This window comes from Azolla caroliniana, unplaced genomic scaffold, assembly GCF_043228905.1.
Source record: "Azolla caroliniana isolate FFs.n. ecotype wild unplaced genomic scaffold, voAzoCaro1.0.p SCAF_7, whole genome shotgun sequence".
NCBI lineage: Eukaryota > Viridiplantae > Streptophyta > Polypodiopsida > Salviniales > Salviniaceae > Azolla > Azolla caroliniana.
The window spans coordinates 18,457,605-18,586,310 of record NW_028230442.1 but is presented as its reverse complement, the minus strand read 5'-3'; the positions used below and the strand labels follow the sequence as shown (position 1 = coordinate 18,586,310).

General features: G+C 38.1%; 8 protein-coding genes, 1 long non-coding RNA gene and 7 other non-coding genes across 18 annotated transcripts; 7 read left to right on the top strand and 9 right to left on the bottom strand.

Annotated features, from left to right (window-relative positions):
* Positions 1-26,837: 26,837 nt before the first annotated feature.
* Positions 26,838-31,292, top strand: LOC147862176 (uncharacterized). Its single transcript, XM_087322340.1, has 12 exons — positions 26,838-26,980; positions 27,110-27,329; positions 27,686-27,886; positions 27,979-28,049; positions 28,385-28,547; positions 28,651-29,244; positions 29,393-29,773; positions 29,893-29,968; positions 30,055-30,118; positions 30,524-30,659; positions 30,941-31,054; positions 31,149-31,292. The coding sequence occupies exons 1-12, from the start codon at positions 26,871-26,873 to the stop codon at positions 31,212-31,214; spliced, it is 2,196 nt and encodes a 731-aa protein (XP_087178466.1). The 5' UTR covers positions 26,838-26,870; the 3' UTR covers positions 31,215-31,292.
* Positions 31,293-33,064: 1,772 nt separating this feature from the next.
* LOC147862175 (putative methyltransferase PMT23) lies at positions 33,065-39,991 on the bottom strand. Of its 2 annotated transcripts, XM_087322004.1 has the most exons (9): positions 39,896-39,986; positions 37,228-38,136; positions 36,600-36,749; positions 36,025-36,295; positions 35,651-35,761; positions 35,080-35,254; positions 34,616-34,885; positions 33,784-33,978; positions 33,065-33,695 (listed from the first exon to the last, which is right to left on the bottom strand). In XM_087322004.1, the coding sequence occupies exons 2-9, from the start codon at positions 38,113-38,115 to the stop codon at positions 33,500-33,502; spliced, it is 2,256 nt and encodes a 751-aa protein (XP_087178130.1). In that variant the 5' UTR covers positions 38,116-38,136; positions 39,896-39,986; the 3' UTR covers positions 33,065-33,499. The 2 variants fall into 2 exon arrangements, with proteins under 2 accessions (XP_087178130.1, XP_087178132.1); XM_087322006.1 differs by lacking the exon at positions 33,065-33,695 and having other exon boundaries at positions 33,780-33,978; positions 39,896-39,991.
* Positions 39,992-47,777: 7,786 nt separating this feature from the next.
* On the bottom strand, positions 47,778-51,977 carry LOC147862174 (uncharacterized). Its single transcript, XM_087322146.1, has 5 exons — positions 51,591-51,977; positions 49,331-49,405; positions 48,869-48,932; positions 48,364-48,565; positions 47,778-48,190 (listed from the first exon to the last, which is right to left on the bottom strand). Exons 1-5 carry the CDS (start codon positions 51,944-51,946, stop codon positions 48,135-48,137), a joined length of 753 nt encoding a protein of 250 aa, XP_087178272.1. The 5' UTR covers positions 51,947-51,977; the 3' UTR covers positions 47,778-48,134.
* Positions 51,978-53,329: 1,352 nt separating this feature from the next.
* On the bottom strand, positions 53,330-56,408 carry LOC147862173 (pentatricopeptide repeat-containing protein At5g39350-like). The gene has a single exon (XM_087322145.1). It carries the CDS (start codon positions 56,285-56,287, stop codon positions 53,375-53,377), a length of 2,913 nt encoding a protein of 970 aa, XP_087178271.1. The 5' UTR covers positions 56,288-56,408; the 3' UTR covers positions 53,330-53,374.
* A 19,090-nt stretch (positions 56,409-75,498) lies between these two features.
* LOC147862172 (26S proteasome non-ATPase regulatory subunit 1 homolog A-like) lies at positions 75,499-82,727 on the top strand. The gene is made up of 14 exons (XM_087322091.1): positions 75,499-75,698; positions 77,795-77,858; positions 77,948-78,053; positions 78,131-78,242; positions 78,342-78,510; positions 78,587-78,721; positions 78,803-79,176; positions 79,246-79,381; positions 79,510-79,758; positions 79,833-80,053; positions 80,134-80,392; positions 80,477-80,709; positions 80,801-81,332; positions 82,021-82,727. Exons 1-14 carry the CDS (start codon positions 75,553-75,555, stop codon positions 82,336-82,338), a joined length of 3,054 nt encoding a protein of 1,017 aa, XP_087178217.1. The 5' UTR covers positions 75,499-75,552; the 3' UTR covers positions 82,339-82,727.
* Positions 82,728-84,381: 1,654 nt separating this feature from the next.
* Positions 84,382-87,193, top strand: LOC147862171 (pentatricopeptide repeat-containing protein At3g02330, mitochondrial-like). The gene has a single exon (XM_087322997.1). The coding sequence runs from the start codon at positions 84,535-84,537 to the stop codon at positions 86,692-86,694; it is 2,160 nt and encodes a 719-aa protein (XP_087179123.1). The 5' UTR covers positions 84,382-84,534; the 3' UTR covers positions 86,695-87,193.
* A 970-nt stretch (positions 87,194-88,163) lies between these two features.
* On the top strand, positions 88,164-88,237 carry TRNAV-AAC (transfer RNA valine (anticodon AAC)). Its single transcript has one exon. It is a non-coding gene; the product is annotated as a tRNA-Val (tRNA).
* A 4,124-nt stretch (positions 88,238-92,361) lies between these two features.
* LOC147862165 (large ribosomal subunit protein eL24-like) lies at positions 92,362-96,315 on the bottom strand. The gene is made up of 5 exons (XM_087322962.1): positions 96,243-96,315; positions 95,430-95,505; positions 93,069-93,170; positions 92,762-92,910; positions 92,362-92,641 (listed from the first exon to the last, which is right to left on the bottom strand). The coding sequence occupies exons 1-5, from the start codon at positions 96,251-96,253 to the stop codon at positions 92,485-92,487; spliced, it is 495 nt and encodes a 164-aa protein (XP_087179088.1). The 5' UTR covers positions 96,254-96,315; the 3' UTR covers positions 92,362-92,484.
* LOC147862169 (small nucleolar RNA R44/J54/Z268 family) lies at positions 93,768-93,855 on the bottom strand. Its single transcript, XR_015530080.1, has one exon. It is a non-coding gene; the product is annotated as a small nucleolar RNA R44/J54/Z268 family (small nucleolar RNA).
* On the bottom strand, positions 93,928-94,016 carry LOC147862168 (small nucleolar RNA R44/J54/Z268 family). Its single transcript, XR_015530084.1, has one exon. It is a non-coding gene; the product is annotated as a small nucleolar RNA R44/J54/Z268 family (small nucleolar RNA).
* LOC147862167 (small nucleolar RNA R44/J54/Z268 family) lies at positions 94,382-94,470 on the bottom strand. Its single transcript, XR_015530082.1, has one exon. It is a non-coding gene; the product is annotated as a small nucleolar RNA R44/J54/Z268 family (small nucleolar RNA).
* Positions 94,606-94,694, bottom strand: LOC147862166 (small nucleolar RNA R44/J54/Z268 family). The gene has a single exon (XR_015530081.1). It is a non-coding gene; the product is annotated as a small nucleolar RNA R44/J54/Z268 family (small nucleolar RNA).
* Positions 96,316-98,123: 1,808 nt separating the features above from the next.
* On the bottom strand, positions 98,124-105,617 carry LOC147862164 (nucleolar protein 56-like). Of its 2 annotated transcripts, none has more exons than XM_087322517.1 (9): positions 105,510-105,617; positions 104,852-105,053; positions 103,280-103,494; positions 103,029-103,186; positions 102,063-102,250; positions 101,731-101,983; positions 99,682-99,830; positions 99,371-99,577; positions 98,124-98,862 (listed from the first exon to the last, which is right to left on the bottom strand). In XM_087322517.1, exons 1-9 carry the CDS (start codon positions 105,534-105,536, stop codon positions 98,483-98,485), a joined length of 1,779 nt encoding a protein of 592 aa, XP_087178643.1. In that variant the 5' UTR covers positions 105,537-105,617; the 3' UTR covers positions 98,124-98,482. The 2 variants fall into 2 exon arrangements, with proteins under 2 accessions (XP_087178643.1, XP_087178644.1); XM_087322518.1 differs by having other exon boundaries at positions 99,392-99,577.
* Positions 105,618-107,515: 1,898 nt separating this feature from the next.
* On the top strand, positions 107,516-107,618 carry LOC147862163 (U6 spliceosomal RNA). Its single transcript, XR_015530062.1, has one exon. It is a non-coding gene; the product is annotated as a U6 spliceosomal RNA (small nuclear RNA).
* Positions 107,619-107,691: 73 nt separating this feature from the next.
* On the top strand, positions 107,692-116,862 carry LOC147862161 (uncharacterized). The gene is made up of 3 exons (XR_015530048.1): positions 107,692-107,732; positions 116,042-116,636; positions 116,672-116,862. It is a non-coding gene; the product is annotated as an uncharacterized LOC147862161 (long non-coding RNA).
* On the top strand, positions 115,771-115,873 carry LOC147862162 (U6 spliceosomal RNA). Its single transcript, XR_015530075.1, has one exon. It is a non-coding gene; the product is annotated as a U6 spliceosomal RNA (small nuclear RNA).
* Positions 116,863-128,706: the final 11,844 nt, after the last annotated feature.

The window sequence follows — 128,706 nt, the reverse complement described above, 5'->3', positions numbered from 1 at the left end:
TGCTGCCCCCATCATAAACTGCAGATACACTTTTAGGACATAATGGTGTCGTTTAAGTTTACACAAACCATATTGTCTATTTCTTCAAGATTACCATCAATACAAGTTACAACTAGTTTTTTTACCATCAAAGTACTTTGGTTTGCATAAACTAGTATATCATTGTTAAATGTGACAGTTACAAAAAGAAAGATCAAACCAAAATTCTTCAAACTAACAAAATGGCATATATATCTAGTAAGAAAAGCAATATTTATATTGATTGTCGATTTATCAAAGTTTATATTGCAACTGCCAATGCAACCCCATAAATTATAATTCTTACACAAAGTCAATACAATCAAATAAAGTAAGTGTGTGCGTTTTGAACCTCCTTTGGTATCTATCTCTCTTGTTTTCCTTAAATTACGCGTATGTTGAATTGGCCTTGCCCAAGTTCAATTAGAATATCGTAAGTATGTTCAAGAGATGTGGTAACTAGACAAACTTATGTGATTACCAACTACTACATCCCAATATGATATTTGTCTCAATTCTCAGTTTTTTCTAGACATTTCCTTTTTGGGTGTTAATTTGATTACTTCTTCCCATGACATAGGCATATCCTTGTGTGTTGAGCTACATTTACCACATACATTATTGTGTCCTCGAGAATATATAATGGATACTTCACCACCATGAGATTTGTCTTCTGCCAAAGGTACATCTAGGGTCAAGTAAGTTATTAAATACACAAATAGATGTAGCTCAATTGATAGGGTTGTACACTAGAGACCATAATGTCATCATGAATGCATATATGATGTGCATTGGTTTACGTGTATATGTATATAATACACACACACACACACACATGAGTACATCCATGTCCATACATATATTGTAGGTGTATATACATTTGTATGATTAGGTAACAAACGTGAACACAAACTTTTGGAATAAAGTTCAATCAATGAATGTCTCTCAAAATGGTTGTGCATTCATTATCCTCTCTTTATGTTTGATTTGTGCATTTTATTAGGTGAAGGATAGATTGCGTACATATGTGTTTGTGCATTCTACCAACAAAGAAAGCAAACAAGTAAACTTTGGATCCTAGGGTAAGATCTCATGGCTCGCAATCAAGTGTTAAAGAGGATACATGTAGCTAAGCAATGCTTCTTATGGCCCTTGCGGTTGGGTGACTAGTACTTCAAAAATGTCAAGCACATAGAAAGTAGTTTCAAGATGTGAAGCCTACTCTTATGAGTAATTAAACATCTTTTGCCTACTTTTTCAATAATGTTAAGTTGGGTTTTATTTGTGTAATCTTAAGTTGCTCACTTTTTTGTTTGCAGTTGAAAGTACCACTAAAAATCAATGGTAATTGAAAACCTACTGGAGACGGATTTGGTCATTCAAGGGACCAACTAAATTTATTCTCTTCAAATGGCTATTAGTGCATATGACATTACTAGTTGGTCACTCATTGAAAGGGAATGTAACACCCAATCTTTGACAATGTGGCTTTTGCCATGAAGCTCAGGAGACTGCCAAGCATGCCCTCTGGTCCTGTCCCTTGGCTCAACAAGTATGGAATAAAGTTCTTTTGTTACTTTTAACAATCAATGTTGGCTACCTATTTTCATGGGGATCGGCGATGTGGGGAGTGTTACATTCCAGTTGATGTTGTATGAGGCAATGATGGTACATAATAGAATATTGATATTAGTCAACCCCTTTCAGCAACCTCGAAAGTAGGTGTGATCTGTCCAGGTATGGAAAACAGTGACGACAATAACGCTATGGGCATTATGGAAATGTTGATGCAACCGAGTTTATGATGCGGCAAATCAATGTCTCTTAGATGTACTACTTGAGATATGGGAGAACTTGTTGGCAGTAGTCCGCGAACCAGAGATTGTGAACAAGAGAAAGAAGAAGCTTCTTCACTTATGGAAAAAGTTACCCTTGTTTACAGAGTCAACTCAAGGGCCTCAATGGAACTATCAACCTCCATGGACCCTTTCTTGAATACCAGTGAATCATAGCATTGCGGCAACAAATTCTAACACCTTTTACAAAGTCCTATCTTTGGTCTTAGGATTACTATACATCATTGTACATGAAAAATTGTACGCTTTTGGGTAGACAAGCTCAAGTTGTAGCATTTAGATGTTTTTTCTTAATACTATTGAAGAAAAAATAAAATAAAATACCACTGGTAGAGCTCTAGAGCCCAAGTGAACAAGAGGAAGTGTGATTGCATAATAGTCATGAGATTCACCAATTTTTTATCTGTATATATTTCAATAGTAGACTAGGTTGCGACAAAATGTTGAGCATATCCTCAATAAGAGGTTTACTTATTTGCGATGAAAAGAGGCAGGGAGGCAATGTCCTCAAGTATATTTTCTAGAGAGCTAAAGATTGTTTTTCAAGTAGAAAGACACAAGGTGATAGTGATGATCGTAAACTAAGCTTGCCCATGTTAATGTAACAATTATTCTTTATGGAAAATAGAACTATGAAGCACAAACTATTAAGAGTGTGTAATGAATTCACCAAAATTCATGTGATGTATATTACTTCAAATGCACAATGGTGTGTGCAACCATGATTGTACAACAACCGATAGTTTTCTTATCCAGGATTATTCTATGAGATTTTCATTCATGTAGGTTAACATGATTCTTTTGAACATGCACAATGCACCTCTATTCTTGATGATCTTTACCTGGTAACAAACTACTTTTAGCAAGTGTCTTGGTCTAACGGTGATCTACTTGCCCTTCTTTATTATTGTTGTGTTCACAAGAGTTCAAGAATTTCTAGCCTTACATTTATTGAGATATCATGCATTAAATAAACCATTTATTGTTCCCTTATGTATTAAATAAAACTTTCATGACATGCATTTTTTTGATTACTTTGATTCTATATGTATACAATATATCCATAGGAGCACAAGTATATGACTATCAAAGAATGGCATACTATCGTTATCTATAGTTTTTCTTTTTACAACGAACATCGACCCTACCAATCAATATGTCAAAGCCTAAACCAAGTTGTCTCAGCGGTAAACTTTGATCATTTTCATTATTAGTTATAAAGATTGGCTAATCAATTGTTTTAGAAGCTTTCTCGTTTGTTGTGTATACGAAGCTTGTTGAGTGACAAATTAAGATGGGTGGGGTTGGGAAAAGACACATCTCACCATGCTTGGTTAGTGAATCTTTTTTCTTCAAGCTAGATGTATAGTAGGCTTCTTTCGGTCTGCCATAGGGAGATGTTTTCTTAAGGTAAAACTCTACAATTGATTCCTAATTGGATTAACTAGTGGCTCATGAAACTTCCCTTTCCCTTTTTCACTTTCATATTTGGATTTATTCTTCTTCTTTTTATGAGGGATCCAATGTGATTGAAATTTATATGATGTTGATGCAATTTACACATTGCAAACTCTTCTCAAATTGCCTGTGTTAAGTGCTCGCCATATGTTTCACAAATCAACAAAGACATTGGCATTGATACCGATGATGTAAGTGTAGGAACAAGAGAGGACACGATGGATAGTTGGAGAGTTAAAACCTTGTGCACACACTAGTGCGAACGGGAACAATACTTTGCAAAAGTCTATAAAAGTTCATTATTCTTGAACCTTAAGATTTATGCTAAAGATTTTCCCTCTTGCTCCATTCTCTTACTTTTTGTTTGATTCAAGTGGAAGGTAGTACTCATCAACTTATACAATGCACGATTGCATATTAGATTTGGGGCTCGTTTCTATACATATTTGGCAAGCTTTCTTATGTTATTATTTGATGCTACAAAATTGGATGTTTGTACAATTCACACATCTCCACTCGAGGTCAAAGATGGAGATTAGTATCCTCTTTTTGAGATATTGGGGTTTGTGTTATAATCGGGATATATGCAATACTTTTCTATTTAATGGTAGGTTTGGAGTTGACGCAAAAATCCACAAAAGATGAAGCGAGTCTTGATGTGGCAATTTTGTTTATTGGAGCAAGAAGAAATTCATTCTTTCATGGAGTGTTTATATTTCCTATTGGCAATTCAACATGTTCCACTACCCATGTAGCAATGAAAGCACCCGGTTGTGGTATAATGTAGTGTTTTTTACGCACATTTATTAATATAATTGTGTATGTGTGTGTGTGTGTTTGGTGGGGGTGGGGATAGGGGGATGGAGAGGTTGTGTATTCTATGTGTTGTGCATGAGCCTTAATGTTTCCATAGAGGCCCAAAGTGGTCTATGGAATCCCAACAAATTCAAAATAAAAACATGTAGTTAGGATTCTCATCAAAGATTTGCAATTCGTTATGCCACTTCAATGTTTCTTCAAGTTCGGAATTCGGAACAAGATGAGGACTCAATGTTGTTAGATATAATCAATGATCCGCCCCAAGTTGTAAATCTATCCCCATATGTGCTCTTAGAGTGCACATTTTGTGATAGCGCCACAAATGAGGAGCAACCAGTGTGCAACTCGACCATATGGGTCGATAAGGTGTTAATCTAGGAAACCATAGATGTGTAGGACACAATGGATTTAGGAAAGAGCAAAATAGGTAATAGGATTGGCTAATCAAGTCAACTAGAATATTTTGTGGGCAAGTTGCAATGTACTTAGTCTTGAAGTATGTGCCATTGACTTCAAGATAAGTAATATCTAGCACTAGCCTGTATCTAGGGAGTTGGGTCATATTAAATGACAAGTCAGTTGATAGAAAAGGAATATCTCCACTGCTATAAACTAACATGCACATTTAATGTTACACTCAGACCAAACAGAGAATATAATCCACTCTCTTACGTAGTGGAGTATTGATCATCAATCCCCACTAATTTTGTAGTGAGTTGGTCCAGATCCCATCTAAGCTCTAAGGTGTGAGCGCATGGGTGAACTACCATTGTGAGCTACTCTCATATGTAATAGAAGTTTTGTTTTCGTAGATCCATCTTTGTTGTTGTAACTCTATATACCTATCTAATCGATTCTCAATATTTCTAACATGGTATCAAAGCTGAGAGGTTGATCTAGATCAAGTATATATGGATTGTTGTTGTCTAGTAGTAGAGAGAGAGAGAGAGAGAGAGAGAGAGAGAGAGAGAGAGAGAGAGAGAGAGAGAGAGAGAGAGAGAGAGAGAGAGAGAGAGAGAGCGTCCACGAATGTTGCAACTGCTCCACTACGCATTCGCCCACCTCCATTGTTTGATGGAAAGCTAGATGGAACCAACTACACTCTATGGAAGTTCAAAATGTCTGCCATTTTGGACTCCTACGAGTTGTTGGAGACAATCATGGGACCCACAGGAGGAGACCTTGAGCCCATGGTGACCTTTGACCCTGCACACCCTACCACATAAATCCCTCCAAATGCTGATCTACTTCGAGCGTGGAAGAGAAGGAATGTTGATGCACTGTGTACCATAGTCACTGATGTATGTGACTCTGTACTAACATTAGTTTAACATACAACCAGGGCACATGAAGCTTGGAGAATATTGGTCAGCTTGTATGAAACCAGAAACTATACAAGGATACAAAACCTCGAAAATCAGCTTGTTGCATGGAAGCTCGCCGTTGGAGAGAAAGTAGAATCCTTTGTAAAAAGGATTAAGGATCTTCAAGATCAGTTGGCAGCTGTTGGAGTAGTTGTCTCTCCAGAGGATATGGCTCGTCGTTGCATTCGAGTACTTCCTTCCAAGTATGATGGCATTGTAACAACATTGAACACTTAGGTTCAACCGACTCCTTTAAAATTTGATGAACTAAGTGCAATGCTGCTTGAAGAGGAGCTTCAGTTGAAGACAAGAGAAGGAAGGGAAGATTCAACATTTATCTCTAGGACTAAGGGTAAAGGGGCATCCAATTCAAACAATGCAAATTGGATACCAAAGAAGAAGAAGTTCAATGGATCGTGTTTCTACTATGACAAGAAGGGTCACACAATCAAGGATTGTCGGAAGAAGATGGCAGATGAGAAGAATGGTTCTAGTAAGACTTCTTGGAGAGAGCCCGAGTCCACCAACAATGTCATAGATGAGCTTGAGTTATGGGTTGCAACTGAAGAAGTGTGTTCTTCAATTGACACTCAAGTTGTTGACGACTCTTGGATTCTCGATAGTGGTGCATATGACCAGTAATCGTGACTGGTACAACTCTTGGACACCTCTACAAGAGCTCATCAATGTTGTGGTCGGGAACAATGCTCGATGTCCAGCCAAAGGAACTGGAACCGTCTCCCTCAAAGCAATGATCGGCGGGACAAAGCATCTCTCTCAAGTGTTGTACATGCCAGATCTCAAGAAGAATCTATTGTCCATTTCTGCACTGACCGACAAGGGTCTTGATGTTCGATTCAAGAAGTCGAGTGCATAAATAACAGATTCTGCTGGTAAGGTTGTAAGAATAGAGGTAAGGCGCAACAATCTCTATGAGCTGAGTGCGTTTACAATTTCTATTGACAACAACACAAGTACTAATACAAAGCAATGGCATGAGAGATGGCATCTCAATGTTGCTGTGTTGAAGGAGATGAAGAAGTCGAATATGGTAGTTGGGTTGCCAACCCTATCTGACTTAAGTCATGTTTGTGATGCTTGTATGATGGGCAATCATCAAAGATCAACCATTCCAAAAGAGAGTCAAAATCAGACAAAGAATCCTCTACAACTAATACACATCGACCTCTCTGGAAAAATGTTGACTCTTGCAATGGGTGGATCTCTCTACTATATGCTAGTAGTCGATGACTTCAGTAGAAAGATGTGGGTTTACTTCCTTCGGGAGAAGGCTGAAGCTTTTAAAATCTTCAAAAGATGGCATAAGTTTGTCGGCGGGAGTCCGGAAAGTTAAGCGCATGGAATTAAGCGCCAACTTACAACTTCCTACACCGCACAAAAAAATGGTGTTGTTGAACGTCGAAACCGAACAATTGTCAAGATGGCTAGGTGTATGTTGAAGGCACAAGCGTTGTCCGACCCATTTTGAGCTGAAGCAGTGAATACGACAGTTTACATCCTCAATCGGAGCTACACGAAGGCACTTCAAGGGAAAACACCCCAAGAAGCTTATTCAAGCAAGAAACCTTCAGTGCTGCACTTCAGAACCTTTGGGTGTACGTGTTATGCACATGTTCCAACTGTGACCAGAAAGAAGTTGGATGCTAAAAGCAAGAAGTGTATCTTTCTTGGATATAGTGAAGAGTCAAAGGCCTGTCGACTCTACGATCCAGAGGCAAGAAAGATATTGACAAGCCGCAATGTGGTGTTCGATGATGAACGACCACAACTAGCTGAGAACAACGATTCTCAAGTTATCTCATCAACCGAAGAAGTATTCCCCCCAATCCTGACCCATTGTCCAGAAAAGGAAGTTGAACCATCTGATGGTAATGGCTCTCTAGTTCAGCCTATGCTAGTGCCACATGTAATGAAAATACCTAAGTGGGCTCAACAACTCTTCAATGACCGTACTCCTAAGTTGAGTTTCTTGAAACTTCAACTAATGGATTACGAAGATCAAGAAGAATACAGGAGAAATGGAGAACCTCTAACCACATTGTCAACATGGCTCTGATGGTGGACATCATAGGCTCAGTGAGTGACCCGACCTCGGTGGAGGAAGCCATGGCCGACCTGAAGTGGAAAGAGGCGATGATATCAGAATACGATAGCATCATGAAAAATGACACGTGGGAGTTGGTAGAGGCCAACAAAGAGGAAGGTGATAGGCACCAAGTGGGTGTGGAAAATAAAGTATAAAGCTGATGGTTCTTTGGAGAAATTTAAGGCCAAGCTAGTAGCGCAATGATACTCCCAAATTGAAGGGTTTGATGTACAAGAAACATTTGCTCCGACAACTTGCATGACAACAATTCGAATCGTCATAGCGTTGGCTACTTCAGGAGGATGGTCGATTTATCAAATGGATGTCAAATCGGCATTTCTGAGTGGGTATCTCAAGGAGGAGGTATAGTGACACAACCACCAGGGTTTGAGATGCCGAATTCAGAAAACAAAGTTTGCAAGCTGAAGAAGGCGTTGTATGGTCTAAAGCAAACACCTAGAGCTTGGAACAAGAGGATAGACAACTTCTTACAATCAATCAACTTTAAACAATGTGCTTCAGATGCAAGTATGTATGTCAAAATGAAGGACGGGAAACAAGTCATCATCATCATTTACGTGGATGATCTAGTACTTACGGGTGACCATGAAGAGTGTATTGGCCAAACACAAGAGTGTTTGAAAACTGAGTTTGAAATGACAAACTTGGGAATTTTACTACTTCCTTGGAATTGAGGTTTGGCAAACCTTAGTTGGCAAACCTTAGTTGGCATCTTCATGTCACAAAGAAAGTACGCAACAGAGATCTTGAAGACCTTTGAGATGATGGACAACAAGTCGAAGTCGATTCCAATGGAGTCAAACTCCAAGCTATCCCAAGAAGACCCATCACCAATGGTTGACATAAGGAAGTATAGACAACTAGTAGGAAGTTTAATTTTCCTATGCAACACTAGGCCGTATATTTGTTTTGCAGTCAGTTTGGTGAGTCGATTCAGTAACAAGCCGAAGGAGACTCATTGGAAAGTTGCACTACGTGTATTAAAGTACATTGTGGGTACTTTAAATTACAGTATCTTCTATAAGCCAACAATTATTGACAAACTTAGTGGATATTGCGACTCCGACTGGGCTGGAGATAGTGATTCCAGAAAATCAATTTCTAGATATTGTTTTTCAATAGGCTCTAGAGCTGTTTCATGGAGTAGTAAAAAACAACCAACAATGGCACTATCTTCAATGGGGCCAGAATACAAAGCAACATGCATAGCGGCATGCAAGGTAGTTTGGGTAAGAAGAATCCTTATGGATGTGGTGGTTCCAATAAGGACGACAACGGTATTGAGGTGTGACAATCAGAGTTGCATGGCCATTGCCAAGAACCCCGTATTTCATGCATGTACTAAACACATAGAGATTCAGTATCACTATGTGCGGGAGCTAATAAATGATGAGACTGTGGAGCTTGAGTACTGTCCGACATCAGAAAATGCTAGGGATATCTTCAGAAAGGCGCTTGGAGGAGAACAACTACAACAACACATTCGACGACTAGGACTTGGCCCAATTCCAAGTGAACTCGATGGGTTGACCATTGAGGGGGGGTTTAGATATAATCAATGATCCGCCCCAAGTTGTAAATCTATCCCCATATGTGCTCTTAGAGTGCACATTTTGTGATAGCGCCAAAAATGAGGAGCAACTAGTGTGCAACTCGACCATATGGGTCGATAAGGTGTTAATCTAGGAAACCGTAGATGTGTAGGACACAATGGATTTAGGAAAGAGCGAAATTGGTAATAGGATTGGCTAATCAAGTCAACTAGAATATTTTGTGGGAAATTTGCAATGTACTTAGTCTTGAAGTATGTGCCATTGACTTCAAGATAAGTAATATCTAGCACTAGCCTGTATCTAGGGAGTTGGGTCATGTTAAATGACAAGTCAGTTGATAGAAAAGGAATATCTCCACTACTATCAACTAACATGCACATTTAATGTTACACTCCGACCAAACAGAGAATATAATCCACTCTCTTACATAGTGGAGATATTCTCCACTAATTTTGTAGTGAGTTGGTCCAGATCCCATCTAAGCTCTAAGGTGTGAGTGCATGGGTGAACTACCATTGTGAGCTACTCTCATATGTAATAGAAGTTTTGTTTTCGTAGATCCATCTTTGTGGTTGTAACTCTATCACCTATCTAATCGATTCTCAATATTTCTAACAAATGTTTTGTCGGATGAAGAAATTCCATAATTTATCATTTGTCTTTTAGAATGTTAATAATCAATTCATTTAGAAATGATAATATCCCTAAAAGCCACAAACATTTGATTGCAACAACTTTGCTAAGTGTCCAAATTGCATTGTTTTGCCTACAAAAAGGTGGAGCCACTAGGTGGTGAGTTGCTTTTTTGTCATGTGGAATAAGGCACATTTAATCTATTTCCCCGTTTAAAAACTAACTCTACTTCTTCCTTTTTTAACTAAAAAAACTTTTTTTCCCCCAAGCAAAAATTGTCTCCTATTAGTTAGGTGAATGACATATACAGATCATGTTATGTATAGTCTAAGTGTCTATATATACTCTACTATTTATAGGTCGCTTCCATATATATTTGGCTATCGTTGTGTGAGACATTAGATCAAGAAGGGAGGGTGGGACACCACCGAAATTTTGAGATAAGGGTCGATCATCGATTGGTTCGGACTCGCGTATCGACGCTCTTCGTCTACGGGAATCAGACTACAAGAGAGAGAAATTTTTTGGATCCGCCGAACTTCCGCCCAACCACCCTGTACATGAGTACCTTCTAGTAGTGACTGCACTCTGGAGATATTCCATCCCTCACATTGCACTTTGGCAATGGTGCACATGCCATAAACCCCTGACTCACACCTTGAGTCATGGGTGTCTTCTCCATCCATCAAGTAGACTTAGAAGCCCACGACTATTGCCTCGAGTCATGGGCACCTTCTCTATCCGTCGAGAAAGGCCCTCACCTCAATCCGTCGAGGTGGTGTGTTGCGGTTCCGATCACGAAACCCCTCAAAACATCGGATGTGTTAAAATTCCCCCCCTATGAAGAATGCGTCCCCTCTTCGTTTTAAAAGGGTGAGGGGAATTATATGCATTAACCATATCTCCAAATTGCCACAAGTTTGTGCCTTGTTGCCACCAATTCTCTTCCGTGGGTTTGCCTTTCCATTGGCAAAGGTAGAGCCTATTAGGCCCATTTTGGTTTGGTCTATCCCAATGATGAAGGATGACCTCCAAGACAAAGTTGCTACCTTTGTCAATCACCAAAACGGACCCCTTTGAATCGCCATTTCCTCATGGTTTTCATCCAAGTAGCTCCTCTTGAGCAAGAAAATGTGGAACACCGGATGCACGCCCATGTGCTCCGATAGCTTGACTTTGTAAGTCAAGGGAGATAGTTTCTCAATGATGGGAAAGGGACCATCGTACCGTCGAGCAAACTTTGGAGGGATACCCTTTGGAAGAATAAATTGTTCGTTATCCAACTTGACAAACACCAAGTCACCCACTTCATATTCGTCATGCCTACGTTTGAGGTTGGCATATTTCTTGTACCTAGCTTGAGCCTTCTCTATGGGTTCCTTAGCTTGGTTGAGACGGGTGGACCACCTATTCATTACGATATTAGCACTCGGAACAATGCTAACTAATGGTAACACCATAAGGTCTATGGGAGACAAAGGTTGGAACCCATAATTGAGTTCAAAAGGACTAAATCCTGTGGAATCTTGCTTGTGGAGGTTGTAGGAGAACTCCTCTATGTCGAGGTATTGGGACCAATCCTTTTGCCAGTCCAAGCTCACATAAAGGCAAAGATAATCCTCCAAGTTTGATTAATCCTTTCCGCTTGTCCATCTGTCTGTGGGTGATAGGAACTACTAAACTTGAGGTTAGTACCCATCAAAGTGAAAAGTGTGGACCAAAATTTACCGGTGAAGCGACTATCACGATTGCTAATTATCTCTCTTGGGAACCCGTGGTATTTAAACACATTTGCAAAGAAAAGTTTCGCCACATACTCAGCATTTGCGGGGCTTTCGTGAATCGTAGGCCACAAAGTGAGGATACTTCGTAACACGATCCATGACAACAAAGATACCCGTGTAGTTTTGGATTTCCGTCAAGCTTGTGATGAAGTCCATGCCAAGGGATTCCCATGGTTGATTTGGGATGCTTAACAGTTGAAGCAATCCCGCGGGCTTGCATCTTTCGGCGGCATCCTCTCACATAGGCTTGCACTTCTTTGCCCATGTGTGGCCAAAAGTACCTACGAGTCAACATTTCCATGGTTTTATCCCCACCAAGGTGTCCGGCCCACAATGTGTCATGACACTTGTACATTACTTCTTTCCTCACTACTTGAGGTACATAGAATCTTTGTTGCTTGAAATAGATCACCCCATCTTTGAGAGATAGATGGGCCACCTTTTCACCATTAGCAAACAAACGAAGGCAATTTTGTGCATATTCATCACCATGATACACAGTCTTGAGGGTTGGCAACATATTAGTATCCACCACCACATGCATGATTGTCAAATGGGCTCTTCGACTAAGAGCATCAACTACCACATTTTGCTTTCCGGGCTTGTACTTGAGTTCGAAATCATAACCGGCAAGGAAGTCTTACCACCGAGCTTGCTTTGTAGTGAGTTTCAGTTGTGAAGCAAAGTACCTTGAGGTGATGTTATCCGTGTGGACAGTGAAGTGCCTCCCCATCAAGTAATGTCTCCATGTACGAAGACAATGGACAGTGGCCGCCATCTCCTTCTGATGGGTGGGGTATCACGTCTCTCAATTCATGAGCTTCTTGCTCTCAAAGGCCACCGGCTTTCCTTCTTGCAGGAGCACTCCACCCATAGCATAATCAGAAGCATTTGTATGAAGCTCAAATGGCTTGTCAAAGTCAGGTAGTGCCAAACATGGCTGAACAACGGTTCTTTTAAGGCATCAAAAGCTCAAGCACACTTGCCACACCAAAACCACTTTTTCCCACTTTTAGTAAGATTAGAGAGAGGGGTAGAGAGATGCGAAAAACCATCAATAAACACACGATAGAAGGAAGCTAAACCAAGGAAAGAACGGACATCCGTTACCAAACGTGGTGTAGGCCATTCCTTGATTGCACAGAGCTTTTCCTCTTCGGGTTGTAACTCACCACGAGCTATTTTGAAGCCAAGGAAGTACATTACTTCCACACCAAACTCACACTTGGATTTCTTCACGTAGAGGTGGTTCTCCCTTAATATTTGGAGAGCCATCTCAACATCCCTCAAGTGTTGTTCCCAAGTACGGCTAAAGACAAGCAAGTCGTCGAGGTAGACCACAATGCCTTTGTCAAACTCCGGCCCAAACACTTGATTCCTGAGTGTGCTAAAGGTCGCTACTGCATTGGTTAAGCCCATCGACATTACGAGCCACTCATATGAGCCATAGCGAGTTCGCATGGAGGTTTTCTCCACATCACCTTCGGCGACCCTCACTTGATAATATCCCGAACGAAGATCTATCTTGGTGAAGTAACGTGCCTTCCCTAGTTGATCGAACATCTTTCGAACGTTAGGAAGAGGGTAGCGATTCTTGATGGTGAGCTTGTTCAACGCTCGATAATCAACGCACGTTCTCAAGCTTCCATCCTTATTCTTGACGAAGAGCACCGGTGCTCCATAAGGAGATCTAGAAGGGTGTATGAATCCCACCTCTAGTAGCTCATTGAGTTGACACTTTAACTCTGCATTCTCGACAATGCTTAGGTGATAAGGGCTCTTCATTGGAGGAGTGCACCTCGGCACCACCTCGATGTGATGATCAACCTCCCTTTTTGGGGGCAACTCCTTTGGTAAAGCGTTGGGCATGACGTCTTGAAACATATCTAACAAAACCATCATGTTAGGATGAATGTCCTTTACGGACAAGGGATGGCCACGATCATTGGTATCCTTAAAAATAGCAGCTATCATAAGGCAACCCGCTTCTTGAGTTGCATGGAGGAGAGAATTTGTGAGAGGGGGTTGGGGCGAGAGGAAGAAGCTTTTACAACATGAAGTTTATCTTGCATAAATAGATCTTGCTCACCAAAAGGACAAGGTAGTGCGCGCGGCAATCTCGCCCAAGATTGACCCAAAACCACATCAAAATCATCCATCTCGACGATGCTAAATTTAATGCGCACAGTCACCTCTCCAACATTAACCACAACATTAGGAGTAATCCATCCCACTTGCTTCTCCTTTCTGTTGACGTTCTTCCAAGTGCTCTCGGAATTGACCTCCATACGTAGCCCACAAGCTTTGGCGAGGGTCGGCGTCATGAACTCGTGAGACGCACCCATATCCACCATCACTTGACACAAATGACCATTGATTAGAGCACTAACATAAAGTAATGAATGATCACTCTTTACCTCAAGAACCGCACACAAACGCTTGATGTGGCCCATGGTTTGGTTGTTTGCTTCATCGTCTGAAGCCTTAACAAGCGAGTGGAGTTGGCCCTTGAATGGGCAATCTCTTGCAAAATGGTCACCTTGGCAAATGAAGCACTAAGCTTCCTTTTCACGGTAGCATCCTAGATCTTGAAGGAATTCGCATTCATAGTCTTCTCGAAAGGAAACTTTTTTGCAACATTTTTGCCATAGATGGGGGGCCGAGATCCACCTCCTTGTGAATTAGAAGCCGCCTTCTTGAAGGGATGAGTATTGAGTGCCTTCAAATTTGGCGGACCCCTCTTTTCTTTGCCTTTGAAATCGGAGGAGCCACCTTGAGAATGTCAATCGGTGAGACGATCTGCCGCTTCATATGCAGCTGCAAGAGTTGTTACATTTTGTCGGCGGAGCTCGTTTTCAGCCCACTCCTTCAACCGGTTTGTAAATGCAAAGAAACGATCTTGTTCTCCCATGGAGTGGATTTGTAGCATAATAGTGTGAAAGGATTTAACATAATCCTTGATATGGCCCGTGTGACAAAGTAGGTCAAGTTGTTGTCGAGCCTTCAACTCGGAATTAGAAGGAAGAAATTGTTTGTTGAGAGCCTCCTTCAATTCTTCCCACGTATTCACGGGCATGGGACCGTTTCGTTGAATACTATCATCGATGAAGTTGCGCCACCATAGCTTAGTGTCCCCGACCAAGAAGATGGAGCAATGGAAGACACGATCCGCCTCATTGAGGATACGAGTGGCTAGGAAGAATTGCTCGCAATCCCAAATGAATTTCTCTAAAACTTGGGTATCTCGAGCTCCATTCTAGCTTTCAGGTTCACCAGGCTTCACACGTGGAGCTTCGTCGGTGAGTTGAGCTGCTTCTTTTCCTGTGTCATTCTTGGCATGAGACTCTTTGGCAAGTAGGCGCACCAACTCCGCATTTGTCGACGAGGCGAGCACTAAGGTCCCTGACCGTAGTGATAAGATTGTCGGCTTCACTTTCAAGTAAGGCAACTCTCGTCTCGAGTTCCTTAACGCATAGATGGAGGTTTCGAAGAGGATTTATAGGAACCTCCTCCGAGGCCAGTGATACATTCGCGGGGTTGGAAGTAACGGAGGCATTGGGAGCCGCTTCCATGGTTGGTGCATCCATATTTTCTAGCACAACCATTTCTAGAATTAGTACTTCATGGAGGCTAATTAAAAGAACACTACCTTTCGAATTCACGATTCCCGCAAGTCGCAAGCATAATCATAGTGAGTTTGCTCTAATACCATGTAAGAACACCGAAATGTTTGAGATAAGGGTGGATCACCGATCAGTTCAAACTCGCGTGTCGACGCTCTTCGTCTACAGGAATCAGACTACAAGAGAGAGAAATTATTTGGATACGTTGAACTTCCGCCCAACCACCCTTCATCCAGCTTAAATAGAAGATCCCTCTTCATTCTCTTGATAGCCCCCCCCCCCCGTATGGTACATGAGTACCTTATGGTAGTGAGTGCACTCTAGAGGAGTTCCATCCTTCATTAGATTATTGAGTGCACTCTATGTTGTGTAAGGTTGTCCCTCCTGATGGGGGACACGGCTGAAAAGCTAAAATCGGTTGAGAAGCTGAAAGGAGTCGGTTGGCCGAAATCCGCCGAAAAGCCGAAATGAGACTTGGCTGAATGGAAGAATGTGTGTGTGTGTGTGTGTGTGTGTGTGTGTGTGTGTGTGTGTGTGTAGAGAGAGAGAGAGAGTCAGGTATATATTGAATTAGAGAGTTGTGAATCCGTGAAGCACTAAGGGAGAGAGAAGTGCCAGAGAGAGAAGAAGAGGGAACCGAGAATGTGAAGCCGAGAACAGAGTGAGAGCAAGAGTGAAATAGAGATGAAATGAGAAAGAGAGCGAAACGAGGAAGAACTAAGAAAGAAAGGGAGACAGAGGGAAAACAATAAAGACAAGAAAGAAACGTGGGTTCTTGGTGGACAAGGCTGAAACCCTAATCAAGGTTTCAGACAACGACCTAATGTACACCATATCCTAAATAAGGTTTACGCATTTCATACATTGTGTTGTGAGATTCGTACTATTGTTGTACTCTCATAGTTGAACCTTCGTTATAGAGAGTTGTAAGCTCTGAAATCTATTTTGGTTTGTACACTCCACTCATAGTGAAATTTTGTTGGCCAAAGTGCCCGTGGTTTTTATCCATGATTTGGGATTTTTCCACGTAAATCGTGTGTAGTCTAATTTCTGTTTGTGTTCTCTGATATTTGTGATTTAACTCTGAGCGTAAATATTATCAAACTAGTATCAAAGGGATAGGTTCTAGATGGAAGGGAGTGTGAGTGGTTTTCTATGAATGATTGTCCTGAACTCGCACAACTACTCAGATTGGAAGATCAAAATGGAAGATCTTCTGATAGTCAAAGATCTGTATGAAGCCATAGAAAAAAAGTGACATACCCACAGGGGTAATAGAATATGAGTGGAAAATCCTAAATAGAAAGGTTGTGGCAACTATAAGGCAATGTGTAGACATAAGCATCCTACATCATGTAGCAAGTGATACAAATGCCTACGAGTTGTGGCATAAACTCGTTGTCTTGTATGAAAGGAAAAATGCCCTAAACAAAACTTCCCTAATGAGGAAAATAGTGAGACTAAAGTACACACATGGTGATAGCATCGTGGTGCACATTAGTACTTTCATGGGTCTAATAAACCAGTTAGTATCTACGAAGTTCCCATTAGATGATGCTATGCAGGCCATACTACTACTATGTATTCTACCAGACAGTCGGGAGAATCTACTAGTGTCACTTAGTACCTCATGTAAAGAAGACAACCTATCTTTACAAGTAGTAAAGACAAGCATTCTAAATGAAGAAATGACAAGAAAGGATAAAAGTGTCTTGTATGAATCGGAAGTGAATGTGGCACAAAACCTTGGTAGAGGAAGAAGTAAACATAGGAGTCCTGAAAACAAAGACAAGTCTTATGCAAGGTCAAAGTCCAGAGGAAGACCCATGGGTTTCTGTCAATGTGGGAAACCATGTCATTTCCAAAGAAGTTGTTGAACTTAGAAAAAATTCTGATGATAAGAACACTTTAGCCATTACATCCAGTGAGGAAGAGTTGCTATTCATTTGTGAACAAGCTAGTGTGAATCTTGCTAATGTTGAGTGCTCTTTTGTAGTTGATTCCGGTGCATCATTTCACCTAACTCCCAAAAGAGAATGTTTCTAATCTTACACAACCGGTGACTATGGTTATGTAAGGATGGGGAACTGTTAAGGATCTATGTATCGATGGAGTAAGCTCCTCGATGTCGTGGCGGGATTCGGACCGGCGTATACCCTCTTGATGGCGAATCGGGCGGAGATGGTTGTCAGATACCTCCGAGCCTCACACTCACTTAACGATTAGTAAATGATTGAGCATGATATCTCTCTCACTCTCTCAAGCTCTCTCTCATAGACAATAGGTTAATAGATATAGACAATAAGAAGGAAGGGTATGCTTATTAACCCTCTTTGCTAAGAGGTCTAGCACCAACAAGGAGAGAGATTAGTGTTCTCTAACTAAACACCTCACTAATCTCTCTTAAGCTCAAAGGTTACAAGAAGGAGGAGAGGAAGCTCTAGCTCTAATCAATAGGAGATCTTTACAAATGGGAGAACCCCCACAAAGCCACTACTATGTGGTTTATATAGCTTTCACGTTTAGGGTATGGGCCTTTCATACTCCGATGTCCTTTAGCCCTCTTTCCTCTTGTCATTCCCTCTTCGTAGGTCCTTTAACCATATTGTGTCCTTGTTGATGCACTCTTCTTCACAACTGGTCGTGGTGTTATCCAAGGGCTTAACAGGAACGTCAGTGAATGCAAGATTGTAGGTATAGGAAATATGTGCTTGTTAACATCTACTGGCTGTAGGTTAATGTTGAAGGATACATACACCACGTCCCGGATGTTAGACTAAATCTGATATTGGCTACAATGGTAGCTTTCACAATGGTACATGGAAGTTCAGCAAGGGAAGTTTGATTGTGGCTCGAGCACAAAAACAGAACACATTGTATCTAATGCATGCAAGATTGTGCCGAGATGAAGCAAATATAGTGGCCGACTCAGATGGTGAGTTGTGGCATAAAAGGCTCGACCACATGAGCAAAAGGGGAGTGCATATCCTTGCTGAAAAGGATCTCCTACCAAAAGTGAAAGTCATACATCTTGAGAAATGTGTTGATTGCTTGGCTGGAAAGCAAAACAGAGCTGCCTGTCACTCTAGGCCTCCGATGAGAAGGGAAGGTGCCCTAGAATTGGTCCACACAGATATGTCCTATGTGGATGCTCCATCACATCGTGATGGACAATACTTTGTGACATTCATTGATGACTTCATCAGGATGTTGTGGGCTTTCGTGCTAAAGTCTAAAGACCAAGTGTTGTCGGTCTTTAAAGAGTTTCATGCACTGGCAGAAAGAGAATCTGGACAAAAATTGAAAGTTGTCCAAACAAATAATAGTGGTGAGTATAGAGGCCAATTTGAGTTGTATTACAAGATTCAAGACATTAAACTTGAGTATACAATGCCGAAGACACCCAAGCTTAATGGTTTAACAAAGAGAATGAATCGGACCATAATGGAAAGGGTAAGAACCATTTTGTCGCATGCAAAGTTGCCGAAATCATATTGGGATGAGGCAATGTTGACGGTTGTTTATCTTATAAACAAGTCTCCCTCAATGCCTCTAAGGGGTGATATCCCACCGAGGGTGTGGACAAGAAGAAGTGTCTTTTACCAGCACTTAAGAGTGTTCAGACGCCTAGCATATATGCATGTGACAAAAGATTAGAGGTCAAAGTTGGACAACAAGTCCAAACCATGCATATTCTTGGGGTACTCGGAAGATGAGTTCGGCTATAGGTTGTGGGATCTCCATGATAAGAAGGTGGTACAAAGCCGCGACATCATATTCATGGAAGACAAGACGATTGAACACTGGAAACAACAAAAAACGGTCTCGTCTTCCTAGTCGGCTGTTGTTATGGAGTCGGCACTAGCTGATCCCTCTTTCACACAACAGTCCGAGAGACAACAACCAGTTGATGAAACCGAATCTGAGTCAACCGGTACACAACAGCAGATTGATACACATGAACCTGAGCCGGAAGATGAGCTTGCAGAAGAGACTAAATCTGAGTCGGTGACCGAAGAAAGCAGATACCCACATAGGCAAAGGAAGGTCTCCTCTCGGTATCCAACCAATTAATATGTTCTATTGACTGATGAAGGTGAACTAGAATGCTATGAAGAAGCCATGAAATATGTACACAAGGAGAAGTGGTATAATGCCATGCAAGAGGAAATGGATTCCTTGCATGAGTACTACACCTATGAGCTAATGGAGCTGCATGAGGGAAAGAAGGTACTTAGAAACAAATGGATCTACAAATAAAAAACTGGTGAAGATGGAAATACACCTAGGTATAAGGCCCATATTGTGGTGAAGGGTTTTCAACACAAAAAGGGTGTTGATTTTGATGAGATATTTGCTCCAATTGTCAAGATGACTTCCATCCGGACCGTTTTGAGCATGGCTGCTAGTATGAATCTGGAAATTGAACAGTTGGATGTTAAAACAATATTCTTACATGGTGAGTTGGAAGAGGAAATCTATATGCAACAGTCGGAGGGCTTTGATGTGAGAGGAAAAGAGAATTTTGTATGTAGGTTGAGGAAGAGCTTGTATGGGCTGAAGCAAGCTCCTCGACAATGGTATAAGAAGTTTGAGTCCTTCATGTTGGAACATGGATTTCACAAAACACAAGTCGATCATTGTGTATTTGTGAAAAAGTATGATGAAGGTGATTTTCTAATTCTCTTGTTGTATGTGGATGATATTTTAGTTGTTGGATAGAATGCTAAGAAGATTGCAAGCTTGAAGAAGGCGTTGAGCAAATCTTTTGCCATGAAGGGCTTAGGACTGGCAAAACAGATTTTGGGAATGCATATAGATTGGGACAGGACAAAAAACATGCTATGGCTGTCACAAGAGAAATATGCGACGAAAGTTTTGCAAAGGTTTAACATGTATAATGCAAAATTTATTGGATCTCCCTTGTCGATGAACTATACGCTAGATTCAAGACAATGTCCGAAAACTGAGAAAGATAAGGCATAGATGAGGAGGGTGTCGTATGCCTCGGTTATTGGGAGCCTAATGTATGCTATGGTCTACACAAAGCCGGACATTGCATTTGTTGTTGGGACAGTTAGTCGCTACATGAGTAATCCTAGAAAGGAGCATTGGGCAACTGTAAAATGGATACTTAGATACCTCAAAGGTACTTCGAGTGTATGCCTTAGATATGGCTCTAGGAAACCTATGCTCGAAGGTTTCACAGATTCTGATATGTCGGGTGATGTAGATTCCAATCGATCCACATCAGGGTATGTGATGACCTATTTAGGGGGGGTTGTGTCATGGCAATCAAGATTGCAAAAGGTTGTGGCTTTGTCGACCACAGAGGCTAAGTATATGGTTGCAGTGGAAGCCAGAAAAGAATTTATTAGGATGAGAGATTTTCTAAGTGAATTAGGAATGAAGCAAGAAAAATTCCTACTTCATGCTATCCATCTTGCTAAGAATGTTGCCTATCACTCTCCTACAAAACACATTGAAAGAAGGTATCATTGGTTATGAGAGAGAGTGGATGAAAATGAGTTTGTCTTAGCGAAGATCCATACTGACGAAAATGGATCAAACATGCTTACTAAAATCTTATCCATGGAGAAACTCGTTGCTTGCCGGCGAAGGACTAGTTTTGTCAACTCTCCCCCTATAGGAGTGAAGGGGGAGTTTGTTGTGTAGGGTTGTCCCTCCCGATGAGGGAGGCGGCTAAGAAGCCGAAATGAGTCAACTGGCCAAAATCGGTCGAAAAGCCGAAATGAGACTCGGCCGAATGGAAGAATATAGATAGATAGATAGATAGATAGATAGATATATGTGAGTCGGGTATATATTGAGTTAGAAATTTGCGAATCCGTGAAGCGCTAAGGGAGAGAGAAACGCGAGAGAAGAACAGAGAGAGAGAGAGAGAGAGAGAGAGAGAGAGAGAGAGAGAGAGAAGAAGAAGAGGGAATAGAGAACGGGAAGCGGAGAACAGAGTGAGAGCAAGAGTGAAACAGAGAAGAACATAGAAAGAGAGTGAAATGAGGAAGAACTAAGAAAGAAAGGGAGACAGAGGGAAAACAATAAAGACAAGAAAGAAAAGGGGGTTCTTGGTGGACAAGGTTGAAACCCTAATCAAGGTTTCAGACGACGACCTAATGTACACCATATCCCGAATCAAGTTTACTCATTTCATACATTGTGTTGTGAGATTCGTATTATTGTTGTACTCTCATAGTTGAACCTTCGTTATAGAGAGTTGTAAGGTCTTAAATTTGTTTTGGTTTGTACAATCCATTCATAGTGAATTTTTGTTGGCCAAAGTGCCCGTGGTTTTTATCCATGATTTGGGATTTTTCCATGTAAATCGTGTGTAGTCTAATTTCTGTTTGTGTTCTCTGATATTTGTGATTTAACTCTAAGCGTAAATCCTATCACTCTAGAGAAATTCCATCCGTCACATAGGTATTAGATTATTGAGTGCACTCTAGAGAGATCCCATCCCTCACATAGTTATTAGCTTATTGAGTGCACTCTGGAGAGATTCCATCCCTCACATTGCACTTTGGCAATGGTACACATGCCACAAACCCATGACTCACATCTTGAGTCATGGGTGTCTTCTCCATCCATCGAGTAGACTTAGAAGCCCACGACTCTTACCCCGAGTCATGGGCACCTTCTCTATCCGTCAAGAAAGGCCCTCACCTCAATCCATCGAGGTGGTGTGTTGCGGTTCTGATCACAGAACCCCTGGACACATCAGATGTGTTACAAGGGGAAGGGGCAATCGTTGTCCACATAACAACAAACGGTTGCATGACAAACCCTATTATTTTTCAACAAGCATCAAAACATAGCTAGGAAGTTTCTGAATGCATAAACATTAAATTGGTTTATTTTGCTTTAAAAATAATAATCACTCTCGCTTTTTTGTTACTAAAAGCAATTGAAATCGTGCTTTCTTCCTTGACAAAGACGAGGCAACAATTTTAAGATGTAAGTTGTGGTTTGGTCTCATAGCCGATATCGACCTATTAACAAGTGTTACCCCTCCTAATTGTAAAAAGGCTAACTAAGGGGATATTTTTCTTAGACCTAGATATTAACGACAAGGAAAAGATGATGATGACGCACATGACTATTCAAGTCAACAACACATGAATTACCTCAAAGTACTTTATTATTACGATAACTTAAACCAAATTAACTTGAGTGTGATGAAGTCTACTAAGATTATCATGTGATATACTTATGGCAAAACAAGTATTCATGGTGGAACTCAATATATTTATGATGTAGTCTAATGAGACTGTCATGAAATATACTTTATGCAAGGTAACTAATTATGATGCAACTCTAAATTATGTGCTTTGTTTACGCCTTTTGTAGGTCTTTATTATGTTTGACAAGATGTTGTTAGGTAACTAATTATGATGCAACTCTAAAAGTTGTGCTCTGTTTAAGCTTTTGTTTGTCTTTCCTATGTTTGACAAGGTGTTGTTATGACAATGGCAAGTTCATCGAAAACAGTTCAAGTCTTAGTTTTCTTCATTATAAAAGCATGCAAAAACATACCAATAGTTTACGTGTTGGAAAGTGCATCAACTCACCAAGAGAAGTTAGGTTGGGAGGCACAAATTTAGGTTAAGTCTTTTCTCAACTTACCATGATGCTAAATATATTGACAACATATTCCCATCACATAAGCCAATCATTCTACTTTACATGTAGGGTGCCCCACAAAACCCGTCCCCATAATCAACAACCTTTGATTATAGTTGCCCTCCCACGTGTGAGATAAAGTGGGTTCCTTTTCTTCATGATTTCATGTTTTCCTCACCTTCTTAAAGATTTCATTCTCACACAACCAATAATAAACTAAAGATTGAATTGATTTTTACTAATTTTTAATGGGTAATATGTTAGCACATTAGTCCCTATTTACCAAGAAAAATAAAACATCACAACCTTGGAGTTAACAAAGTTCTTGTAAATTCAATGCCAAAAAATATCAAATAACCCAAGGTGGATGGGCAAGCATATAAAAGAGGCCAAATAAATACATGGTTTTTTTCCCCCAAAAACACTCTTTTTGTTAGTTATAAAACTTTACAGATGAGAATGTTATATACAAATCCCAGTAGGGGCGCGATAGTTCCATCTTATGTGGCAGTTCACTAACTCAAGAAAGGGAGAGGACGACCATTGTTGGATGAAGGCTAATCATTGTCTTTTGACTCCATCGGATCCGACCGTGAGGCCTTCATATTGGCTCTTTAGAGTGGCTACAACTTCACTCCATATCTCCAGCAATAACATCACTTGATGCACAGTTTGATTAGAAAAGACCCGTCTACATCGTTGTTCCCAGAGAACCAAAGAGTTATTCAGTTACCCAATTCCAACTCAATTTGAGCATTGGCATTAACCAAAGTTGAGTGGATGTTGTCAATGGTGGAAAACAAAATCTCTTGTGCCTTTGTCAACAACGACATCCCCTCCTCCTGATGTTCGCACTTGAGCATTGGGGCTTTGTCATGATAACTAACATACATTCCCCCAATCGATCGTGCCTTGTGGCTAGCATAATTGCAATAGGCGGCCAACCCCCATAAATAAATGGTTATGCCTTTGCTCTATGAAGAAAAAAGCATATCAAACCAAACATTCTCGGAGTCCCATATCCTCAAATTTGTGTCCCTTTAATGTATATAAGCACTCATTTTGAAACACATTGGTCTTGGTGTAAGGCTCATCTTTGTATCTCGAGAGTATATGATAACGTTTTTTTTAATGTTACAGCTAGTGCCATTAGATAGGCTTATATCTTTTCTTTAATGTCTAACAACTTGTTCTAAATACAACAATCATGTTCACATAAGGCCAAACTTAGAGTTTAGCGATAATGTTGGAGTCTAGGCCGTGTTCTCAAAATTTATGGGATCTTAATGGCTTTTAGGGTAAGTCATGAGCAATCAATTGGTTAAGGGTCTAGGGTTTGTGCTTGTTAGGGTTTACATTTTAATACATTATGCCAAAAGAACTATCTAGATTCATGTTCCCAAGCCATTTTATTTGTTATCATAAACACAATACGAGTCATTACGCTGAAAAATGTTATATGATTGTTTATTGGTGACGAGTGTACCTAAAATAAAAGGTATTCATTGGTACTTCCGAGCCTACCCATATGAAGAGCAAATGATACTTTTATTCAACGTAGGCCGTAATAGAAACAATAAAGTGGAAGTGTGTAAGTAAGCGTGCGAGCTACTCATGATGAAAGTGGAAATTTTAGGTGACCTAAATCTTGGTAATCCCACATGTGCAGAGAATAATAGAGTGGGTTTTCTTGTGTCTCATTATTTCATGCCAACCACACCTCTCTTTAATTTTAATGCTCATAGAACTTAGTGAACTCAATAAATTAAAATATTTCTTTTTCTAATAATATATGTAAACTAATCGTGTAAGGTACTAGACAAATCTCTTAAATGCTGCAGAGATGTCACGATGCTGTTTGGGGTTAAACTGAAATCGGTTTGAATCCGATGGTAAAATAACAATAAAGAGAAAAATCAACACGAACTATGTGTGTGTGTGTGTGTGTGTGTGTGTGTGTGTGAAGTTTCTTTCACCTCGATACGTGTGTGTATAATGAGGGCAACAACTTTGAGATTGGGATTCGTCAAAGATATCTTAGGAAAAAGGTGCATGTAAAATGTGTTCTAGAGAAATAAAAAGGTGAGAATTCTAACTCACACATATAGAGACAAATTGCACGAGTGCCCTCGATGGCCTCAAATTGGCGATAACACCTAGGATGACTACTATAATAATACCCCTAGGTTAATGGATCACTTGCTTGTCGTTTCGGACAAAGCCATCGGAAGAGGAGAACCTCGTATCCAGAACTTTCTTCAATTTACTGACACATTACTATCAAACCGCACGACAAATATTTGCACACTTTCGCAATCGATCATAGAAAAAGGTTCAGATGAAACATTGGTAGGAGAAAGATATGGGAGGAAATGACGTGGAGGATGGAGTTTGGGATATGCTTGTGTCAGTATTGAACCAACCTTTTTCGTCGCAAGATCGACATCATAAGAAAAGAGAAGAAATATGGGACCGAGGAAGATCTTCAATGACAACAAAAACACAATTTTGTTTGTTATACATACTTACATACATAACATACACATCAACATCATAAGAAAAGAGAAGAAATCTGGGGACGAGGAAGATCTTCAATGACGACAAAAACACAAATTTGTTTGTTATACATACATACATATTGACATCATAAGAAAAGAGAAGAAATCTGGGGACAAGGAAGATCTTCAATGACAACAAAAACACAACCTCGAATGTTATACATACAATACAATACCATACATACATACATACATATTGACATCATAAGAAAAGAAAAGAAATCTAGGGGCGAGGAAGATCTTCAATGAGAACCAAAACACAACCTCTGTCTGTTATACATACATATACATACAATACAATACCATACATACATATACATACAATACATACATACATACATATGGCTAAGAGAAATCTGTCATTTAAAAGGGAACGAGATTCCCAATCCACTTCTATACGGGGACAAATATGTGTCATCGATCACCGAAACGATCGATGGAGCTTTCGAGTATCAGTGTACATACAAAATGTGTCATCATCGGCCACTAAGCCGAACACACACGACATGGGAGAAGGATTATGTGCTCATTATCATCATCACCATCATCCTCCTCCTCAGAAGTACATACATATTGTGTGTGTGTGTGTGTGTGTGTCTCTTATGTAATTAATTGTCATTATAAACATGTGCCTCTCATTTATACATATATTATATATATATATAATTAATTATATTTATGTGTATGTGTATATGTGTGTGTGTATGTCATCATGTATGTGTTCTGTACACAAAGAGAGAAACAGAGCAACACACAACAAGAGAAACAGAGTAACAGAGAAACAGAGAAACAGAGGGAGAGAGAGAGAGAGAGAGAGGGGCTTTCATGTCGACATGAGCATTATGAGTGCTTATCAGATGTCGACACAAGGGACTCATCATACCCATCCTGAAGAAGCACTAACATCAGATGTGTGTACAGGATATACATATACCATGTGTGTATTATGTATATATACAACTGTATGTGTATCTCAGAGTTCCATGTTGTTTGGATATATTCAAGTGCTTCTACATATCAATCCACCAGGAATCTTGTCTTCAAGTGCAAATAAGACAAATTCCTTCTCCCAATATTCCCCACATATCTGTCAAACATATCAGGTGTGTCACCTGAACCTTTATCTCTCACCCTATGCCTCTTTTCATTATAGAGAATCCAACCGGCTTATCCCACTATTAGCAATCTAATGATTGAGCTTATTTATCTCATCATGCATGTTGCAATTTTGATCCATTTGGTTGTTTTGGTGCCTCAAGATTTAGGGATTGTAAATCTTTTGGAAGTATTGATATGTTCTATGAAATGATAGTTATTCTTGTTCAACAATGTTTATTGTCAAAATTATAGAGCAGTGCTATTTCCGAACTATCTGATGAGTAATGTCTCATGCAGTTACCAGAAGAATATCAAGCTTAAGGATAATTGATCTGCAATGGGATTACTAAATGAGCTGCCATTCGAGCTTGAATATCCACAAGCTAGACGCGATGAATCTGTTGTTGATAATTATCATGGCACTCTCATCACTGATCCGTACAGATGGTACAAGGCATTGTATTTAATAATCGCTAACATCTTGGATACTATCTGAAAGCAATGGGCTCTCCATTATGTCTTGTTTCAATGCATCACCCTTAAGTATCGGTGATTATCTTCAAATTCTCTTTGTAGGTTAGAAGATGTGCATTCTGATGAGGTCAAGGAGTTCATTGGAGCACAACGAAAATTAACGGATGATGTGCTGAGCAACTGTAATCTGAGGGGCAATTTCCGTGAAAAGATCACAACTCTTTTTGATTTCCCAAGATACGGATGCCCATTTAGAAAAGGAAAGAAGTACTTCTATTTCCATAATACAGGATTGCAAGCACAAAGTGTGTTGTATGTTCAGGTGTGTGAAACTCTAAATCAATTCTGTTTTCCTCTTGCAATTGTCTTTAATTCTTGTATTTATGATATGTATGTATTGAAACATACAATGCATGCGTGTATTGTATGCACATATTATTTGTTCATGCAAGTATGTAATGTATATATTGTCATTAGCTATGCATGTATGTATTGTATCATGTATGTATGTATTCTCTGTATTTATGCGTGTATATAATATTTTATTTATGTATTGTCTGTATGTGCGCATGCATATATTGTAGATATTGTCTGTGTGCACATGTATTGTATGTATGAGATAGATAGAAGCTTGATGTTTATGTTCATTTTATGTATGGTTCATGTGCTTGTTTACAGGATTCTCTAGAGGAAAAAGGCGAGGTTCTTGTGGATCCAAACCTACTAAGTGATGATGGAACTGTTGCTCTATCCATTGCAGACGTGTCTGAAAGTGCCGAGTTTTTGGCTGTTGGCCTTAGCTCTAGTGGCAGTGATTGGCTCAGAATTAAAGTGATGAGAGTGGCTGATAAATCCTGGGAACCAGATTTGCTATCATGGGTTGATCTTTCTTTACAACCTCTCTAATTTGAATAAAACGTTTTTGCATATTTAGTGGTGTGCTTAGACTATGCATAGAATGAATTGTGCAGGTGAAATTCTCTACTATTTCCTGGACCCATGACAATAAGGGATTTTTTTATAGCCGATATCCTGCACCGAGGTACAATTTTTCTTGCCTTGTTTTGATTCATTCATTCATTCATCTAATGATGTGATATAAATGTATAAACATGGAGATTGATTCTCATCTATCTTAAAGAAAATAGTTATTGCGACGGAAGTTGGATGTACAAGAAAAGTGTAATGGAATAAAATTTTGACATTTAATATACAAGGGGGTTATGATTGAATGAAATCATACATTCAATGTACATATTGAACAAAGGTTTTATGTTTTATGTACAAACAATGAGGGTCAGCATAGAATGCTGATATGGGGGGTGAAATATCTGGGTTGATATCTAATCATGAAAATATCTATATGATTCCGTGTAGTGTGGAAAGATATGAGGACATTGGAACTGAAACAAATATCAATCTTAGTCATCAGCTGTATTATCATATTTTGGGCACTGAACAAGAGAAAGACATCCTTTGCTGGGAAGATCCAAAACATCCTAAGTGGCGGTTCCAATCCTCAATTACCGATGATGGAAAGGTTTTGGCCCTGAAATAACTTAACATTCATATTTATAGAAATTAACATTTTGGACTACATGAATCACTTGGTTTCGTGATACGTGGGTTTTTGTTTGTTGCAGTATTTATTGGTGTATATATACGAAGGATGTGACCCTGTGAACCAGTTGTATTACTATGATCTTTCATCACTTGCAAGTGGGAGGCTTAATCTTAGATGTGTTGATTGTCCACTGAAGTTGGAGAAGTTGGTGACCGATATGGATGCAGAGTACAATCTTGTTGCAAATGATGGAACCATATTCACTTTCCACACGAATAAGAATGCCCCAAGATATAAGGTGGTTCGTGTTGATCTCAACAATCCTGATGTATGGTCTGATGTCATCCCAGAGTCGGAAAGTGATGTCTTGGAAACTGTGCATTGTGCCAATGAGAAACAACTTGTTGTTTGTTACCTTAGAGATGTTAAGTATGTCCTCCAAGTCCGAGATTTGGAATCTGGGGTCTTATTGCACAGTCTCCCTACTGATATTGGTTCGATATATAATATCTCAGGAGAACGAAAAGATAAACAGTTTTTCTTCAGCTATACAAGTTTTCTGACTCCAGCGATCGTTTATCGATGTGATCTTGAACCTTTGACCCCGAGCATAGAAGTTTTCCGTGAAAGTAGCGTAAAAGATTTTGATAGGACGATGTTTGAAACTCAGCAGGTATGTTTTGGGAATTTTAGCTTGGTCAAGAGAAGATGAGCATCTTAGAATTGGATATTCCTTTTGAATGCATGGCAGCATTAAACCTCAGTGGACTTCTTTTCATGAGGAGCCGAATTCCTCCTAATGTTCTTTGGTGATGATACAGGTTTTTCTACCAAGCAAAGATGGAACCATGATACCAATGTTCATAGTGTCAAAGAAGGGTATACAGCTGAATGGCGAGAATCCAACATTACTATATGCATACGGGGGATTCAATAGCAGCCTCACTCCGTTTTTCAGTGTTCCAAGAATAATCTTTGCTCATCATTGTGCTGGTGTAATTGCTTTTGCAAACATCCGTGGTGGTGGGGAATATGGTGAAGAATGGCACAAGGATGGTTCATTATCCAGGAAAGAGAATTGTTTTGACGATTTCATATCGTGTGCCAAGTTCTTAATCAACAAAGGTTATACAAGAGCAGGGAAATTAGGTATAGATGGAGCAAGCAATGGAGGACTCCTTATCGCTTCATGTGTCAATCGCGTATGTATATACACTTTCTGTCAAAAAAGTGTCATAGTAAAATAAGATCAAATAAAAACCTGGTTTAGCTCCTTGTAATGCAAAATGATCAACTGATTTCTGTATGATTTAAACAACAGAGACCAGATTTGTTTGGGTGTGCTATGGCTCACGTTGGTGTCATGGATATGTTGCGATTCCACCACTTTACTATTGGTAATGCAAATATCTCTCTAGCCTTGTAAGGGATCAAATAGAAAACATAAAAATGGAGCTCAATATCTTGGTGACAACTCTGTTAGGGCATGCATGGACGACAGAATATGGCTGTTCAGAGAAAGAAGATGAATTCCAGTGGTTAATCAAGTAAGGATAAGTAATTAGTAACATCTAAGCATCAGTATGAATTCATCCATATATAGAATCAGCTATAAATTAATCCACCTATAGATTCAAGATGAACCATCTACATTTAAGTATGTTCATGTATTCATGAGCACAAACCATACACATAAACAATATAAACTAATCTAAATGTGATGATGGCCTTGTTTATCAACACAAACTTTGTATATAGAATGAACACGACTTAAAAATCGATATGTAAATATTAGTATTTTATTAATTGTCACATCTTCACGTATCGTATTAATTTGTATTAATCTGCATTAAGTATCATCATTTTATTTATTGTTACTTCACATATAGAATCAAGATAAACTCATTCACATATAGCGGGTGATATTAACCATGGATATGTGATGCATGCAGATATTCTCCACTTCATAATGTAAAGAGGCCTTGGGAATACATTGGTAATGAAGGAGTCCAGTATCCGGCAATCATGTTGCTCACTGCAGATCATGATGATAGAGTTGTTCCACATCATTCCTTGAAACATCTGGCGGTAAGTTGTTTCCGGAAAAGACCACCCCTAACTTGTTGGGCATTTACAAGAACATGATCGAAGTTTCCAAAATTTGCCAGATTACTACCTCTTGGAAGTACAAAAAATTACAACCACATGAACGCATTCTACTAATCTTAGGAAATTTACAATTCTAGTAAAATACCTGACAGAAAGTTTTGTTTTGTTATCATGCATACATCAAATGCTATAAACACACTACAGTATGTATTGAATTATGTCATACGGCAAGCTAAACACACTTTTGTTTTGACCACTAGACACTGCAATACAAGCTTTGTATAAGTTCGAAGGCAAGAAAGCAAACAAATCCTATTATTGGCCGCATTGACACAAAAGCTGGACATGGATGTGGTCGTCCAACACAGAAGCTGGTATGAGGTTTTCGTACACAGTCCAATCGGTTCTTGTACAAAAATAATGTATATGCACCATAGTTATCATAATGTTCATTGGTTTTTTTTATAGATTGATGAGGCTACGGACAAGTTTGCATTCTTGGCAAAGTATCTCAATGCTTCATGGTTCCCCTGAAGATAAATTTGTGGTTCTGGACGCACATAACATGGAAATGAATTTTCAAAATCTATCATTTCAGACACATTGGCAGAACCAAAACACCAATCATACATCTATATAAACCATAAATACACTTTTTACCATACAAGTTTTGCAATTACACCGCACATAGACTAATGCTACAAGGCTTTGAAAACTATTGAACAGATACTTGTATAAGCGCATAAATATTATTTTTTTTGCATATCTTGGTCTGAAAATCCTTGCACTTCCAAACGCTTTTGAAATCTTCATTTTGATAGCTATTGCTGTATTCTACGAAAAGATAGAACTGGAAGGATGATTACACTGATTAGAAATGCCTACAGATAATGAAAGTTATTTTACGACAACCATGAAATTTATGGAAGGATGCACATGCTTACAGATAATGAAGGTTGTTCTATAGCAAGCCATGAATCAAATATTGATTTGTAATGCTCAAGGATGTTACGATATCTAATTATTAATCGCTCTCTACTTAACAGAAAACTATAATATTTGTTTAATTGGAACACCAAACCTTGCCAGCAATGAATACTACTAAGTAAATTTCCAATCTAGAAGCTTAAACCAGAAATGGCAGGATTCAGGATCCCCGTTTTGACATGAATTCCTATGATGTATTACTCGTATTAGCGAAGTTCACTATGCCAGCAAATTTACTATACCAAGATTTTATCCCAATGTCATTTTGGGATTATTAGAATGTAAGAGGGTAATAAAAAATGGATTGTAATTTAGCTGTCACCATTTTGTGAATTTCACATTTTGATGATTTTCCAAGGGCAATTAAAATGATACAGCAAACCTCAGCTGACAAATGCAAAGTTGAAATAAAAATATATCAGTCAGTGTCAGCAAATTAAAGCAAGTTCGCATAAATCCATCATTTGAAATTACCTGTATTGAAGTGAAAATAAGCTACAAATCCCTTCAGCTAAATGCTAGAAAGTGGAATGTCTTTGGGAGGCGAAGTACATGACCTATGAGCCCCAGCAAGAGTAGTCTGATGGAGTATATTGTAGCATACAAGTGCATCTACAAAGGCACAGGTTGGCATCCACATTAGAGATGTGGTGGGGTAGTTGGTTGTGAGAAGCATTGGCAAAGCTCCCCAAAACCATTGTTCTCTTGTTTAGATCGAAGTTGCCAAACATGGGTGTACTACAGCTATAATCCTCCCCTAGACCCATTGTCAATCCCTATATCATGTTTACAAATCTTTTCAAGGGCAATAGGATTCATAGACCCCTACATGTTATGTATTAGAGTGAGGCAAGATAAATTGCTGGTTGGATTCATTCCGGAAAGAACATGATGCTCTAAAATGTTGAGCTTAAGTGAATGAGAATCCTCTTCCTATTTTGACATGACTAGTGTCACCACATCCTCTATTTAATAATTTTGCATGTATAGCTTGACTAACTAGGAGTGAAAGATTTGCTTTCAACCTCATAATTTGTCATTACCAACAGGGAATGAATTGGAAGGCAATGTGTCTCCTTGTTTTTCAATTGAACCCCACAATAGAGCTCATCAAACCCAGTAATTTGATAGGTCTAGCCAAAAATTCATGGAGGATCACAGAGCACACATGGCATTGTCACCTCGACCTCAAGATGACACTGCACCTTTTCTGTCAGTTCAAGCTGTAAACCAAGAGTTGGATTAATGATGTATTAAAACATCCTGCATTTTTTAAGGGCATTGAGATTCTTTAGGAATTTAACAATATGGCTTGACCAACCAGCTCAGTTAAATGGAAATTTACAAGAAAGGATTTTTGCGCATTCTAAGGTGGGGTATGGAGACAGTACAAACTGTTATAAACACAAATAATTAAATTCTTATAAAAAAATAGTTGTGGTTCCAATCCGATTTTTAAGTACAAATCCCATTTCTAAGTCCATGCTAAACAATGCATATTTTCAATCTACATAAACAAGGATTACAATCTAGATGGCCACAGGCAGTGATTAATCACTGATCCTTCTTATCATAACCATTCACATTGATGTGAGATCTGAATAAAGCTGAACTTTGGAAAGATAATTGTGAAATCAAACCTCTCATTAGGCAGGAAAGAAAATTACAACTGAATCCATTGGATTCAGTGGTCTCTTGCCTGATGTCATGATTACCATTACATTTGGATTGACATCACTTGCACTACAAACTTTCGATTTCTTGATATAATGATTTTCATATTGACATGAAATTTTCAAAATTCTCCAAAACCATCACGTGAAATTGTTTGTCTAAGGTCTCCAAAATGTTTTTTGAGCCACCAAGAGCCCCTCAGGTTCTTTTGCATACTTCATCCTAACTTCCCAATGTAATGAAGTGATAAGTGACTCTATTTCTGTGATACTTTCCAGCTTTTCACGGAAAATTACCCACCCTTCTGGCCGCAAAAGACGATCCATCTCCACAACAGTGCCTTTTATGTCGCATCTACACATTTGAAAGATCATAGGTATGTTATTAAGTTATCAGATCCAATTGCTCAGGCAAACATTTGATAGTACTCTTTCATGTTTACCTCTTCCTAAGCTTGTCAAAAAGATGATCCGAGTGGAGAAGATCATATGTCCTTGGATATGAACTGAAAGATTCACACCAATCATGGTAGATTCCAAAAAGACCCCTGTCATATATGATCGGCAATGTATCTGGTGCATCGTATTGTACCACATTCATAACCCATACTGATTGAGATGCCAAGGCAGCAGCAAAACTGTGGTAATAAAAAAGAAAATCACTTAAGACAACTTCCAGTGTGAAAGGATCCCAAAAAACAAAATAGGTAAAACACCACGCACCATATAGGGTATAAAACACTATTTTTACCCCTAACCTGTTGGGTATATATAATATTGATCCATAACTTGTCGGGTATTTAACATTAGAAATACCCCCAAGTTTCCAAACATTCACAGAACATACCCAACAATAAGTACGGGTATTTTGGTGTCTCCTAAACAAATAATACACAGAAGTTTCCAATAAATTTCCAGAACACTCCTCAATGACAGTAGTATTTGTACTACAGAGGCATTTTCTGCTAATTTTTGGAAAATTTACTGGAAAAATACAGCAAGTTACAGGTACATTGGTGTTTACCATATTCATATGGGAGTATACTGGAAATTTTACAAATCTTATACGTATCTAGGTAAATAACCAATAAATTAGATCAATTATGGTGTTTTTCTACAAATAATACAGCTAATTTCCCAAATTCCCAGAATCTCTTATGTTACAGAACAATAACCTGGTAATGTTTGGAAATTTAAAGATACTGTAGTGAATACCTAAATAGTTAAGAGGGTATTTTGGTGTTTTCCTTAAACAAAAACTAATAAATCAATTACCCTCCATAGACTGCCTTCATGTCCATCACGTTTCTGACACTGGACCAATCAATACCAAGACCTCGCAGATACGACTTTTCCACAACACGGTGCCAGTGTTCTGTATCAGATCGAAAATCAGCTGCAGCTGGCTTTCCATATACACCTTTTTCATTACTTAACCATGCGGGTGCCGATGTCAGCCGTAAGGGCCACTGTTGTGGCCATTCTATACCACGGGCCTCCTCATTAGATGGAATTTTGTGAATGCATGAGGTCATTGGGATGTACCTATGGTAATAATGAGATATATTTCACATTCAGAGGAGAGATCAAGTAACAATCTGCAAATGTATTTATAAACTTTTTGGGAGAATATCAGATAAGTAATAATATGCAGGTAATCCATTTATCAAGATTTTTGGGATAACATAATCAGCAAATGCAACTTCTATTGACGGTTGGAAGAAAATTATTAATCTTACCAAGCTGCATCTGCTTTGTCATTCTCTTCACATAATGGTGGGTAATTTTTCTGCCGATTTTCATAGCAGAAATTGGATGCTGGCTTGTGAAAAATAGCAATTCCAATTCCTGTAGAGGAATCTGTAGTTCGAGCAACTAAATCCCAGCACATGGCCGCTGTCATGGCCACCATTTCTGCAGCATGAACCATTCATATTAATGTTATAAGTAATTTTTAGTTTTTCCTCTCTTAGAAGAGCTTTATCATGGGAACATAAAACGTAAATACAACCCCCAAAATAAGCAAGGAATGCAAAATTCGAGAAACAGAGATAGTACCAAAAGCACGTGCTATACTAAAACTATGCTATCAATCCATGACTTTTTGAAAAACTAATTATAACCACAAATTCTAGGAACATCCTAATTGACATAACCATGTATATAATCAGTCATCGATTCCAAAACTAGCAGATATCTATGCTTCCATATATGATACATCCCAAAATTGATCAGTAACAAATTATGGTAACCAGTTTATTGGCAAGCCAAGTTTTCAAAACTTCTAGACATTGAGAATGTCAGACTAACCTTTCCAAATGCCTTGATCTTCTTCACCTTTCCAGTAAACAGGTGTTGCAGACCAAAGAAAATATCCCCCTGGCCTTAATATGCGGTTCAGCTCAAGGAGAAGCTTGCCATCTGCACAAAGATAAAAGATTATCAAATCACTAACAATAACTTTAAGCCATTCTACAGGTAAGAAAGGAGAACAAAACTCCCAAAACACCACCTAGTTTTTCTTTATTTCCTCAATGTCCCCAAAGTTCTGTAGGTTTTGATTATCCCCCTGTTTCTCTATTTCAGGTTGACGAGGGTATTTGAGGTAATAACAAAAACATGGCAACATTTGGGGATATTGGAAGGGAGTTTTTCCTTGGGAAAAAAGCAAACTGAAATCCTACCTTCGACATGCCAAGGCACTCTGCAACGAGCACAATGAACAGCATCAAAAACATTGCTTGGAAAAGGAAGTCTTTGGGTTCCCATTACTGCTGAAATTGCAGGGATTCCTCGCTCAAGAGCAAGTTGGATTTGTGCTTCATGTTCATCCTTGGGTGCAAAGGACATAGTAATCACCTCCTTCTCAAATATGTAACCTCCAAAGCTCGCAACTCCACAGCCAACATCAAGAATAACACGTGTATGGTTTCCCCAAGCAATGTCAGGCAATGTCTATTAAGAACACATTAAATGGTCTTCATTTTTTGAATTTAGAACCAAATGCAGAATTTTGACTTTCACAAGAATGCCAATCCTCCTCACCATTCCACATCAACTGACAGTATGCATGTACATGTATAAATATAAAGATGTATATGCATGCACAAATACACACATTAATTTATGCTCATTCAGAAAACATAAACAAGTTTGCATAAACAAACATAATACTGAATCAGTTTATGAAAGACTATAGCATTCATAAATGTCAACTATTTATCAATCAAACATGCAATAAAAAGAGATTATCTTTGACCTGCTCAATGAATTCAATGTAGTGAAGTGCACCATGCTTGAATTGAGTTCCACCTCCCGGAAATATAAGCTTGTCACCTAATTTCTTCACCCAATTCTGATCTTTTTTGTAAGACACCAACCCTGGATGTGGAACATTACTATACCAAATCTGCACCATTGTAAGCATAAGACATTGAGTTATTAATGGTGTTCAAGGACAGTTATGGGCATTGGATGCTATATAGGATAATTTCTTCGAATCCGTGAAACACACAACAAAAGGTATGAAACAACGATAAACACTATACAGATGTTAGTGTCATTGGATTACTACCATAATAAACACATTTGAAAATCAGGAAAAACACCCAAATACCCAAGTATTTCAATACTTCCCCAAATGCCTCCCAAGTCTTCATTATGCCACAACTGTCCTTGATCAAACCCCCTACTGAAAGTCATATACTATTTAAGAAATAATAGTTTATATGATCTCAATTATATGTACTATTTGCACAATCATATAAGTTCAGTTCATCCCCTCTTTCTCTCTTTCAGTAGTTGACCATGGGCATTTGGATAAATAAAAGAGAAACCAAGGATATCATCTGAGTTCAAAATATAGAGATAAAAACTGAACAGAGTACCTCATTTCGACTCTGAGGCCACTTAATTGGTGAGCAATAGCCTTGTGGAAGAGGAACGAGACAAGTAGGTGCTGAGCTCGGGCAGTGCCTCTCACGATGCTCATAATGTTTAGTACTAGGAAGACTTTTTATCACTTCTTTGTTATCTAGACATGGTATATAATCGGTTGCTCCCTCAAAATCACAAATCTCCCATTCTCTTTGAGAATATGGTGTTCCCGTTGTGCTCTCATCCAAGGTCAAAGCCTCTTCGGTTTTCTCTTCTATCTTCTCCTTAATTTCTTCAACCTTCTCTTTCTCTTCTTTCGATTCGCTCGCTTGAGTTTCCCAGTTGTTTGTAATCTCTTTGTTCTCGATTTGAATCTCGGATTGCGCTGCTCCATTCTCTTCAAATTCATTCTCTTTCAGTTTTGGTGGTTCTTCATCTGGTGGACGTTCCTCCCTATTATCTACCTCATGTTCAGCAGGAGTTTCCTCTGTCTTCTCTCTCTCTTTCTCCTTCTCTTTATCATCATATTCACTTGATCCTTTTTCCTCAGTTTTTGGCTCTGGAGTCTCTGCCTGAGAACTTTCTTCATTGTTCTTTTCTTCATTATTTGTTTCTTCATTATTCGTTTCTTCATTATTCGTTTCTTCATTATTCTTTCCTTCAGTTTCTTGTTGGATCTCAGTAGTACTTTCTTCAAATTGTTGAGTGTCAGTTATCTCTTTATAATTTCCCTCACTAGTCTTATGCACAGGTTCTACTTTATTTGAAACCTCTTCTCCTGAAGGAGTGCTCAGAATCCACATCCCTATCAAACAAAGTGCTATAAAAACACCGATCGTGGCCATAACATAGAATGATGGCATTCGTTTCTCATTACGAAAATGTTTGTTTACAGCCATAGTGGCGACAACCAGAGGTTCCTGTTGAAAAGATCAGATTCAATCTATCAATAAATTATCTTCAGAATCTTAGATTGAAACAAAGGAAGTATGCGCAGCATAACAAAACTTGGGAGACCAGATATCTACACAGTGAAGTCAAATATCTATAGCATATGTACACCAATCATATACTGTTACTCAGAAAACATAGAAGAGCACATAAGATCCATTAAGTACATAATCTTACATTTCTCAATGTATCAAATACAACGCCACAAATCCATAGCACATCTATAGAACCTTACATCGCGACAAAGAAAGCTTTCAAATTATAGAAGACTATAAATTATACAGAGCATCTTCGCAATTTTTACATTGCTGCATGGCAAAGGCATAATTACATAGCATACCTAAACCCACCTTACATTGTTACCTCGAAAACATTGAAGAACATACCATTCATATATTCGTGACATAGTTAGAAGGTCAAAGTCACAAATGCATGGAACATTACATTGCTGAACACAACGCATGCAAAATATAGAAGATTATGTATCAGCAGTCTCATATATACAAAGATCTTGCATTGCTACTTTTTGAAGTTATCATTACCATAACATACCTATACGGCAAATATCCACTAACACATTTATGCAATCTTGCATTGCTACATAGAAAACGTGTAGCAACAAAACCTTAAATTTATGTTGAAGTTACTTGGATCGCACGTACTGTGCGCATTGATATCAGATAAAATCTAAACTTTACATCGCACATACAATGAATTGAGATATTACTGTGAGCAAAATTTAGATCTTTATCACACAGTGAAAACATGAGATTCAAGGCTGATTTAATCAGCCTAATCACCAAAAATTACATGTTAATTGATTACATCCATGATAAAAATCCATCTAGAGAATCTGTTGATTGTGTTAGCAATTAGAATCGACCCTTGTGATAAGCTTAGATCTAGGGGAAGTCATACCATAATAACGACAACCGAGGATCAGGCCTTGCAATCCTGATCTAGGGAAAGTTATATAGGGACAGTTATTCATGTCCGTAACATCAGCAACGGAAGACACAATCATATAGATAAAGAAATTCACAAATTACCGTCAACCAGGGAAGATCGGACATTTAAATCGTACAGCTATATAGAGACGAAAATCATCCGATTAGATGAATACAATTACTTAACAACCAATCGACAAGTAAAAGCAAAAACAATTCTTGAATAGAAATCAGAGAAGATACGCTTATACTCTAATAGGATGACGTCGATAGGGGAAGATGAAACCTTATAAAATGAAGTTGTGACGAGAGAAAGGGCGAAATCGAATAGAACTCAGATCTGTAAAGACGGATGCAAATGAAACGAAATGTGAGGCGTATAGAGAAGAAGAACAGTGCGTGATGTTAAGGGAAGGGGGGGAGAAAGAAATGAAAGTACAAAAGGGAGGCTAAGGGAAATGGATCAGAGAAGACAAGAGAAGAGGGATGTAAAAATTCCTGAGGTTAGGAAGAAGAAATGGAAGGAAGAAATATAAAATGAAAGAGGGAGGGCGAGAGAGAGATGGAGGGAGGGAGGGAGGGAAGGAGGAAGGAAGTCGTAGCATATAATATCGACTCGCAAAACGTGGATCAGAGAAAGGAATGCAAAAAAGGAATGCAAGAAAGGAATGCAAGACAGAGGTGGAATTGAAAGAGAAAAGAAGAACTACTTACTACTAACAGAGTGTCTGTGTGTGAGAGAGAGAGAGAGAGAGAGCTCTGAGAGAAGAGATCGACTAACCTTTACCAGCAGCAGCAGAAGCAGAAGAAACTGCAGAAGAAGAAGAAGAAGCCGCAGAAGAAGAAGAAGAAGAAGAAGCTGCAGAAGAAGCCGCAGAAGAAGAAGAAGAAGAAGAAGAAGAAAGAAGACAGAAAGAAGAAGATAGAAGAACTTTTTCTCTCTCTCAGAGTTTTTTATTTCTTTATTTGATAAAATAGATAGATAAAACAAATCAATAATGATATTTTATTTTATTTTCCTATTTTCTAATTTTTCTACTTCTTTTATATTGTTTTTCACTTTCTTTCTTTCTTTCTTTCTTTTATATTTTCTTTTTTTTTATATTTCTTTTGTTTTTCATTATTGTATTCTATATATATTATTCTTATTTCTATTGTTTTTCATTATTGTATTTTATATTACTATTATTTCTTTTGTTTTTCATTATTGTATTTTATATTACTATTATTTCTTTTGTTTTTCATTATTGTATTTTATATTACTATTATTTCTTGTATTTTACATTACTAGTATTTCTTTTGTTCTTCATTATTGTATTTCAGATTATTATTATTTCTTTTGTTTTTCATTATTGTATTTTATATTACGATTATTTCTTTTGTTTTTTCATTATTATTATTTCATATTATTATTATTTCTTTGTTTTTTCATTATTGTTATTTCATATTATTATTATTTCTTTGTTTTTCATTATTGTATTTATTTTTATTATTAGTATTAGTATTAGTACTAGAAGAAGAAGAACCAAGCAATTCCCATGTTTTCTCAATGGAAAGAGCCATTGAAACACACACAATATTTGCCAGGGAAAAACGGAGCGAGAGAGAGCCCGAGATCTCTCGCTCGCCCGCATGTTTCCAACTGTAGCAACCTCTCGGGAACACCCTTCTACAGTCTCTGCATGTGGTCACTAAACGTTAAAACGTAAAAAAAAATGCCCGCACACATCGGGTAATTAGTGCGTACTATTGTCCGCATGATGGCCACACTCGGCAACCAGCTCAAATGTACGGCTCAGCATGTCTCCTGGTGACTAATGTAAAATGTATCGTCTCTCTATGGTGAGGGTGTAACACACTCCAACGTATCACCTCTACCCCCTTCCTTGTCTAGGGCAATTGATGTATGTATACATCACCTCTAGATGTTCTGTGTGTGTGTGTGTTGGTGTGTTTCGTACTTAAATGCAATGGCCTTTTTCGCATTCTTATTGCATTTGGCCGTTTCTTCTGCACTACTTAATGCGATCATCTCCCTTTGCATACTCCCAGCTTGGCCCTTGGGTGAACTTAAAAAAGCATGATCTCTTCGTAGTTAATGCCTCATCATTTCATTTATGGAAATATGGAGCGTGTTTTTCCTGGCGTTCGAGTTAAATGTCTTCCCCGACACTCATGAGAATTCATCCATGAGTCAAGTAACACGAACCACTGCTTTTATGGATCCAAATCGGCAAGTTATCAAGCCCAAGGATGAGTTGCGAATTAAGCTATTTTACATATGTTATTGCATACTAGGCCACCACAAATTGTTTATAAAACTTAAGCTCGAATACACCTAGCTATTGAAAAATAACTAGCCTTTTTTACACACTTAAATGTAATATATGTGAATTTTGCAATATTGCAATAGGGAGGAGGGCATGTTTCTTTAGCTAGACAATAGATTGCAAACAAACAACCTTTACTTCTAAGGTTCCGATTTTATATACATTAGGATTTAAACCTTGTAAGTGTCATCGAGAACCTCATGTCTTGCATGCCATCTATAATTCGCATGAAAAACAACGGGATGAGCTTTGATATTAGTCTTAGACAACATCTCCAATGCACGTTAGCATAAATGGGAGGTAAATGGGCAATGTCTACAAAGTTTTTTAGATGAGCTTTTGATGTTCATGTGCCAGTATAAAAAAACCCACTCGACCGATATACTATCCTTGGATTTCACATTGCATCACAAATTTGGTTTTGACATTGGGGATCCCATTTTACTCATTCTATCAAAAGTGGAGTATGGACACATATGCATACGCTCGTCTAGTGTTACCTTGAATGCGTTGATCCTTGGAGTTGTGGTTATACATGTAATGAGATTCACCGTTATTATCGAAACATGTGGGAATACCCCAAACTTTTAGAGACATTAATTGAGCTTAGGGTCCCATTACACAAGTGGTATTTGATGTTTGGAGGATCATGACAATCATAAATATGCATCTACTTCTACATCTCTTGGTGCTTTATACAAAGGCATCAAAATCATTGAAGTTAAGGGAATATGGGCATTCAACCTTGTATATTTCTATCACATTTGTCTTCTTCTCTCTCCTTCTACTATAGAACAAAAGTCGCTCATTTATGAGGATTCGAGACATGTATGATTTTCCAAATGTTCTAAAAAATGCCACATTTCATCTCGATCTCCAATGAATTCTACATTGTTTAAATTCGACATTCTAATGTCAATCATTTCAAAACCATAGCAAATTATACAAACTATGGTTCTTCTCTCAAGGTCTTTTATTTTTCTATATGAGCTCGCTCCAACAACACACGTGAGAAAGTGTAAAGTGTTCTATATTGATAGCTCACTTGTAGCTAAATAAAACATTGTGATATTGTGTCACCTCTTTGTCGGTGCCTTTCATTGTTTATATAATGTCTTGGGAGAATTCACATTTCCAAATTTTCACCTAATTATTAATTGTATGCAATCACATTAGCACATTAGAGTTACTTGTCGAAGTGCAAACATACTTCTAACTTTATCGATATATTTATATATCAAGAATAGATACATATTATATATGGATGCATATCCAATTTGTGTGCATGTGCAAGCATGTGCATGTATATGTGAAAATATGATGCTTAATGCAAACATGATAAACAAATGAGAGCTTGACCTTCAAAGCTTATAGTTAATAGAAATAACTTTTCTTTACATGAAACTTAGATGAATCATTACGAGCCTAACCTTCAAATCCTCTCTTATTGGCAAAAGCCCTTTAAAAAATGGATTACATATATATACCATGGCAAGGTGTAACTCTAGGGGAAGTTGTTAGATATGCATGATTTTGCAACCATAGACTGGGTAGCTTGTTTAAATTATCCTACTACACCTTGCTTTGCTAGTTGTCAAATCCGAAAGTGTATATATGATATGTATATTGTATAATGATTTCTCACTCTTTACATTGTAATGATTTCAAGACAATCCTCTAAATGAAAGCATACACCATTATATTTTTTTACCTAATTTGTTGTACATGAGTTTAGATGGTACATGCAAGGATCATATGGATACTACGTACCAAAACATCCCTTGATTTCTATAAGTTAGAATAGAACCCGAAGGATTTTCAAGCGGATGTCACACGATTAACTACAAACATAACAAAGACGGTCCATTCTTCAATGAAAATGATAATATAAAATAATACGGACAAAACTAAATATAAACATTGCTAAAGTGTACAACATGAGTGGAAGACATACAATATTAGTTGGGTAAAGCGAACAGAGGGTGGATGATGTGAAATGAGTGATATAACCCCCGTTCCAATGGTGATCTTCACAACCATTTTCCTTGTGATAATACAATTTGCATGCTCTATACGTTGATGTTAACAAAGCCTCTTTGTTTTTAAATTGGCAAAATCGTAACTTTATTGCGTTGTAATTGGCACCCACTAAAATATAATTTTGTTCTAGAAATGATTTATTCAGCTGTTACCATCAAATACAGGTGACAAGTCATTGGGGAGTCCATAAAGTGAAGAAGAAAACACACCAAGGATTGACACCATATGCTTTACATTACATTATATAGTCCATAAAGTGAAGAGAACATGTCAAGGATCGACAACATATGTTCTATATTATGACTACAATGACTTTAACTTCAAGTGCTTATGTTATTTGATAACTATATCAAGCACACTTTGTTGTACGATCAAGTTATAAAAAGACACAAATTTAAGAACTAAATGGTTATATGTATATGTTTTGTATAATATGCTTGCTAAAGTATTTTGTATTTTCTTGGGATATAAAAACAAGACAAAAATTGTGTAGGTCCTTCCCATTTAGATTACCATGTGTGATAGTTGTGGTCTTGTGGAAGATGGGGATTTTTAAAGAAATAATGATAAATGGCAATGTGAGGGTTCCCTCTAGATGTATAGACCACCACATGTAGCTGCTTCCCGAATCCCAATCCCAACGTTCTCAAACATGTTCTAGATTATATTGATGACCATGGTGGCTTTCTAGAATATGTTGATTGGCAAGTTTGTTGGCTCCATCTTTCAAAACCGCCTTGATATCAACCTCCCTCACATGAGTAAGCTTTCGTCAACCTTGAGATTAAGAGAAATAGAGAGGATGGTGGGATTATGGGCTCAACAAAGATCACATGGACCTCTAAGCATGATCCTTTTGGGGGTTGCATTACGATTCATGAATCAAATAATAACAGTAAGCAGTGAATATTAAGATTGAGAATAGAATCATTTAAGCATACTTCACTACATTGACCCAATCCTGATAAAACACAAAATACCATTAGTGTCATGTACCACTAAATAATATTTTATGCTATACCTTGCAAGTTAGAGATGAATGGGTTCAAAAGAAGAAATATGTCTCACTAATAAAGTTTCAACAACGTCTCAATACATATGCTATAATGACGGATAACTACATGTTCTGACATTTCATAGGTCCTTATAGGTTTGACCCATGTCGTAGAATTGATGGTTTCCCAATTATCTCACACTTAAACAATTGAAATTAACCTTTAGAATTGGTCTCTAAGGTTATGCCTATAACAAGTTGCAATTTCAATTGTTGGATTTAAGGGCCGTGTGAGTTTTTGTTTGATAGTTTTGGAGTTGTTCCTCCGAGTTGTATATGTTGATCCCACTGTGGATTCGAGTAAACTCTGTTGTATTCTATTTGCTAACTAATGCGAAGTAGTGTTTTTTGGGGAAAAAAAAAAAACAAGTTGCAATAAAGATAGTGATAAATCATACTTATAAGTGAGGAGAAAATGACAATGAGAGAGACTTTAGTACAAAATCTAGAGATACATTCTAGAAAATTTGATTGAATTAGGTATTACTAGTTAACCTTAATGATTAGAATCAAGATTTGATCCGTATATTGATTTTAAAGGCCATACTTGATGGAGACCTTGAAAATGTAATAGATTTATTGAAGGACCTTAGCGTCTATACATTATGATGTCAATGAGTGTTTGTGTGTGATAGAAAGAGAAGTGCAATATCTAAAGATATTATGTATATAGTTCTACCATAGATTTCATGTCATTATAACATGTCGTCTACATACTACTATATTGGGATGCATTGATATACTTAAGAAGACATATAAATGTGTGCGAAAATCTCATTTCTACTCTTAAACTAGATCATCTTATAGAACTATGTCAACAAAATTAAATACATTAAGGTGGGGCATCCTCAATACTACATGATCAAGGTTACAATATCAGAATATTCCTACTCGATATATGGTTTAAAATACTAGTCAACACCTGAAACGTGTATGTTAGAAAAAATTGAGGGATTATTCTATTTACATTGTAAAAAACGAAAAGAAAATCCCTTTTAAGGAAGCGAGAGAACAAATGCATAAATGGTTAAAAGTTGAAGTTCCATAGTATGTAAAATTTGTGTTCGTCAAGCATAACATTCGTTTTCATACGTTGGAAAACAAATGCAAATGTTATTCAAACATTCATGTGTGTTTTTTTTGTTTTTTTTGTTTTTTTCCCATTTTTTTAATGTTTTTTTTCCATTTTTAGGCTTTTTTACCTCATAATAAATAGTTAATCCAAAATTATGGTATTTATCATTCTTTTGAGGGTGTTTATCTTACGCGAATGTGAATGCACGTATGGTACGTACTATGGAACTTAAAACCATTTCTTGAGCATAAAAAAGCAAGCATAACGCAATTCGAAATTCGCATATTCATCAACCTTTGTTAGCATTGCTCACATTTTGCATCGACATTTACAAAGGGTCAAAGATTATTCATAGATTGGGAGTTTGGGAGCTAGGGACGATATGAAAATGAGGAGAATAGGGAAAGAAGCTAAAATTTATAGTTGTTTCAACTTGTAAGTGAGGGGGGAGGGCCAAAGCTAGTCCACAATACTGACAACTGGTCACACATTCTAGCGTGCCGATCCTCGTTCCTAAACTAGAAATTGAATCCTAATTTAGAAATGATCTAATATGTTGATTCTTGAAAGGTTAATCACTACTTTGATTAACGAATTCAAGGCATTTGCCACATATTGCATGAAACTTGCATTTCCTCTCGGTAGGTCAAGTAGCGAAGGCAATTTATGGCTATACATAAGGCTATCTCCATAATGGTAAGTCAAGGTAGAACTATCCCAAATGCTTTATAATATTTGCCTTTTCAAGGTAAACGATGGCGCTTTTAGTCTTTGCATTTGTTCAACAATTGTTGGACATCACACTTGCGCCTTTCAATCAACATTGGTGGAGAATAATACCTACTCCTTACAAACTAAGGGGGATGAACATTATATGCACTCAAGTTTGAAAGGAGCGAACGTCGAAGGTTAAGAGCCATGCTTTTTAAAAGAAGTATAAAAGTCATTTAAGATTGGTTTATTTATTCTGGAAAAGATATTACGTTAGTATTAAGAAACGTCTAAAGTCTGTACAAGAAATCACGTCATACATACAAGTAATTACCCCTATTTTTTAAACCAAGTTTATGTTCTAGGTATTGGCTTAAATAAAGATTTTATGATAGAGTACAAACCACGATTTTGAGTTTTTTTCACTTCTTCATTTTCAAGATTTAGACTACTGCTCTCTCTTGTGATCATTCCATTCACAAGATTGCATAAGTTATTAAATGTGGGTTGTGTGAGGCTCATGTTGATGGGAGTCTGTCAAGTAATTATTTGACGAGGCTTTGTTGCTTCATTTATACATGATGTTTTCTTGTAGCCATTGCAAAGTGGCTTGTAACATATGAGTTGTATATTATTCTATGTACTTTTTCTTAACTAATGGAAGTAGGATTTTTTTTTGGCAAAAATAAAATAAAATTCATCTTAGGTACATAGTTACTTATTGTATTGGTGTGAAATTTGAATTATAGACTTACTTATCTACTCTTCAGATTTCTAACTAGTTAACCAAGTTAAATTATATGTAGAAAGTTTGAACACAATCCTAACTAGCTTAGGAGTTTGTCTAAGTGCTTGATGTAATTGTTAGCAAATTAATTAGGAGTAATTGACAAGAACTATTACTTGTTTCATCAACAATACAATAAATGATGATTTGAGCTTCAAATGTGACTTCAATAGGGAGACATACCCTCTGTTCATAGAAATGTGTAAATGTTAGAGTTGTAAAGTTGTTTTGTCGGAGCAAACTAGATGTATGCATGATCTCATACGAAAATGATAAATATGTACTATAATGAAGTATTTTATGGATTATAATTTGTTTTAGAAAACTATAAGCATCATTTGCATGAACACCAAAAAACCTCTCTTATATTATTTTAAAGACCTTAACCTCTTTTGTGCTTTCATTAAAGATGTATTGATCTTTGGCCACGTTGACACATCTCCAATGACATACACACACATTTAACTACTTTGTTGGAGACTTATTTTGTTCTTTCCTTTTGGACATTTACATGACATAGAAAAACGTATAGATTTTATTATATCTTCTTTGGCTGTCGAATATATAACCTATGGGACCAAAGTGGAACATTTCCATGCAGAGTTGTCGAATAAATAGCTTACTGCTGCAGTAAAACCATTCACTAATAAAAAAAAAGATAAGACATGTAGCCAGCAATTGTTTTGCAAGTGGGTATACATTGATTGGATTAAATTTGAACGGTTATACATCTGCTCCATACGATACACAAATGTGGTATGTACAAGACTCGAAGTATAGAAATTGAAACAAAGCCTCTACTTCGGCTCGAAGAATTCACACTTTCTAATGAGAAACTAGCACCCCCCCCCCCCCCCCCCCTTGTGACAAATTTGGCATGCCATGCTCCAAGCTGAAAAAGGGGAGCAGATTTTGATTGTGTCTGAAACACCAGTTTTCATTTTTTTTACCATACAGATTTGCTTTCCCAAAATGTAGCATGCTCCCGAGGAATTTGGTACCATCAAAATCTGAGGAGATAAGTTACTTGCTTGGTCGAAAAGGATAGATAAATGAAGTAGTTTTTCCTGGCTTCAGACCTACAAACTATGCATTATTATATCTAATCTTCCCATCGACAAAATGATAATTTATCTCAATGCAATTAACATAAAGAAAGCATGGTCCATTTCAATAAGTTAAATCATCTCAATTGTAAGCAAAAATGGCGGTTACCGACATATTTGATTGAGTTAAAGCAAAGGAAACTTACATTCATTAGTACATTGGTTACTACAAGCCTCCATAACCTTGTCAGTATCCTTCGAATCGAGCACATACCCTGTTTCCTCTGTAACTTCCTTGAGATGTTGACGGATAGCTCTTCGGCATGCGCTTGTGCACGCAAGCGGGCATGTTTCTTCCCTAGTCTTCCCCTCGCTCTTCGAGCACAGTGGGTCTCCATTGATAAAAACCTGGAAAGGAAGATAGATACAAAATTTGGTCCTATTCTTCACGTAGAATCTGACCTATATACTACTTACTCTTTGAGACACTGTACAAGCATGTATGTCCTCCGTGAAATTAATCCAAAACAAATGAAAAATACAACGGGATTACAAAATTGGTAAAGCAGCATTCCATTGGGTCTAAGCCAATTATCAGCGAGATCAGTGACCCGATATGGAAGAAAGATGAAAATAAAGAGAGGTCATTAACATTTGGTGAGAACCAAAAGGTTTTTTTGTACAAATCCATTGCCTAGATAGAAGAAATACCTTCAACCCACCTGGAATTCCCTGTAGTTCAGGAGTTTCCTGGGAGGCATCCAAAGCATTTACACTGCATAAAAAAAAAAGGGACATATTTTGTCAGTTGCCAATCTAAGGATTACTGGCATTTCCTTATTATATGAGAAATCCTAAGATAAAAAGCCAAGTAAAACTAGTCTTCATTATTTTCATGTTTTTTATTTCTTTAAAGCCCCTTGTATAATTACTTAGGTAAGATCTATCCCACAGATATAATGCATGGTTGTATTGACACACATATGATACATGTTTTAACTATTTTGAATGTGATTAATACGAATGTGTACTCTGTGCATCAATGTTTTCAACCATATCACCTAAAAGCATTTATACAATTACAATGTTTTATTAAAAATATAAGCAAGTGTTGGTTCATTCCAGTTCTAAAGTACCTAATCGACAAATGAAATGAGGACGAAACAAAGTTACCAAGCTGTAGATGTAAAACCCTTTTTCCTTGACACAACCTTCCCATCCACAAGGTTTTCCAGGAAGTATTTCTTGCTAAAAAACAATACAAACTCTCCATAAGAACAGATTTAAAGAATGGTAAGAGAAGGGAAAAATCAAAAACTTGAAAGAAAAGACTTACTATCGACATAATCTTTCCATAAAAGATGAAGAAAACAAAAAAGAGGAAGAAGAAGTTCAAATGCAAATATGAGATAAGTTCTTCCTCTAAAATTGACACTATATCTCCATAAGAGTCGATTTAAAGATGGACAAAAAAATAGAAAAACCAAAGACAAGACGCTCTTGCTCTAAAATCAGCATAATATCTCCATAGAGTTTAAGATGGTTTAAAAACCTAAATAAAAAACACAAATCAAAAGATAGGTTCTTATAGTGAAGTAACATAATATCTGCAGAATTAAAACTAAAAAAGAAAAGCAAATCTAATGAAAATCAAAGCCAAGTTCTTGCTTTGAAATCAACACAATATCTCCAGAACTAAATAAAGCAAAAAAGGCAAAAACAAATCTCATGAAAATAGAAGACAAGTCCTTGCAGTGAAAATAACTCCAGAATTAAATCTAAAAAGTAAAAAGAACTAATGATACTTAAAGACAAGTTCTTGCCACTAAATCAACAAAATATCCCAAGAACTAAAGTTAAAAAGCAAAATAAATCTAATGAAAATCGAAGTCCAGTTTTTTTTGTGAAATCAACACAATATCTCCAGAATTACAGCTAAGAAAGAAAAATATACTAATGGAAATCACACATAATTTCTTGCAATGGCATCAACACATCATCTACAGAATTTACTCTAAAAATGAAAAAAAACCTAGTGAAAATCAAAGACAATTTCTTGCCATGAATCCACACAATATCTCAAAAATTAAAGCTAAAAAGAAAAAAAGGAAAATCAAAGACCAATTCTTCTTGTGAAATCAAGACCATTTCTCCAAATTAAAGCTAAAAACACAAAAACATCTAAAGACAATCAAACATAATTTCTTGCAACGAAATCAACACAATATCTCCAGATCTCAAGCTAAAAAAGAAAAACAACTGAGTGAAAATCAATGACAAGTTGCTCTGAAATCAACCCAATATCCCAAGAATTAAAGCTAAACTTAAAAAAGGCTAATGAAAATCAAAGACAAATTCTTGTCATGAAATCAACACAATATCTCCAGGATTAAAGCTAAAAAAAGAAAAAAATCGAATGCAAATGAAAGCCAAGTTCTGGCAGTAAAATCAAAATGCAATATCTCAAAAACTAAAACTGAGAAAGGAAAAATGAAACTAACGAAAATCAAAGACAAGTTCTCACTGTGAAATCAATGCAATATCTCATAAAGCTAACGAAAATCAAAGGCAATTTCTTGCCATGAAATCAAAACGAAAATTAAAGGCAACTTCTTGCCACAAAAACTTATTTCCTGAAATCAACATAATATCTCCAGAATTAAAGCTAAAAAACTAAACAAATCTAATGTAAATCAAAGACAAGTTCTTGTTGTGAAATTAACACAATATCTCCAGAATGGAAGTTTTAAAAGCTAAACAAAACTAATGATAGTCAAAGACAAGTTCTTTGCAAATCAACAAAATCCCTCTAGAATTAAAAATAAAAAGAAAATAAAATTTAATGAAAAGCAAAGGCAAATTTTTTCCGTCAAAACAGCCAAATATTTCGAAAATTTAACCTACAAAAGGAAAAAACAAATCTAATGAAAATCAATGACGAATTCTTACTGTGAAATCAAGACCATAATATCTCAAGAAATAATGAAAAAGGCATAACAAATTAGCAAAAATCAAAGACAAGTTCTTGCTGTGAAATCAGTCAAAACCTCAAGAACTAAAATTAAAAAAGAAAAAAACTAAGCTACTGAAAATCAACGACAAGTTCTTGATGTGAAATAAATGCATTATCTCAAGGATAAAAGTTAGAAAAAGAAAATAAAATGTAATGAAAATTGAAGATAGGTCTTTGCGGTGAAGTCAACACAATGTCTTCAGAATTAAAGCTAAACAAATAAAAATAAAAGGTAAAGAAAATCAAAGGCAAGTTCATGCTGTAAAATATAAATAAAGCCCCTCCAGAATTAAAGTTGAATAAGCAACAAATGTCTCTCTCAAATACATACGCACATGAAAAACATCAGATTTAAACTGGAAAAAATAAAATTTAATTAAATATTTCCAAATGACAATGAAGACAAGAAGTGGTACCTACAAGATGCTGCCGTAGAGTGTGAAAGGTTCTACTGGATCTTTTTCAATGGTGGGTGTTTTCTGGAAAAATTCTGAAGAGAAATCAAAAGCATGAGCATATTCGCCATTGCTACTGATTCCAGGGCGAAGAAGAAGAGATAAACCCATGACAAAGGCAATCCCTTTAGCAGCGCATCCATCTCTTGTCAGGAAAACACGGAGATTATTGTTGTTTTTTATGGTGTTATTTCCACCTCTTTGTCTTCTTCTGTCAATAGATTTTATTGATTGAATGGATTGATGGGTTTTGATGATGGGTTCAAGACCTGTGCTTGGAGGAGGCTGGATCACACTCACCACACCCAAACTCATCATCATCTCTCCTACCCAAAAAACAGAGACATTAGTAGTGGTAGTGAAGGAAGTAAAGATATATATATACATATGTGTGTGTGTGGATCATAATTAATGGTTGTGACCCCTGGGCAAGCTGCCATGTTTAGTTAACTTATCTTCCTTAGTTTTATAACCCTCCTCCATATTTGGCCCTTACTCTCACCACAAACTCGTGTTATTTGGCGGTCATCTGGTGGCCTCTCCTTGGATCAATCTCGGAAAAGTGCGTCATTTGTAATGTGTTGAGGAAGGACGGGAAGGGCCTCACTTTCAGCTGCAAATTTTCATCTCGCCTGTTCTCGAGGTCGAATCTCGTGGGTTGGTTGTCACTGGGTGTGAGAAAAGCTTTGGCAGATGGGTTCTTGGCTAGGCCAAACAAGAAAAAAGAAGAAGCCCCAATGATGTCGTACTCTCTCGGATTGGGTGTTAGAAAAGTGGAGCTAGCAACTCGTTGTCTCGCCTAGCCTATTGCCAATCTTTCACAAAGAACTTTGTTTACGTGGAGTGCCTTATTGGGTCATCAACATAGATTCTTGTGTCAATTGATAGTGATTGTGAAAAAGGAAATTGTTGATGTGAGCTCTTATTGGCTTGAGCATATAAGCAAAGTGGGTGAACAAAAAGGATAGGCCCGAAGTGAACCAAGCGAGATATGCCATAGTTTCACGATTGGCATGACATGAATCTCAAAATTGGACTGCCCAAAACTCTTCTCGGACAAAAAGGATAGGCCCAAAGTGAATACATATACATATACATACATACATACATACATACATATATATATAATGGTTTTGGTGAAAACTTACTATATACATACGACAGTAAACTTTGAGGGGCAATAGAAACCCCTTGACATTGACATTAGTATACCTACCAAACTAAAGGAACAAACCAATGTTATTTCAGAGGGGCATTACCTATTCAACAAAGGAAAGTTGTTGGCATTAGGGAGGCCAATCCCTTCAAAAGAAAAAGACACGATGAGGAGCAAGCTCTTTGTGTAAATATAAAGATGCTAAAATGTTTGGTTTTCTTTTAATCTTGTCAAACATTTCCTCTTGATATACGCAGATGGTGCTACATTACATACTCCAGCGAGTCCCACTCTCTTGGTGTGACCACTTTATTAGTAGTGTTATTTCACATTTTTGAGTGGGTATAAAACATATTCATAAAGCTGTCACTAAGAATAAAAGTGTTAATGAATTGTCAAAGAGTAATAATCTCCAAGTAAAAACATAAATATTCTTTACAAAAATAACTACCCATTGTGTTTCAGCTGACCTTGCACATATCATTATGGTTACCAATCATAAGTTTTACAACTACACCATCACTTTAGATGATAATGGCATGCACAAGGGTCGAATATCATATGAACGTAAATAATGGCAATAATTTACAGAATCATTCTAAATTTGCATTGCTTATATTGTTGCCTGGATCATGACACTCACCTGCTGCATAGATCTGTGACATGTAGAGATACGCAACACTATCCATGTTATCCAAACACATTGCATGGTCAAATACATGTTTCCCAAAACTCATATTTCCAGAGTTTTTACAAGCACCTAGTATACTGTGCCATAACACTGGATTGGGAGAAAATGGCATTCTTTTTACCATTGTAAAAGCATCATCTATTTGGCCAGCTCGGCCAAGGACATCAACCACGCAACTAAGATGCTCAACCGTTGGAACCATGCCATGATCTTCACTCATAGCCTCAAAGTATGTTTGGCATTTACCAAATAGACCTGTTCGTGAACATGCATTAAGAACAACAAGAAATGTTACTGGATTGGGCTTTACACCTTCTCCTAGCATTCGATCAAAATGATGGAAAACATTAAGACTTTCTCCAATATGAGCATATCCTGACATCAACGCCGTCCATGTCACAACATCTCGTATCGGAAGCTTATCAAACACTTGTTGCGCTTTTCCAAGCAAGCCACATTTCGCATACATACTGACCAAGGTGTTGCCAATTGGATCTTTTGCAAGTAAACCCCGCCTTTCAACTGCTGCATGTATTTCATTACCTTTATCTATTGCTCCTATGCTGGCACAAGCTTTCAAGCAGCACACAAACGTGACATAATTTGGGGAGATCCCTGCAAGGTGCATCTGATCGAAACACTTGAGAACATCATCAATGTGGCCGTGTTCAGCATAGCCAGTAATTAGGGCATTCCAGGAGATAACATCTCGAACAGGAATCTTATCAAATACTTCTTGTGCTATAGCAAATAAGCCACATCTAGCATACATATCAACCAAACTATTGCCAACAACTATGTCACTTTCCAGTAGACCTTGCCTTTCGATCTCAGCATGTATAGTCTGCCCCTTCTCTGGTGCCCCTAGATTACTACAAGCTTTTAACGCACAAATAAGCGCTACAGCATTTGGGGTAACACCCTCCACTTGCATTTGCTCAAAGCATGTAAGAGCTCTTTCTCCATCCACATGTTCAGCATACCCTGCAATTAATGATGTCCAAGAAACTACATCTCGAACTTGTAGTGTCTCGAACACTTGTTGTGATTTAGAAAGCAAACCACATTTTGCATACATACTGACCAAAGTATTCCCAATCAATTCTCTTTCCAATAATCCCCTTCTCTCAATTTCAAAATGTATTTCCTCAGCCTTTTCCACATCATCTATGGTACTACAAGCTTTCAAACTGTGAATGAATGTGACAGCATTTGGGCAGACACCCTGAAGTTGCATTTCTTCAAAACCCTGAAGGACATCTAAAGCATGCCCATGTTCAGCATATCCTCCAATCAGTGCATTCCATGAGACTACATCTTGAACTAGAAGTTCATTGAATACCTCTTGTGCCATAACCAATGAGCCACATTTGGCATACATATCTAGCAAAGTGTTTCCCACCATGCAATCTCTCTCCAGAAATCCTCGTCTTTCAATCTCAACATGTATTTCTTGGCCCTTCTCCAGGGCCCCGATGCTGCCGCAAGCATTCAAGCAAGATATAAAAGTCACCGAGTTTGGAATGATGCCCTCTACACGCATTCGTTTGAAGTGCTGAAGGGCTTTATCACCAAGACCCTCATTCGCATACCCAGTGACTAGAGCAGTCCAAGAAACCACGTCCTGAGCTGGCACTTCCTCAAAAACTTCTTGAGCTTTTGAAAGAGCCCCACATTTGGCATACATATCGATCAATGCAGAACTAACAAAAAGGTTATTCTCAACAAACCTGAGTCTTCCAATTTCAGCATGCAATTCTCCACCCTTCTGTGCATCACCTATGCTTCCACAAGATTTCAAGGCACAAACATAAGAAACAGCATTTGGGCACACACCATTGTGGCGCATATGCTCAAAACACTGTATTGCTTCTTCACTGAACCCATGCTCAGAATATCCAGTGAGCAAAACATTCCAAGAAGCAACATCATTGATTGGAAGCTTATTAAATACCTGCCTTGCTATAGAAAGGACACCACATTTCACATACATTCGTATCAATGTATTGCCAACAAGGTCTGCCCCTAGTAACCCTTCATGTTCGATATCGACATGTATCTTTCTTCCTTCTTCTATAGCTCCTAGATCTCCACACGCCATGAGAATGCTCACAAATGTGGCCGAATTCGGAAAAATGCCCTCATATTGCATCTGTTTAAAACAACGAAGAGCTTCTTTACCATCACCATTTCCAGTGTATACTGAAATAAGTGTGGTCCATGAGACAACATCTCGACAACAAAGCTCATCAAATACTTTCTGTGCTTTCACAATGGACCCACATTTCCCATACATATTAACCAACATGCAACCTAGGAAATGGTCTCTTGTGAGATGACCGATTCTAGAGATCTCGTCATGCACTTTTATACCACTTCCGAGATCTTTTAGCTTAGCACAAGTTTTCACTAAAGATGCCAATATGTGATCATTCAGTCGAATTGATTCATTCTTTCGCCGGTATAGAGAAAGAGCACATTGTAAGCTACCACAATTGATATAACCACTTATGAGAGCTTCCCATGAACACTCATTTGGGTAAATCAATCTATTAAACACATGCTGAGCTTCTGGAATGCTCCCAATTTCAACTAGCATCGGAACAACATAATTCCCTAATGCTCCATCCGTTTCAAATCTTCGTGTTTGCAACAAATCATACACCCGGAGACCGTAATTCTGGTCTCTTTCTTGCCTGCACTTATTTATGACGAAGCGAAACTTATCAAATGACGGTAGTGGAAGAAGTATCTCTTCCTGTAGGTAAGGGAATATCTGTTCTAAGGTGAGAGATGTCCAACCATAGGTCTTCATCCCTATGGTTGCTAGGTTTTCTCGATTGTTCGTGGAGAGGGGGAACAGAATATGTAAGCCAAATGTTCAATATCACCCTGGTGGATGGGTGATTACCGAGTTATATGGATAATGCCATGTTTGTGTCTTGGTTCTTCTGATTCTTCTCTTTCCTCCTCCTCCTCCTCCTCCTACGTCTGCCGCTCTTCTTCTTCTTTCCCATTCCGAGACCCTGTTCTCCATCAACTGTGTGTGTGTGTGCTGATGGACTCGTTGATTGACCTGACCCTCGAAACAATAATCTAACTGCCCAAACAACAGAAAACACACACACTCTGTCTCTGTCTCTGTCTCTGTCTCTGAATCTGTCTGTCTCTGTCTCTGTCTCTACATGTAGTATGTATTCATGTACGTGTGAATATATGTATATGTATATGTATACAGTATATGTATATGTATATGTATATTTATATGTATAACAGTATATGTATATGTATATGTATATGTATAATAGTATATGTATAACAGTATATGTATATGTATATGTATAGCTCGTATACATATATATGTATAGCTCGTGTCTATTCTGCATCAAATCATAAAAATAGGGCTGGCTAGGGAATCGTAGCCACAGACGGTGTGTGTGCAGGTCGCTTAGAACAAACGCGCGTGTGATCTGCACCTTCAGATTTCGATAAGGAAGAACGCGCGGAAAAAAATGATGTCGTTGGTCGCACAACTCTGACCGTTGCAAGTCGCCCAACCGTTGTAGGTCACCCAACCCTGACGTTTGCAGGTCGCCCAACCAAACGTATCATTTCGACCAAAATCTTCAAATAAGCTTGATCATTACCTTTAAAACTTACAATAACATATCAAAGAGCCACAAAATCCAACCTTAAATTATTCAAAATCAACTATCTTCACCATACTTAACATAAAACAAATAATCATCTTAAAACATAAAAGTTAAAACATGAAACTTAAAACATAAATCAACATACTTGAAACAGGAAACTTAAAACATCAACCAACATACTTGAAACAGGAAACTTAAAACATAAATCAACATATGACATACTCCCAAATGCACTCGTAAATCAACATAAATCCACTTTAAACATTGTAAACCCAAATGCACCGGTCCGCAAAACCACTCAAGTTATGTTTATGGCTCATCTGGAGATGATGGCAAGATGCGGCCACAATTCTTGCAACAATCAACATTTGAATCCCTTGATCTAAAGGTCAAGGCATCGCAATGCAAGCATTGAATCTTCTCTGTCGCACATATTGGCAACCGCCTCTTAGCTCGACTTGCGCCTCTTTGCATTTTTTCGGTGTGTGCCTTGGAAGTGTTTGGGGAGCTGCCAATAAGATCTCGTGAAATGTTGACTGATGCTCCCCTGTTTGCACCAATTGCTTGCTTACGCCTTATGGATCCACGGTCTTCTTCATTGGTTGGTTTCGGTGCACCTGCGTGATACACCACCGTTTGACTCATTTCTTCAATGGACTCCATACATGCCAAAATTGTTGCACGGTCGAGGGATCGTATTAACCCTTTCCTGAGAAATTGAATAGCTCTCTCAACCGTTTGTAATTTCGACTCCCATTCCTCTATTTGTGATGCTATAGAGTTTGTCTCCTCGACCAGTTCTACCTCTGTCTCCACTTCCATATCTGTGAAATGGTCATTGTGCATATGGGTTGCATGATCTATAAAAGGCAACGACCCACATAGATGTGGCATGTGCCTCTCAATAATCATCCTGATGTTGAGTATATGCTTACATTTACTCGTAGGGTCTTGGCAATCACAATATGAGCATTGGAGTGATACATTATACCATACATTCAGTTTTGTCAAGCGCAATATTTTAAACCAATATCGGGGCTCGTCCACAATATGCATTGTCGCATCATTAGTTTCATACCTCTCTAGTAGCCCTCGGCCTCTTTAAGTCTTGTTGTTTGATCCCTACAATTTGCACGGGGTGCAAATCTACCACTCTCACATATTTCCTGTTGTTGATTGTACCATTCAATAACAGTACCCCCCATGCAAGTGCCAGTTTGATTGGCCTCGATTAAAACATGCACAAGATCAGTAATTGATCAGTTTATCCTCTCTCTCAAGGCTCCACAAGATTGGTAGTGTCAACATGTCCGTAGTTGAACATTCTACCAAATTTGGGCCACAATTTCCTCCACACACATGTCAAGCCACGCCATCCTCCTTCTATATATTGCCAAACACTTGGCTTGTTTGCATATTCTACCTTTAACTCCTCACATTGGGCATTGAATGTGGACTCTGTAATGCATTGCATGAGTTGGCGCATCCGATTATAACGATGTTTTCTCTCAATTGCACTTACCTTTGGCAACAACTTGTTCAACCATGCTTTTTTTGCGTGGAACTGACACAACAAAAGTCAACAATGTGTTTGCAACCTTTGCCCATTTGTAACTATCCAAGATAATCAGTCTGTTGCAACCACATTACTTATGGCATTATGTATGTCCAACTTTGATCGATGACTATGGCATTTGGCCTCACATTGGGCATCCGTGCGAATATGACTCTCAAGCAAGTTTCTAAAGCTACTTGCTCATGGTTAGACCGCTTATCAGAACTACATATCATGTTACTACCATAATGGGATACCAACTCCTATGGCATTTGGGGCCACAACTACATATAATGGCAATCCAAATTGGTTTGTTTTAAACGTGGAGTCGATTGCTCAATAGTTGTTTATTGACAATTGCTCACACATCTCTAACATCCATTCATCTTGGATCACCAAGATGAACGGTTGCCTTGCGGAATATCCATATTCACCAGGCAAGTAGGGTTCGACATTAGCCACCTTCCCAAGATCTTGGAGGGCATATGTATCTTGCATCATCAAAAACCAATCAATTGTTGACATGGCACTCCCAAATTTTAACTTGTTGGCCATGTTATGGACCTCCTTTGGCATCATAAAGAACCTATAAATCACAAGGTCTAATGGACTAGCCTTGGACTCGTGGTATGCTTCCTTCTGCATGCTCATCCGTGCCACATGTCATGTGCAACCAACATCAAAAAGGTCATCTCTGCAACAACTTATAACATTTGGGGCCACCGGCAAATAGTACACATCTGGTCTACTTCCCGGTACATGACCCGTATGATGTCACTATATTGAAAGGGTCATTGTCCCATGGTCAACTCTGCCATTCACTCGAGTGTTCACATGAAAAGTACACCCACATCGGGATGAATGCTTTCTATGTCAAGTGCACGGATATTGCTTGTTGGCCACGCCAAATCAGTGACAATTATACCTAGTCACATGTGCACCCCTTGTGGCCCTTGTACGGAAGCGTGTGTGATACCTCAATTGAACATCAATGAGCGTATCATCAACCTTATGGGCCTCTATCTTGATCACTTCTATGGGTCTAGGCTTTTTATATTTCATGACACTTGTCCCCTCCATGTTAGATGGAGTTAACCTCGACACAACTTGACAACCCCATTGGTCAACCACTGCTTTCACATACGCACTAGGGATCCCATGGTCACGAAGGTCATTGGACCAAAGTCTCTTTAACTTTGTCAGAGTACTTGTCAAAGAATGGTGCGATGCGCCGCAATGTGATGCTAGTACTATCTCCCTCCATGTGACTGTGATTAAGATAGAGAATGTGATTATAAGAATTTGATTAAGCTATAGAATATGATTAAGATAGAGAATGTGATTAATTGAACCCGATCAAGATAGAGAGTGGGATTAATTGAACCTGATTAAGATAGAGAATGTGATTAATTGAACTTGATTAAGACAGAGAATGTGATTAATTGAATATGATGTTAAGAGGTAATTAATTGGAGATGGAATCAGCTCTGATTAAAATGACGGTTTAGGGTTTAATGTGACTTAAAATGTGATTAATTTATACGTTAATATGACCGTTTTTTGGCCGTTTTTTAAACAGGTTGGGCAACCTAGCTTATGGTTGGTTGACCATATTAAAAGAGGTGGGGCGACCTAGATTATGATCACAAGCTGTTTTTTTAAACGATTGGGTGACCTGGTAAATATAGGTTGGGTAACCTACTTATAATGTTTTCCACATTTAAACAAGTTGGGCGACGTGGATTATGAGAGAATGATTTTTAAGAGGTTTGGGTGACCTGGGTTATGAGAGAATTATTTTTAAGCAGTTTGGGCGACCTGGTTTATTACCATTAATGTTTTTTACGAGGGTTGGGCGATTGATATCTTTGAAAACAGCTTTTTCGAATCAACAAACACAATTCAGAGAAAATACTGAGATCAACTTTTTCGAATCAACTTTGAAAACATCTGACTCAACTTAGCAGATAAACACTTGTTGTAAACAACTTTTCCATTAATAAGTACTCGCGATATACAATGAGTCGATACTTGCTATACAAAATTTGTGTGGATTCCAAAATATAGTTACAACATCAACTCTATAACAAAATCTGTGCTTAAAATAGCAGACACAAAATTTACAATATGGGGCCACCGATCACAAATGCAAATCCTAGTTCCCTTCGTGCCCGCTCATCCACATGAATCCGAAGTGAATCCACTTCGCGTTTAGTGAACCACATCTCTGTGCCTTGTCACCAAATATGCAGAAGAACACATCTATACACAATCCACATGAAAAAGGCATTGCAATTACACTTACAAAAATCGGAGGTATCCATCCTCGTAAGAACTCATCCAACAGTATCTGGATAGTCTTCATCACGTAAAAGCCACAATCCCAACAATTTGGCTGAGTTGGGATGTGCAATACGTGATATCGACCCTCGGACACAATGGTGTGGTCAGACAGTTCAAATGAAATGGTCCCAATCGCCAACTCTGCCAAACTCCGCATGTTGCCAGTCACTGCGTTGTTTAATGGATCACAGAAGACTACTTTGCTGGTAAGCTTAGAAACTTTCTGTCGCATCTTTGTATACAACACCCAATGGCCTTCAAGCATGACCAACATTAACTTAAAATTATGTTCAACCACCTTCCTAAGGATGGCTTGCCCCTTCACCGTTTGCTAGTGTAGTTGCATCCACAGTGAGTCGACGATGGTGAAGTGTTCTGTCACATCAGGGCAGCGAGTACTCCATAAACAATGTGAATAAGGTCATAGTCTAGGTTAATGCCATTTCTCTGTACTTGCACATGGTCTCAAGATCTGACTCAGTAACGTCAACGACCATATCGAGACGTTGGCAGGTCAACTGGTACCTGAATGCATAGGAATATGTAGTTTGAGTAGGTATATCACACTCAATGACAGTTAATAGGATACTAATTTATATTTCACATAAAAACTACTTGGAAAAGTGTTTGTTCGGTGTTTGGATCCACAACTTGATGCCCTTGTCGTGCTGAATTTGAATTGTGGCCACATCCGATGCAGTGTCATCTGAATCTGATGTTAGGGGGACAACATCAATGTTTGACTCAACCTCCTTCCGTCGGATTGGCATCTTCTGTTGTATTCTTCTTGGTGGAGTGGACACACCACCCTCAGATGGGTTCAAATGGGTTTAGAGCCTCACTCACATCTGTGGACACACCCTCTTGGGTGGATATCCCCGCCTTTTTACACCGTTTCACCACAATAAGACACGTGTTATTATCTGAATTCTGCCAATAAACCCTCCAACACATATCTCAAATGAAATCCTTGCTCATACTTACATAAGAATCCAAACCGGATGCAATCTTCTTCTTCAACATCTCCAAACGCTCATCCTTTTTGGAGTCGTATAAGGCCATCTCGTGGTCCATAAATCGCGCCACGAACTCTACCTCTATGTCAAGACGGAGTTCAGCAGGAATAGAGTTGTACCTCGAAACTGCCCTAACCTTCAACTTCCGGATATATGTTTGCCGATTTCTTTGGTACTTGATTTCGGGGTCCATGAATCTTCTCAGTGATCTCTGATGCTCATAGCTATTAAAGAATGCCCCCGGAGTACCCTCCTCTATACGCATCCCTCGTGGTAGGACTATGTCTATTCCATGTTCCTTGTGTAAATGTGATTCCATGTCACTTTTTTTGCAATACCACCTTGGCGAGAGGCGGCAATACTCAGTATAGATACACACACATGCCTTGTTCCCATTTGCATCTCTTCCAACCTTATACAACAAGTCTAGGCTAGGAGCATCTATTCCTTCTGTATGTGTTACATATTTAAGATTGACATAAAGATTGGCATAAAGATTGACATATTACAACAACACCAAATCCACATACCATTTGAAGGATCATCTTGGTCGAATGTTTCCATGGCATGTATTAGCTCGATCTGAGGTGGATGAAGCATTAGTGTCTAATCCATTCTCTCCCCACCCTTAGACATGTTGGCTGACGATTTTCTCCAATGTCTTCTAACGAAGACCCTTTAACAAATCACAAGTCAACATACATGCATCACACCTCATTACCAATATTAGGGGAGATTGGTTCGTGACATACCTCTCTTGAGTTCGATATATGTCATTGTTATCGGAATCCCACCAATCTTTGTACTTGGACTTGGAAGCCATCTACCACCATTCAAGTAATCAAACATTTTCCGAATTTAATACTCAAACACACACAATATTAAAATTAAGCAAGCAGATCATTAAACCATAAACACACACAATATTAAGATTAAGCAAGCAATCATACATACATTGAAAACAAATCAATCTCTAAATATAAATGCAACAATATCCCAAACATTAAGATGCAATGAGTTTGAAGAAAGAAGGATATAAGATGCCAAAATGGCCTCTAAGACAAACAACAAGTTACACTGAAAATGTCGCCTCATCTTTTAGAACAGCAAACCAAAAAATAAATGTAACTAAGTAAATAAGTTGGTTCCTGATGGAGAGGTCGTTGAAGCGAGGGTAACAGTGTTTACATCCATCTTACCATCGAACAATTCAACTAAGTTCTAAGTATCACGTGTAAAGCTTTTATTCCTTCAGAGCATTGCAAGAAACATCTTTAACTTTTGCTCACATGATCTAGCCTTCTTTGATGTAAGAGGCTCACCCATATCAGTGAACACAATGTACTGCAAAAGAGGGATCATCTCCGTAAAGGCTTTCTTAATATAGTAGACATTGTTACCCAATGATATGCATTATCAGGCATGGATCTACTTCAGTAGGGAGCATGAAAGCTACATTAAGCCATTGTTCATAATTCATAGCCATATTTCCAGCATTATTTATTGGTTGCTCATGTCCTCCAAGTGCATGCAATGGTTGTCCAACATCGCATTATAACATTTTCACAGGCTCAACATGAGTTTTAGTTGGTTGTGTACATTGTGATCTCCGATGGTTGTCAGGCTATTCTGAAATCTAGCTTTTTTGTTATGTTTCTTATGGCTTTAATCAAAATCTGGGCTTTTTTTAATGCCAGAACATATCTAACACTTAGATTGCAAGTTGTTAGCGACACAATATCTCCCAACTTATGCTTATCATCGAAGGCTTGTGTGCCTAAATCAAATTTTTAATATGCAAGTGAAAGTGAAGATGGGTCCATTGGCACTCTTTGATTCATCCAATTGCATAGACACTAGATTTCTTATCAAATGCCCTTGATTTACACTCATCGTGTTTTCAAATGTTTCTCTTAGCTTTTCCCAAACTTCATAGATGATGTTGCAATTGTTGAGTTTCACAAGGATTTCATTTGTCACAACCGTTTGAATTCTTATTCAAGTAGGACAACACAGGCTTTGTCAAAGTTGTCGGCTTCTCACTTTCCAAAGCTTGGTGATGTTCCTTAAAGTGATGAAGAAAATATGTTAACATCTACTAGAGGCCAAAATCGACCCATGACATAAATTATGATTGCAAAAATGGTTGAATCCATGTGTCATCCATATTGAATGATTAATACAAGCTCTAGATTTCCCAACGCTCCATCATCATTATCTTAATGCATGTGGTAGAATGATTAGGTTAGTTGGTGTGGTGGAATGAGACTATGACGAAGTTCAATAAGTGTATCTAGGTTTTCTTGTGCGAATTAGACATGGTGAGCAATGATCTCCATGATTCAGTGATGGTACGGTCCATGTACCTTATGAACCTAAACCCTAATCCCTAATCCCTCAACAAGAAAAAAATCCCCTCAACTATTCAAAACCCTAATCCCTCAACTATCATTTCCACATGTAAAAAAAATCAGAAAAAGTGATGTAATAGGGTTTAGTAATACCTGGGAATAGTAGGGGATGAGATTGATTGCCATGTATGTCGAACCCTAAACCTTGAAGATACTTTTCTTTCCTGGAAAAAAGAACCTGTCAATCTCGTTTGAAAAAATGAGAGATAATGGCAGGTTTCAGGGTTTTATAGTCATCAATTGGGCGACTTGCTTCGATGATTAAGTTGGTTGGGCGACCAACTTAATATAAACTTACCTGCGGTTGCGCAACCTGCTTAAACCGGTCACCCAACCGTTTAAAAAATATAACTCAGTTGGGCGACCTCTGAACAACTTTTTTTTTGCGCCCTCTTTCTTATCAAAATCTAACGGTGTAGATCACATGCGCCTTCCTCTAAGCGACTTGCATCGTTTGTGGCCATGATTCCCTCGCTAGCCCTCTTTATGATTTGTGTCATAATAGACACGTCAATATGTATATCATATATATATATATATATATATATATATATATGTACATGTGGATATATGTACGTGTGAATATATGTATGTATGTATGTGGTGTGCTCCTTTCTATTTGCAACCAAATCATAATTAGGCCTGGTGAGGAAATCGTGGACACGGACGGTGCAGGGCATGTTTTGAATAGCGCGTGCGATCTACATCGTTCAATCTCTATCCACAAAAAGTGCGCGCCTAAAACCCAACTCGGGTCTAGCGAGCCTCTATCACATCTAACCCGCCTCTGACAATCGGATTTGTCACATCTAACCCGGGTCTAGCGAGCTTCTGTCACATCTAACCCAGGTTTGACAATTGGATCTACCACATCTAACCCGACTCGGATAGGCCTCTGTCACACCTAACCCGGCTCAAACAAACTATTTTGTAACACCTAAACCTAACCCAGGTACATGAACCTAACCCAAGTATTTGATTGAAATTTCTGAAGAGACCATTCTTTAAAAAAGATGTTAAGATTACTCAAAAATATCAAAAACTTTTTCAAAAATACAAAATTGCACAATTATATATATATAAATCACATGATGTAACGTAATAAAAAACTATGAGATCAAGGCTCTTGTTCAAAGGATGGCAAGATACAACCACAATTTTTGTAGCAATTTGCATTGGAATCTCTTGAAGTCAATGTCAAACCATCACAATGCAAACACTGAACCTTCTCCGTCCACGAGATTGGTAGTGTCAACATGTCCATAATTGAATAGTCTACCAAACTTGGGCCATAGACTCCTCCAAACACAAGTTTGTCCACACCATCCACTTTCAATATATTGCCAAACTCTAGATTTGTTTGAGTATTCTAAGCCTTACCCTAGGCATCCTAGCGAATATGACTTTCAAGCAAGTTTCTAATGTTACGTGCTCATGATTTGAGCCCTTATTAGAACTACAAATCATATACCATAGTGGGACCCCTATTCCCATGGCATTTGGTGCAACAATTGCATATAATGGGAGTTTGAATTGATTGGTTTAAGTGTGGACTTGATTGCCCAAGAGTTGTTTTGCGACAATCTATCCAACATTTCCAACATCCATTTATCTTGAAGTATCAAGATAAATGGTTGTCAAGCTGGAGGTCCATTTGGACCATGCAAGTATGGTTAGACATGTATCACTTTGCCTAGATCTCAGAGTGCATAGGCATGTTGTTGTTGGGAAATCGGTCTCTCCGGATGGGATCCGGTGATGAATAAAGAGGACCCGGTGAGAATCGGAAGAGATCCGAAAACCGGATCGGTGGACCCGTGAGAACTGGAAGAGAAGACAGAGTTGTAAATATGTCTTGAATAAGCCCATTGAGGCTATTTTTGTAAATAGCCCTAAGTTCATATAACTATAAATATGACTTAGGGCAATCACTTTAGAGCGCGTGTGTTGTTGTCATATTGTTGTAACTGTTGTACAGAGTAAGATAGAGAGAGAGAGACACACACACACACAGAGTGATACTCTATTGTAACCACCACAATGTGAAGAAATAGAGCTCAAGGTCGTTGCCTCCGAGTCTCTGATTGTACCGCTTCTCTTCATAGTGATAGTTTGAAGCCTGTAGGCTCCTGTGGTTTTTCCCTATTAGGGCTTTCCACGTAAACATCCTGTGTCATTTTTCTTGTGTACTTCCTACTTCCCATTTCTGTCTTTGATTCTTATAGAAGTGACTTACTACTCGGTTGTAGTCGAGCAATATTCCGTGCATTTCTCGTCAAACTAATATCAGAGCTAACAACACAGAAAATGGAAGAATTTTTCGGCGGCATGTTCAAGCTCACCAGCTCCAACTACTTAGTGTGGAAGTCGAAGATGAGGGACATGCTAGTGGTTAAAGATCTTTGGTTGCCGGTTCAATTCGGGGACAATAGACCTGATAAGATCAACGCCACGGTGTGGGAGGTGATGCAAATGAAGACGACGACATACATCCGGTGCTTCATTGACATGAGCATGTACAACAACTTCAATGAAGAGATCAAGGCTCATGAACTCTGGGAGAAGATCGACATCATGTTCCAAAACGAGAATGTCGTTAATCGGGTTTTGGTATTTCAGAAGCTAGTGAGGCTCTGGTACCAAGACGGCTCTAGTATGGCGGAGCACATGAATGCCTTCTAGGGGCTGATACACCAAGCAACCTCATTGGAAGTACCTCTCGCCGATGAGGTACTTGCTCTACTCCTGCTCGGTTCCTTCCCGGATAGCTGGGAGACATTAGTTGTCATGTTGGGCAACGCCGGGCCGGAAGGAAAACAACTATCCCTAGCATGGGTCAAGTCGAGCTTGCTAGATGAGGAGGCACGTCGGAAAGACAAGGAGGTGAGCTCTGACGCCAAAGCCCTCCTTACCGAATCGGAACATGGAAGACAAAGGAATCGGAGTCCCCAGAACCGAGAAAAGTCGGGGACACAATCAAAGTCAAGGGGGAGGCCCACTTGCTTCTATTGCGGCAAGTCGGGGCACTTCCAAAAGAACTGTTGGCATTTCCGGAAGGACAAGGGAACCAACAATACCGATTCGAAGAAGTCACCGAACCGAAACGGTTCGGATCGACGAGGCCTGGACCGAAAGGGAACGACGGCGATCGCGGCAAGTGAAGAAGAACTAATGCTTATTACCGAGGAGAGTGAGTTGAACCTTGCCGTCGACGAGACAACGTGGGTCGTCGATTCCGGAGCATCATTCTACCTTACCCCGGATTGGAAATGCTTCTCATCCTACACAACTGGTGAGCACGACTGTGTCCGCATGGGGAATGAAGGGACATGCCGAATTATCGGCATAGGAGATGTGTTGTTGACAACATCAACCAGATGCAAGTTGCTGTTGAAGGATGTCCGACACGTTTCGGAGGTTTGACTGGACCTAATATCATCCGGTCGGCTAGATGATGAAGGCTACACAAGTAGCATCCGGAACGGTGTCATGAAGTTCTGCAAAGAGAGCTTAATAATGGCTCGAGTCCAGAAGGTCAACACACTGTACTTGATGAATGCCCGGATATGAACGTAGCATCCAACACTACCGGTGATCTGTGGCACAAAAGGTTGTGTCACATGAGTGAGAAGGGGATGAAGAGGCTTGCCGAAGACAATCTCATTCTGGTGAAGGACGTGCAACTTGAGAAGTGCACCGACTGCTTGGCCAGCAAGCAAAACCGCACCTCCTTCCGGTCAAGATCACTGATGAGACGGAATGCACCACTGGAGCTAGTGCATACCGATGTGTGTCAAGTTGACACGAAGTCACATGCTGGATCGCAGTACTTCATGACGTTCATAGATGACCACAATCGGAAATTCTGGGTCTCACCGTTGAAGACGAAGGATTAAGTGTTATCCATCTTCAAGGAGCTCCACGCGAGAGTGGAAAGAGAAATCGGTTGGAAGTTGAAAGCGGTTCGAGCAGATAACGGAGGAGAATACCTAGGGCAATTCGAGGAGTGTTGCCGGTCGAAGGGAATACGACTTCAATTCACCATGCCGAAGACGCCGGAACTAAATGGGTTGGCCGAAAGGATGAACCGGACCATAATGGAGAGAGTCTGGAGCATGCTTGCACAAGCCAAGTTACCCAAGAAGTTTTGGGCTGAGGCGCTGACGACGGCGACCTATGTGATAAACAAATCACCCTCAGTACCCTTGGACGGAGACTCACCGCAGAAAGTATGAACCGGTAAGGATTGTCTTATCGGCATCTGAAGGTGTTCAGGTGTCTCGCACACGTGCATGTGGCGAAGGACAAGAGAGCAAGGTTGGATTCGAAGTCCCGACCATGCATATTCCTTGGATATGACGATGATGAGTTTGGTTACCGGGTGTGGGATCTGGTCGACAGAAAGGTGTTCCGGAGTCGGGACATAGTCTTCATGGAAGACAGGACCATTGCCAACTGGGAGTCGGAGAAGAAGGTAACGAACTCCGGATCATCCATTGAAAACCAGCTTGAGGACAAAAGGACATACCCGGTTGAAAACCGGATGTTAGCCGGCAACCGGATGACACTCGACGAATCGGCCGGATTCGGACAAGAAACAGAACCGACTGAAGAAGACACCGGAACTAGACAAGATCCCAAATCGGATGTGGATGAGGAATAGACGGAGGAACCAACAGTCAAAAACCAAGGACAGAGATATCCTCTCCGGGAGAGAAGAGACCCCTGAAGATTTCCGAATGCAAAGCATGTGTTGCTAACAGGTGATAGGGAGCCAGAAAGCTTTGAAGAAGCAAGGGGAGACACCCACAGCCACAAGTGGTTGAGTGTCATGCAGGATGAGATGGATTCCCTGCATGAGAACCACACATAAGAATTGGTGGAGTTTCCGAAAGGAAAGAGGGCACTCCGGAACAAGTGGGTGTACAAGCTGAAACCGGGAGATGCCGGAAATCCACCAAGGTATAAGGCCTGAATCGTGGTGAAGGGCTTCCAACAGAAGAAAGGAGTGGACTTCGATGAGATCTTTGCCTCGATAGTAAAGATGACATCCATCCGAACGGTATTGGGCATAACGGCAAGCATGGACCTCGAGGTAGAGCAACTGGACGTCAAGACAACATTCCTACACGGAGACCTCGAAGAAGAGATCTACATGCATCAACCGGAAGGATTTGAGATGAAAGGGAAGGAGCACATGGTGTGCCGGTTGAAGAAGAGCTTATACGGACTAAAGCAAGCTCCCCGGTAATGGTACCGGAAGTTTGACTCCTTCATGACCGACCAAGGGTACCACAAGACATACGCCGATCACTGCATGTTTGTGAAGAAACTTGATGGAGGAGATTTCCTGATATTGCTCCTGTATGTGGACGACATGTTGATCGTCGGACGAGACCAAGTCAAGATACAGATGTTGAAGAAGGCCCTTAACCGGACCTTCTCAATGAAATACTTGGGTCCGGCAAGACAGATATTGGGGATGCACATCATCTGGGACCGGTTGAAGAAGCAATTGTGGCTGTCACAGGAAAAGTATGTGACAAAGGTGCTTCAACAGTTTAACATGTCTGAAGCAAAACCGGTCGGATCAACACTCTCGACAAACTGCAGATTATTCGGTAAGCAAAGCCCGAAGACAAAGGCAGCTATAATGAAGATTCCATATGTCTCTACGGTCGGGAGCTTGATGTATGCAATGGTGTGTACTCAACCGGATATTGGATACGCAGTCGGAGTGGTGAGTCAGTTCATGACCAACCCCGGAAAAGAGCACTAGAATGCGGTAAAATGGATACTCCGGTACTTGAAGGGCACTTCGAGTATGTGCCTCCGATTCGGCTCCGGTAAACCCCTCATGGAAGGCTTTACTGATTCGGATATGTCGGCTAATGTGGACACCGGCCGGTCAACTTCCAGATATGTCATGACCTATGTAGGGGAACCTGTTTCGTGGCAGTCGAGGGTCGAGGCTGCAGAAGACGGTTGCGTTGTCAACCACGGAGGAGAACAGGTCAGATATGTTGACCAAGGTGCTGACACCCGACAAGCTGGACGCATGCCGGAAGCGGATTGGACTTACAAGACATCCCATACCGGAGTGAAGGGGGAGATTGTTGGGAAATTGGTCTCTCCGGATGGGATCCGGTGATGAATAAAGAGGACCCGGTGAGAACTGGAAGAGAAGACAGAGTTGTAAATATGTCTTGAATAAGCCCATTGAGGCTATTTTTGTAAATAGCCCTAAGTCTAGGGCAATCACTTTAGAGCGTTTGTGTTGTTGTCATATTGTTGTAACTGTTGTAGAGAGTAAGAGAGAGAGAGAGAGAGAGAGAGAGAGAGAGATACAAAGTGATACTTTGTTGTAACTGCCATTGTGCGAAGAAACAGAGCTCAAGGTCATTGCCTCCGAGTCTCTGATTGTACCCCTTCTCTTCATAGTGATAGTTCGGAGTCTGTGGGCTCCCGTGGTTTTTCCCTACTAGGGTTTTCCACGTAAACATCCCTGTGTCATTTTTCTTGTGTACTTCCCACGTCCCATTTCTGTGTTTGATTTTTATAGAAGTGACTTACTACTCAGTTGTAGCCGAGCGATATTCCGTGCATTTCTCGTCAGTTGCATCATCAATGACAAATCAACTTCTGACAATGCACTTCCTATTTTTAACATATTGGGTATGTTATGTACCTCCTTTGGTATCATAAAGAATCTAAAAGTGACAAGTTCTAATGGAGTAACCTTGGACTTGTAGTGGGTCTCCAACGTGCAAAGAATTTTATATTTTTCTCGAGTTTGACAACTCCAACTGGATTGGTTTTGCCGAGATTCATTTTCCATTTATAATTTTTGTACTTCCTGTTGTGGTGATTTTAGGAAGGGTAAGTTTAGGGAGTTCTCCAATAAACAAAAGAACATGAAGAAAAATAAAATAGAAAGAGTGTTTATCTATTTGTTCCATATATTTATACCATTATGACTTTGAAATGCATTGCAAATCCTGCAAAACAAGTTTTGTCACCAAAGGATTCCAAAGGATTAGGTAGGTGAGGACGGAAATTACTAAGCCTTGGGGAGAAGGCTGAATGGAAATAGCAAAGTAGTTGTTCATTGCATCGAGTTCATCCTGTCTGAGGTAGGGTTCTAGGAACTAGTATATGTCTTTTCATTTTTCTTTCATTATTTCATTTGTTTTTTCACCACTGGAGCCTCGAACCAAGGAGCCGGTGACAGAAGGAGGTTGTTTGCGTCGGTTTCCGGATAGCTTCGCTGGATCGATTTCCAGACATGTATGCAACTCGGATGCCGGATAGTGAGCGCACGACTCGGAGATGTATTCTGTTTTGGGCCAGTTGCCAGATAGTAGCGATGAGCTCATGAGCTCACTCACTCGGTTACGCAAACTCAACAAGAATAGATCAGAGACAATAACACAGGAAATCACAAACACATAGAGAGACTCAGTGAACTAATGATTAACAGAGAAACAGAGAAACTAACAACCAGACGCAACCGACAAAAGGGCTTCGAGCTTGCTACACGCACACGCACACGCACACGCAGACTCTAGCGAGCCTCCAATAATGAGCACAAAGGCAACCAACTCCAAATGGAGGCCTCACAAAATGACGACAGAAACCAAAACAGAGAATGAAAAGAAAACGGAAATCTGCAGAGCTCAGTTTGCCAACACTTTGTTCTCCAAAATGCGGATCCCCCTAAAAAAGTTCAAAACCTCCCCTTTTATAGCATAAAGGGAGGCCGTTACATCACACATAAAGACAACTGTTTTTTGTCCCTGATTTCCCTCGATTCTCTCACAAAATATCCTATTATTCCTCTCTTTCTATGGGTCATTAAAGTACCCGTCAAAATCACACTCTCTAGTACTTATTAGTTCTATGTTATTTACACGCACTTGTACATAAGACAGGATTTGTGTGCATCCATGCACACCCCCGTCCACGTGCATCTGGGGAATTTTCTCCATGTAGTCGAAATTCCCCACGACACAAGTTTAATGGCTTAACGGTTTGAATTGTTTTTAATGGTTTGGTTTAACACTTTCGTGGTTTGGTTTTGACCCTCTTGAACCAAACCGTTCCCGATTGTTATTGGTAATGACATATGCATTAAAATAAACCATTATATACATAATTGTAGTTGGATTACAAGGATGTAGACCAACTCACCTTTTCGAGGGACATCTAGATCTAATGATTCATGTTTCGATATGGAGTCCACAACCTCATTAGTCTCTACCTTTGCCGCCTCCATGCTATTTTCAACCTCCATCTTGGCAGATGCAATGCTTTTGATACCCCTTCTTACAAAAACCTTACAACCAAAACCAAAGTTAGCATACACACATCATTATTATAGTCTCAGAAACATTGTTGAAAAATGAATCGTGCCATACCTCCCTTCACTAGGTCTTCTTTCACCCCAATCAGAATTGCATTCCAGGAACTCTTTGAACCTGGCTACCATCTATGCAAACAAGCAAAATACCCTAAATTATGAACTTCAAAATCCATAAGAATCTAAACCCTAATACTAGATTTCAACAACTTTTTATCCATCCACATTTTACCCAACCCAACATTCGGATTTCACTAAAAAATAGGTAGGTATATTTAGAAATCATGCAAGTTTTCAAAATGCAACATGCAAACATATTCATAAATCATCCAATGCATACACGGTTTGCATGTATCCACAAAGAATCTTTAAAACCCAAATACAAATTTATCCACCCACATTTTATCCATTTTACTCACATTTTAACCATCTCTTGAGATACAAGCTCAACATTGGCCGGATCGGTGCGGAAACCGGGAGGCCATTGAACAGGTATTCCGTGAGGGAATATATATTGGGAGTTAGTGTAGGAGCTCAGTTATGAGCATTGAATTACGTGTCAGTACTGCTGTCAGTTCGTATGGACTTGTATAAAAGTGGTCTTTGAGCACATCCTATGTACAGAGTTTACACATTATTTGAATTTAGTTTTTTCTGTGTGTTAATTCCCTCTCTGTCTCTCCCGCCTACATCATGTCTTAAGCTCTCCATTAAACCTGTTTTTCCCTTTTGGTATTCTGTGTTTCATATAGCTTCAGCACGTAACATTTCACATGGTATCAGAGGGCAAGGGTTGAGAACCTCTGCAACCGACTTAAGCTTTAACACACACAAAAAAAACCTAATCTCAGTGAAGAACAGAAAGGAAAAAATGGATAGAGGAATGGCTAGTTCGCTTCCAACTAAGAAGCTCAACAGAAGTAACTACGCATCTTGGTCGTACAAGATGCACCATACTTGCTCGGACATGGATACTGGAGCTATGTCGATGGAGCGAATGATGCAACACCCGAATCGACACATAGAGCCTTTCCAGTCTGGGAACAATCGGCGAGCAGAGTTCTCTACTGCTTCGTGTCCTGTGTGAGCGAATAGCTCTTGAGCTACATTCGAGATGCAAGAACACCAAAGGATGCTTGGGGAAATCTAAAAAATATTTTCGCCGCAAGCACCACAACCAGGAAGCTCCAACTCCGACAGGAGTTGAGCAATGTGCGTCAATGCGACATGACGGTGGCTGACTACACCTCCAAGATAAAGGATATCTACGACTCCCTCAACTCCATCGATGTGAACGTTGAGGAGGGAGAAATGATGCAGATCTGCCTCCAAGGATTGGCGTCGAAGTTCAGTGCATTCCAAACTGTTGTTTGTACAAGGGAGAATACGTTGTCATTTTTCGACTTGCAGTTGATGCTCCTTGTAGAGGAGCCTCACGCAGGTGCATCAACGAGTACGCACACCGACAATAAGATGTTGTACACAGAGGGAGATAGGCCCCGTGGTCGTGACGGACGAGGCGAGTCAACGCGCAATGAAGGTGGCCGACGAGAGCAAGGAAGAAGGCATCGTGGTGATGCCGCTAGCAATTCCGGAAGCAGGGAGACTCGAGGAGGCGACGAGAACCGACAAGGGAAACACGCTGCATAATGCTGGTATTGTGGCAAGAAAGGTCACAAGGAGCGCGAGTGCTAGAAGAAGCATGCCGATTCGGAGAAAACCGGATCCGAATCCAGACGGACCAAACAAGGAAATCGACAGTGGTTGCACTACGCCGAAGGATCCGAAAAAGTCGGAAAGGGTGCAAACATCCATATCCAAACATTCAAAAACTTTCACAAAATCTGACTAAAAATAGCAAACAAAGGTAGAGACAAATAAAATACATGTTTCCCAACTTAGCAAGCAACGATGCAAATGTAGGTGCAAGTGTAGGTGGTGATGGCTTCTTCCCTCCTAAAACCCCGGTTGTCGTTACGAAAAAGTGAGATAAATGACAAACATTAGGGTTTTAGTTGAATGTCATTATAAGTCAGGCTTCCCCATGAGTCATGCTACATCGTTAAGTGGGGCTTCCCCACGAGTCAAGCTACTTCTTTGAATCAGGTTTCCCCCACGAGTCAATATACTACATTGAGTCGGGCTCCCCATGAGTCAGGCTCCACGTATGAGCCAGGCTACTAGAGTGAGAGAGACGGGCTACGAAAATGAGTTGGGCGACTACAGAGTGTCAAAGTCGGGCTACTAATTTGAGCTAGACAACTGGGATTTTGAATGGTCGAGCTACTCGGGTGCCAAGAATCAGATTTAATGATGGCGCTCTTATTCGGGATAAAGATCCGACGGTGCAAATTGCAAGCGCCATGTACTATCTACCAGTGGCCACGATTCCCTCCCTCGCCCAGGCAAGCAAGCAGGCAGACAAGTCTCTTTATGATGTGTTAGGTAGTAGATGAGACACATAGATTTATGTGTACATATTTTGTTTGGAAGGGTGGGGGGGCTATTTCCGTAATTTCTCAAATCTTTATTGTTTCCACCATTTTACTTCTCTTTCTGTCCTTTTTCTTCTTCTTTCTTCTTTCTTCTTTCTTCTTCTGGTTCTTCTTCTTCTTCTTCGAAGCAAGTTACAGACATATCAGAGAAGATCCCTGCAGAAAGGAAACGAAAACGCACACTCGCACTCACAGGAGACCCAGAAGCTTCGACACACTCCCACCTCCCACAGCCGCAGAGAGAAGCTATGTCCACTGCCCTCGTCTCTACTGCCAGTGGCCTCCTTTCTCTGCTCCAGGAGCCTCACCCCCTCCTCAAGCTCCATGCCCTCACCAACATCAACATCTTCGTCGATCACTTCTGGCCTGAAATCTCCACAGACATATCTAGCTTGTAAGTCTTCTCTTCTCCCCTCCTAACAAGAAAAAATAAAAATGCACTTCCCCGTGTTTCTATATCTTTCTTTGTTTTTGTCTTTGTCTGAATTCCGTTAGTTTTTCCAATCCTCCTAAAACGAATGGCCTTCTGTCCGAACCTGAACCTGTTTGCTCCACCGTGTTTCTTTATATATATTTCTTTCTCTTTGTCATGCTTCGTTTTCCCCATCTTCTGCATTTCTTTGATTCTCCCCGTTTTTCTTTATTTTTCTTTAACTTCCAATTCTATTAATTTTTAGATTTGCCACAGATCTTTCCGTGGTGCTTTGTTCCAGATCTTTTCGTTCCTGCTATGTTGGAAAATTATTTGGGTTTTGAGTTTGAGATTGTTTACCATTTGCCATGGAAGGATGATTTTAAAAATAATTTCATAAAGATGCTGTGAAAACTCTCTTTTCATTTTCTGTCATTTTGGCAAATTTGAGTATTTGCAATTGAAGGACGCATTTTTCAAATGCTTTCTTGCATCTAACCTCTCATGTCTTTTGCTATCGGTTTTAATAAAGATCAGTTTATATTCTGAGAATTTTAAGCATTTCTGTGTCAAGATGAAGTTTTTTTATGCATCACAACATGCTTTCAAGATGTCTCATATCAAAACTTTAACGTGGGATGTTTATTCTCATGAGATTGTTGATAATTTGTGATTAAATCCATGTTGTCTTATGATTTCTTCCATTAAAACTCTTATATGAGACGAGAAGCCCAATTGTTGTACTTCCCAATTTGAAACATATAGAGGGAAAGAGAATAAGATACAACAAAAAGTTGGCAAAATTTAAGAGAATAAGTTTCCACTTAAAGAGAATAAGTTGGCAAAATTTAAGATATTAAGTTGGCAAAAATTAAGTGGAAACATGCCAAAATCAGTACAGAAATATTCCTGACTTGTAATTTGCCATGCCTGAACATCTAACATATTTGGTATTATGGCATTATTACAGATGGAAAATTCCCATGAAATCTCCTTTATTTAAAAGTTACCTGCAAATCCCAAAGATCTACGACATTAGGTGTTATGACATCTTATGTCAGATGCTGTCATGATGCTTCCCATGTATAATAGTATCTGGAACATTTGAAATATCCGACACATTTATTTTGCAACTTATGACACATGACCCACAAACCTTTCATTATGAACAGTAAGATGGAAGTTAGCTGTGCTAACATTTACCTGAAATCCGAGATTCCTGAATCATTCATACTGCGTGTTATGATGTCCTGCGATAAACCTCTGATGTGGGATTTCCCATGTATTAGGAGACTTACAACAGCTGAACATCTAACACAACTAGCATTACGACATTATGCCAGTCTTTGGGGAGGAAATTATCATCATAATTTCCTTATAGGAACAAGGGTAAATGTTCTTTTAATGATTGAACATCTAAAACAACTAGCTTACGACATTATGCCAGTCTTTGGGTAGGAAATTATCATCATAATTTCCTTATGGGAACAAGGGTAAATATTCTTTTAATGATTGAACATCTAATGCATTTAATGTTTTTTTCTGATCCATAATGGCTGTCTGTGACCAATATGAGGCAGGCTGTAGTTCGTGTGCAGTATCGGGTTTTAGGAATCCTATTTTTAGAGACATACATATACCACCCTTACTCTCCTAAAGAAAAACCCTAGTCGGTGGTGGAGAAGTACTTTTAGTTCAGTTAGGTAGAACGGGGGTTCACATATAGTCAATCCTTGTGTCAACAACACTTTTGTTTAAATCCGAGATCTGAGCTTGTTATGATGAGGCATTATCATAATACTAACAGCATAACTCACTTTTGGTCTCATAAGTCATATTTGACCTTCGAGGATGATAATGAAATCTATATATCTATGTAATAACTCATCTTTGTCATTGTCATGTTGAACATGATGAGATATTTGTAATTGACTGTAGATATTACAATCCTTATCTGTATGCTTGTACATAAGAAGTGCAAATTCCTAAAAGTCCTTTCAGTTTTGGATGCTATACTCATATATTTGCAGCAACAATAAAAGAAAAATCGTGTAAATAGCTTGTCCACGTTTTTGCAGGGAGAGCCTGTATGAAGATGAGACCTTTCATCAAAGACAATTAGCAGCACTGGTTGCATCAAAGGTAGAGGCTTAACTTATTTTTAAAATTAAACTTGCATCTCTGCTATCAATCCATTCAAAAAATTTTGTGCCCCTTGGATCTTGTTCCAGGTTTTCTATTACCTTGGTGAGCCCAATGATTCACTTCTGTATGCTTTACGGGCTGAGAGCTTGTTTGATGTTTCTGAGGATTCAGAATATGCTCACACTCTTCTCGGTAAGTTCGATTTTCAAATTGTTAGTTTTATGATCTGGAAGTTGAATTTAATACTTTCTTTGTATATTCTCTTTTAGCTAAGGCAATTGATGAGTATGCTGCTTTGAGGACTAGAGCTGCAGAATCCAATGACTCATCAATAGTTGTAGATCCAAGACTTGAAGCAATCGTGGAACGCATGCTTGAGAAGTATGTTTGTTATCTTCTTTGTGAATGATCCATGTTGATTCCTTTGCAAGCTTATCCATGCTGATAATGAAACATGCCTAACCATACTCATATTTGTAGATGTATAATCGATGGAAAATTCCAGCAAGCGCTTGGTATCACCCTGGAATGTCGAAGATTAGATAAGCTAGAGGAGTGTATCTTGAGAAGTGATAATGTCATGGGAATGCTGACATATTGCATGAACATCTCTCAATCATTTGTTAACAGGAGAGAATATCGCCACGAGGTACATCTATTTTTTATACACTCAAATTTAATGCTTATCAGATTGATAGATTCTCTTTTTATAATTCTATTTGCAGGTTCTTCAGCTTTTAGTACGGATTTACCGGAGTCTGGAATCACCTGATTATCTAAGTATCAGCCAATGTCTCATGTTTCTCGATGATCCTGGGACTGTTGCATCTATTCTTGAGATACTTCTGAAAGGAGACAAGGTTGTCTTTCACTCTTACGTGGATCATCTTTATTTCATGTTATAATAAGGCTAGTTATTTACATTTGCATACTGCTGTCAGGATGATGCATTACTAGGTTTTCAAGTGGCATTTGATTTGTATGAAAATGAGAGGCAACCCTTTCTCTTGAGGATTAGAGATATGCTTCCTGAACCCAGGATCCCAAACCCTCCTGAGGTTCCACAAGTAGCTACCAATACTGTCCAAGCATCTGAGGATGGTAACTCGATCCCAGAACACATTACTACTTCGATGGATATGACAGATGATACACACCAGGCTTCTGGAGAAATTGATGCCACACGTCATGAGAACACCACTAGTCACGATGAAGAATCTGTGAAATATGCAGGGCGTCTCACAAAGCTAAAAAAAATTCTCTCTGGAGAAACTCCTATTCATTTAACTCTGCAGTTTTTGTATGGCCATAACAGGTAATCAAGTAGCAAGTATCCCAAATGCTTTTTAACTGTGGGGTTTCTAATTGCTGTTTCTAAATGCAGATCTGATATTTTAATCTTGAAGACTATAAAGCAATCGATAGAATTAAGGAACAGTGTCTGCCATAGTGCGACCATCTATGCCAATGCACTTATGCATGCTGGAACAACTGTAGACACATTTTTGCGAGAAAATTTGGTGAGTTATACTCAGAAATGCTTGACTAACAACGGTATTAGCTGATTGTATTTGTGCAATACAGCACAACCTATTTGATAATGCTGTTTCGCAAGGATGCTCACATCATCAGTTTATGGGGTTGACAGGATTGGTTAAGCCGTGCCACAAATTGGGCAAAATTTAGTGCCACTGCTGGTCTAGGCGTTATACACAGAGGCCATCTTCAACAAGGGCGATCACTTATGGCTCCATATTTACCTCAAAATGGGGCGACAAGTGGAGGTAGTCCATACTCAGAAGGAGGTGCATTGTATGCCCTTGGGTTGATACATGCCAATCATGGAGAAGGGATTAAACAGTTTCTAATTGATAGCCTGAGGAACACTAATGACGAAGTATGTGAGGCGTTTAAAATATAGTTATACTTTTTCCAACCCTCCTGTCTGTCCTTAATCTTAGCTGTTTTCAGGTTATTCAACACGGAGCTTGTCTAGGGTTGGCTCTTGCTGCTCTTGGGACAGCAGATGAGGATATATATAATGATGTTAGAAGTGTGCTTTACACTGATAATGCTGTAGCTGGTGAGGCGGCTGGCATAAGCATGGGGCTACTTATGGTTGGGACAGGAAGTGAGAAAGCCAGCGAGATGCTTGCATATGCACATGATACTCAGCATGAGAAGATCATCAGGTGAGTCAAGGTGCTTTTCTGAGGTATATGTGTTAGCTATGTTACTCTTAGATTTAGTCAGTGTCGATGTTTGCTTCCAGAGGTTTGGCATTGGGTGTAGCCCTCATAGTGTATGGTAGAGAAGAGGAAGCAGATACACTCATTGAACAGATGACAAGAGATCAAGATCCAATTCTACGCTATGGGGGGATGTATGCCCTGGCTCTAGCTTACAGAGGCACAGCCAACAACAAAGCCATTCGACGTCTCCTGCATTTTGCGGTTTCTGATGTCAGCAATGATGTTCGTAGAGCTGCAGTCTTAGCACTTGGGTTTGTTCTTTACTCTGAACCAGAGCAGGTGAGAATCGTCAAAGGCAGCTCTTAAGTTGAATTGTTAATGTCTCTGCTTCTGAGTCATGTTTTCATTATATCTGTTGTACAGACACCACGAGTTGTATCATTGCTCTCAGAGTCGTATAACCCTCATGTTAGATATGGAGCAGCACTAGCTGTGGGAATTTCATGTGCTGGGACAGCATCGGCTGAAGCTATTGCTTTGCTGGAACCCCTCACATCAGATGTGGTTGATTTTGTCAGACAAGGGGCCCTCATTGCTATGGCAATGGTGCTTGTCCAGACGACAGATGCACGTGAACCTCGTGTTGGAAGTTTCAGGTTGGTGATTTTAAATGGGCAAGCTGTTAGATACACTGTTTATTTATTTTTTTCTTTGTTCTATTGGCATCATTTGTGATATTAATTGTAGGCGCCAATTAGAGAAGATCATTTTGGACAAGCATGAAGACACAATGAGTAAGATGGGTGCAATTTTGGCCACTGGACTTCTGGATGCTGGTGGTCGCAATGTAACAATTGCTTTACAGTCAAGGACGAAACATGATCGGATAACTGCAGTTGTTGGCATGGCTGTTTTTAGCCAGTATTGGTATTGGCACCCGCTGATATATTTTGCAAGCCTTTCATTTTCACCAACTGCCTTTATTGGGCTGAATCTTGATCTGAATATGCCTAAGTTTGCGTTCAATTCTGATGCTAAGCCATCTATGTTTGGATATCCACCACCAACATCACCTCCTGTCACTGCTACAGCTATGAAGTTTCCTGTTGCTGTTTTGTCCACTTCGGCACGTGCAAAGACCAGATCTAGGAAAGAGGCTGAATTGAAGCAAGCAGCAGAGAAGGCTGCCAACGAAGAGAGTTCTAAAACTCTAGGAAATGCGGCTTCAAAAACTTCAAAAACGACGAAAGAGGATGTAAAAGATGCTGATGCAATGCAGGTATGTATTGAATTTAGGTTACAACGGGTTGGGCTGGCCATTTTTAGATGTTTATCATTTTGGGTATTGTATGCACACATATATGATGGATAATAATCCCCGAAAGAGGAGTTATAAGGCTTGAGGTAGGTCCATTATGGCATAAGTGTCCTGTGTAGATAGCAGGAGATATTTGGCCTGTGTACACTTCTATTATTATCTGTTCTTTCATTCAATCTCACCTTTCTGTGTGAGGTTGCGGATGTGCCTCAATTCAGTGATTAGTTGGAGGGAGATTTGGTCTCTAGCCGCTTTTATAGGAGGAAACTCCAAATGAATTTTTCATTATTCCCATATGCTCAAACGTTTTTGTTATCTCCTTAATGCCCTTGGTCAACCCCTGAAAGAACAATTTATGTGTGCTATTTGGGCTATTTCATTCTCATGTTTGGGAAGTAAGAGTATTGTGGAGATTTTCCATTCTGTAATTGTACTGTTATCTAAGAAACAAGCTAGCGAAATTCATTATTAGGGATCCTACGTCTTTACCAAAGCTGCCTTTTCATGCCAGATTTAATTGTGTGCACTCACTTCACAGCATATGTTTTATCTTTTAGTCATTGCCAGGTAGTTTTACCATGATGATTCTGCAGTTTGAATGTGTTTTATGTTAGAACTCAATCATGGTCTGGATAAAATATGGTGGCAGGTTGATTCTTCAGCAGAAAAGAAGCCAGAGATGGAACAAGCAACAGGAGAAACACTGTATAATCCAGCACGTGTCGTCCCTCCTCAGGAGAAATACATCAAGTTTCCTGAAGGATCAAGATATGTGCCATTGAAGACCATACCTTCAGGTTTTATTATGTTGAAGGACCTTGAGCCATCAGAGCCAGAAATATTAGTCTCAACAGATACACCGGCTTCTGCTCCAGGTACTACTACAAATACACAAGCTGCCCAACCAAACATAGTAGCAGAGGAAACCGAGCCTCAACCACCACAGCCTTTTGAGTATGTGTCTTAAACAAACAAGTTAGCATGGAAATCCACATTTTGCTCGGATGGAAATCACTATAGTGAAGATTATTCATCATCATATTGGGCCATATGGAATCTATCTATAAACGCAGTTTTGTGGCATACTGGTTTTGAAAATTGCATGACTCACTTTTTATATTATATGTAATGCCGTTGAATTGCAAAGGGTGACGTTTCACATACTGAAATGGTGTTTCATCTAACATGTCCCTATGTGAAGATTCCCCTTGTAGCATTCTATGGCAGCCGGGGCCCCATTGAGTGAAATATCTCAGCTATCTGTTTTTAACATTTTAACAGCTGTTTTAAATATTGAATTCAAATGTAAAACAATCTGATTCACACAATATATTAGATTTTGGTTGTTTTCTTGAATTCAGGGATTTTATTTGATTTTGATGCACCAAACAGGTAGAAAATAAATTAAAGTTTTAGGAAAGCAATTGTTATCGTTTTGCTTGCAAGCAATTTTGAGGTTGAGGTAATTATTTAATGAAGTACTGCTTGTAATTACTGCAATATTCATTCGGCATTTTCACTGTTTGTAATTACTTGTGAGTTTCGTGATGTATAGATGTGGTTAAGGTGTATTATGTTCATTTCAGTATCTCGTGCTATCAATCCATGATCTATGTTTCTAAGAGGAATATTAATTTGTCATTTAATGTGAGATTGAAGCTATGGTACATAAAGGGTAATTTGTAGAAAAAACCAATACAAGTATGGTGATGTAAGTATGACTGCATTGATGTTACATTTTCTTTACAAAAATACCAAAATGTCCATGATAGCCTAAAATGTTGTAATGATTAGCTGTCCTTTCATCACCTAATCAAGAACTTGTAAATGGGTGACAGAATGTGATGGAATCTGCAAGCTTTCAGCCTTCTTTCTTCTCTAAGACGCTTGGAAAAGAAAGAAGCTAGAGTTCAACATTTACATTTTGAAAACCATTTGTGAAAGGGTGAACAACTATTGCATGTAGTTTCTTGATATTCACTTGTGAACAAGTGCACCATAAACCGAGATGTTAAAGAACATCTGCATTTGCTAATGCATTTTCTACCACATATGTTATACACAAGCATATCACTCAATAAGTCCCGCTCAAGGCTTACAATGCAGAGATGGATGAAATGTAAGACTATCATCAAGTTATATTTGTCACACTATTTCAACATTGTTTGTCGATGAGACATATTTAACCCTAATGGTCGAGTAATTAAAGGCAAGCTCTTTCTTGTCTAGTCTTGTAGAGTGAAAGTGGAGAGCATGAGAACGATCATAAATGCAATTGATTTCCCTTGTCATATATAGGAATCAAGAACATTGATCCATTGACTTAGAACAAAGCACTATTTCTAATTACACATCTCGAAATTGCTTTGGCATCATAAGGTGACGTCATACCAGTTGACTAGAGTAGCAAAATATGCATTGGGAAAGGCAAAACTTGTATCTTCGTCTCCTGTTACACAACATCACATTTGGGGTTGAAACTTCTCACAACTTTTCCATTTGCATTGTTCACGTGCTCCCCTTGTCCATGTCCAATGCCACACAACTTGAACCGATGGATCATCCCGGCATTGCATTCAATGTAGAGTATGCCCACACATTTGAAATGCAAATTGGTGGACAACAACCATAAGTATCCACACCCAAAAACCCTTAAAGGTGTTAGAGAGCAATGCAAGTCGAAACCGAAGAGACCAATGCAGGTCTAAAACCCTAAACCCTAAACACTACGATGTTTCACGTGTACAATGATTGTGGACAAAAAACAGATGTGTGGATTGGGAAGATCTCAAACCCTCCTCGTAAGGAAACAAGCATTGTTTCGATTTGTCAGTGTCTCTACAATTCATACCGAGAGTCCGGATCTCCCGTCTATCGGATTCATTACAGGAAATGTTCTATGTACTTGTTAAGGAGGAGACATGGATGGATGGATGGATGGCTACCTCCTTCCTAGCATTATTGTATCCACTCTGTTTTCTGATATAGATCGGTCATGCTGATAGATAGTCTCCGATCATGGAAAGCATGAGAGCTATATTCTGCACAGACCCAGAACTGCAATTTGCCCTTACATGTTGAGCATCAGAGCATGGTTTCATTCGCAGAGAGCTAACCCACCCATGTGAGTCACGAAATCTGTGCCAATGATAAGAAGGAAAGGATGGATATGGCAACATCTCTGCACAGGGCAGAGATTCTGGTTCACAGAGGTATGCCCTTTTACAGGAATGATATGTACACTCTCTTGCAGAAATGCTCTCAAAGTAAAGACATGGCTATATGTAGAGGTGCCCATAAGCTCTTGGCCTTTTGTGGATTCTCCTCACTTTCTGCATTAATGGACCCTTGCATCCGCATGTTTACGTCGTGTGGAAGCCTTTTGGAAGCCTCTTTAGCTTTTAGCAATGTTTCTGAACCTAGTTCTTATACATGGCATGCTATCATTTCAGCACATTTGAAGCTTGGATTACTGAACCACGCCTTTGACCTGTATTATAATATGCAATCTGAAGGTATGTCATGTAGTCATATTATATCATTGGCTATGGTGAAAGGATGTACTGATCAAAATGCATTAAATGAGGGTCGGATTCTCCATTGCCATATTGTGAGTTGTGATTTTGAAGCAGATTTAACTCTTGGAAGTGCCCTCATCGATATGTATGGTAAATGTGGTAGTTTGGTTGATTCAGAGATAATTTTCAATCAACTATCATCCCGCGATGTTGTTGTATGGAATGCCATGATTAGTGTGTATGCATTGCATGGGCATGGGCATCTCATTCTTGAGATCTTCGACAAGATGCAAACAGAGGGCCTCGAGCCACATATCGTTACATTTTCAAGTGTTTTGAGAGCATGTAGTAGCTTGAAAGACTTGGAAAAAGGAAGGAAGATTCATGGTGACATCAATAGGAACCACCTTGAACATGATGTGGTTGTAGGCAGTGCATTGGTTGACATGTATTCAAAATGTCATTGTCTTACGGAAGCACAAGAAGTGTTTGACAAGATGCCGATTAAGAATGTTGTAACATGGAATGCACTTATTACTGGATATGGTCAACAAGGTCTAGGATATCCTGCATTGAATCTTTTTATTCGGATGCAATGCAATGGTGTAAAACCAGATAAAATTACGTTCTTGTCACTGTTGAAATCCTGTGATGATACACATACACTTGATCAAGGTCAGATAATTCATGTACAAGTCATCGAAGATGGATTTGACTCCGATGTGGCTGTCGGTACAACTCTTGTTGATATGTATGCTAGGTTGGGTAGTTTAGATGATGCACAAAAAGTGTTTAATACGTTATCCAATCCCAGTATAGTTTCATGGGGAGCATTAATTTCAGGTTATGTTCAACAAGGACATGGTCTTCTGGCATTAGGGCTGTATTCTAAGATGTGCCAGGATAATGTGAACCCAGACAAAGCAATGCTTTTGTGTTTGCTAAAGGCATGTGCAAATGCAGGTGCCATGGCCCAAGGCAAACATATTCATGATAAGGTCATTAGAGGCGACTTTGATTCTGACATGAGGTTTGGTGCTGCGATTGTTGACATGTATGCAAAATGTGGGAGCCTTGATGAGGCCCAGAAGGTTTTTCTCCATCTTCGACAACGGGATATTGTGTCTTGGAGTGTAATGATTTCAGCTTATGCTCAGTTTGGTCATGTGATGCTAGCACAACAATGCCTTGAAGAGATGCAAAGTATGAACTTAAAGCCAGATCATGGAATTTATACAAGCTTGCTCACCGCGTATAGTCACACATGTGATATTCAGGAGGGTCTTTCGTGCTTCGAGTCCATGAAGGATAATGGTATAAAACCCAGGTTAGAGCACTATAATAGTATGATAATTCTTCTAAGTCATGCTGGAATATTAAATGAGGCTGGTGAGTTTGCCCAAACTATGCCTCTCTTACCATATACGACTGAGTGGACAGCGTTGTTGGCAGCATGCAGAGCCCATGGTGACATTAATTTAGCAAGCCAATGCTTTGATAAAGTTACGCAATTGGAACCAAATGTCGCATCTGGATATGTAATTATGTCAAACATGTATGCTGACTCTGAGATGTGGGAAGATGTCAAGGAACTGAAAGTCTTAAGAAAGTGTGCTAGTGCATGGAAGAAGCCTGGTGGTGCTTGGATTGAAGTGGATATGGAGATGCACACTTTTCTTGTGGATGATCAAAGTCATCAAGATACTGGTGATATTTTTGTGAAACTGGATAAGCTGAAAAGTCCAATGAGATCTCATGGTTACATACCACAAGGTGCTGACATGAAGTTAAGCTCAGTTGTGTAGATTATACTGAATTTCATGGAAACAACACCTTAAATAATCTGTGTCTCATGGTACCATTACAAATCTTGGGGTTCTGGATATCCCACGGTATCGTGGATCAGGTTTACAAAGATTTTGACACATACAGAGAAGCAAATGTAAATACTCTGAAGGCATCATGTAACAATAATAATAATAAATTTAACTCTGCACGAGACGGCCATGAGCTTCTGTCAGTATTTGGTCCATATGAGATGAAAACTTGCAAAGATTATTACAAGGAAATGACTAGCATGTCCTCTACATGCCTTAAGTCTATTTTGGCACATTTCAAGAAGAGAATGTATCTATGATCCTCACTATTCCCGGACATAGAATGTGAAACATTTCACGTGTATTTGTGAACGTTACCGATGGTATTTGGTTGCGACATTAACTTGGCCGAACACCAGATATCCTTACCACTACCTTGGTTTTACACAATGTCCCCTTTCCTCAATACTCAAAAAGTAAATAATTCTTGCAACATGTAAACATAATATTTCTCATTAGTCAAACCTGCTTGGCTCTCAGACCAAGCCAACACTCTGTCCAAAGGTTTACATTCTTGCTTCTATGTATTGCTTAATACTTATTTCCTCCCTTGTTCCTTCCTTAACATCTTGGACAGAATAAAGATGAAGCACATCTTGAACTTACCTTTACATCCAATTTACTTGAAAACGTGAAGATAAAGATCATGCCAAGGCTTCTACATGCTGTACTAAAGGACGAGTATGGTTGTCTTAGCACTTTAGGCTGATACTTTTGAGACATTCTTGAGATGCATTAGACACCACTTCTAAAGATTATTATGGGAATGTTGACTCATAGATGTACAAAAACAATATATACATTGCTATTTCTTATTTCAACATTGATTGTATGAGGGCAAATACCTTTGTAAGCATTGGAAAAGCATAACATGGTGTAAATACAGAATATTCATAGACAGTATTTAATTAATGGGAAATTCAAAAGCATGGAATGACATGAATGTTGATAACGTCAACTTTTAATACATAGTAGAATGCAAGAACACATGAAAAATAATGTTAGTCCCATTGCAAACCTAGGTGGTTGAAGACAAAACAATACCACAAAACACCACCATTTTGTGCCTAGTATTTACTCAACTGAAAAACCTTTTCCGACCAAAGGGGAACCATTTTTTGAGCTCTTTTATGGTTTTAAGTCAAGAGAGGAAACTTGAATTTGAAAAGGGTAAATAGAAACGGGAGAGAATAAGCTATTCACTACCCGAGTGTGAAATGTGAAGCATCGAAAGATTTTTCCTCGACTAAGAAATGATAAGATTTCATCTACAATAGTATGTCTGGAAGGGACTCATGTTGCTACAACTATAGCAAAACATGATTAAAACTATGGGAAAGATTTATAGTGTTTTAATACAATTATAAATACATAATTATTCTTTATGTCAACATCGTGGTTTCGTGGTGTAGTTGGTTATCACATCAGTCTAACACACTGAAGGTCTCCGGTTCGAACCCGGGCGAAGCCAATTTTGATTTTTTTCCCTGAACCCCAATGAATGAGATATCATTTACATTTTCTTTGTTGGACGTCCTTTTACCAAGCCAACAAAATTATCACAATTCATTAGTATTCACCTGTTACACACAATTCTTTGAGTATTCACTTGTTGATTTGAGAGTACCCTAGGAATTGCAATGTTTACAATCTTATAGTTGGTTCATTTGAGATTTATCTTCATGTTCGACCAATTTATAGCACAAATCATAAAAAGAGACTCGAATGTGACTAATTCATTTATAAAACAAAAACAATCTATACATTGTTTTGAAATACACACATCAAAATGCACACATGCCACCATTAGCGAGAATAGATTATGACCATTCACCAACAAGCTTTTAGACGAGAAGGTGTCGCCCAAGCATACCATTTGTAGGGGATAAATAGATTCCCAAGGGCCTTGAGCATAATATATTCAAGGGAAAAGTACCAGGATACCCCTGGAAGTTTGTCTATTTACCAGAATGCCCCTGAAAGTTCTAAATTTACTAAACTACCCCTATGTCTAAAAAAATACACTCTATAAAGTAAATATACACTCAAATGTACAAGCCATATTTACCAAACTACCCTTCAAACAGAAAATTCTTTACTTAGTGATTATTTGGGTAGTTTTCTCTCCTTTCTTGTTCATCATCAATCGTCTTCATAAGGTCAGTACTCTCTCTCTCTCTCTCTCTCTCTCTCTCTCTCTCTCTCTCTCTCTCTCTCTCTCTGTGTGTGTGTTTGTGTTTATATGTAATTGCTTACAGTAGAAACCAAATCCTAATTGCTATTTTCCCACAGATTCAGATGAATAATGCAATTTTACAGCAAAATCTGTGCAACGCAATTCAAATAGATTATTCAAACCTTCAAAAATCTTAATTCTGAACCCTTTATCCTGAGAGTTAACATTATGTGAAATCACAAAATTTGTTTTCTTACACAAAGTTTGTCTTTCCTTCTGTTTGTTTCCTTCTTTCTCAGTCTCAAACTTTATGTTACATATTTACTGTGAGTTGTTCGCAACAAATTTGCCTTAAGGTTGCAAACACATTGCATCCTTTTTTGCAACTTCTATCAAATTCTGGTTCCTTTTTTGAGCAATCACAGGGGAATATTATGAAGTTTGAACATTTTGGGTGAATACACCCATAATCCCTTGAAAACCTAGTTCCTTTCTCCCATAGATCCTGGGTGAATATATCAAGTTTGGTCTACAGATACACAAATTACAACCAGAAGTTTTTATTTTCATGATCCGAAGGGAGTACATGGAACATTTTTGGGAAAAAAAATCTTAAATCTTATCCCTTGGATTAAATTATTTTTGGTCCATGACTACAGATTTCTATTTACAAGCTATTTTTGTTTCCTAGAGTATTTTTGGGAGATTCTGCAGCCATATAGAATTGTGGATCATGATGAGAAGAATAGGAGGCTTTGCTAATGACATTCAAAATGTGAGTATCTCCTCCTACATATGGGAGCTTCCCATCCATTGGCCGAGACATGATCTTTCCACCGAAGCTACACATTAACTTGATTTGATCATTGGTCGAAGCCTTAATCCGAGTAAAATCAGGATCCACCCCACCGATAGAGTTTATCTGAGTGGAAGACAGGTCCGAATCAGAAAGGTAATCCAAAGTCGATACTTTGGATAGATCACCATGTTGCTTCCCCTTTACTGCGGGATAATGGTTCTGATGCGTAGGGTCTAAGGGATACCCCATTTGATGGCCGTATCTTCGTGCTCGTGGTGATGATCAAAGGAATTAGAGCTAGGGTTAAAGCTTCCCTCAGAAAGACGATGTGGTGGCCACGATGTTTTTTGGCTATCCTTACCACAATTTTCTTCTTCTCCGATGCAATAATATCCTGCACCGCCATGGATACGAAGCTTCGAAAAGGTCGATGGAGATGTCTAGGTTAGCAGAGAGCTGCTGTCGTGTGAAGAGATGGTAAATTGGGGGAGGAAATTCCTAATGATGATGGTGGTGGTGGTGGTGATGAGGCAGATGTCGAAGAGGAAGATGAGTATGGTGAAGATGATGATGAGGACGATGGATATGGTTCGAGGGGGATATGATGGGGATGTGGAGGGTTTGAAGGGGATATGATTTATGAGCCAAATTTACCAAACTAGCCCTATGGTAAAAAAGTCTAGGTTTAAGGGTAGTTTGGTAAATATGGCTTGTACATTTAAGTGTATATTTACTTTATAGAATGTATTTTTTTGGATATAGGGGTAGTTTGGTAAATTTAGAACTTTCAGGGGTATTCTGGTAAATAGACAAACTTCCAGGGGTATCCTGGTACTTTTCCCTATATTCAAATGTGCTTATGTTATATAGCACAACAAGAATATGAAATACCCCCGTCACTTATTTCGTAATTCTCTATCAACCAAAGCTAATCGGCCCAAATAAGAAAGCTGATGTTGAAGTATTTTGGACAAGCGGTTGCACAACTATGTCAAGAAGTTCAATCATGTCTTCAAGGCCCAAATCTATCTCCAACATAAACCAAATGTCATCTTTTAGACTTAAGAAATGGTGGTGTACCTATTGTAATACCATACCGAACTTGAAGATGGGATATTTAATTTAAAAGTGGATGAATAACAGGCTCAACCACCTACATTACCATAGCAAACTTGAATATATAATTTAACCATTGATGAATAGGAGGCTTGTATGCAATAACTTTCAATCATGGGAAAGTATAGGCCGTTTATTTCTATAAGCATGTGACAAGGATATATGGTAACTAGGATTGTTTGTTTGCTCTACACATGGTCACCAAATCAAAATGAATAGCTCTTTATTGTATTGTTAGGACAACTACTGCCACTTAAGGTTACTTTATCTATCAGAAAAGTGAATCGAATACAATAGTAAAGAATATCAAGTAACAAGTATTTGGTTCATAAGAGGGTCTCTTTATGGGATGCTAATTTACTTGCCTCAAATAAACCCTATTGGTGGTAGAAAAACATATTCAAACAACTACTCATCATTAGACATTCGTACTACTTTATCCTTTCGCACTTGAAAGCTGATTCTGTAATTTCACAATGTTGTGAAGGTAAAACTACCAACGACTCTTCAACAATGCAATTGGAGATACAACATTGTACATGGTCAAAGACGATGGGGAAAGAAGAATAGCAATTACAAACTACCAAGATTGCAAAAATGCCATATCTTCAAGTCGCATTTGAAGTTTTACAAACGTACTTAAAACTTTCTATATAACTACTACACTTTAATCTCATATCAATTCCAGCATTCAACTGTAATTGGCACATCAATGTACATTGGTATATTCAACCAAAAGTTTTAATGGGTGCATTTAACTGTACATTCACGCATCCATTCCAGCAATATAACTAATTTCAAAGCTTATAATTACAATTTTGCATTACTGTTATGCACTGCTTCACAAGCGATATCATTCAACATTCTCAACACATTCATACATAAATATTTTCCACAGGTCATGCATATTGAGCAGCATATTCTCAATCTGAAAGTTTGACAGAACTATACAGTTATACCACAATTGGTTCCGCATTTCTAACATCAAATTTCCTAATAGCTAATGCATGTTTCTTAGGTGGTTCTTGATAGACAATTGGAGGTGCATATACAATGCATGAGTGACCGTTTCATCCATTCACAGAGTCCAATCTGATTTGTTCCACCGCTTCACCAACATTAGTATTGACCATTCTCAACACATTTCTCACACTAAATTTCCTAATGGCGAATGCATGTTTTTTAGTGATACCTTAACAGAGACCTTTGAAGGCAGCATACAATACACGTATTATTCCTTCACTACAAAAAATCTGCCTATCCACTTCAGTGTCAGATAGAGAGGCTTTCCGTCTTTTCACATTCCGATCACATTTCTACAGTCCCAACCTTCACAGAACTATTGTCACTCATTTAGTTGGATAATTTTGACATACAGAATCCATCGACATAAACTTTCCTGCTAATATCAATAGAAAATGATACAGTTCTGATAAATACCCAACCAAACACATTACCAATTCTTCATGGAATCATTGCATTCTGCTACCAAATTGAAACAAAATCAACAAAAAGAAATAAATTCAACTCCATTAGTATTCGTACACACTAAACTCTTATCCAAACTTCTCATTCGATAATTAATTTCATGTTTATCAAAAACTATCAGCTGAAAAACTGACTGAATTTATCTTTTCCCTCCACCACCACCAAGCTTAGGACCTTTAGGCGCTGCACCTTTGCTAACTGCACCCTTGGGAATACCCTTGGACAATTTGGCTGTTACCTCTGCTTTCTTTGCCTTCTTCTCATCCTTGGTCTTCTTGATTCGTTCTTTGATTTCTCTGTAAAATAATAATTTCAGAATTTAATGTAACATTTGCAAATTCAAAGCATGTAACATACATGAACTTCGGACCATCTGCCAATTAAATAAAAGAAAGTTTCATAGAACCAAATCAGACCTCAACGCTGCCTCACGAGCCGCTGCACGAACTTCGGTCTTCTCTGCTCTCTTCTTTTGAATCACTTCAAGAGAAGCACCAACGATGGAGCGTGAGTAAGGCTTGCTGCTGGCCTTTCTCCTCTTCTTGACAGTCTCAGCACTAATATCCTTTTCACATAAGACAACAATATATTAATTTATAATAGGATTTCCAAGACTACATAAATACTTTTGGCTTACAGTAAATCCGAATATCAAATGTCATATGAGCTTCATGATTAAGTTATAACCACATCGATAAAATAAGGATAAAAAGAGGTAGATACCTTCTTATGTTGTTTACGGTACAGAGCAGTCCAGGTGAGCTTTGCAGGTTTCAGTCTGTTGTGGAAGTACCTCTTACACTTAGAATTGAGAAATAGAAACACCTGAATCATAGCAACCATTTGAAGGACACTAAAATTTTAGATCAATAATATTCTTAGATATCCACTGCATACCAGATGAATATAAAATACATAGAGCATCGAAATTGGTATCTTACAACTTAAAAGCACATAAATTCCCATAAAGGCAAATTGCAAAACAGACAAGCATTAAATAAAAACATAATAATCATTTCACGATATGTAACACTAAAATCATCTATATGGACACTTTTATTGGCCAGTTAAAGATCATTTGTATTTAATAATCTACCAACATTACATCTTTTACTGCATCATATACATTCCCAAGAATAAATCAACATTTTCTGCAAGGCAGAATAAGATGTCCCTATTCTTATTCTTAATCATCTGCAGTGAACAAAGAATTCTAAGGCCTGACGAAAATCAGAGTAGAAATAAAATTAACATAGATTCAATTTTAAAATATAACTATGCGTTCTAGAAGTTGCCACAAATAAATCATCATTTTCTTCAAAGCAGATTAGGATGTCCCTATTCTTATTTTTAGAAAAGAGATTAAAATCAAAGAGCTTCAGATAATGAAAATAAAAACAATTAATATTTACAAAAACAAAATGTGCATCATAGAGATTCCCATGAATAAATCATCACTTTCTGCAAAGCAGATTAAGATGTCCCTATTCTTATTTTAATCATCTGCACTGAACAATGAGATTAGAGAAATTTTTTAAAAAAGAACGCTAACAATAAGCAATGAATCAATTCAAAATAAAACCGTGCATCATAGAGATTCCCATGAATAAATCATCATTGTCTGCAAAGCAGATTAAGATGTCCCTATTCTTGTTCTTAATCATATGCACTGACCAAAGGGATCAAAGCCTTCAATGATATATAATAAAAGAAAAATAATAACAGTAAAATATTAAAGCTTGATCTGCATCATAGAGGTAGTGTCTATGTATCAATCACCACTAACTGCACAGGAGAGTAAGGTGACCCTATGGCCTCAAAAAGCATAGGGACGTCTTAATCTCCTTTGTACATTCAATGAAGATTAAAAAACCGACTATTTGTCAAAATCAACAGTTATTTAATGAGAATCACAGAGATCTCCACAAATAACTATCCTTTTCTTAACTCAAGATAAGATGTTGTTACTTCACAAAGATATGAAAAAGATTCACAGCAGAATTTTGGAAAGGAGACCTATTGACTGTAAAGTACAATGTGCATCAGAGAGATTCCCATGAATAAATCATCATTTTCTGCTACGCAGACTAAGATGTCCCTATTCTTATTCTTAATCATGTGCACTGCACCAAAATATCAGAGTTTAGGATTCGGCATTGACCACTGAACAAAGAGATTAGGGTTTTCGGTTACTGGTTCGCAATGACCAACTTTAACAAAAAGAAATGATTATATGTTACAAAAGAGCGAAAAAACCCATTGTGCATCATAGAGATTCCCATGAATAAATCATCATTTTCCGCTAAGCGGATTAAGATGTCCCTATTCTTGTTTTTAATCATGTGCACTAACATATCAAGGTGTTTTGGTTTTCGCTGACTTTTCTTACTGAAGAAAGAGATAATGATTTTGGGTTTTCGCCATGGGTTTTCGCCATATGACTGGCCCACAAAAACTAAATGATTACACATTGCAAAAATCCTCGAACATTCTACAGACTCTATGGCAAATAAACAGCTATTCAATTTCAAAAACTACATGGATCTCCACAAAACGATTAAGACTTTCTTATCATTCTCATTAATAATCATTCTATTGAATGTTTATGTTATAAATCATGGGAGCATACAGAGCCTAATTTGGAAGGAAAGAAGATAAACAGAATTCATGATATTGAATCTCACATATGGAGAAACCGCGAGTACTCAGTTTAATATAACTTACAAATCTCAAAAATGGAATGCAAGAATTTGGTTCTTGCTCAAGGTTCTGACAGAAAAGTTTAAATATTACTAACGTACATTCAATCACATCCAACTCAAAAGAAACACTGAAACACAAACAAAATATACAAATACTGTAGGAAACAAAAACACATTAAAGAATACAGAAATGAAGAAAGAATACACTCCGAAAAGAACAATCAAACCTCAGAGTAATCAAATTGAAGTGCTGAAAATCGAGTAACACATGAAAAGAGACAATTCAGACAGACCATATAAAACCTAAGACAATCCGATCTCGAGTACAAATTCAAATAGCTACTAAAACACATAAAACAGGATTGTGTTCGTCAAAACTAACCTGTGAGTCTCCTCTGATAAACCGAATACCTCTCCCTGGATAAATCTTGGAACCGCTAAAACGGCAGATTTCCGTCCTGAAAGAGATAAATATTGATTGAAATAATTTAGCTTTCGAATAACAAAGGGCCGAGGCTACACTTAGATAAAACGATGTACATGAAACCTGTCGAAATAAAAACTATATATACAACAATGCCACAAAAACAGACATAGTAAAAAATGGTAATGGAAGTAAATTGATGAAGGGAAATAAATACTACAAATGCATGGTAACATCGATAATAAAAACCATGGACCAAAACCATACGATAATAACATCCTACCAACATAATTGGAGGAAAGAAAATTCAGTTAAATTCCTCAACTTTCTAGGAAAAAGGCATGTCACAGTGAGGAGAATGCAAAAACGAAACTGTAACCCGAATGTGTTACCTATATTCTTACATTTATATACGGCAAAGTGCGAAGAGCACTGATCTAGCCGAAGTTATAATTAGAGAGTTGCATACGAACAAGTGGAAACCGTAAGAACAGGAAGAGAGACAAAATGCGCAATCTTGAGCCAAGATGTGAGCTACAAACGAAGATTAAGCCAACTAAAAAGACAAAACCAAACAATAAGCGGAGGCCACAGCGAGAACGAAAGAAAGCCACTAAAGATAGGGAGAAACCCTGACATGAAGCTAAAGAATGAAACACAAGCAAACGAGAGTTAATCTCGGCCAACAGGGAAGCTGAGAACACAGGAACTGGAGCAAAAAAAGGGCAAACAAGCAGAAGGAGGAGTAAACAGAAAAGACAGGGTACTTACTTGAGCACCATAGCTTACGATTGATGGATCTCTCCTGCAGAAATCTTTCTTTCCACAGAAGAAGAAGGAAGGAAGGAAGGAAGGAAGGAGGAGAAGAAGAAGAAGGAGGCCATTAGAGCTTTAAGAGAGGAGGTAATATGAGGAGGATCTGTGGCCGTCGGATGGGAGCCCTCCATCGGACGGTCCACGATTCTCCCTCCAGGCAGATTAGGTCAAAAACATAGAGCCCTACGGTTTCACACCTGCCCCTATTTTGGGCGGCTCTGTGTGTGTGTGTGTGTGTGTGTGTGTGTGTGTGTGTGTGTGTGAGAGAGAGAGAGAGAGAAAGAAAGAAAGATATATTAACGCCTTTTACACGGCCAAAATGGCCTAGAAGACCAAACAAGAGAGAGAGAGAGAGAGAGAGAGAGAGAGAGAGAGAGAGAGAGAGAGGTTGTATTATCGTCTTCAGAGGTCAACTATGACCTATGTATCATACTAAAGACATTACATTTCCCATGATACATGTGAAAGTGAGTAGTGCTTACTCTCAATGTTCCATAACTTTACCGGTGAAAACGCTGCCAATCGAGAGTGCGCATTGTGGTTGTGAGAGAAATTTGTGCAAGGATTTGGACTTTTGCTCGAATATATATGGAAAGCATGGTCAAATATATGATCAAAGAACTTTGTGAATGAATGTTGCAATCGACAGTGCGCATTGTGGCTGTGATAGAAAATTCGTGCCAGGATTTGGGCATTTGATCAAAATATATGTGTTGAACGCATGGATGAATATATTATCAAAGCCAGAGAAAGCATTGTATCAAAGTGTGTGATACTCAGACTCTCGAACTTGTGTTAGGGCAAAGTGTGCATAGTTGACCACTCTCATCACTTTGTGGCCCAACACCAAGTCTCACATCGCAATGCATGTTAGCTAAATCACATAGAAGCAACAGTTCGAATGGCAAACAACGGGATGGGCTTTAACATGTATTGATGTGTATGGTTTCCCTGTTCCATGAAAAATATGGTTTTATAGTTAGGTGCAACATATGTAGTATAATGTGTGAAGTGTGAGCCTCCACAATTCTCTATCACATAGTGCAACTTAAAAATCCTAACGTGACCTTGCATATTATGCAAACTTGTATAGAAAATAGCAACGCCGATTCTTTATGATATATGTGTGACATCATATAGGAAAGGCTCATCCAAAAAGTGACTTGAACTCTTACAAATAACAAACCAGAAAGGGCAAGCGCACCAATTGGGAAGCTCTATTTATAAAACAAACAACACCCCGTGTGGATAATTTAAATACCTATCAACCACCCCATGAGGAGATTTTCCACAACATAAGCCGTGTCCTTTTGATTAGGGACAATGCATGTATTAAATTTTGTTGAGGGATTAATCCAATCGAAGTGGCATAATGGAAGAAGTAGAAACTAGCAAGAGTGATTACCAATGAAGTAATAAAACAAGGATTATGTGAATCCTTGGCTAAATACTTTGAATAAACAAATAGAGTGCTCACAAGTTTGCTTCTTACAAAATAAGTAAAAAATGTTGTGGATTGGGAAATTTCTTAAATCAAATTTAAAAGAGAAGAGTATCAATGTATTGTGTTGATAATTTTATTTGCGTTTTACTTGTCATTATTTTATTTCACTCCACTCGAGGGTCAGGACCTAAAGTTGAGAGTAAGCAATATTTTGTAATTTACACACGTGTTGATCTGGTAAGGATACCATAAACAACTTCAAGCTTGAACGAAAATAACATATTTTAAAGGTCAGTTAACTATTATGGTAAACCTTATCAACTTGGGAAGGCATAATTACACAATTTAATAGAGATATCTGCCAAAAATGTCCATAACATAAAAGGCATGTGTATATACATAAAGCCAAGACACAAATGGGATATATATACATAGGATGAGCAACTTATGTAAAAAGTATGCATCAATTTGTACATTGGCATTGTTCACTATTTCGCAAGCTTGCATAACTCTGAAAGAATTTAAAGAGGCCTTTTAAATATCTCAGAAACCTCACCCTTACGCAAATTACAATAATAATAGTAGTAGTATCTGAAGCAGCCAAAAGATCACTAATATGGACATAGTGAAGAAAAAGCACCAATTTGAGCTCAACTGTCTAGTGTTCATTTCTGGAGCGTCAAATATCTATTCAATCAAATATGTAATGCTCTGATTTTTCATTTCATGCCTGAAATCTGTAGAAAAAGACTTAATCTTCTTCTACTACTTCAGCCTTCTTCTTTTTCTTCTTCTTCTTCTTTGCAGCTGATTCCATTTCTGACAACTCTTTGGTCACGTCATCGATTTGTTCTTTCGTCTTTGGAATGGTTTGTGGTGACTCAATGTCCTTTCGTTTCTTCTTTTTCTTCTCTTTGGGGCTGCTCTCAAACTGTGGGGTCTTTTCACCCTTCTCTTTGGGGCTGCTCTCCAACTGTAGGATATCGGCATCAGCATCGGCACCTTGATATTTCTTCTTCTTTTTCTTCTTGCCTGTATCTTCATCATCGGTAGGAGCCACCAATTCTACTTCAGCCTCGCTGTCAACAATCTTCCCTTCCTTCTTTTTCTTTCTCTTCTCCCCACTATGTACTGTCAAAACAATATTACAATACTTGAGGATTATGCGATATGAAAATAGGGAGCTTCATATCGTCACAGTAATATTTCTGCAAGGTTCTAATTATGTAACTTTCACAATCATTGAAATATTATTACACGGGATCTCAATGAGAATACATAGCATAAGCTTTGTACACTTGAAATAGATACTAGCAAAAAGAGTGTACAGACATCTGTAATAAGTATGCTTTTGTTTGTTACAGATATCCCTAACTTTCCAGTTGAATTAGACCTCTGTAAAAACCAACGTTACCTTTTTGCAAAAACATCACACTAAGTACAGACAGATTATGAGGCATCTTCAATTTGAATAAAGAAAACATGAAAGAACCATTCCCGAAGTAATAACCATGCAAGCAACGTTTCCTAAGTAACTCACAATGCAATTAAAGTAAGTATGCACTGAAGTACCTAGCTATGCAAGAAACCAATCTTTTAGTAACTAACAATACAAGGAGTCATTCCTCGAGTAACTAACCATGCAAGACGGAATCCTCACCCTCGGGAGCATAGTCCTCATTAATCTTTGTGCTCTCCTTTCCTGCATTAGCCTCAATTGTCATTGCATTCACTGCTTCCTTCATCACATCCATATTTTTTCGGGGAGCGATGCCCTTGTCATAAAAGTCTAGCCTCTCCTCTACTTGTCCTTTGAGCTTTTCACCAAATATACTTGAGTTCAGCTCTGCACAAGCAAAACACTGATGGTGTGAAGAAGTTTTGATCCAGGAAACTGAAAAACCGTCAATAAAAAAAGAATAATAATATGCCCACCAGAGGAAAACAAACCTGAGAAACAGTCAATTCGTGATGCTAATGAGCATTTATTCGCAAGGTACCGAGAGATACGACCTTTGTTACGGGCAGATGCTTTTCCAATGAACGATGAATGAAAGATAAGGCCATACTTGGGTGTATTGCCTTTTGTTTTCAGTGCTCTGTGAGAGAATATAACTGTTAAGCACTAAAACAATAAATGAAATCCTATCACATCAAAGAATAGCAGTTGTTCGCTTGCTAGCTTTCAATGGACATAGAAAGAAGAACATGTATTAACGTCCCTAAAATGCCCTAATAGCCTCACAAATATTACAACTGCATATGTTAACTTGTCAATGTGAGCAGCAAAATGGTTTGAAATGTAATCATGAAACCAGCAATCAGGTATGGTGCCTGATAATTGGACCTGAAGTTGTATTAATCGAACATGCATACTCCAATAAGAGCACTTCATGTCATATTTGTAAAATACTTCACATACAATCGGCATACAATAGTTATGCTACATATTCTACCTCTTTTTAAAAAATACTTAGAATACGTATTCTAAAGATGAAGTACAATAAAATACATAGAATAGGCATAGAATAGGTGGAATACGTAAAAGACTTCTACTATTTTTATTGTTTTTTGGCCAAATTTTAAATTGTATTTTGATTTTTTTGAAAATGTTAAATACTTGTAAAATACATAGAATACATGAAACGGTTTTAAATGGCAGTTCTAAAACATGGAATACGTGTTAATCACCTTGTATTCTAAAATGTATTCTATAAATGAAATGGGAGTTTTTTTATCAACTATGGTTCATGTGCACCACAGCATGTAACTGGTGTGTGAGCCAGAGAATATATGTTTAAAGCAACTAAACGATAATTTATTTTGGTTTCCTTCAAAATGACCACAAGGAAACAGCTACTGTTTTCTCTAGCTATTTCATAAAATTACATGGACCTATATTCATACATAGATTATTATACATTAATGGAAATATAGTAACCCTAATCAATATCAGGAGGTCTCAGATTCCCATAGAAGAAAATCCAGGGGAAAAATGGAGTAATTCAGCAAGTTAAAAAGAAATTTTATACAAAATATAGAACGAAAATGAAAAATTTCAATCGAAGCCAAGAGGATAAGAAACAAGAGTTGTAAGTTACTACTATTCTGTTTTGAATATTACAAGTTTCCAAGTTTCACCAAATTGTTTTCACACAATATTACACAGACTACTTTGAAATAGCATCTTTTATCAGTAATTATAAAATTACACACATGTAATGATAGTTTTGATCATGTTTATCCTTGCAAACTATATTTTATTAAAATACAAGAGAAAAGAGGAAATTGAGGCATGAGAATAATATTCTTTATGTTGTTATTATTATTATTATCCCAACACATCTTTGGAATCCAAATATTAAATGAAGCAAAATTTAGTTGAAGAGCAAAATTAGACTCAACTTTCACACTGGATGTTACAAAAAGGGAAAAATCAAAACGACACAGAAATTTCCATTTTTGCAGGAACTAGAAGACCATTTTATGAGTGAACATTTTGGATGAGTTTCTATTATTTCCAGTCTTAAAATTTCATGTTCACCTACCTACTGCATCCTAACAGCATTATCCTACCATAATATTTCATATACAATTTATTCAATGGTTCAAAAATGTAATGCATCAATAACTACAATAGACCCATCAGTAAATATCCCCTTTGGGAGAACATATGACATCATTAAGAAAAAGGAGAAAACTCCTTCAGCACACGCCTGCATTTTTATTATTGCTTGAAATGCCCCTAAATTTCTATTATTTTCCCAAATTCCCTTGGCGTAGCAATTATATGTGCTATTCCAGGAGTTAGATGGTAAAACAATCTAGTTCTTCTTTTAAGTATGCGTGCGTTTCTGTGTAATTACATGGTCTATTTATCAGGTATCAAAGAGCATTTGAGAAAAATAACAAACAACTCTAAGGGTAGTTTGGGACATAAAAACAAACTCAGGATGGTCTGGAGTTTATGCCTAATAGAGATGATGGCAGTAGTAGTACCTGAAAAGAGCCTTCTCAGCACCCAATATTTGAACCGTTGATGCTGGACATTTGGCAAGATTAGCCAAGCTGCCAGCATGAGAGATTAGTCGAGCCCCCACCATTTCTCCAATAAGAGCAGCCAAATTTGGTGCAATATCATGCATCTTAGATATTAAATATGCATGGAGTTGCTTACGGTACTCTGACAGTTCGAGCACACGTTGGGCAAAGCTTTCAATATTGATGAGATCGATGATGGAAATGTCTTGTCCTAAAAATAAGAGCATAGTAAAAGCTGGTTAAGGTGCAAGAAAAAGAAAACTAAATTAGATAATGCATTATAGTCTTACCCATTGAGGACTTTGCTGCCTCAATGATCTCCCTCGCTTTATCTTCTTCTCCAACTACCTCAATCAGCTCAGGCAATGCTTCATCCGTAAGTTTGGACTTGTCTTTCACGAACTTAATTGTTTTCGCATAAATATAGTTATCATTGACTATCTTCACTAGCTCTGGAAAGTGCCATGAATACCATTCCCTGCCAACATTAATAAACGGACGAATGGTTAATTAGAAGGTGCCTAATAAGGGATATTATTGCATGATGGTACAACTAGTTTTAGGCCGCATACATAATAGCAACAGATTCTGTGCAATGAAAGCTAGAATAAGAATTGAAGCACACTTAATACGTGGCAAGAAATAGAATTCAATAAGAGTTTACAATCAGCAGTTACTTACAGTTTTCATTATTGACCCCAACATTATTTTTTCCTTCGTTACTAAGCGAGACTCTCACTCAAATAGATGGGTGAAGATTCAACCCATCCTCATATTCTTTTTGAAAAGGCAAGATGTTCATGTGGGTTAGTGATCACACCACAATTAAGACAAGAGACCTATTATAGGGCTCCTGGAAGAATAAAAACAAGTACCAGTTCCAGAATTGGGATAATATGAGTAGATTTGGGTTCTCTTATTTGTGTAACTATGACCCACTCAGCTGTTGCTGCTTCCCTCCTTTTTTGTATCAGCACTAATGTGACAACAACTGTCAATCTATCAAAGAACACTAAGAGATTCTCAAATCCAATAGCTTGTATACCACTTGCATATTTATTATGCACATAATATGTGAATGAATGAGAGTGAGAGAGGTTAAACACGTAATTAAAAGAACCATTTTTAAATATTCTCAACAAAATGAATAGATATCGGTGAAATAAAATTCAAATTAGCAACAGACGGAGAGGAAAAATGAGTCAAAACTACTTCCTTGAGTAGTTAACACAATAAAGAGTAAAGAAAGACATTACCTAACTCTCATTCCAAAAGTGTTTATGTCTTTGTCAAGTGTGTCAAGTAATGCAATGGCTTGAATAACCATGTTATCAACTCGGTTTACATTAAACTTCACCTTTGCCCTGCTATAACTATGGCCAAGCCCAAGTTGTGCCTTCTCAATATCCCCCTCCTACAATGTTATGATGGTGAAATTTCAAACTCTCTTGGTGTTATGTCCTGAAAAAGACCCCATCTTACCAGAATTCAAAAATCATTCTCATACCTTAAGATCTTTGACAAACTTGGCAAAATGCAATCTGATTCCCCTTATCAATTCAGATACGAACTCATTGCTTTGACATGGAACCCTCAAGGACTCTAAGATTTGAGAGCCTAGCTTTGGTTCTGCAACCCCCAGTGAAAACTTGGGTTTCTTGCCTTCTTTCACCTTGGGAAGGTTGAGCTCCAAGAAATTGGATAAATCCTCAGTCAATATCCCTGAAGAAGGAGAAACTTACCCGTCACTTTCATGCATAGTCTTTCAATATGTGCACCATATAGCAAAATACTAATGGATACTATACTCTGCGTTCCATGGATTATGGATGAACTTCATGAAAATGAAGTATGAAGGTGAAAGAGTAATGCTTCCATGGATGATGATTTACCTTCATGAAATTGAACTATGAATGTGGAAGAACTAGTTATAAGAGAAGCTATGCTAAACAACTATGCTTGCATGGATGATGATGGATTACTTTCAGGAAATTGAAGCTTGCATGAAGGTGAAAGAGTAATGCCTCCATGGATGATGATTTACCTTCATGAAATTGAACTATGAATGTGGAAGAACTAGTTATAAAAGAAGCTATGCTAAACATGCTTGCATGGATGATGATGGATTACTTTCAGGAAATTGAAGCATGAAGGTGAAAGCATGAGTAACCAATGAAGACATGATAAACAACTATGATGGATGACCTTCCTGAAAATGAAGTATGACGGTAAGGAGCTAGCTATAAATGATGCCATGATAAACAACTATGCTTCCATGGATGATGGATGTTCTTCATGAAAATGAGTGTCAAAGTCCTATGGTTCCATGAATGACGGTCTTCATGAAAATGAAATTGAAAGAACTATGCCTCCACAGATGATGTAATACCTTCATGAAATTGAATAATGAAGGTGAAAAAACTACTTACAACAATGAAGCTGTGACAAATATTTATGCTTCCATGTATGATGTACTGCCTTCATGAAATTGAATAATGAAGGTGAAAGACCTAGTTACAAATGGAGCCACAATAAGCGACTATAATTCTAAGGATGATGGCCTTCATAGACTGTGGAAGAATTAGGTACATAATATAAGTATGGTGTGAGGTGCATAATGCAAGTAGATTTAAATAAACTACTATGATGTATATCCTTCATGAAAATGAAGTGTTAAGGTGAAAGAGCTAGTTATAAACTAAGAAACGACAATCAAGTATCCTTCCATGGATGATGGATAACGAATAATTTCCATGGAAAAGAATGAGAAAGTGCTATGTTTCTTTGGATGATGGCCTTTGGAGAAGGTAAAAGAAACTAATTGGACGACAAATAAAGGAACAACAAGAGATTATGCTTCTTTGGATAATGGCCTCCATATAATTTGGAAATGAAAAAGAAATAAGAAACTAAGCTTCCATGGATGATGACCTTGAATGTTAAAAGACAAGTTATACAACAACACATGAAGGAACAATAAACCACTGTGTTAACATGGACGATGGATAAAGCAGTTACGGATAATAAATTGGAATAGTAAACTATTGTTCTATGGACCAACGCCATAGAAATGATTTACCTTCAGATATGGCATTGCACTGTTCCAAAGCATTGAGAGCTGAAATAAAAGGCTTAAATCCCACAAGCTTGACCACTTTCCCAAACCTGGTAAGGTCCACAACAGATTGTTGAACTGCATCCACTTGTCGTCCAATTTCATCGAGTCCATATGCTTGAAAAAGAGCATAGCCAGATGCGGACTCATAGAGCAGGTAAAGAACCTTTCATTAAGAAAAGACAAATCAAAACAATTTCAGTATTCAAACGGAAAGAAAAAAAACTAGATGATAAATCAACCAAAATTGAACACTTCTTGCATTTAAAGACTAGGCTCTAAATCGATGAGATCTTGACAGCTTACACAATTAACTCCAGAATGAAGATTTTGATGTATTGTGCATGACAAACGTTTTAAATCTGGACTCGGACGAAATGATTCCCATACACAGAGGGAAAGACAATTAAACCCCAAAACCAATATGATTTCTTCTTCTTCTTTTTCTTTATGCATTAGGAATTAGATTGAAATCATGGCATATGTGAGAAGGATAAATCCTTCTGAGAATAATCACGAGCTTTCTTTCTCTCTAAAGGAGCAATGATGACGAAAACTCTTGGAAATTTTAACAAATAATAATAAAGCATTTAAAAAGTTAGGGGGGAGGGGGAGATGATACCTCTTGATGGTCGGTGGCCATGGCCATGGCCAAACCTTCTCTGAGAAGGAAACCTTTAGAACAGCATTCCTGCACTACCAATACTAAAACCCACAGAAATGGACAGGAGGGCATGCATATACATACTGTATACATACATACATACATACATACATACATATGTATGCATGGTGTGTCATGGAGTGCCACACATATGGACAGGAGGGCATGCACATATGTACATTGTACATTACATACATACATACATACAGATGTATGCATGGACCATGGAGTGTGTGTGTGTGTGTGTGTGTGTGTGTGTGTGTGTCATGGAGTGGAGAAGAGATCATGTGGTCTTATTCATAGGCTACAATTGTCCGCCGGTGTGGGCTCACAACCTCATTTCGTGGCCACGCAAATCGAACCCCAGACCAACCAACCATGATCCTGGCGCCACCAAATCTCGAATTTGACACTACTCGTCCCCAGGCAAACCCAGACCACCCCCCACCCCAATCCTCGCATTCGCTCATATATCTTGTTGGTACCATATCGAAATTTGGGCAGCCTTGGACCCCATATCCTCGTACAATCTCATATCTGGTTAGTACTGTATTGAAATCTAGGTAGACTTGGATCCTAGATTCCTCGTACCAACTCATATCTGGTTAGTACCATATCGAATTTGGCATTGTTCAATAATCGCCAAACGGACTCGGGTCCCAGATCCTCACACCAACACTTATATGTGTTCTATGGTATTGACTAATAATCTAGAATGTTCTAGAATACTCTAAATATCTTATAATAACAATATAATTAATATAGTTTACATTTGTATATGTTACTATAATGGTTAAAGGTTTGACACGGTTTGACACGTACGCTAAGAGGTTGTTGGTTCGAATCCTTGTAAGCTAACATTTAGCTCCTTGAGAAAGCTTTGTTCTATTGAGTGGTAGATCCGAATGCATAGCTCATCACATTGTCGTGCTAATCTTGGCACTCACTGGTAAATCCCAAACTAGCCTCTAGTTTTCTCTTGCTCAATGCCAAATATTGGTCGTGAAAGGAAAAAAAGAAGGTATTATCTTCCAATTAACCAAACGCAATACATTTTAGGAAATGGGAGATAAAGAAAAATATTTTTATTATAATGAAGAAGAATTAGGACCACAAGATTACACAAAAGATTGATGTTGAGTAGGAGTGGGATTTTAAAATAATGAGATCTTCCCTATAGACAATGTCCTTAGTCCAATTGCAAGCTCATTCGGGCCTAACCATGATGCATGGTTGCCTGTTTGTGGTAGTGCATAACTATCACTTGTGGTGCGACAATAGCGATAACAAGAAAAACGCTAGAATAGCGTGAACATTCACACAATCATATAAGAAGCATTACAACGATTAAATGTAATTGACATATATAATACGATAATATTGAAGTGTTGAAAGGTTTAAGGTGCACATCGAGGAGGAGGAAGAGGGTCACAGGTTCATGTCCTCTAAAATCTACGACACAATTGTTTTGTATGCCCATGTTCATGAGAAAGAAGGCCTATCGGGAGCACATAGTTAGGAAACAAGGTGTCTCTGGCACCCCCCACCCCGAAAAGCCCCTTAAGAAAAGGAAAAAACAAAAACCAAATGTGAAGAAAACATCGAGAAAAAAACATGAAGTATTTTCTTGTGCTTTGCAAGATTCGGGACGCGATAGGATGGATGGATAAAGAACCCCAATGAACCTGGGTCACGTGGGGAACCGTATAGTTTTGAGACCGGTAGGGCCATGCCCAAAGCGAGAGGTTTGGCCTAAGTTCAATGGCTTAGCAAGTTAAGCCTCATTGGAACCATCATTGGAAATTGGGACCATGTATCTATCGTGGGTATTGGATATACATAGTAGCGCCAGGACACTCTCAAAGTGACATGAGTTGTTTGTTAACTATATACATATGTCCCACATACAAAGGCCCATAAGATATATGAGTATATATATAGCTGCAGAGAATGGCTATGGCTTTGTCCCTTCGGGGACATCTGATAAAATTGGAACGATACAGAGAAGATTAGCATGGCCCCTGCGCAAGGATGACACGCACAAATTGAGAAATGGTCCAAATTTTTTTTCGCATGCTTTAAAGCATAATAGTTTCTCTTTTTCCTTCGTAGCTTCAATTCCCCCATCCTCCATTCTTCGTTTTTCACCCCAATAGTCGATGGAAAGCATAGTTTGTGAAGGTAATTGAATTTGATCTTCAATCTTCATGAAGCAATATGGATGAAAGTGGATGATCTTGATTGTTGTATTCATTTTTAATTGGGTATTTTAAACAAGGCCTTTCATGCAAGTCACAAGATTCACCTAAATTGTAATGGTATAGAGGTATGGATCTTGGAAGTATGGGGGGTTGGTCCACATCAATATCATATTGAAATATCCCTTTTGAAAAGCTGCTTCAATGTCTATATGATGTTTAGAAGGATAGCCATCACCTAAAAGAGCCCCAAAGGTGTTGAATGTCTACATATGAATGTCTTAATTTCCATTTAGAAAACTTGTTTGAATGTGTATTTGATGTATTATGACGTTTCGAAGGACAACTATATCTAGAAGAAATACATAGTCGTGATTAGTTGGATCATGGAAATTTGGTCCTCCTCTTGGCCACAATTGATTGAAATATGTGGATTATTAGTTTTGTTTGAAATCCACAACCACACAACATGGAACAATTGATTGTGATGTCACTTCTTGCCTTTAACAATTATATCTTACTCCATTCTTGTAATGGATGAACATATGCATATTATATAGAGGTGTTTGTCCTAAAATATTTTATTCCGGTCCATTGCATCAACAAATCAAACAATTGTGATAGTTGTTTCCATCATCTACACTGTGGTAAATGCTCAATGGATTGTTTTGGTCATCCTCACGGAAATGAAGCATGCATAAGAATGGTTAATTGTCCAAAACAAAATTCACTCACTTCCCTTAACGTGGTTTAAATTTTAGGAGTTTCTTTGGTTACTCTTATAGAGTGTGTGATCATTAGATCTCCACGAGATACAATTTTCTTTGCCATACAAGGATCATTTCCATAAGATCCAGATAAGAATAGCTAAATGCACAAAACAATTTTCATTTGCTTCCCTTGTTGTGGTTTGTGAGGTTTTGCATCGATATCATTCTCAACTCGTAATCAAGACCTAAGTTTAAAAAAAAACATTTTCTCTTGATATGTGTATTCAAGACGAACATTGAATTAGTTGTCTATGGTAGAAGTTACACAACATGCATGACCACCTCATTATTACTCTAGTCTCTTAGTCATATTTGAAGCAATGCATTTTATAAATTATGCACATAGTCTCTAGTCTCTTGATATGTGTATTCAAGACGAACATTGAATTAGTTGTCTATGGTAGAAGTTACACAACATGCATGACCACCTCATTGTTACTCTAGTCTCTTAGTCATATTTGAAGCAATGCATTTTATAAATTATGCACATAGTCAGTTTTAGAGCAACAAATCAATTTCTTTTGGCAAGTTGGCTTATTCATCAGAAAATCACCTTTTTTGTAAGCTTTGTTTCTAATTTGACAATGACTACTTATTTTTGAATTTGCAAGCAAATATTTGATTGGTGTAGGACTTCAATTAAGGTATCATGTAAGAATGTATTTTTTGTGTAGTCAAATCATAGAAAAAAGTTCATAGGACAACTTACAAGTATGTGATATATTTCATTTACTCACTTAACTAAGCATCATGTGTTCATGTGTGTGGGAAATGTTAAGCTTCGGTCATATTTTAGCAAGGATGATCTATTTGACTTCAGATTTTGGAATGTTCACCCAATCAGTGTTGATTACTCTCGTAGTGCTAGGCCTATGTGAAACGTAAACACCTAAATATTTTGTTAAACTCAAAACATGGAATATGTTTCAATTGTGAGAGAATTTAAAGGAAATAAAGGATTTGTGCAATTCCTAATCATGACCTTGATGCTTGAGCTAAGCTATAGAGCTAAAGAAATTTGTGGAAGTGTTCGAATGTATGAGTTCTCTAAATTTATCAAATTAAAAGCCCGAGGGTGAATGTTAATGCCCTAGATTGGAACGTCGCTCCCTTAACCATGTATATTTCCTTGTCAAAGAATCTTCCCAAGCGCACCTGCCACATTCAGATTGGTTGGAGTGTGTGCTTCATATATTAACACATGGCATACATGAGAGAGTCCCGATACTTTGACATAGTTACAATTTGGAACCTTGATTTTTAGTTTGGCAATATGTCGTTTGAGATCGATGTTGCCGTCATGATCTATTTATCAATGTTGTAATATTCAAAATGATAAGTGTCACGCAAGTACAATTAGGCTTGGTTGGAGCGAAATGGTCTCAAGTTTGAATATTCATTTCGAACTATCATTACTTTTTTGGAAGGTAATAAATGAACAATCTTCGGGTTGGCTGTAATGAGATTGGTTTCTTCTAGACAATAAGATTGTTTGTAGATCATCCAATTGTAAAACATTAGTAGCAAGTGACGCCAAAAATCTCGAAGAGCAAGCTAAAAGTATGGTGGACAAAACTTAGACATGTGCATCCCTTTCACTCCTTTGGCATTCATTCTCTTTCACTCCTTTGTCATTCATTCTCTGCTTGTTTCTTCATACTAATTGGGAGAACATGATTACCTTTGTAATATGTATTTTGATGAGCATTAGAAGGAGCAAGACTTTAAGGCTGATGTTAAGTAACATAAGGATGAAATCCCTATGTGTTCGCTCATTCCAAATACCGTTTCCATAACATAATACTGTAGTCTTAGTCAAGGACTTCTCCTCCAAGGACTATCTCCTTAACATGAGAATGAGATCCCCATGTGTTCTCTCCTTCCCAAGACAATCTCCATGATATACAGTTATAGTTGTAGACTCGTAGTCAAGGTCTTCTCCTTTGTGGACCATGTCCATAACACAAGGGCGAGAGTTGCTTGTGTCCTATCCTTCCAAAGACAATCTCCATGACATACATACAATTGTAGTTGTGATCAAGCCTTCTCTTGGGCCATATCAAATAATTCTTGCAAAATTTGAGATGGCTAAAAAATGGGCACAACTCTTGTTAACAAAGAATCAAGGATTGTCTTGCAGCCAGGCTTGGGCTACCATGCACCCATCTCTAAAGGCTAGACGATTATCTTTGTGTGCTTACTATCCCTTCTCATTTGTGAGTTTCCATGTATCCATGTAATCTACCATGTGTTTAGTTGAGCTATTTAAACCTAAAACATGGAAAAGAAATTCTATGAAATATGTTATAGTGACTTAGATATTAACCATGACCAAATAGCATGTAAATTAAAGTGCATATGGTGTAGTGTCAATGATCACTTAGTTCAAATCTGAGCTTGAGCCATGAGATAGCAAAAACAAAAAATGCTAAAAAGAAGCTATTTAGACTCAGGTCTTCAAGAAGTGCAGAGGGTATGGAAGGTGCATCCAGAAAATGGCTTTCCAATCTAAATTTATCCCACATTCAGATGTCTCATACCACAACAGGCTTATAAAACAGTGAAGAACATAGCCATACCATTCAGCAATGAGGGGATCGGTGCATAGCAGCCATGCCCGGCTGCATTTCTATCCAGACAACTAATGAAGAAATGCTGCACTAATTTCTGAGCTTACTTTTTGCCTTCCAAAAGTTCTCTCTATATGTATGGATGAGATTGGACTACTACCGGTATTGTCATGGAGATGGAGATCACTATTGAGGAATCAAAGACCTCCATACTTTGTTTGGTACCACAAACAAATGGAGCGATTGAAAGCTCCTAATTATTAAACTTTGTCATCTGTATAGCCCATGCTTAGGTTGCATGATAATGAAACATTCATGGTTCACAATCTCAAGTTCAGTTCCTTGAAGATCAGGGTGGAAATGTTAGGATACATAATGAAACCATTATTAACATGTCGAAATGTAAAGCTTGATTAAGTTGCTTGAAGAGGAGGGGGAGACACAAACTCATGATTTGTTTGTGTTGACATAATATTAAATATGATCAACCAACATTCATATGTTGCTAGGTCCTTGTTTTATCTTTTGCTTGTATGCCAAGTGCAATGGGTTCATCATCAATATGCACTTTTGAGCTTGGAAAATATGATTGATTGATCCAAATGCATGGAGATTATGATCACGTGAATCTGAGCTTATGATCATTGTCTTGATATTATCCTTAGTACAAAGTTCGTTGCTTGCCTCGTGAAACCCACGTCCCACAATCACTCAATGTGGAGAACATAGTTGTTAAAAAATGCGTATTCTATGTTTAGAGTACATTTTAGAATATGTACTTTGAAGTATTCTACACGTATTCTACATTTTAGAACTGCCGTTTTTTAAAATTTGACATATTCTACATATTTAACAATTATTTATCATTTTTAAAAAAATGGAAAAAAAAACTATAAATTTGAAGAAGTATTTAACATATCTTACAAGTATTCTAAGTTTTTAACGTATTTTATCTATAAAATACATATTCTAAGTATTTTTTTTAAAACTTAGAATACTTAGAATACGTATTCTACACATATTTTTTGCTAAGTATTTTACAACAAGGGTGGAGAAACCAAGTGTAACATAGCTTCTAGAATTTCTCACAATGTGTCCTTCTTGCATTTGGTAAATACTATGGAGAGGTGTTTGTGCTTTGAATGTACATTGATTCATTGGATCAACTTTAAATGAAACAATTGTGATAGTTGTTATGGTCATTGGTCATAAGTTCATAATAAATATGTCACGAAGGTGGATATGCAATTAGCTTTGCTTCTCCTCTTCGAGGAATCGAGCTTGGTACAATGTCATGTTAATGTACATATCATCGTGTAATCTAACCATAGTAAACATCTTTAGACTCAAGTCTTGAGAAGTGTAGGGTGTATAAAAAAAGAGAGGCTTTCCAACTAATTACAAGAGTTTAAATTATCCCACATAAAAAGGTATTGAAATAAAAAAAGCTTTTGTTGTGCACATATTTTTGAGCTTGTTTTACTCTTCCAAACATGCTTTGCCCACTATGTATGGAGGAGATTGGACTCTAATAATTGTATGTCATGGAGATGGAGGTGTTAGAGATGATTTCTAATGTAGGCATGAAATAAGGAAATAAATGATAGAATGATAGGTACAAAAGAAAAAGAAGGCGAAAGAAAGGTGTTGATCCACCCGACCACCCTCGAGCGGAGAGATCGAGACGGATTGAAGCGGAGGCATCGAGTCGTACTTGGTACTGGTACGCTTGCTACAAGAGTCTCGATGTAGTTGAATGTTGTATCTAATGAGGGTAGTTAGGCCTCATATTTATAGGCTAGACCTAAGGCATTTAGATAACTTCACACTTGGCCCTTATGTGTTGTCTCAATTCCGAGGATTACATGTAATCTTCTCTTCTTGACACTCTTGGTTAACCCTCACACTTTTATTCTCGTGTGTAAAATAATATGATACAAGCTACCACGAGATAAATTATGGTCATGCTTGTAACAATGAGGAATCAAAAACCTCCCAAATTTGGAACCACAAGGAACCTCACAATTAAACTTTGTCATCTTGCCTGTGCTTAGGTTTCATGATGAAACATTAGCATGTCACACAACATTAAGCTCAAATCCTTGAAGATCACGATCAGAACTATAGTGGAATCATGTTGCAACCATCAAGTTTTTGCATTAAACTTGGTATTACAAGTGAAAATAAAAAAGAAACGTGATCGATGCTAGTAGTAGATACATGTATGGAGTAGTATTTGTACATACTAGTTCTACTAGGCTTGCTTTTGCATGAATCAAGAAACAATGGTGTTCTAATGATGGGATTTAACTTATCCCACATTCAACCATTGTAAAATTAATAAACCCTTTAAATTAAAGTAAGATATGCTTTCAATATCGTTTAATTGTGTATGCGGATTGATCAGTTACATATAAGAGTCCTAGAATACTAGTTGCACCCTTCAAATACTGATCATGATGATTTTTATAATTTGTTGTAATCTTCTTATATTGATTTTGTATATTTGGAAAAAAAGTTTGATTGTATCTCATGATTTGGCGTCTCAATTAAGGATCACAACAATAACTTCTACCTTAAAAACTCCGAGCACGAAACGAAAATCTTGGTGGTGTTCAACATCTTAACGTCTTGAGGATTTTGTGAGGTTCGTGACACTAATTTTAAGATAAAAAAATCGTAGTATTGGACAACAAATTTCAAGTAAAAGAAAATGGATGGATGGGGGGAGTCAAAGTCGCGACACTAAGTTCCTAGGTACCTAGATGGATGGAATTTTAGGACCTTTGGGTAAAGTTGCTTCATACAATTGTTGTGGGGGACATCCACTAAGGTGAAATAAACCGCATACTTAGGACTCTCGTGGCTATGTGGTGCAAAGATATTCATCCCGGAACAAATGGGTTTATCTGTTACACCACACAAAGGCTCGTGTTTTGTATCTACGGGTTCCACTTTTCATGTTAATCCATAGGGATCTGATACCCAACAGGCTGAGAGTTATTGGTAATTGCGACACATAGAAGGTTTATGTGTTACACCACACAAAGGCTTGTGTGTTGTTATCACACGAAGAGGAAGAGCACATGAAGATTCCTAGAGTCACCGGGAAGTTGACCACGTGAGTACATGAGCCGGGAAAAAATGCTTGGCAAAAAGGGTAGAATGTAGAAATAAGTTTCGTTCATCTTGTTATTGTTAAATTGGCACCTACAATGAATATAAGTATAGTAAACTGCATCCAAAATCACATGCATAAAATGTAATTCCCAAATTTCAATTAGATTGACATATTGGCTAGGTGTCCCCCCTGCCCCCCAAAATAACACTATGGTAGGGTTTCCTTAAAGCTATTTGCTAAGTTCAAATGGAATATAAAGAAAACATGAGTTATTTTCTCATTATCTAAATCACGAGATCAGCAAGAAGAAATTGCTAAAAAGCTTTTCGACTCATGTCTTGAGAAGTGTAGGGTATGCAAGGTGCACCCAAAAAATGGCTTCCTAACTAATAACAAAGAGTTTAATGTATCCCAAATTCAAATGTCTTAAACTAAATAGAGCTTATAAATTAATGGAACATTATTGATTGTTGATTGAATTACATTCCTTAGTGGTACCAAATTGAGCTCAAGGTTGGGTATGGTCATGATTTCATATGATATTGAAGGTAATCACCTAGCTCGGTTATAACTACTATGCACCACTCACCTCACAATTAAGTGAACTTCATCTTCCACATTTTATAGGAATTAATAAATTCAACTATTTGCATGTGGGTTAAGCTAAAACCTATCATTAGGTGGCCATTGTTTCCTCTATGCATGCAAACAAGGAGCCTCCTGTCCCTTCAAACATGTCACATTGTATCGTTATAGTAATATGTCAAAAGCCATGGATTCCACTCTGACCTAATTTCGACCTTATTACACTTTTTGACACAAGCACCTTATAATATATGGAGAAGATTGGACTATGATTGTATGTTATAGAGATGACATGTGCGAGGAATATAAACTTATCCAATAAAATTAATATATGTCACGAAGATGGTAATCGTGTGCTAGAGAAATGGAGTTGATCGAGTATTCACCTTGGTGGACATATTATGACTAGTACTTGTATGCCGCAACTGTTTGATTTTGTCAACAAAACGAACCAACATAGAATCCAAAGCACAACCACATCTTATTGTTATTGTGTATATTTGCTAAAAAAACGCAAGCACAATACATTGTGGAGGTGTAATTGAGAGATGCAAGAAATCGATCTTGCACTTTGGGTTTTCCATATCAAGCCATTGTGGAATGGGGGATTTCCATAGGAGAGCTACGAAACTTTGTGGAAACTGGCCTCCAAGGCAATGATTATAGAATCATATGCCACAATTGGCTGGATGGGTGGATCATCCTGTTTGTCGAGTTCACAAGCAAATATTTTGGATACTATATCCCCCTAATCATATCGTGACCATGAACCACAAATTGCACTTGGCATATACTAGAGAGTGACCCCATAGAAGTTACAAGAAGAAGAATCAAAGGGCCTTAAAAGAACCTATGAAATGAATGAATGAATGAATGAATGAATGCTCCATCAAAGGATTCTATTATAAGTCCCACATACAAAGGCCCATAAGATATAGAAGTATATATATATCTGCAGAGAATTACTATATCTTTGTCCCTTCGGGGACATCTGATAAAATTGGAACGATACAGAGAAGATTAGCATGGCCCCTGCGCAAGGATGACACGCACAAATCGAGAAATGGTCCAAATTTTTTTCTCCACTTCTATCTTCATTCTCCGTTTTTACCCCATAGTGGATGGAAAGCATAGTTTGTGAAGTTAATTGAACTTCATCTACATCAAGCATTATAGATGAAAGAGGAGGATCTTAATTGTTTTATTGATTTTAATTGGGTATTTTAAACAAGGGCTTTCATGCAAGTCACAAGATTCATCTAATTTCTCATGGTATGGATGTATGGATCTTGGAATAAAGAGGTTGTTCCACATCAACATCAGATCTAAATTTCCATTATTGAAAGGATTTTTCAATGTCTGTATCATGTATTATGATGTTTAGAAGGATAGCCACAGCATGTTGAATGTCTTAATTTCAAATTTAGAAAACCTTGTGTTGAATGTCTATTTTATGTATTATAGCTAGAAGACAGACATAGTCGCGATTAGCTGGATCATGGAATTATGGAGACCGGATCATGGTATCGAAATCTCCATTTAGAAAAGTAGTTTGAATGTGGATTTGATGGATTATGATGTATAGAAGATTGGACAAATGAATCCAAGAGTACCCAATCTAAGTACCCTTGGAGTCTTTGCATTGTACTTAGATTGCAACCTTTGGCAACTAGGCGAGCATTATGTCATTGTAGGCTTCCACCTAGCTTGAGCTCGAGCCTTAGTATCCATTCAATCTTGACGTTTTGTACTTCTTCATTGCTCCCTTAGTTGCCTAAGGTATAGCTCCATGCATAGTTACTTACCCAAGGTATAACTCCGTGCATAGTTAGTTACCTAAGGTATGGTTCCATCCGTGCATAGTTAGTTACCTAAGGTATGGTTCCATGCATACATGATATTTTGCAAAAACTTAATATTGTGGTTTTCTTTAGTGCCCAACGAGATTGTGCAGTTCACCCACCTCGTGGCCATTGCCATTGTGGAAGGAAATTTGGTCCTCCTCTTGGCCACAATTGATTGAGATATGTGGATTATTAGCTTTGTTTGATATCCACAACCACAAAACATGGATTTTTTATTATTGGGATGTCACTTCTTGCATTCAACAATTATATCTTGCCTCATTCTTGTAATGGATGATGAACATATTCTGCATATTATATAGAGGTGTTTGTCCTTAGATTTGATTCCGGTCCATTGCATCAACAAAATCAATCAATTCTGAAAGTTGTTTCGATCATAGGCCATTCTGCATCGCGGTGACTATTCAATGGATTGATCCAGTCATCCAGAAAGAAATGAAGCATGCATACATATAGGAATAGGTAATTGTCCAAAACAAAATTCACTCACTTCCCTTATGGTGGTCTAAAATTTGGGAGTTTTTTTGGTTATTCTTATTGATATAATGATGGTATAGAGTGTGAGATCATTATTAGATCTCCATAAGATACAATTTTCTTCACCATACAAACACAATCCTTGTAGCAATTTAAAGTATGCATTTACTTGGAACACATAGATATGATTAGGGTTTCTGTCTGTCTCTGCATTTGGGACATCTCCAACACATGTGACATACATATTATACATCCATAGCAGCAGCATGTACATGTAGACATACATACATATACAGTTACCAAACATAACATGTAAATTAGAGTGCATATGCTGTACTGTCAATAATCACTAGTTCAAATCTCTGATCTTGAGCCATGAGATAGCAAAAACAGAAAATGTTAAAAAAGCTTTTTACACTCGGGTCATGAGAAGTGCAGAGTCTATGGAAGGTGCATCCAGCTTTCCTATCTACATTTATCCCACATTCAAAAGTCTCCAATTAAAGCAAGCATATAAATTAGACAAGAACAAAGGCCTCTGATCAGCAATGAAGAGATCAGAGTGCATGGCAGCCAAGCCTGGCTGTAGAATTACCTTGATTACTAGTGAAGATACATTGCACACATTTCTGAGCTTATTTTGCCTTCCATAGCCTCATTCATTCTATGTATGGAGAAGACTGATTGGACTACTACTAAGTAACTTGTATGTAATGGAGATGGAGATAACTATTGAGGAATGAAAGACCTTCCAATTTTCATACCACAAACAAATGGAGCAAATGAAACCTCATAATTATTAAACTTTGTCCTCTCTATAGAGCCCATGCTTAGGTTGCATAATGAAACATTCCGTGTGTCGCAATCTCAAGTTCAGTTCGGATCGGAAGAGTTGATCGATTTGCGATTTCTTGTGCAACGATCAAAAGAAGCTTTACAATTGCTTGATGTGTCGAAAGCACCTCTTTTGTATTTTTTGTGCATATTCACACAATGCAAGAATGCCACATTGTAGGGATGTAATTGAGAAATGCAAGAAGCTATGCTACTCTTCGTTTTCCTAAATTGTTTTCTAGTTCTTCTTTCGAAAGTTCTCCTAGTGATTTTGCATTCAACAAGGCATTTTGATTCCTCTATGATTTATCGCTGATAGAAAAGCTCTATTAATAATTATTGGGACATCAAAAGACCTAAATTTCAAATTCCTTACAAGGCTATAGGCAATAGTGACCATAGTTGTTCAATGAATGAAATTGCATTACTTGTTTACTCATCCGTATTGCAATTTTCTTGTTGATCTATTGATCCTCTACTTATGTAATTGCTTGAAGACATGCTTTTGCATCCATTTCTGGGCTCATTTTGTTTGTGACTTATTGGTCCTTTAGCCCACTCATTGTTAGGATACATAATGAAACATTACTATCATGGACACACGAACCACGGACTCGGATAGAGCATGGATGATGGGGCTACGAGCGACGGGCTACAAACTTGGAACCGGAAGTGACGGGGCTAGAAACTCAGGAAGTTGGGAGCAACGGGAGGAGATGTTGGGAACGACACAAGAACATGAAGATAGAGATGAAGATCACATGAATGTGACCTTATGATCGTTGCCTTGAGATTATCGATACAAAGTTCGTTGCTTGTTTGTTGAAACCCACATCCCACAACCACTCAATGTGGAAAAACCAAGTGTAACATAGCTTCCAAAATTTCTCACAGCTACAGGTGCACAATGCTTTCTTCTTGCATTTAGTATATACTACGAAGAGGTGTTTGGGCTTTGAATCTACATTGATTCATTGGATCAACATTAAATGAAACAATTGTGATAGCTGCTATGGTAATTGGTCATAAGTTCATAAGAAATATGTCACGAAGGTGGATAGCAATCAAGTTTGTTCAATCTCTTCGAGGAATCAAGCTTGGTATTGTGTGAAGCTAATGTGTCATCATGTAATCTAACCGTATTAAACAGCTTTACACTCAAATCTTGAGAAGTGTCAGGTATGGAAGGTGCATCTAAAAAAATGGGTTCCTAACTAATGACAAAAGTTTAACTTATCCCACATAAAAAGGTCTTGAAATAAAAAGAGCTTCTGTTGTGCACACATTTTTGAGCTTTGCCCACTATTCTCTTAATTATGCACAACAAAAGCATCTACGTGAATTATTCTCTTAATTTTTCGCGAGACAGAATTTGAGATCCTCACATTGTGGTGTTCAACATCAGAACGTCTTGATGATTTCATGAGGTTCGTGGCACAATTATTAAGATAACAAATCTTAGTCTTGGACAACAAAATACAAGTAAAAGAAAATGGATGGATGGGGGGAGTCGAAATCATGATATCGAGTCCCTAGGTACCTAGTTGGATGGAATCTTAAGCCCTTTGGGTAAAGTTGTTTCCAAATGCCGAGGGATATTGGTAGTTGCGACACATAGAAGGTTTACGTGTTACACCACACAAAGGCTCGTGTGTTGCTATCACATGAAGAGGAAGAGCACGTAAAAATTCCTAGAATCACAAGGAAGATGACCATGTGAGTGCATGAGTCACGAGAAAATTCTCCCAAAAAAATTCAATTAGCCATGTTTATGGCTATGCTAGATTAAAAAGGGTAGAATGTAGAAATAAGTTTCATTTAACTTGTTCTTATTAAATTGGCACCTACAATGAATATAAGTATACTAACTTGCCTTCAAAATCACATGCATAAAATGTAAATCCCAAAATTCAATTAGATTGTCATATTGGGTAGGTGCCCCCCCCAAAAAACTATGGTATGGCTTCCTTAAATCTATTTGCTAAGTTCAAATGGAAGATAAGAAAACATGAGCTATTTTCTCATTATCTAAATCACGAGATCAGTAAGAAGAAACTGCTAAAAAGCTATTTAGACTCATGTCTTGAGAAGTGTAGGGTATGGAAGGTGCATCCAAAAAATGGCTTCCTAACGAATAACAAAGAGTTTAACTTATCCAACATTCAAATATCTCAAACTAAATACAGCTTATAAGTAGCAATGAGGAGAATAATGTATAGCGACCTAGCAACAAAAGCTTGATTATTGGTGAAGAAGTATGGATCATCAATTTTTGAGCCTATTCTCTTACTTTTCCAAAAATTCCTTTCCATACCATAAGTCCTCTTATTGAATGCCATGGAGATGGTTTTTGGAAAAAAAGAAGCCATGAAGATGGAGATCACAACGAGGAATAAAAAACCTCCCAAATTGGAACCACAAGCAAATGGAGCGATTGAAAACCTCTCACAATTTTAAACTTTGTCCTCTATAATGACACATTAGCATGTCACAATATCAAGCTTAGTTCCTTGACCATCATGATGGGAAGAGTCAATCCGATTGGTGATTTAGGCTGCATAATGAAACATTAGCATGTCATAGTGTTGAGCTCATGAGTACCTTGAAGATTGGGATGGGGAGAGTTGATTTGTCATGACATATATAACGATCAACGACCAAAAGAAATTTCACAATTGCTTCACATGTCGATGCCATGAACCAATGATGTCCCCCGAAGGGGACAAAGAGAAATGGATGTCCCTCCCATAGTTTTATATATTGCATTAGGGTTTCTGTCTGTCTTTGCATGTGGGACACCTCAAACACATGTGACATACATATTATACATCCATAGCAGCACCATGTACATGTAGACATACATACATTATACATATACACTTACCAAAACATAACATGTAAATTAAAGTGCATATGCTGTACTGTCAATAATCACTAGTTCAAATCTCTGATATTGAGCTATGAGATAGCAAAAACAGGAAATGTTGAAAAGCTTTTTAGACTCAGGTCTTGAGAAAGTGCAGAGTGTGTGTGGAAGGTGCATCCAGACAATGGCTTCCCTATCTACATTTATCCCACATTCAGAAGTCTCAAATTAAAGCAAGCATATATATTAGTCAAGAACAAAGGACTCTGATCAGCAATGAAGAGATCAGAGTGCATGGCAGCCAAGCCTGGCTGCAGAATTACCTTGATTACTAGTGAAGATACATTGCACACATTTCTGAGCTTATTTTGCCTTCCATAACTATTGCTATGTATGGAGAAGACTGATTGGACTACTACTAAGTAACTTGTATGTAATGGAGATGGAGATAACTATTGAGGAATGAAAGACCTTCCAATTTTCATACCACAAACAAATGGAGCAAATGAAACCTCATAATTATTAAACTTTGTCCTCTCTATAGAGCCCATGCTTAGGTTGCATAATGAAACATTCCGTGTGTCGCAATCTCAAGTTCAGTTCGGATCGGAAGAGTTGATCGATTTGCGATTTCTTGTGCAACGATCAAAAGAAGCTTTACAATTGCTTGATGTGTCGAAAGCACCTCTTTTGTATTTTTTGTGCATATTCACACAATGCAAGAATGCCACATTGTAGGGATGTAATTGAGAAATGCAAGAAGCTATGCTACTCTTCGTTTTCCTAAATTGTTTTCTAGTTCTTCTTTCGAAAGTTCTCCTAGTGATTTTGCATTCAACAAGGCATTTTGATTCCTCTATGATTTATCGCTGATAGAAAAGCTCTATTAATAATTATTGGGACATCAAAAGACCTAAATTTCAAATTCCTTACAAGGCTATAGGCAATAGTGACCATAGTTGTTCAATGAATGAAATTGCATTACTTGTTTACTCATCCGTATTGCAATTTTCTTGTTGATCTATTGATCCTCTACTTATGTAATTGCTTGAAGACATGCTTTTGCATCCATTTCTGGGCTCATTTTGTTTGTGACTTATTGGTCCTTTAGCCCACTCATTGTTAGGATACATAATGAAACATTACTATCATGGACACACGAACCACGGACTCGGATAGAGCATGGATGATGGGGCTACGAGCGACGGGCTACAAACTTGGAACCGGAAGTGACGGGGCTAGAAACTCAGGAAGTTGGGAGCAACGGGAGGAGATGTTGGGAACGACACAAGAACATGAAGATAGAGATGAAGATCACATGAATGTGACCTTATGATCGTTGCCTTGAGATTATCGATACAAAGTTCGTTGCTTGTTTGTTGAAACCCACATCCCACAACCACTCAATGTGGAAAAACCAAGTGTAACATAGCTTCCAAAATTTCTCACAGCTACAGGTGCACAATGCTTTCTTCTTGCATTTAGTATATACTACGAAGAGGTGTTTGGGCTTTGAATCTACATTGATTCATTGGATCAACATTAAATGAAACAATTGTGATAGCTGCTATGGTAATTGGTCATAAGTTCATAAGAAATATGTCACGAAGGTGGATAGCAATCAAGTTTGTTCAATCTCTTCGAGGAATCAAGCTTGGTATTGTGTGAAGCTAATGTGTCATCATGTAATCTAACCGTATTAAACAGCTTTACACTCAAATCTTGAGAAGTGTCAGGTATGGAAGGTGCATCTAAAAAAATGGGTTCCTAACTAATGACAAAAGTTTAACTTATCCCACATAAAAAGGTCTTGAAATAAAAAGAGCTTCTGTTGTGCACACATTTTTGAGCTTTGCCCACTATTCTCTTAATTATGCACAACAAAAGCATCTACGTGAATTATTCTCTTAATTTTTCGCGAGACAGAATTTGAGATCCTCACATTGTGGTGTTCAACATCAGAACGTCTTGATGATTTCATGAGGTTCGTGGCACAATTATTAAGATAACAAATCTTAGTCTTGGACAACAAAATACAAGTAAAAGAAAATGGATGGATGGGGGGAGTCGAAATCATGATATCGAGTCCCTAGGTACCTAGTTGGATGGAATCTTAAGCCCTTTGGGTAAAGTTGTTTCCAAATGCCGAGGGATATTGGTAGTTGCGACACATAGAAGGTTTACGTGTTACACCACACAAAGGCTCGTGTGTTGCTATCACATGAAGAGGAAGAGCACGTAAAAATTCCTAGAATCACAAGGAAGATGACCATGTGAGTGCATGAGTCACGAGAAAATTCTCCCAAAAAAATTCAATTAGCCATGTTTATGGCTATGCTAGATTAAAAAGGGTAGAATGTAGAAATAAGTTTCATTTAACTTGTTCTTATTAAATTGGCACCTACAATGAATATAAGTATACTAACTTGCCTTCAAAATCACATGCATAAAATGTAAATCCCAAAATTCAATTAGATTGTCATATTGGGTAGGTGCCCCCCCCAAAAAACTATGGTATGGCTTCCTTAAATCTATTTGCTAAGTTCAAATGGAAGATAAGAAAACATGAGCTATTTTCTCATTATCTAAATCACGAGATCAGTAAGAAGAAACTGCTAAAAAGCTATTTAGACTCATGTCTTGAGAAGTGTAGGGTATGGAAGGTGCATCCAAAAAATGGCTTCCTAACGAATAACAAAGAGTTTAACTTATCCAACATTCAAATATCTCAAACTAAATACAGCTTATAAGTAGCAATGAGGAGAATAATGTATAGCGACCTAGCAACAAAAGCTTGATTATTGGTGAAGAAGTATGGATCATCAATTTTTGAGCCTATTCTCTTACTTTTCCAAAAATTCCTTTCCATACCATAAGTCCTCTTATTGAATGCCATGGAGATGGTTTTTGGAAAAAAAGAAGCCATGAAGATGGAGATCACAACGAGGAATAAAAAACCTCCCAAATTGGAACCACAAGCAAATGGAGCGATTGAAAACCTCTCACAATTTTAAACTTTGTCCTCTATAATGACACATTAGCATGTCACAATATCAAGCTTAGTTCCTTGACCATCATGATGGGAAGAGTCAATCCGATTGGTGATTTAGGCTGCATAATGAAACATTAGCATGTCATAGTGTTGAGCTCATGAGTACCTTGAAGATTGGGATGGGGAGAGTTGATTTGTCATGACATATATAACGATCAACGACCAAAAGAAATTTCACAATTGCTTCACATGTCGATGCCATGAACCAATGATGTCCCCCGAAGGGGACAAAGAGAAATGGATGTCCCTCCCATAGTTTTATATATTGCATTAGGGTTTCTGTCTGTCTTTGCATGTGGGACACCTCAAACACATGTGACATACATATTATACATCCATAGCAGCACCATGTACATGTAGACATACATACATTATACATATACACTTACCAAAACATAACATGTAAATTAAAGTGCATATGCTGTACTGTCAATAATCACTAGTTCAAATCTCTGATATTGAGCTATGAGATAGCAAAAACAGGAAATGTTGAAAAGCTTTTTAGACTCAGGTCTTGAGAAAGTGCAGAGTGTGTGTGGAAGGTGCATCCAGACAATGGCTTCCCTATCTACATTTATCCCACATTCAGAAGTCTCAAATTAAAGCAAGCATATATATTAGTCAAGAACAAAGGACTCTGATCAGCAATGAAGAGATCAGAGTGCATGGCAGCCAAGCCTGGCTGCAGAATTACCTTGATTACTAGTGAAGATACATTGCACACATTTCTGAGCTTATTTTGCCTTCCATAACTATTGCTATGTATGGAGAAGACTGATTGGACTACTACTAAGTAACTTGTATGTAATGGAGATGGAGATAACTATTGAGGAATGAAAGACCTTCCAATTTTCATACCACAAACAAATGGAGCAAATGAAACCTCATAATTATTAAACTTTGTCCTCTCTATAGAGCCCATGCTTAGGTTGCATAATGAAACATTCCGTGTGTCGCAATCTCAAGTTCAGTTCGGATCGGAAGAGTTGATCGATTTGCGATTTCTTGTGCAACGATCAAAAGAAGCTTTACAATTGCTTGATGTGTCGAAAGCACCTCTTTTGTATTTTTTGTGCATATTCACACAATGCAAGAATGCCACATTGTAGGGATGTAATTGAGAAATGCAAGAAGCTATGCTACTCTTCGTTTTCCTAAATTGTTTTCTAGTTCTTCTTTCGAAAGTTCTCCTAGTGATTTTGCATTCAACAAGGCATTTTGATTCCTCTATGATTTATCGCTGATAGAAAAGCTCTATTAATAATTATTGGGACATCAAAAGACCTAAATTTCAAATTCCTTACAAGGCTATAGGCAATAGTGACCATAGTTGTTCAATGAATGAAATTGCATTACTTGTTTACTCATCCGTATTGCAATTTTCTTGTTGATCTATTGATCCTCTACTTATGTAATTGCTTGAAGACATGCTTTTGCATCCATTTCTGGGCTCATTTTGTTTGTGACTTATTGGTCCTTTAGCCCACTCATTGTTAGGATACATAATGAAACATTACTATCATGGACACACGAACCACGGACTCGGATAGAGCATGGATGATGGGGCTACGAGCGACGGGCTACAAACTTGGAACCGGAAGTGACGGGGCTAGAAACTCAGGAAGTTGGGAGCAACGGGAGGAGATGTTGGGAACGACACAAGAACATGAAGATAGAGATGAAGATCACATGAATGTGACCTTATGATCGTTGCCTTGAGATTATCGATACAAAGTTCGTTGCTTGTTTGTTGAAACCCACATCCCACAACCACTCAATGTGGAAAAACCAAGTGTAACATAGCTTCCAAAATTTCTCACAGCTACAGGTGCACAATGCTTTCTTCTTGCATTTAGTATATACTACGAAGAGGTGTTTGGGCTTTGAATCTACATTGATTCATTGGATCAACATTAAATGAAACAATTGTGATAGCTGCTATGGTAATTGGTCATAAGTTCATAAGAAATATGTCACGAAGGTGGATAGCAATCAAGTTTGTTCAATCTCTTCGAGGAATCAAGCTTGGTATTGTGTGAAGCTAATGTGTCATCATGTAATCTAACCGTATTAAACAGCTTTACACTCAAATCTTGAGAAGTGTCAGGTATGGAAGGTGCATCTAAAAAAATGGGTTCCTAACTAATGACAAAAGTTTAACTTATCCCACATAAAAAGGTCTTGAAATAAAAAGAGCTTCTGTTGTGCACACATTTTTGAGCTTTGCCCACTATTCTCTTAATTATGCACAACAAAAGCATCTACGTGAATTATTCTCTTAATTTTTCGCGAGACAGAATTTGAGATCCTCACATTGTGGTGTTCAACATCAGAACGTCTTGATGATTTCATGAGGTTCGTGGCACAATTATTAAGATAACAAATCTTAGTCTTGGACAACAAAATACAAGTAAAAGAAAATGGATGGATGGGGGGAGTCGAAATCATGATATCGAGTCCCTAGGTACCTAGTTGGATGGAATCTTAAGCCCTTTGGGTAAAGTTGTTTCCAAATGCCGAGGGATATTGGTAGTTGCGACACATAGAAGGTTTACGTGTTACACCACACAAAGGCTCGTGTGTTGCTATCACATGAAGAGGAAGAGCACGTAAAAATTCCTAGAATCACAAGGAAGATGACCATGTGAGTGCATGAGTCACGAGAAAATTCTCCCAAAAAAATTCAATTAGCCATGTTTATGGCTATGCTAGATTAAAAAGGGTAGAATGTAGAAATAAGTTTCATTTAACTTGTTCTTATTAAATTGGCACCTACAATGAATATAAGTATACTAACTTGCCTTCAAAATCACATGCATAAAATGTAAATCCCAAAATTCAATTAGATTGTCATATTGGGTAGGTGCCCCCCCCAAAAAACTATGGTATGGCTTCCTTAAATCTATTTGCTAAGTTCAAATGGAAGATAAGAAAACATGAGCTATTTTCTCATTATCTAAATCACGAGATCAGTAAGAAGAAACTGCTAAAAAGCTATTTAGACTCATGTCTTGAGAAGTGTAGGGTATGGAAGGTGCATCCAAAAAATGGCTTCCTAACGAATAACAAAGAGTTTAACTTATCCAACATTCAAATATCTCAAACTAAATACAGCTTATAAGTAGCAATGAGGAGAATAATGTATAGCGACCTAGCAACAAAAGCTTGATTATTGGTGAAGAAGTATGGATCATCAATTTTTGAGCCTATTCTCTTACTTTTCCAAAAATTCCTTTCCATACCATAAGTCCTCTTATTGAATGCCATGGAGATGGTTTTTGGAAAAAAAGAAGCCATGAAGATGGAGATCACAACGAGGAATAAAAAACCTCCCAAATTGGAACCACAAGCAAATGGAGCGATTGAAAACCTCTCACAATTTTAAACTTTGTCCTCTATAATGACACATTAGCATGTCACAATATCAAGCTTAGTTCCTTGACCATCATGATGGGAAGAGTCAATCCGATTGGTGATTTAGGCTGCATAATGAAACATTAGCATGTCATAGTGTTGAGCTCATGAGTACCTTGAAGATTGGGATGGGGAGAGTTGATTTGTCATGACATATATAACGATCAACGACCAAAAGAAATTTCACAATTGCTTCACATGTCGATGCCATGAACCAATGATGTCCCCCGAAGGGGACAAAGAGAAATGGATGTCCCTCCCATAGTTTTATATATTGCATTAGGGTTTCTGTCTGTCTTTGCATGTGGGACACCTCAAACACATGTGACATACATATTATACATCCATAGCAGCACCATGTACATGTAGACATACATACATTATACATATACACTTACCAAAACATAACATGTAAATTAAAGTGCATATGCTGTACTGTCAATAATCACTAGTTCAAATCTCTGATATTGAGCTATGAGATAGCAAAAACAGGAAATGTTGAAAAGCTTTTTAGACTCAGGTCTTGAGAAAGTGCAGAGTGTGTGTGGAAGGTGCATCCAGACAATGGCTTCCCTATCTACATTTATCCCACATTCAGAAGTCTCAAATTAAAGCAAGCATATATATTAGTCAAGAACAAAGGACTCTGATCAGCAATGAAGAGATCAGAGTGCATGGCAGCCAAGCCTGGCTGCAGAATTACCTTGATTACTAGTGAAGATACATTGCACACATTTCTGAGCTTATTTTGCCTTCCATAACTATTGCTATGTATGGAGAAGACTGATTGGACTACTACTAAGTAACTTGTATGTAATGGAGATGGAGATAACTATTGAGGAATGAAAGACCTTCCAATTTTCATACCACAAACAAATGGAGCAAATGAAACCTCATAATTATTAAACTTTGTCCTCTCTATAGAGCCCATGCTTAGGTTGCATAATGAAACATTCCGTGTGTCGCAATCTCAAGTTCAGTTCGGATCGGAAGAGTTGATCGATTTGCGATTTCTTGTGCAACGATCAAAAGAAGCTTTACAATTGCTTGATGTGTCGAAAGCACCTCTTTTGTATTTTTTGTGCATATTCACACAATGCAAGAATGCCACATTGTAGGGATGTAATTGAGAAATGCAAGAAGCTATGCTACTCTTCGTTTTCCTAAATTGTTTTCTAGTTCTTCTTTCGAAAGTTCTCCTAGTGATTTTGCATTCAACAAGGCATTTTGATTCCTCTATGATTTATCGCTGATAGAAAAGCTCTATTAATAATTATTGGGACATCAAAAGACCTAAATTTCAAATTCCTTACAAGGCTATAGGCAATAGTGACCATAGTTGTTCAATGAATGAAATTGCATTACTTGTTTACTCATCCGTATTGCAATTTTCTTGTTGATCT

Bases quoted from the DNA above. Each gene is read 5' to 3' on its own strand.
- LOC147862175 (XM_087322004.1), bottom strand. From the start codon at position 38,115: ATGGCTGTAAACAAACATTTTCGTAATGAGAAACGAATGCCATCATTC. The intron at 35,255-35,650 runs GTTAGTCTGACA...TTCATGCTGCAG, and splicing joins AGATCAAGGCATTTGGAAAG to AAATGGTGGCCATGACAGCG. The intron at 33,979-34,615 runs GTAATTGATTTA...TTATTACCACAG, and splicing joins ATGAAGGCAGTCTATGGAGG to TTTTGCTGCTGCCTTGGCAT.
- LOC147862171 (XM_087322997.1), top strand. From the start codon at position 84,535: ATGGATATGGCAACATCTCTGCACAGGGCAGAGATTCTGGTTCACAGA.
- LOC147862173 (XM_087322145.1), bottom strand. From the start codon at position 56,287: ATGAAGACCTATGGTTGGACATCTCTCACCTTAGAACAGATATTCCCT.
- LOC147862165 (XM_087322962.1), bottom strand. The intron at 93,171-95,429 runs GTTAGTTTTGAC...GCTATGATTCAG, and splicing joins TTATCAGAGGAGACTCACAG to GTGTTTCTATTTCTCAATTC. The intron at 92,642-92,761 runs GTCTGATTTGGT...ATTATTTTACAG, and splicing joins GCTCGTGAGGCAGCGTTGAG to AGAAATCAAAGAACGAATCA.
- LOC147862174 (XM_087322146.1), bottom strand. From the start codon at position 51,946: ATGATGATGAGTTTGGGTGTGGTGAGTGTGATCCAGCCTCCTCCAAGC. The intron at 48,933-49,330 runs GTAACTTTGTTT...TTTTTTATGCAG, and splicing joins GGTTTTACATCTACAGCTTG to TGTAAATGCTTTGGATGCCT. The intron at 48,191-48,363 runs GTAAGTTTCCTT...CATAGTTTGTAG, and splicing joins TAACCAATGTACTAATGAAT to GTCTGAAGCCAGGAAAAACT.
- LOC147862172 (XM_087322091.1), top strand. From the start codon at position 75,553: ATGTCCACTGCCCTCGTCTCTACTGCCAGTGGCCTCCTTTCTCTGCTC. The intron at 79,759-79,832 runs GTATGTGAGGCG...AGCTGTTTTCAG, and splicing joins TGAGGAACACTAATGACGAA to GTTATTCAACACGGAGCTTG. The intron at 80,393-80,476 runs GTGAGAATCGTC...TCTGTTGTACAG, and splicing joins TTTACTCTGAACCAGAGCAG to ACACCACGAGTTGTATCATT.
- LOC147862176 (XM_087322340.1), top strand. From the start codon at position 26,871: ATGGGATTACTAAATGAGCTGCCATTCGAGCTTGAATATCCACAAGCT. The intron at 27,330-27,685 runs GTGTGTGAAACT...GCTTGTTTACAG, and splicing joins AAAGTGTGTTGTATGTTCAG to GATTCTCTAGAGGAAAAAGG. The intron at 29,969-30,054 runs GTAATGCAAATA...CAACTCTGTTAG, and splicing joins ATTCCACCACTTTACTATTG to GGCATGCATGGACGACAGAA.
- LOC147862164 (XM_087322517.1), bottom strand. From the start codon at position 105,536: ATGGCCATGGCCACCGACCATCAAGAG. The intron at 105,054-105,509 runs GTATCATCTCCC...TCTTAATGAAAG, and splicing joins TGGCCACCGACCATCAAGAG to GTTCTTTACCTGCTCTATGA. The intron at 101,984-102,062 runs GTAAGACTATAA...TCTTATTTTTAG, and splicing joins GGCAGCAAAGTCCTCAATGG to GACAAGACATTTCCATCATC.